At 39.7% G+C, this 144,179-nt stretch overlaps 1 protein-coding gene across 1 annotated transcript; it reads left to right on the forward strand.

Moving 5' to 3' along the window:
- The first annotated feature begins 31,891 nt into the window (after window positions 1-31,891).
- Ptchd1 (patched domain containing 1) lies at window positions 31,892-89,621 on the forward strand. The gene is made up of 3 exons (XM_090326076.1): window positions 31,892-32,242; window positions 70,003-70,663; window positions 83,848-89,621. Exons 1-3 carry the CDS (start codon window positions 31,892-31,894, stop codon window positions 85,500-85,502), a joined length of 2,667 nt encoding a protein of 888 aa, XP_090182202.1. The 3' UTR covers window positions 85,503-89,621.
- Window positions 89,622-144,179: the final 54,558 nt, after the last annotated feature.

The following is a 144,179-nucleotide window of genomic DNA, read 5'->3' on the forward strand; positions in this document are numbered from 1 at the left end:
TCTTTAAGATCCTCAAAGTTAGCTCACAATTGCTAGCAGCTTCCTTCCAAAGCAAAATAAATTTTAGCTTCTTGTTCTTCTATCTTATTCTACAAGGTCCCTCCATTCTACAGTAATGTCACACTGTGTGGGGCTTTGTTAAGACAAAAGGATAGAATAGAGAGGAATGCTGGCTTCTTGGCCCCAGGACTCAAGAGTAAACATTTAAGCATAACACGGGCAAGTTCCACAGTCCTTTGTCCCTAATAATGAAGCTTTGTGGCTACCCAAAAAGGCAGACATCTCAATCTTAGCAAAAAAAAAATCAATGAAATCTGATTCTAATTATTCATTTCACTATAAGTCTTTTCTGTCATAGTATTCCCACAGAATCCCAGTCACTTTTATCCCAGTCACCAAAAAAAAAAAAAACAAAGGCTGAGATGACAAAGAAAATCATAGCAACTACATGTTATTCATAAATCAGAGAAGAATCAAACTTCTGATGGGTTACAGGGATAATTCCTATTGTACTGCTCTGTTAGCTAGAGTAGGATAAACTGCTATAGTAAATAGGCTCTCAAATACAGAATGGCTCACCCACAATAGAATTTTATTTCTTGCTCACATAATTGTCCAAACTATATTTCTTGGTCAATGAGTGACTCTTCTCCCATGTGGCAATTTGGGGATTCAAACTTTGTTTTTTCCTTTGTGCCTCCATCTTCAAAACCTTATACTTGTCTACAATGAGCTGACAGAGAAAGAATGATGGAACTATATGGATTAGACAGTGACAAATAGTTTCCTCTCATTTCATGGCAAGAACTAATCACATGACCCCTCTCAAAGGCCAGGGGGCTAGGAAATAGAATCAAGCTGTGTGTCCTGGAAGCTAGGACACACTACTGCTATAAGTAGTACACACCTATTTCCAATCTCTAACAACTTTGCACGATACTTAAATAAACAATAAACATGTTTCATTTGATAAAAGACTGGATAGATATTGCAAGTTATTCATCATGATGTCTAATTACATTGCTTATATTTTACATATTATCTTATTTGTATGTGATTTGTATGTTCAATTAACACGTTGATATTTAATTGACAATGACTTCCTAACTATTAATTTCAAAATAAGACAGTCTAAAACATTGCATTACCTAGTTTCCAATTTAATATTGGATTGAAACTAGTTCTCATCATCTTGTTTTTCCCCATCCCTTCCCTATTTCAAATAAACAAACGTATATACAATACATTAGGTAACAAAGTAAAATACATTAACAACCAAGTATAAACCATAAGGGGAAAAAAAGAAAAGAAAAGAAATAACTTCATGTAGTACATTAAAAACAACAACCACAAAGATAAACCTCTTGTTTGCATATTCTGGGGCTTATTTCACTTAGCATCATCCTATATGGCCATATACACATAGCTCTTGAGCTATTGTGGTCCTCTGCTAGCAAAATCCTACACACATACTAATTATTACAAATGAGGCAAACCATAGAGCCTATGTTTCTTTGGGTCTGGCATACTTCACTTAATATGATGTTTTTTCCAAGTCTTTTCATTTCCTTATGAATGGGGCAATGTCATTCTTTCTGATGGCAGCATAGAATTCCATTGTATATAAATACATTTCTTGACCCATTCATCTACTGAGGGGCATCTGGGTTGGTTCCATATCTTAGCTCTGGTAAATAATGCTGCAATGAACATGGTTGTGCTGATAGGCATTGTTTATGGACACTTGGTAAATGCCCTGGAGTGGATAAATGACAAAGGGTGAACCAATATAATAGTGATATTCACAAGACAATATGTTGGAAATGAACTTAACAATTGGGAGTGGCTGGGGGTAGGAAAAGTGGGAAAAAATATGGGAAGGGATAATGATGTACAAGAACTAATGTACCCACTAATTTACCAATGGAACTCTAACCCCACTATTACATCACCCATACAATATAATTTTACAAAAAAAGTTCTCTAAGCTAGGCTTCTAAGGACTCCACAGGTCTAGAATGGGAGTCAGGCCAAGATGAGGTCGGATTGTCATCTTCTTTGCCCAGAATCCTCCAATGGAAAAAAAAAAAAGAAGAGAAAGCATTTTTCTCGCCTTCTCCTTGCTTTGTTGGTTATGGTTACAGTTCTGTTACAAGGCAATGGTTATCACAGTAAAGTCACTCTCCATTTTTTATTGGTGTCACCATTGTTTTAATTCTCACTGTCCTCAGTTTCCTCTGTGATGCAAGAAATCAAGTAATGACTTCCTGAGAGAGGAGAACATATTGAATCTTCGGAGAACCAATGAGAGGTGTCCCCTAAACAGTGCCTTAGAATGGAAGATAGAGCTGAAGTTGTCCTCCTTCTTACTACTCCACACCTTCCCCTGGGGGTGTGCTGAAGAGACTCCATTGGAAGGCTAGCCACCCTCTTATGGTAATAAGTGAGAGTATTTCAGCTCTAGCCACCATCTGTTGTGCCCATTTAGGAACAAAGATTCCTGCATACTTCTTATGCACCTGATACTATGTCCCTCACATTATCATATAGGAGGTCATCTGTAGGCAGGAAGGTTGTAGGAAAGGGGGGATGCACTGAATCCTTCCTAACAAGAGAATAAAGAAGGACGAGTTGAACTTCACCAAGTTCTCAATTTCCCAAGGCTTTTTATCCAATAGCTTTTTATCCAGATCTATATTTTCTTGATCAAAGCGTTGGTACCTGATATTCTAAAATGGTACCTCTCCACAGGCAACCCCTTGAAGCTGTTCCTAGGGGATGACAATTCTCTGAACTCAAAATATACAGGATTGGTGCCTTTTGTCCTCAGATATGAGTTCTAGTCAAAATTCCAGGAAAAAAAAGGTTATTTTGCACTCCACACCATGACTCCGAAATGATTTCTTTGTCAACTTAAGCTTTGACATTTTTAAGCATTGAACTTGATTTCTTGCTGCCTAATCTGTGGGATATGTCCAAAGGAAGGATAACAGACCCTTATCAAAAAATGTAACTATTCTGTACAGATAATTCCTGCCATCTCATCCAGGAAAATCTCTGCCCTTCAGATATCCAAACCTCCAAAAAGTAAACCTTAGAGCCCTTTCACTCTTGATCTTTTTAAATCTAAGATAAACATAGAAGCAGTGATATCTAATCCATGTGGTAATATTTAGAAAACATAGAATCACACTAAATCATCAGGAAGAGAAGGTTTTAATTGCCATACATAATGTGATTAAAATCCTCCTCCCCCAGACCCTTGAGAAGAAGCATCTTTAAAATGTGTGTTAATATTTTGCTTCAAAACACCTGGGAAACCCAAAAAAGAAGTCCAAAATAAATACATAAAATTCTCATTAATATATAGGTATTACATAGTATGCCTATTCTTTACCATATTATATATAGGCATACATGCATATTTATGCATGAATGTATGTCTATTAGTAACAGTTAAGTGATAGGCTCCCTTAGTTTAATTGTTTTGTACCATTCTGTTACAAATATCTGCAATTAATATATACTAATAATGTGGTAAATGAGGACTACATCTATTAAATTGTTACATTGCAAACAGTATAATAAATTTCCATACATATGCCTTGCTTTAACCTCAAAACAAGATAGAAAGGTAGAAATAATGATTAGATGGAAAACTTACAACCTAGAAGTTTTTCATTGTACTGCTGCAAATGTAGAATGGTCAACAGGTGGCAAAGCCAATAGGTGAGTCTATGTTTAACTGACTCCAATATACCATGTGGTACCACTGATATGGAAGAACTTTAGCTACACCACGGATCCAAAGTGGCTCAGTCTCGATGAGCATATTCAGGAGGTCTAGACTCATGAGGTATGGTATACAAGGAAGCTCTCCATTTGAAAGCAGAATAAGAAATAAGCAAAAGGATGACAATGACGCATCTAGAAAGTTAACTTTGTTTCCCCTAAAAAGTACTGTAGAATGAAGGGTGAAGAATGATGTGGGAAATGATGAAAGACTGTACTAAAGCCCAACAATTCAGATAGACTCTCCACTCAGAGGTCTGATTTACAACTACCTGAACCAGTTGTAACCCAGATCATCCCCTACTTCATTTAAAGAACTTTTCAGCAGTGCAGATGCTCCAAAAAGATATGAGCTTCATCATATTAGAAGTATAGTAAAAGATCACTGATCTCCCAATGATCATGGTTGTGAAAAAAGCAGCAATGGATTTGAAATAGTTAATACACTGCCAACTTTAGAAAAGTGTATCAAGGTTGAGAAACAAGAGGCCCATAGGACAAAGAGCAGAACTGTTTAAGCAAAACAGTTGGGCAAGGGGTCGATTCAGTGAAAGGACCTTTTGAGTCCTGGTTTCAACAGCCACATAGGCATCACAGTGTTACAGGACCATACAGAAACATTAGAACAAGAAAAAATGGTCACCTAGTGCCCTCCTTATTTCACAATGAAGTTTATGAAAGAACAAATCTATTGCTTCTCATAATTACAATGTCAAGTCATTAAAAAGTAATACGGACCCCAAGTACTTACAAAGGCAATAAAGATATAAATAAATGCAATGGCATTTACATACACATACCCTTCTATTTTCTGGAAAACAATGTCTATAAAATATATTTTCCTCAATAAAATAGGATGTATGAGTCAATATGCATACACTCAACAGTGATATCAGTAGATAGTCTGTGTGTTAGTACTAGACTGTCGATTCCTTTTCACACTCACACCTGCTACAAAATTGCCAGGAATCTACTGGTGCAATTACCCTCACTTTTTTGTATTTGTCTCAGTGATGCTCCCTATTAAGAAACCCATTGCTAAAACCTGAATCTCCTACTGCACAATTCTGGGCATTTTCTTCCATGTTTCACTACCTGATAGCTTCTTTTGAAGGTGTGAATAACAGGACGTAAAATGGGTACCTAAGAACAGCTGACTTTTACACACTAGTTATGCACAGATTCATTCAACAACTATTCTTTAAGTACCTCAACCAGTCATTGCCACAAAGATATTGAAAATAAAAAGTACTCTAAGTTATATAGCGTTAATCCATGGTCATTATACTATCATGTGTTTATGTTGAATGAAGGTCAGCTGATTGAGGATAGGCTGGATTGAACAACTCTACTGAACAAACTGGAGGTACACTGATCTAGTTTCAGCTTGGCCAGGATGGTTCAGTTCCTTTCCATATATCTCTTTTCTAAAGGTGACACCACCCATTTACCACCCCAGGCATCAGCACAGGAACAAGAAGGCAAGCTCCACCTTCATTCGCTTTTTTTTTTTTTTTTTGCCAATCTTAGGGCTTGAGTTCAGGGCCAGGGTGCTATCCCAGAACTGTTTTTGTTGTTGTTTTTGTTTTTGTTTGCTCAAGGCTAGCTTTACCACTTGAACAACAGCTCCTTGAACAGCTATTAAGTGATTAAGTGGAGATAATAATCTCATGGACTTGCTTCCCTGGGCTCAGACCTCAGCCTCCTGAGGAGCTAGGATTATAATTTTGAGCCATCTGAGCCTGGATCAAATGCTTTGTAAGTTTTTGGTCTACCTGCCTTTGACTTACATTCCATTGAACAAAGCAAATCCCATAGGTTCTGCCTCTTTAATTGGATAAACTACAATGACAGATGGTAAATGATGTGGTTAAAAAGAAAAGTAAGAAAATGGGCCTGTGAAGACAATCTACATTGCCTATCACATTCTAAGTACTAAGTACTAGGAAAATAGTGCTGCTCATGACAGCTGACCGGGAGCTTGCAGTCAAAAAGTGATGATGAAACATCATCCTTACAAATTCCATTGTGGGCCGTTATAATTGTAATCAAAATTTAATAATGACAGCAAATCTGCCATCTCCATCATATTTTTTTCATTTCTACAAGAAATGTGTGTTCTGAGAGATGACCCATTATGAAGTCTCTTTACACTTCTCCATTCTACTGTCAAACATTAACAAGATAATCTCATATGACATAATAGTCCCAAAGTAAATAATGATGTTTACTTAGAAAGCATGTGGTATGGCTGTGCTCTGACTTTCTGGCTGTGTGATAGGATGGGAATCAGTTTTCGGGATAGAAAATCCCTCACCTTAAGAAGGAAAGATCTGCATTCCAAGGCTCAACCCTTACAAGCATCTTGGTAACAACCCTAGCTTGCATCACATCAAAAATATTTACTGAGAGCCATCTAGGTGCCAGGCTGCGATCAGTTTTTTTCCATCTAATGACTCATCTAATCCTCATGATAATCTTGTGAGCAAAACTAGTACACGATTTAGCCCATATTCAACAAATGATTATTAAAGCACTAATTATATGCCAGGCAATGTGCCTACCAGATGAGAAATATATATTTCTGGCCCTCCAGAAGCCCACGTTCTATTAAGAGAGACAGACCTGTAAACAATACAATTAAATACAATGAGGTAAGTGCCTTTCTATGAGATAGTGTTCTTTAAAGCATTATGCAAATATAAGATATTATAATTATGCATAGCTGTAGGTCTCAAAGACCTCATCTTGTTTTCAGAAGTGCCTAATTTATCTACAAGGAAATCTGTGGCACTGAAACAATTTGAAGCAAATGGAGGAATACCCTGATTCCAAAACCATATGCCATCACTGTTTCCACTTTCTGAGAAAATATGATTAAAAGAGAAAAAAACTATGACGCCTGCCTACCCAGCAGATAAAATGACAGTCTTTGAGGATTTAAGAGAAGACATGGGAAATATGTAGGCCCTAACAGGGAATAAGAATAAAGGCATAGTGGGTGCTGGAAGTTTAAACCTATAATGTTAACCACTCAGGAGGTTGAGATATGAGGATAATGGTTAGAAGCCAACCTGTGCAAACAAATCTGTGAGAGTATTATTGCCTATTAACCAACAAAAAGCAGAGGTGATAAGTAGTTCAAGTGGCAAAGCACCAGCCTTGGGCGGAAAAAGTTAAGCCATAGTTGGGCACTGGTAGCTCACACTTGTAATCCTAGCTACTCAGGAGGCTGAGATGTGAAGATTATGGTTCAAAGCCAGCCCAGGCAGGAAAGTCTGTGAGACTCTTATCTCCACTAACCTACTGATAAAAAGCCATAAGTGGCACAGTGACTCATGTGGTAGAGTGTTAGCCCTGAGCAAAAAGAAGCTCAAAAAAGGCAGACCATGGATTGAGAGGAAATTTGGCATGGACCTAAAAAATGAAAGAGCATGGAGTGAACATCTCTGGAATTCATCCTAAATTCCTTGATAGGAAACCTGTGTCTGTGAATTCTAATCACAAATAACAGTTTGCTTGTAAACTCTGACAATTACACCTCATTACTTATCCAAATAACCTAAATCTTTGTCCTTCTCCCTAAAAAATTTCTCTTTCTCAAATTTTCTTCCTTTCCCCAATTCTTCTAAAGGAGTACATGTAGATTGCTGGAAGGCAAAGCATGGCGTCTGCCTCTACATCAGCTTATCTTACTGAACTTGCCTTGAGAAAAATAAAATGTGTAATAAAGCACATACCCTCAGTCATAAAAGGAGTTTTTTTTAATAATAAATTTGAAACCCCTGTAAAGCCTGATCACTGGAGATTAGAAACCTTACATTGAATATATCAGTACTGCTATCTCAGTACTGTTTTCATTAAATGACTATGCCAAAGTTATGAAACCTCCCTAATTCCATGAAAAATAGGTGTCTCTTACAATGCAGCGTATAATTAAGCATATATTGCTGTGCAGTTGGAAAATTCCATTGTCATCTGCATCAACCTACAAGATCAATTTGCATACATGGATCAAAGGAAATCTTAGAGCTTGCTGGTTCATTTAAAAGTGAACCAGGAAGATTTTAAGACCTTATTAAATCCCTCAAATTAAGCAGCAGGAGAATGTTTTGACTTGTAAACAGTATTTTCTAAAGGATTATGGAGGAGTTACCTTCATCTCTTGCTTGAGCTGGACTTTTCTCTGGTGTTCACCTTCATTCTTTTCTCTAACAAGCCTCAATGTGCTAAAACCTTGTGCAAATTAATGATATATTTTAAAGTCAAATCAAAATTGTATTAGTCTATTCAATTTAACATGCAGGGCTTCAGTGGTTCCTCCACAATACAGGAGCAAAGAGAATGCTTCTGACATTAAGCAGCAACTGTTACCAGTGCTTTGGAGAGTTTCAGATGGCCCTCCATGCTTTGATACTACAGCTAAGATTAGGATGCTATTCCAGATGCAGTGATAGAACCAAAAAGAAAATGGGACAAGAGGAAAGAGAGCAAAGAGTGATCTCATCTACTAGTAAACGCTACACAGGAGGTAAGTAAGTAGGGGAAATCAATGGCCCAAGACTCAAATGGGACAACACAGTTCAAAGGAATAAGAAAGGCACGTGGAGAAATCCCAAATAGTCTGGATTTGGTGGTTTACCTAATAGGATGAGGTTACTACACACACACACACACACACACACACACACACACACACACACACACACACACACACATCCTCACCTGGTCAATTGAGGAAAAGTTCATGCAGAGTAGGAATGTAAGGCAGAAGTCAGAGGGAAGTACAAAGACTTGCCCCCTCCAAATACATCTCACAGAAACACTGTAATGGTCCTTTACCTATTGTGGCTCCATTCTAGGCCCATTCTGCCCTGTAATCTGATCCTAGGACAGAGATATTCAGCAAATTACTTTTCTCTGATTCCTTTACAGCAGGCTTTCTGTCCAACCCTACCAGCAGGAGACTGAATGTAGAGGATCTCCTAGAATTGATTAGAAGCTGGTTGGAAGGACCAAGGAACTTCCTATTTCTTGCTAAATTTAGGTGGGCATCCCTCTCTATCAGCAGCCTATTACTCCAGAGATGCTGGTGACAGATGGAGAACCAGCCCTCTGTGCTCCAGATCAAGCCACGTGGATTCCCTGATCACCCTCTCTCTGGTCCAAGTATTTGTAACAGGGTACCTGTGCCACAAAGCTCCAGGCATCAGTCCCAGTAAGACCATCTCATCTACAAGTTCCTAAACCACCACATTGTCACTCTTCTCCCAGCCCAAATGTGGGAACTATTTCCTGCAATGATTATTCATCTCTGACTTCCCCAGCTTACCTTTATGTACTTTACCTTTCCAACACCTTGTTGTCAATTGTGTTAAATCCCTCCCATTTAAAAACCTAGTATAGTTTCTCTTTTCTGAATGAAATGGATATAGTCACTAAGGCAGTGGTTGTCAATGAAAGAAGAGAGTAGATTTTTCCATTACTGGTGAGAGAGTGGAGAAAGGATCAATAAGGGTTTTTTTAGAAGCTGTAGAGGTGGTTCTGAAAATACTGCAGTTCCCCACCATTATTCTTCATCTCCTTCAAATAAAATGCCTCTGGGCCATCTTTACAAGTATATACCATGTGGCTGCACATGCCTACCTGCCCTCTTGTTGACAGAGTCAAGCTCAAAAAGGAACTAAACAAGCAACACTTATGCACATGACTTGGGGCAGGGGTGGGGCTGGGTTTCCAGATAAAACAACCTGATTGCTAATTCCACTATGTTTATTTATTTACCTATTTAGTTGCCAGTTCTAAGGCTTACACTCAGAACTTCTTGCGCTCAATGGGCTGTCACTCTTAAGAATTGATCCACAGTGCCACTCGCAGCTGTTTGGTGGCTAATTGGAGGTAAGAGTCTCATAGACATTACTCCCTGGACTGGCTTTGAACCACAATCCTCAGATCTCAGTTTCCTGAGTAGTTGGGATTATAAGCAGCATCCACTGCCACCAGTAGTCAATTGAACTTTAGCAAACGGGACTGTACTCCAGCATAGATCACAGGGCAGAAATTAATTCAAGTTTAAAAAATTAGTCATCTAGAAAACTAGAAACTCTTTCACATTGGTTTTCACACATGAATGCTATAATTATGTTGTTATATCTGTAGGGTATCTTTATTTCTCTAGTGTGTTGGTTGTTCTGTATTTTGATTAAATATTAACCAAAGAATGTTTCCAGAAATGTAAGAAGATGATTCCCTAAGTAAATAACTTCAGTTTAAAAAATGAATCACTCTTAAAAATTATTAATGCAATGAATCGAGGTAAGCATCTGAAAATGAAGCTTAGGCAGATGTTGAGTGCAGGTCTCAGCTCCCCTTACTGAGTGCCACTAAGCCCCTCATGCCCAGAGCTAATATGACCTCAAGAAAATGAAGCTAGTTTTTAACTTAGTGAATCAGAGGCAGTTGAGGGAGTAGGGAATCAATGCTAATAATGGTTTTCAGTCAAACCAAAAGCAAAAGACAAGCCAGTCAAAGTAAATATTTTTTTTCCTTGTGCTACCAGTTGACATTTGTGTGGCAGGCTAAGGCCTTACTATTATAAGCAATTTTGTACATTAAAAACCCCTGCTTTCTTTACATTTTAGTAGGGGGAAAAACACATGGAATCATATAAAGCAAGTGGAGCATAAGACCAATGTTTCACAATGGTTCTCTTTTGTTTACCATTTCCTCATTCGAGTTGTTGTTTCTTCTGATGTTCTCTTCTTTTCCACCTCACTCAGCTTCCATCATTGCTGCCCAGAGCCCAGCCACTACTCTTCTTAACTTTTGTTCAGTACAAGCCTTTCAGGTAGGACCATCATCATAAATCCCATTTGAGAGATAACTTGAATTTAGTGTAACTGCACTTCAGTTGTATCAGAAAGGCAGATAAACTAAAATTTTGGGGAAATATGACAGATTTTTTTAATGTGTAAGGCTTGAGAATGAATGCAGACACTTCCTTGTGCATGCTAAGCAAGTACTCTTATCACTGAGCTACATCCCTCAATTCAGATTTGTTACTTTGTTTTGTGCTTGTATTATGGCTTAAACTTGGTGCCTTATACTCTTGCTTAACTTTTCTGCTCATTTGCTGGTACTCTGGCAATTAAGCCCCAGTTCCACTTCCAGCTTTTGTTGATTAATTGGAGATAAGACACTCTCTTACTGTCTGCCCATTCTGGCTTTGAACCTCCTCACATCTCTGCCTCCTGAGAGCTAGGATTAGTCACAGCCACTTGCTCCTGGCCCAAATTTATTTAAATCTCTTCATTTTTACCCATACAATGAGTGATTGTTGTCCTTAATGTACTATGTTATCTCTCATCTCTTTTGCTGTTCCTTGGTTATCTCATATTGTCACAGCATTTCACCTTTTTATCTGATATATTGTATATATTCTTGATTGGTTATTTGAAATTGGATAGGGAAGGGGGGAAAACAACATGAACGGCACGGGGGGAGGGAAATGGGGACCATGACATGAGAAAGGGTATCATTGTATGTGAAATAATGTACCTTCTATCTGGTGAATATAATGTAACCCTTCTATTAATTACAATAAAAATATATGGGAAAAAATCTCTTCATTTTTCCTTTTGATTGTAAGATAGTTGTGTGTAAAGCACATAGTATGGTTATTTGGTGATTCCTTTAACACTTTTTAAATCTTTCCTCAAATCCTGCAAACTTCTATAGAGATAGAAAAAGGCTGATGTTGGCTGGTAAGACATATTAGTTTGCACACACACACACACACACACACACACACACATACACACACACCTGGGTCTTTGGTAAAGATGATGTGTTTGGCATCTTGCCACTCACATACCTATGGCTTTCTCATAAAAGACTGTATGGCTTTCTACCCAAATGCACAGACGCATGCATCTACATACACATGGAGGTGGATAGGCCAGGAATTGACACTCCTCTCCCAATGGCTCTCAACCAATGAAGGATGGTATTGGATAGACCCACTCTCTCCCCTCTCATTTGTTAACTGGGAAGAGATGTATTTGTCAATCCTAGGGCTTGAACTCAGGGCCTGAGCTCTGTCCTTGGGCTTTCTCTAGGCTACTGCACTACCACTTGAGCCACAGCACCACTTCTGGCTTTTCTATGTATGTGGTACCAAGGAATGGAATCCAAGTCTTCGTGCATGCTAGGCAAGCATTCTTACCACTAGGCCAAACTTCCAGCCCCTGGGAAGAGATTTTATACCTTGTCTCAGAAGTCTCTGAAGGGATTGAGTCAGTCACCTACCAAAGCAACCCTATTATCAATATGCCTGTATTGGCTTCCCTCACTTGGGTGGCTCACTTCCCATCTCCCTTTCCCAGGCCTCCTGGAATCAAAATAAACAACCAGAGCCCGTATTTCAGCTCTAGATTGGATATGAACCATCCCATTCTACAAACCACCCAATAAATATTCTCATGGATGTCCATTGGTTTATGTTTATCCCTACAAGTTGGAACTGTGAAAGGTCTCATATATTAGAATGGAGAAAAAAATAACCTTGGAGCTTTATCAAAATGCATTGCAAATTCCACCACGGGAATTGTAGGCAGGTCTCAAGATCTGCTTTTATATTACTACTAATAAAAATGCACTTTTGATTCACAGGCTAGTAAAGCATTTTGATAAGGAAATACCTGAACTAAATGTTGGCCTGGGCCAGTGGAAGTGACCTACTCCTACCTCCAATATAGTAGCACTATCAGGACAAATGCTTTCAGTTCCCCAGCCCATGTAACAATGCATAGCCAGGAAAGCATACTGAAGCACAGGAGACTATTAGGAAGAATAGTCCAAGACGACAACCCTTGTGATGTAGGGTTCAACATTATTAGAATTCACTGAGTGACCATACTATTGCCAGGTAACAAGAACACACACAGAGAGCATAAGGTGGCAGAGTGGCCACTTGACTGGATTCAGCACCCAGGACCCAGACTGAAGAAGCACTGAGGGTTCCATGGGGAACAAAACAAAACATGTCCTTGACTTTGAGGAACTCACAATAGAGTGCAAAAGACAGGTGGAAGGCAGAGAATCTGGGATGTCCAAGGAAAAGGAGCATGGCCAACATGGCTAAGGCTAGAGAGAAGAGAGGCAGACACAAGAACTTAGAACAATGACATATACCAAGTGGGTATTAAGCATTAGCTTCTGAGGGACTTTTCAAAAGTCCTTACTTCTTCAGCCCCTCCACCCCAGTCTTTGTACCTGGATTACTTTTTACCAAGATCTTTGCATGGCAATCTGTTTCTTGTTTAGTTCTCAACTCCAACTGCATCTTTATAGTCTTAGCCTAACCATCATATTCAAGAGAAAACCTCATCTTACTTTGTTGATTATAGGATAGGAATTTAGTCATTATTTGATTGCTGGTTAGCATGCCAGCCCAGGTAGAAAAGTCCATGAGATAATTTTTTTTTGGGGGGGGGGGAAGCGCCGGTCATGGGGTTTGAACACTGGGCCTAGGCACTGTGCCTGAGCTCTTCAGTTCAAGGCTACTGCTCTACTCCTTGAGCCTTTGCCCCACTTCCGTCTTTCTAGTGGTTAATTGAAGATCAGAGACTCACGGACTTTTCTACAGGGGTGGGCTTTGACCCGCGATCCTCAGTTCTCAGCCTCCAGAGTAGCTAGGATTACAGGTGTGAGCCACCATGCCCAGATAAGTCCATGAGATTCTTACTGAAAATTAACCACTTCAAAACCAGAAGTTGAGCTATGGCTCAAAGTGGTAGATCATTAGCCTTGAGTACAAAAGCTCAGGGACAGTGCCCAAGCCCTCACTTCAAGCCCCACGACTGACTAAAAACAAAAATATACAACCTAGAACTGACATCTATAGCCAGGAAGTCTTTAGTTGGAAATTCTGTTCATCATATTCCATACTCTGAGGTCCTCTTCAGCCTTGAACTCATTGCTAGTTCTCATTTCTCCCTTTGTAAAATGAGACCAGTAATGAACCTGAGTCTTCAGGCAACTTCCTGGCTGAGGGCTCAATATGAGTTAACAATTGTACTACCAGTGCCACATTCAGAAATATAGAAGATCCAAAGCCAAATCTTTTCTTTGCCTTTGATATTGACTTTTATGTATGCAGTTAGTATATTTAGGAGACAAATAAACATTAAAGCAACTGATACTAAGTGAATGCTCAGAAGATAGCTTCAGGGCAGAGAGGCTAGAGGCAAATTATCATGAGAACCACTCATGAAATTGAAGCCTATGGGATAACTAAGTTCACCACCAATTTTTAAAAAATGAACAATACATTTTCTTAGGCTTTGCAATATCTAAGAATCAAACCGAGAAAATGGAGTGTAGCTTCTATTCCTCATCTTTATGGAAGAATAAATATTTCCTGGGACCAAGACTGAGCCATCGCCATGGTTAACTTCTGGTATTCTTATTGCCCTCTCTAATGCAATCTATCATGCTAATAGTCTACTTTTTTCTCCTCTCTGCTAAAGGGTTATAGAAAGAAAGCAGGGGTTCTGGAACTTGGATGGGAAATTTTTACTTTGTGGTTTTCACTACTCTCTAAATTCAGCTGTTTCCTTTCATTTAACATAGATAATAAACTGCAACAGTAATCGTGGCGCCTGTTATTTTGTCAGCAAAACAATTTACATTTCCATTCATATCGCCTTTTGGTTGTTGCATGTATCTCAAAATCCTAGTAACACTCGCTACTTCAAAATTATAGCAATTATCAAAGCTGATACTGTCTTTCTATTTAAAATGTTAAAAATAAGCACTTGTATTACTACTCTATCATAAACATGGTTCTAAATGAACTATACAACTTAGGTTGGGTTGAGAGGGAAAAACTGGGAGAAAGTGAGGGAAGCTCAAAAAGAAATGTACTTTTTACCTGACATATAACTGTAACCCCTCTGTACATCAGTTTTATAATAAAATATTAATAATATTTTGAAACATAGTTTTATAGATACATGTGTTTTAGTATGTTTTCCTTTTTATCCCATGTATTTTAGTTTATGCATTTAAAAACATTTTCTGAGTAGGAGTTTATAGGTTTCATCAAGCTGGAAAAACTGTCCATGACACTAAGATTAACCTGGGTGACAGTGGCTCACCCCTGTCACACTAGCTACTCAGAAGACTCAGATCTGAGAGTTGCGGTTCAAAGCTAGCCCAGGCAGAAAAATCTATGGGGCTCTTACCTCCAGTTAGCCAGCTGAAAGTAAAACGTGTGGCTCAAATGGTAGAGCCACAGCCATGATTGAAAAAATATAATAGAGACCATGAGACCCCGAACTCAAACCCCAATTGGCAGCACCAAAAAAACTTAAAGAAGATTCAAAATGCCTGCCCTAACTCTTTGGGTCAAATATTAAAGAAGCATCAGAATAATGCATCAGAGACATTTCCATCATCATCAACTGTATAAAGCAGAGATTTTCTTACCTATCTCCAAATGATGCTCTACGCTTTCTTGTGTCACTGGCTGCAGGCTTTGCAAGTCAATGCCAGCCTTTAATAAACCTTCAAAGCCACTTTTACTGCTGTCTGAAATGCAAAAATAAATCAAACACTGGTTATACTTACTCCATGGTGCAAAATACTTCTTTGTATTAAAGCCTGATTTGCCAATTTTACTACAAATTCAAATTCTACAGTCTCATCCACAACCATGGTTGAGAATCACTTCCTTAACCACCCTGTCTCTACAAGAATCTCAAACCGTCTTTTTTTTTATTCATAGACTGGGAGGTAAGGAAAAGAGTATAATTGATGGAGTGAGTTAATTTCTTTTCTCTTTCAACTGTAAGAAGATACACGTGAGGTTCTGAAAGAAATAAAAAACAAAACAAGTTTACCAAGACTAGAATTAAAGGAAGAATCCATGCAGAAATGCAGCAATCCAGTATCAAGCTTGTCCTCAGAGAACAGATTTTTTTTTTCCTAGGGTGACTCCTGGCTGGCTTAACACTGGCTGATCTGGAACTGATCCTTGGACACTCAAGCCTCTGTTGCTTCCCTCCTCTCTGTCTCACTACGATGGGAGTTGGCAATGCCAAATCTTTCCAAAGAGTTCGTGGTTGGCACTGCTGCTAGGCCTGGCAGAAGTCTCTGGCCTTGCCAGTATCAGCTTCCTGAATTCTCCCCAGGTGTGAGCAAAGTAATATGAAGTGGGACCAAATAGCCGAATATAAGGGAAAGCCGGTTTATGAGGGGCAGGGAAGGGATTATGAATCCAGGGATGGAATGTCGGGGAGAAAGATGATGGAGAGAAGCTAGCCCAAAGGAGCACAGAAGAAGAGAGAGCCAGAGAGAGTATTTTGGGGGGGGGGGGGGGGAGTTGCCAGCTGAGTGGCCTTCTCTTTGGTTCCCCCTTGAGGCTACTTCTGGTACTGCATCTAGCCTTGGTACCCAAGCCCAGGCCAAGTAACCCTAGTATTAGGACACAAGCACACACACACACGCGCGCGCACACACACACACACACACACACACACACACACACACACACACACACACACACACACTGGTGATGCCCTAGTCCTGGTCCTCCCAGCATTCATTTACTACATGCTCTCTAACCTCTTTTTATTTCAGGAGCTGCTATGTATTACAAGTTCAGTCACTGAAAATGAAAGGAAATTGGTTTGACTGCTTCTAGAGAAATTATTTTCCTTACAAAAGAAATAGGGATAGCTTCTTCTCTTGTTCATGTCTTAATGTCAATCTAATATCTAGGATGATGATGATGACCATATTTTTACTATGTCACTACAGATATGAACGTAAAGCCAGAAGAATGGGGATGGGGGTAGTCCCATCATTGGTGGCTGCTGAACCAATGGCCAACAGTTACCTCTAGAGTTGGGTCATACAGGGGAAAAATCAATCCTTTTTTGTGAAATCCACTCTCTGCTGGGTTTCATTACCTGCAGACCAAAATATTCATAAGTCTGTATAAAATATCCCCTTCCTGTGTCAATGTGTTAGAAGTGATATACCCTCTATGTGGGCAATGTAACTGTGATCCCTCTATACATTACAATAAAAAATGAAATAAAAGAATATCCTCTTCCTTCCAGTACCACACCATCAACTCAAAGTAAATTGTTATACTGCCCTGTCCCCACACCCATCTTCTGTGGGCCTACCCCTTTTAGCAACTTTGGAGTGCACGCATGAACTGATAACTCAAGAAACACATCTTGGATTCAGATTGAATGGCAGCTAGTCTCTTCTGATTAATGAGATCTAGCTCTCACCATACTGAATTTTATCACCCCAACTCCCTAGAGCAGAATTCCATCGTGCATAGGTGCACAATTGCCTGCCCTGTACAGATTTTTTTACACCAACTTTCACAGTTTATTTCAGACCTCACTTCTTCATGAAATCTTCCATCATCACCTATGTTTACATGTCAATTATGCCCACTCTACTCTGTTAGGGCAGGACACTTACAGCATTGATATGCATTGCTCTTAGTTGTCTTTCACCTCCAAGCAGTTTCTCTGGCTTTCTCAATTTGACTTGTGCACACATAATACCAATTTTAACAAGGCCTTGTCTCCCCTCTGCATCTTACCATACTTATGCCACTGGCTTTCACCATCCTACCTTCTTCCAATGAACCTTCTAAAATACAGTTATCATATCAATAAAATCTCAAACATCCTGGTAAATCAGAACTGCTTGACAAATATTTATTAAATAAATGAAGACTTTTCTTCCTTGAGAATATGACTAGTCTTTTGCCTCTTTACATCACCCAAGTGATATAATATACAGTGGATTTATAATAAATGTTTGCTCGGTGGTTTATTAAGTTTCACTTCAATAAATCCCACTTAATGACTAAGGAACACCATGATTGTATATACACATACATAAATATCTAAGCATAAAATATACTTGTGGAATATTTCATCAATTGGTGTTAAACAAAAGTTTGATCAGATCATTTTCCAAATTGCCTGGCAGATTAAACCAACCCTCGAGTTGTCCCTACACTCCTGACATTGTCTAGTACTTTTTTACCAAAAACTTTCAAGAAAAATCACCATCCATTTAAAAAGACATTTCTGAAGATATTTTCAAATCAAACAGAAGGTGACACGATGTTATCTCAAATACCAGCAAGGAGCCTTCTAAGGCTAGTTGAATGCTTTAACAAATAGCCTGTGACATTACTCAGAAAATGTTTACAGCCCAGTAGGACAGTACCAGTAGTCAAGTTCTCCAGGACAAACCACTCTGACATGGTGGTTCTCACCTAGAAGCGGAAACTACTTAAAAGGATTTCTTTTGTCTCCTAAGTGGAAAAATGGCAGCCATGTACTTGTCTCAGATCCAAATAGAAAGTCATTTAGGGGGAAAGATGGAGCAGAGATGCCCATCATGTAGGATAGAGAAGCAGATGCCACAGGTAAACTGGACAACCGGGGCATATACTTCTAATAAAGCAGTAAGGAAGACCTTGATGAACATTTAAAAACCACTGGGAAATTGGACATAGTGGCACATGTCTGTATTCCCAGCTACACAAATGGCATAGATAGGAGGATCTAAGACTAATGTCAGTATTGGACAGAAGTGTGAGACTCTATCTAAAAAAATAAATAACCAGCTCAGGCTGGTGCCAGTGGCTCATACCCCTAATGCTAGCTGCTCAAGAGACTGAGATCTATGGATTGTGGTTCAAAACCAAGCCGGGAAGGGAGATCTGTGAAACTCTTAACTCCAATACGCTACTCAGAAAAAGGCAAAGTGGTATTGTGGCTCAAGTGGTAGAGCACTAGTCTTGTACACAGAGAAGCTCAAAGACATAACTCAGAACCTGAGTTCAAGCCCTAGGACCAGCAAAAAATTAAATTATTGAAAAAAAAAACCTAGCATGAAGAAGGATCCAGGGGTAATGTGCCTGAATAGCAAATTTAAACCCAAGGGCTACAAAAAGAAAAAAAAAAGGAAATGCTTGGATGTTGGAATACCACTCATAGAAGTCAGTCATTCATAAAGTTAGTAAAAGAGAGAAAAAAAGCCAACAAAAAGAAGATCTGTGGGTCTTCTCTATGAATCTTCAAGCTGGAATCCCTGTACTCAGATCTGATGATGGAAAATGTCATGGCTACACAGTGAGACTTCACCCTATTCCAAAAAGGTAAGTTTTACCAAAACTCAAGCTTTTCAAAGACTCTAATTATAAAGCAACTTTCTGTCTAAGCCATTTGAAATAGAGGGAAGACTCATCAAAAGTATATTGAGTTTGGCCTAGTGGTAAAACTGCTGCCTAGCATGCATGAAGACCAGAGTTTGATTTCTTGGTACCACATACATAGAAAAAGCCAGAAGTGGTGCTGTGGCTCAAGTGGTAGAGCACTAGCCTTGATAAAGTCCAAGGATAGCGCTCAGGCCCTGAGTTCAAACCCCAGGACTGGAAAAAAAAACAAAAATACATTGAGTAAAAAAATAGGATTATATGTTCCTAGCACCCAGTTGACAACCAATTTATGAAAAATTGGACCATTCTTCCAAAGTGAATTTTTTCACAGCTCAGACTATTAGGCCTCTGTGGAGATAAACATGGAATAATCTCTTACCAGATTTTACAGGTTGAACTAGACATCTCCAAAAATTCATCTGTTGAAGTCCTAACCCTCTGGATTTCAAAATGGGACCTTATTTGGAAATGGGGTCATTGCCCATGTAATTAGTTAAGGTCAAACTAGGGTAGCATGAGCCCCAATACAACATGAATTGTAGCTATATAAAAAGAGGGGAAAATTGGATATAGACAGATGCAGACAAGGAAAGAATACCAAAAACCAAAAAATACCAAAGCAGAGATGAAGCAGCTACACTCATCTGCCAAGGAAAGGCAAAGATTTACCAGCACCAGTAGAAGTGAGGCACCAAGCACAGAACAGCCACATATGCCCATATCTCAGCTTCAGCCTTCTAGCTTCCACAACTGGGATCCAATTTATTTCTATTGCTTAAAACTGCCTGGTATGGAAATCCTCTGTTGTTATTATATCGGAGTGACAATAATGACTTCTCATGCTTGAATTCCTGAGCCCATCTATTCTACCATGAACATTATCCCCGTCTCCATTTTCAGTTTCTTCTGAAAGTTGTCTTCTCCCCTTGGCCTCTTCTTATATATTTACCTCTGCTTCACAGGAAGAAAAATCTGTGTTTACTAATTTCTAAGATTGGATTGATGCAAAGCCATCTGTTAAATGAGAACTATCCCTGTATATATGAGAATGAGATTATCAACAAATATGGTTGCAATTAATGAGTTTTTCAATAACTGTTTAAATATTGACTTGGACTGTGTCCATATGATGTCAGAATAATTGATTTGCATATGATTATTTCCAACAATTAGCTGTTTTGTCTACATAATGCCAAATAATGTGGTTGATTATTGTTGTGTTAAAAGATTGACTCTATTAACCACTATTGGCAACATAAAGCAAAGTCGTGGGGCTTGAACTCTGGGACTAGATGTTGTCCCTGAGTTCTCCAGCTCAAGTCTACAGCCCTACCCCTGAAGCCACAGCGACAGTTCCGGTTTTCTGGTGGAGATAAGAGTCTCACAGACTTTAGTGCCCTGGCTGCCTTTGAACTGCAATCCTCAGATCTCAGCCTCCAGAGTAGTTAGGATTACAGGTGTGAGCTACCGTGCCCAGCAAACCTGGATTCTTTTAGGTACCAGGATATCAAGTCAGTGAAATAAAAAAGGTCTGTCTTTCCTTTAATCTCTCAAGATCTATTAATAATGAAATATGACATTAAAGGAAATGCTTTCTTTAAAAAGAATCACTTGGGCTGGGAGTTTGGCCTAGTGGTAGAGTACTTGCCCAGCATGCACAAAGACCCAGGTTCCATTTCTCAGTACCACATACATAGAAAAAACCCAGGAGTGGTGCTGTGGCTCAAGCAGTAGAGCTCTAGCTTTGAGAAAGTCCAAGGACAGTGCTCAGGCCCTGAGCTCAAGCCCAGGACTGGCAAAAAAAAATTAAAAAAATAAAAAGTATCACTTAATAATATTAGTTAATAGTACTTCCTGTGGGATTTTGTCACTACCTTATTTCATCTTTATTGTTCTAGCAGGAAGTTGATTACCATAATTTAAGTGATACTACCTGATTTAAAGAGAGCAAAGTGTTATTACTACAGTTAAGGCAAGCGAAATAACAGGCCTACTGAGCTCATAATAAACAAAGATGCTAAGAAGTATGTGTGTGCAGTGGAGAGGAGTGGATAATGAACACATATGGTTTCATTTTCCTCTTTTCCCGATCCCATAATTTCCTTTGCCACCCACTGGTTAAATGTTAGAGACTAGATGGAGGGATAGAGATTGGAACTGGAAGGGAAAGTTGTGTTTAGTTTGCACTGGAGAAAGGGAAAGACATGAATCAAGTGCATTAATCAGCTATCACTATAATGAAATACCTGAGGCAATGTGACTTCTCAAAGTAAAAGTTCATTTTAGCTCACAGTTTTAAAGGTTTTAACACAAGATCAGGTTTGGCCATTGGTTTGGCCCTCTGGTAGATGTGCTAGATGGTAAGGAAAGATCACATAGGAAAGCAGACTGCTCATCTGATGGCCAGGAAGAAAAAAACTAGTAAGGAAGAGGCTAGGTTCTTATAATCCCCTTCATGAGCATGTCCCCCAATCACAGTAAGGACCACACACGGACCTTTGGGGGACATTTAACTATATAGAATTAGGCAAGCTTCCAAATGGGTGAACACCAGACCTATCACGTTCCTCAGACATGTCTCTCACTATCATCAAAACTATAGGCAAAGATGTCACATTGTGTGTCTTACATTGAGAGTCTGGCCATAAATCCTCACATTTAAATCCCTGAAATGACTGCCCTCAGAAGAAATGTTCAGATCTTTAACTTTGTAAGTGCCTTTCCAACCCAGCTCCTGTCTACATTTCCAAACTGCTTATCCACCCTAAGTTCTCTCTCCCATCCTTATAATTTCAGATGTTATTTCCTCTGCCTGGAATATTCTTTTCATCCACTAGGGGCTGGCTACTGCTTTTCTAATATAGATTCATTGAGCTATAATCCACATAACAGGAGGCTTGATTAACTACTAAGCTTTGAGACTCCACTAGGATATCACTTTCTCTTTTCAGCTAGATTCTTCCCAAAGGCAGATTTCAAAACAAAGGTAATTCCAAACAAGGGACTTGGGGGGTGGGGGGTATGAGGGTTGAGGGATTCTCAGAAAGCAGAATGAGGTTAGTTGAAAAGAAAGAAAAGTCATTAGTGTGTGTAATGAGCATAGTGTATTAGCTATGAGCATCTAGGGCTTTACTCTGCTGGGAATTTCTTGAAATCCTTTGGGAAATACATCTCTAAGTTGTCCCATACAGAGCCGAAGAACACTGAGTATTTATCCTATTTTCCTTTTTCCTCATTAAGAGTCACTCCCAGGGATGTTAGCTCTCTGTCATTTTCAGCATGTCTCATAACTAAAAAATATTTCAGACAGAAAGGGACACAAGGCCACCAGGATATATAGGAGCTACCCAGAGTGAACTTCCAAGGCAGGCTATGAAGCTTAAGGACGGAATATCATATAACAACCATGTGCAACCTATGCAAAGCCTTTCCAAACTCACCCTGATATTTCAGCTGGGGTTAAAGGAACATTCTTCTCAATCTAAGGCTACCAAAGATGTCCTTTCCACACTACACAATTTGATGATTTCACTTGGTTGAATATGGATGTCTTGTGAGCAAAGTCTTTACATCTCTTCGCATGCCACATTGAACCAACTGTCTTGGAACTATTATATCTGATACTATATGTGATTGTCTCAAAGCTCTTTATAGTCATGATCAACATTTATATCTGAAACTCAAGGCAGAGAGATATCATCATCATTGTTATTATTCTTCTTTAAAGGATAGAAATTCCGAATACAGTGATATCAAAATCAGATGAAGGCCCATAAACTGAAATAAAGAGCTTGGATCTAAGTAACAGCACCTCACAGCCACCCAGGTTCCTTGCTATGTGGAGGAGCCTTTCCACCCTGTTCTGAAAGGCCTAGAGGTGAGAAAGGACATTCATTGAATTGCAGATATCATGCTAGTTAGCCCCAGGAGAGCTTTTGCTCACTTCTCACTGTTGCCAAGATTTTACTAGCCTCTGAATATTTCCTTCAATGGTCTTCACTGCTCAACCCCTGAGTATCTCCCTATTTGGTCTGCTTTTGTTGGGTTGGGTACCCTACCACAAACATGTACTTTTCATCTTTAGAAGTTTAGTGCAAGCTCCACTCTGGACTACAGGTCTTTGTTGCCCAACTTAGCCTCTTCTATGAGCAGCTTCCTGATTTAGCTTTGTTGCCATTCTAGTATTTGTGACTATATATACAATATCTTACTATTAATTAATTCACCAACCTAATGACATGCACTGGAAAGCAGTGATCAGCCATGGGGAACAGAATGCCTTGTAGCTTTGTCATTGTTTAAGTCAAAGCAAGAAGTACATAGTTCTGGTAATGGAAAAGATGAGGAGCTTTGTTCTTAGGTTATGCTCTTAGAGAATGATTTGTAAAGGAGTAAATATATGAACATCAAAGAAAGACTGCCCTGAAGCTAAGAGTTGTATCCAGAAATTCCCTGATTTGTGGTGCTCCCCATGGTCAAACTTAAGACACTGAATCTAGTGATTAGAATGGTCCTCTGCTCATTTTACATACTGAAGTGAAGGAAGAGAATTAAAGAAGCTTTCACTTAGCAATACAAGCAGTGAACCACTAAAAGATGGAAGCATTTCAACATGCAGAAGGTCAGAGTTTATTTGGTTGATTTTTCTGTTATGTATTTTTTGGAACAAGTTGACAGTTTTCCATTTTAACATTTTAAGAATTTTTTTTCATGGTAGATTCCAGACGAGGACTGCAGAAGTTTTGCCATCTGTAAAAAGTGTGGGTTGAATTAGATCAGCAAACACTTGGGGTTCCATAACAATATTTTTGTTGGTCCACAAAATGCCTCCAAGGAATATCAACATCAAAAATGTATCCAAACACTAAAAGCACTGATTAGTGGATGATCTCAATATTGCCATTTCACAATATTATAAAATAATTAGCAAATGCAGAAATTGCATTAACTTGTCTAGAATATTCACAGCAGCCTATGTTATCCAAAATATGTATTTGACACATTTATATATACTCAAGGCACTTTAGAAATTGAGTAAAGCAATTTTATGCTGAAAATTTGAATGATTAAACATCAAGCAAGGATTTTGTATCAGGTGGTCCTAGGTTCTAAGTTCTATTTATATTTCAATTACATTGTAACCCAGGACAAGATAGTTAATATCCTTAATCCTCAATTTCCTTTCTTTAAAATGGGTTTGACAGTAATTAATAGCCCACAAAGTGGTTTTGCAAATTACATAGGTTAAGATACTTGACACATAAAATGCATAAAAATGTTCTTTTGCCTTTTTTCTATCTTTTGTTTAAATTTTCTGCACAATTAGTCAAAAAAATGTAAGACACTATAGTTTAGGCATTTCTAACATTACTCTTTAAATGCTTGCCTCCCCCATCAAATTAATCACAACGACATAAATTACTTGGCATAGTTTGAAACATCATATTGGATTAGTGGTCCACCAATTTAAAATCATTTCCTTTTTAATTAGCCTGGCTTAGAAAATGATGATCAACTCCTTGATTATATTAGTTTAAGGAATCTCTGTTCTAAATTTTCTCTAAAGTCAACTTGGATGTGATGGAAGCTAGAAAGTGTAGGGGTAGTTAAGTTTAATCAGATCTGTCCCTGGTGCTGCAAGTGAACAATGTACCTAAACTCTCCTCATTTAAATGCAATGAAGGGAAAACTAGTTTGGCTTAATGAAAGGTCTGAATTGCACTTTGTTTTCTATTAAGACAGTGATACTACTCAGGTATACTCAAAATAAGGACTGATCATCCCCTTTCACCAAACTCAAAAGTTTAGGACCAAAGAGAGAACAGAACCCCAGATATGCAGGCAGGGACCAAAAGTTAATCAAAAGCTGATGTATGATAAAATGCAACTTCTGCCCTACTCACTTGAGTTAAAGCTTCTCTTTTTAATGTATGCACTCTTTACTGCTTTCAGTGTCCCCTTGCCTCCAAGTATTTGCACAATATATCTAAACCAGTGACCCATTCAGCCAAGTTTAGGGAAAAGATACTCATTTATAATTAGCAACAGGCATTTGTATACTAAAATGTGTTTATCCAATTTAAAGAGTTTCTCCTTAAACCAGCACCCACATCCATCTTCTTTACAGTCCAAATTTCTCCTGTTGAGTAACGTGTATTTTCAACATATGAGATCAGGACTATTAGCTGCTTCTTTTTTTTTTACAATTACTTATCCTTGGTTCCAATAAAAGAAATCTTTAGGAACTATTCGCCTGAATGTAGCAATACCCTCATGTTCCTTAGACAATTTATGTAGTTTACTGCATTGAGCCACCAACATGGATTTACTCAACTCTATGTCAGTTGCTGGCACTGAGGGCCTGAAAACAGAATCAAAAGTTCAAAGTAAGGTTCTTATCCATTAGGAAATTACAATTTTGTTAAGAGAATAGGAGAGAGAGAGGGAGAGGGGAAGGAGGGAGAGAGAGAGAGGGAGAGAGAGAGAGAGAGAGAGAGAGAGAGAGAGAGAGAGAGAGAGAGAGAGAGAGAGAGATCAGTTAACAAAGAAACTCTCATAGGAAGTAGGATTCTAACTCTAGGCTCTCTCTTCCTCACAGGACTTTGTGTGTGTGTGTGTGTGTGTGTGTGTGTGTGTGTGTGTGTGTGTGTGTGTGTGCTGGGAATCAAACTCAGGGCCTTCTGCACTCTAGGAAAGTGTTCTACCACTGAGCTACATATCCAGAGTGTTAACCTTGAGCAAAAGAAGCTCCAGAACACATACAAACACACACACACACACACACACACACACACACACACACACACAGCTTCTTGGTTAAGACAAAGATGAGAACCAACAGGTATTTCGTGGAGACAACCCACTCAAGGTAACTTTGCTGAGTGAACTTTCTTACTTTTAATGGATAATCCTTGTAATATTTTGGCCTTCCCTACAAGTTTTTGTTCTCCAAGAAATCTACACTGTTTAAGAATGGCAGATATACCAATATATCGCTTAGCGATATCTTAATATTGTCGAGATTGATGTAATACAAACTAATGACAAACCTGCTGCACTTCATTCCATCCTCAATTTCAGCTCCTCTAAACAACTTTTGCACAGTCCTGCTAAGCAAAATGATTTCACAGTTGGCACAATACTGTTTAGAATAGAGCTATGCATAGAAATATCGGTGGTGCTTCTCACTAAGAAAAATTGTGCTATATCAAGATGAGCGGGGGGAGGCGGGGAAGTGGGGACCATGTCATGAGAAAGGGTATCAATGTTTGCTAAGTAATGCACCTTCTATCTGGTGAATAAAAAGTAACCCCTACATTTATTACAATAAAAAAATCTTTAAAAAAAGAAAAATGGTGCTGTAATTGAAAGGTAATGCTTGATACAGCTTTGATACATTTGGTAGACAAGACTAGTTCAATGCTTCCAACACTAGCAACCTAAGTAGCCTTTTCTTTTGAATCCATTCCATGACCAACCTCTCTGGCATCTCTGAACGACACTAAGCCAAGTGACTGATCCCAAATTTAACAGATGACAGAAATATCTGTAAAGTAGGACTAATTCAGTATTTTGTTAAAGAATTTAATCCCTGTGAAGCAATGTATTTGTCTCTTCCAATTTAACAATAATTGCAAAGGCATCTGTTATAGGAACACTCTGCTTAAAATGTAGTGGTGGATATTTGACCTTGAAAAACAAAAGAGATGCAGTCAGAGATTTATGTGCAGTAGGTTCAGCTTAGAGTTACTGGTAAAAGCAAAATTTATAAATTCCAACAATGCAATTTAAATAAATTAAGGTTCACACATATGATGGAAATTGATATGGTTATTAGAATCCTTCATAGTGATTTCAATTGACATAAAATATTAATGATATTAAGGGAAAATATTGTGACCAGAGGGTTGTTTATTTTTTTGTGGGTCATGAGGCTTGAACTCTGGGCCTGCGATGTCCCCGAGTTCTTCACCTTACCCCTTGAGCCACAGCCCCACTTCCTGTGTTTCTAGTGGTTAATTGGACATGAGATCTCAGCCCGGGCTGACTTTGAACAGTGGTCCTCAGATCTCAGTCTCCTGAGAAGCTAGAATTACAGGCATGAACCACCACGCCCGACTCAGACTTTTTTTTAAAAAATCATCCTCAAATTTAGAGAAAAAAAACCTGTGCATTGTATGTACATCATCAATATTAAAGACAACCAAGACTACACCAGTAGTTGATCAAGCTGGGTTCACAGTTTGATTGTATTTCAGTACAACATTGTTACAAAAGATGTGAGTTTGTATTAAGTGATTTCAGAGTTTAAGTCAGTGGTCCTTGCTCCAGATAATTTTATGATTATGCTCCAACAATTTGATGATTAAATGTCTTTATAAATCTTTATCCAGAGGTAAAAAAGGATAGAACAAAGTTAAAAATGTAATTTACTTTCAGAAGATGACAATACTAACTTACATTAGCCCGGATAAGGATCTGCTTAGTCATTTTTTATGATTTCTACAAGGCTCATGTTTTGTCTAGGTAGATATGATTATGGAGTGGTCCTCACTTTGGCTTAATCTATCACAGTTATAAAATGTCCTTATCTGACATTAGTGTTTTGAGAAATGGTTTGTGTTCAGCAAGAGAACACCAAAGCTTAGCTGTGAGTGCCCTGCCAGCTGCTAGCAACACCAAGACCCAGCTAATCACAACAGGCCAGCTCCTGGGTATCAGGCATAGGCCTTATGTTCAAAAACACACAGTAAGAGAGATGTGAATTACAATGGGTAGCACTTATATTCTAGGTGCTATTTCAAGAGCTTTACATTTTCTAATCAATTGTCTATGAGGATAGTTACTATTACTTCTTATTTTCCAGAAAAGAAAACTGACATGAAGAATGCAGTTATTCACCCCATCTATGATTGCTAGTAAACAGAAGAGCAAGGTTTCAACCCAGTGGCTATAGAACCAATAGCCTTGGTTTATTGCTTACTATATTGCAATTGCTTCGTATGTTGTTATTATTTGGTATATTGCTTAATATCAATAGTTGCCTTTAAGAGGTGGTCGATGTTTGGGCACAGGTGATTTCATTTCCTTTATTTCCTAAACTATCTAATATTAATACGTAATGATCTTAATCAGACAATGTAATCCTTTAGAAACAGACAGATGGAAGTTCTGTTCTCTATGACATTGTCCTAAGTGCAAAACCAAGTCTTAGGTGGTTACAATAATTCTGAAAATGTGAAAGAAGAAAAAATGGAAAGAAATAACTCTTCTTTCTGGGGCCTGACTGGCCTGCCTGCCTCTGTGTGTGTGTGTGTGTGTGTGTGTGTGTGTGTGTGTGTGTGTCCCACATCCTCCTTGTGCCCCTCACCATCCTTGTCTTTCAGTCCTCAATATAAACAACACTAATTATAATGCCAATAATTAAAAGTGGCGGACTTTTCCCACTTCAGATATTCTCTCTTGGAGTCAAACCTGACCAGTTGAAAGCTCTCTCCAAATATAGGACATTAGGAAGGGAGTTGGGAGTAGAGTTAATAGTCGGTCACAAAGGAAATGTCCTTTCTGTGTGGGAGGACAACATACCCACCCTGACTGGCTGAGCAATGCTGGGTGGGTGTCTCAGGTCTGATTCAGCACAGGAGCTGAGAGAGGGCACTCCTGCTCTTCAGCGGGTAAAGGGCTGACATTAAAAGGCCACAAATTATACAGAGCACAATGAATCAAGGTTGGAAGGGAACCACTTGGCAGGACAAAGATTTTAGAATGAAAAGACCTTTCCCCAAATCTTAAAGCTTCCCAAGTAGATCTGTAGCCTGATTTCCCTCCTCTTTACTTTTAGCCACGAGTTTGCAACAGGGTGCAATAAAAAAAAAATCCCTACACCTTTTCTTGTGCAGGGGACGATTTAAGGCCTGTTGAGAAATGTCCAATCACTAGCTGCCACTGGCTCAGTGGAAAAGAGCTGGGCTCACAGTATTTCCCACTGCCCTCCCCCCTCCCCTTCTTCACACATCACCCTTCCATCGGTTCCTCTTCCAGTGTTGAAGAGCCACACAGGACATCCACATTGCCATTTAACACCTGGGCTGCTCAATAGTGGGTGGTTTCCCAAAACACGTGCCCTTGCAGCCACTAGGGCTCCCTGGCCTGCTTGCTGGGGCACAAGTCAATGAGGCTTCTCCCTCCGCGATCATCGTGAATCAGCAATGCGCTGCAGAGCAGCACGGCAAGCAGAAATTAAGATGCTGGGGGAAGGGCACAAATGGAGTGTGGCAGAGGAATTTCTAGCCCCTTTTTATGTGTCCTTTCTGAGGGGGGGGGGTGGCAATAAGAAGCGCGCGCAAGGCGGGGGGGGGGCGCGTGTTGGCGCGTGTTGGCGGGGGGGGGGGGAATCCCTAGACGCTGCTAGATTTAGGCATCCTGGGGAGCTTTTACAAACAGCAATCAGGGCGGGGAATCAAAAGGATGAGCAGAGCAATCTGGGACTAGAGAAATGGGTTGAAGGACCTGGGGAGCACAGGCCAGATAGACCAGTGTGCCCCAGGAATGGGGCCATGCAATGGTTGCAGGTGCTGTAGAGGGGAGATGTCGAGATGGGATGGGGGAAGGGAAAGGGACTGTCTCAAAAGGAGGATTTCCCAGCCCGTCACTTCCTGGTTGTCAAACGTGCAAGTTCTCAAGTTCAGTTAGAGAAGTACAGGGCCACTGGGCGTTGGGGAATCTGGGATGGGAACCTCCTGCAAATCGCGGTCTCCCAGCCATTCATCTCTCCATCCCCCCCCACACACACCCTCCCCCTTCCTTCTCTTTTTCCTTCTCATCCTCCTCGTCTTCCTCCTCCCGTCCCTATTCCAGATGCCTTCAGTTTGGGTTCATATTCCTGTCCACACTCTGTAGTGACAGCCACAACTCCACAGACTGTGTCTCCCGGCCGCTATCACCTCCTACTCCACTTCCTCTTGGCTTGGAGCGCAAAGCTCTGGGCCCCTTCTCCCCCGCCCCCCTTCCTCGAACCCAGGTTCCCACCCCCACCCTCGCCAGACAGGGCACCTTAGTGACCCAGACTCCGAGATCCAGCTTGGTCCACTCGGCAGTGGACGGACCCAGGGCTTGGAGCGCGCAGAGCAACGCGCTAAATGGTACCTGTGCGTGGCCGTTCCCGCCGCCGGCGCAGGTCTATCCCAGGCCGAAGCCGGCGCCCGCCTTCGGGGAGGGGAGGCGGGGGAGGAATCTCCCAAAGGAAGGGGAGTGTGAGGGGAGCCACAGCGGCTGCCTGCTAGCTCATGGCTGGCGTTCACACGCACACGCCCAACTTTGCCACGCCGCGGGCGCCCCCCTGGGCTCCCCCGCCCCCTGCGGCTCGACACGCTCCAAGACCGGCATCTCTCTCGGTCTGAGATAATGTCTGTCCCCCTCCCCTCGATCACGCACATGGCACGCGTGTGTGGGAGAGGGTAGAGAAAGGGGGTGAACGCCAGAATATCCTGACCAGCCTTTCTCAAACACTCTACACCCGCAGGGGCGCCTGAGCCAGCTCCGCGGTACCAGGTCCCCCAGACCTGCCAGTGACGACAGAGAGAGGAGGAGGAGGAAGAGGAGGACGACGATGAGGAGGAGGAGGAGAAGGCAGGGCAGAGAGCCTAGAGCCCTAGCGACAGACGGTTTTCCACTGACTTGTCATTCTCAGCACTTTTATTATTGGGGTCCTGGGAGGGGGGAGTGGAATTAGGGGAGGGGTGTCTGTGTGCAGTACAACTAGCCAGCTCCAATCTACTCTAGAGCGACCCTAGAATTAGGGTGCAGGACAAAGATTAGTCCACTGACACATTTGGCGTGGACGTATTCCAGACGCACACTGGTAGTCCGGGGTCCCACGGAAGCTGCAGTGGCGGGGAGATCTCAAATGGCTCTTATTTAGGAAGAGGCGTGATTTCCACGCTTGAGCGTCTTGGCGCTCCCCCCCCCTCTCTTTCTTTCTCAACATCACACAGGGCGCTCCCCCACCTGAGCCTGGCAAGAGCCTGGGCGCACTCAGTGTTTAGCCAGCTCTTTTCCACGTCTGGAAGAGACTTGGCTGCAAGTGGGGACCCCCGACTCCCCCCTACTCTCATCCCCTGGGAAGAACTCTTTACTTTTTGTTTGGCAAATCCAGGCCATTTCTTTATTTGTCTCTGGGTCTCCCTGGAGGAGGGCAAGAGGGGGGGGAGGGAGGGAGGAGAGGAGCGGGGCGAAGGCCAGGCCGGGGGAGGGAAGCGCGCGAGGGGAGGGGATTGGGTGTAGCCTGGAATTCTCCGTCCTCGTATTCCCGGGCTGGCGCACAGAGTCTCCGGGCTGCTAGAGCCGCTGCTGCTCCCCCTCGCCACCGGGTCGTTGGCCTTGGGGGTCGGGTGAGTGGGGGTCACGACGCACCGCGGGGGGGAGGGTTGATCCCCGGCCGTGCCCGCGCTTTGAAGGGACAAGGTGGAGCCCCCCCCCCGCCCTCTCCCCGCCAGAGCCGGGAGGGTAGCGGGGGGGAGGGGCCGGGCAGAGCGCACCGGGTAGGGCGGGGTGGGGGCGGCGCGGAGGCCGCCAAGCTGGGGGGCTCTCCAAGCAGGCGCGGCTGCGGGCTGGAGGGCGTGTCTCCAGCCCGAGGGGACCCTCTCGAGGCGCGGCGCGGGACTCCCCGATGGTGGTGCCGCGGCTCCAGGAGAGCTCAGGGTCTTGCCTCCGCCGCCGCCGTCGCCGCCGCCACCGCGGGCGCCACCACCGCCGCCGCCGCCGCCGCCGCCGCCGCCGCCCGAGCCCGCGCCGAGCGTGCGCCTCGCCCTCCTCCCGCGCCCGCTCTGCTCTAGGATGCTGCGGCAGGTTCTGCACAGGGGCTTGAGGACGTGTTTCTCCCGGCTTGGCCACTTCATTGCCAGTCACCCGGTGTTCTTCGCCTCGGCACCGGTGCTCATCTCCATCCTGCTAGGCGCCAGCTTCAGCCGCTACCAGGTGGAAGAGAGCGTGGAGCACCTGCTGGCGCCCCAGCACAGCCTGGCCAAGATCGAGCGCAACCTCGTCAACAGCCTCTTCCCGGTCAACCGCTCCAAGCATCGGCTCTACTCGGATCTGCAGACCCCGGGGCGCTACGGCCGGGTCATCGTCACCTCCTTTCAGAAAGCCAACATGCTGGACCAGCACCACACCGATCTGATCTTAAAGGTGAGAAGGGGGCGGGTTCGCACAGCCAGCCGTCTCCGGTGCGGCTGCCCTGGCGGGGCTTGATCCGCGCGGGGTCCCAGCTGAGAGCGCCGCCTCTCCTATCCCAGGCACTGGCTGCAGGGGCTCCCCTGCACTGCGCGCCCCTTAGGCGGCCGCCGGGGAGCCTCCCAGCCTCCACCGGAGGGAGCGTCCGACTCCGGGCCCGGCCCTTCCCCGACCGCCTCTGCCGCCGTCACCCCACAACCCTTGCAACAGTTGGGGCGGCGGCGGCCACGGTGCTGTGGGTCAGTGCGCTTGTTTGGGGGTCGGGGGGAGGGTGAACGGGGGTAACTGGGCCAAGAAGCAGGACGTGAGCAGACATTCCAGAAAGTCTCGCTACTTGAGAACGAAATACTGTGGTCGGCGGGGCGAAGGGAAGAAGCAAAAACCCCAACTCCTTGCCCCAATTTTGTCGCCATTCCTCGCTCGGGTCCCTGGAAATGTGTTGAGAAAGGCTGCTGCGGGAGGGGGATTAAAACCGGGTAACGGGAAAGGGAAAGGGATGGGAATGTGATGGGGAGCAACATGCCTCCCACCTAAGCAAAAGTGCAGTCCGGGCAAGGAGGTGGGGGGGGCTGCCTGCTGCCCTGTCCTCCCGCCGCAAGGTAGCCATATCTGTATTGAGGGGAGGAAATGATTGTAGTTCGCAGTTACTTCATCTCTCACAGTAGCTCGTGTCCTCCGAAATTCCAGGGTGGGGAAGAACTTCTTTAGAAAAAAAAGGGAACCCATGGATCCACTTTTATTTGGGTGCATTGGAGCGTGGTGACTGGGGGGGGGGGGGATGAGGGACAGGGCCAGGAGGGTGAGGGGCAGGACCCTGACTGTGTAGCCCTGAAAAGAGCAGAGGAAAGCGAGCAGCTGGTGAGAGGGTGACACTTGCAGAATCCGGTTGTACCATCCGCGGGAGGTGGGAATTGGATGTGAAAAGTGCGGTTAATGGCGAGAACTTTCAAGAAGTTCCTAAGATAAGCAGAGGAGTGAGGACCAGACAGGGGAAAGTGGAAATCATGGGAGGAAAATTTAAAAAAACAAAAATAGGTGAGAATGTTCTGTCTGAATCCGGAGTTGGACCATGGGGTTTGTTTACTTCAGAATCGCCTCTGGGAAGCTTACACAGAAAGCAGTCCCAGCTGAGATTCTGGTGCTCAGGGATGGAAGGTACTAGTTTTCTGTGGCGCTCTAGTCCAAATCTGGTATGAGAAGTGGGTTAGGTTTCTGGTCTGTTTAATCCAGGGACCGGGGGCGGGGGGGGGGGGGGAAATCTGATTGTGAACCTGTGAAAATCTTTCCTCCTCTTTTCCACTTCAAGTAACCATTTATCCGCACAGACAAGCTCATTTCCTTCTATTATTTCGCTCTCTGTGTTTGTTGACATGTGATCAATCAGCAATTAGTAAAGAGGGGAATCTGAGGACTTATGAAATTAGGACCTTCCCACATTTGAATGGCTCGTGATATTTTTAATGGCACACAAATCACCACACATACTCACTTATTGCAGAACCTTTATATTAATGTTATTTTTGACATGTTTGCTTTTTCTCCTGTTATACTCCCAATGCCAAAGTGGGTTTCTCAGTACTATAGTTGAGCATATTTTGACAGACAAATACTGCTCCAAATGCTTTCACGAGAAAACATGTAGCAGATTCATCACAGGCTTAAAGAAACTACAATTTAGCCAGCCTTGACAATTGGAAATGCCCCATTTTTGATAGATCTAGTAAATGATACGTCTGTTCTTATTCCCCCCCTAAATGTTTCCATTGTCTTTTCCCCACTAATTAACCATCACAACACGGTGATGGGCATTCACCAGCAACATTTACTCTCAAGGTTAATGAGACATCAACAGGCACATCAGATCTGTTGTTCCCCCCCCCCCCCAAGCAGGATTCTTTCTTCTTATTTGATTTTGATCAGACAGGGACAGAAAAAAAAAACATAAAAGGTTGAGACTAGAAAGAGAAAAGCTGCCTTTGCCTATGAGTCTAATGGGCAACTTTAAAAGATAGTGGTGAAATCAGTGGATTGTTTTCAAAGATGGAATGGTTTTTCATGTTCTAGGTGTATAAGTAAAATAAATGCCAAATCAAATCAGGACTCATTTCTAGCCAATGGCTCTCTGGTCAAATGAGGCCATACAGCTTATCAAAACCCATGCTTATGTAGCACGGGGAATAGCCTTCAGTTTTAAATTATATACTTTTTTTTTCTTTCTACAGCCAACCCCTATTTTTGGTATGCATAAAACAGGGGGATAAGAAAATGGACCTTCAGTAGTCATGGCAATGTGAAGTGTGGGAGTGAACACTTTTTTTCTTCTTATGCATTTAGAGACACGATGGCTTGTCCTTTACAAAAAGGTGTTAGAAGTGAAAGTCACGGCTGTTACTAGTGTTATTCTGCTACTTTGCTACTGGCATCAAAGATAGCACCAACAGTTAACATTATTATAGACAACACAGAACAATCTCTGCCTGTTTTACTTCATGTTTAAAATAAAATGAAGCAGGCAGAACAAGCTTTGAGGATTTTTCCTGACTACCAAATGGGAGGGAGGAAGTAACTGGGGGGGGCGCTGTGGAGGGTACTGTAAGCATACATCATATTTAGGGGCTACACCAATCAATAAGATCTTGATCTTTCAGATATTAGTGTGGTTATTTGCTGATGAGAAGTAGACTATGGGGGGTAATGATTTAAAAAAATTTTAAATGGGTTGACTTTTGAAAAAATGTAATTGAGAGTATCACAGGGAAAAATATTTGAAAATCTTACTGATCAAGGTTCAAAGGTGCAATTTCTCAAATTTACCCGAGTGCTGTGATTACCACGCTCTGGCCCCATGGTGTATCACTGAGCCCCATACTGTAAGGGGCAATGCTACCTAGCAATGCTTTCTTCTGCAGGCTGTCAGACAAAAATGTCATTTGTGCTAAAAATGGATGGAATTTGATGATACTGGGAAGGATTCAACCATTAATTTGTGAACCTCTTAAAATAAATGTTGCTCTTCAAAGTCTTCATTTCACTAGAAAATTAAATTTAGCTCATTATGTCTTTTAACAGAAAATCCATGATGTTTATCTCAGCAGATTTCAAAGTAGGGCCTCACAAGTTTTATAGATATAGTTCTTCATGATCACCAAAAATGAAGTTTAAGAAGATACCATGGATAATTCATTGATCTGAGCTACAACCAAGACAATATTTGATTTATCCCAGAGCTATCCATACAGAAGTAAGAATCTAGATTCTGCTGATTACATTAAGCCTCATAGATTATAAATATGCAGTATGTTGAAATGTACTGGAAAACTATAATGCTATTCCATTTTACAGATGAAACAAATACTTCTCAGAAGAGAATTTGTCCATGAGTAAAACACAAGAACAGAGCCAGGATTACGATGCACATAGGGTTTTAGATTCCAAGCCCAGTGCTCTTTACACTTTAACATATTACATTCTGTTACTTGCATAATTTACAAGATACATTCTTGTCATGTTTGACAAAATTCCTATCCCATTGTCCCAACGATCATAATTAGGTAACAAAGGCATTTTTCCTTGACAGATTCTTACTAGTGACACTGAAAATCTACATATAGAAACTCCAAATACCCAAACTTAAACATTAGATATGTGTAACCAGCAGCAAAGATAGAATGATAGAATATTTTAAGGAAAAACTCAAGAATACTGAACATAGCAGTTTCCTGTCCAGCATGCTGTTCACTACTTGGGTCTAGGTGGATTGTAGTCTATAGCATCACCCAATTCCTGGCACATAGTAGATACTCAATAAATCCTTTTTTTGAACAGTATTTCCCTTCTCTAGTTTATTAAAATGTTCATGTGATGAGGAAAGGAAATTTTCTAGAGACAGTTTTGATATGCATTTTTCAAAATGTCATTTTGATTCTTACAATCTTATGGTTTTAAGCTTCTCTTTTTCCCAAACACCATTTTCTCTTCCTTTATAACCAACCTCTGGAGTCACATCACAACATATTTTTGGTTTTAAAATTGGGGAGGAGGGTCCACAGTTTAGCCTAGTGGTAGAGTGTAAGCCTAGCATGCACAAGGACCCAGGCTCGATTCCTTGGTACCACATACAGAGGAAAAAGCCAGAAATGGTTCTGTGGCTCAAGTGGTAGAGCTTTAGCCTTAGTAAAGCCCAAGGACAGTGCCCAGGCCCTGAGTTCAAGTTCCAGGACAGGCCAAAATAAAATAAAATAAAATTGGGGAGAAACATTTCCATTTTGCATTTTCTTCTTCAGAGGCACTGCTTAGGATGTTTAATTCCAAACCACAGCAGGTACGCATCCTCACGAAGGAGATGTTGGGTCATTCACTAGGAATCTCATTTCATTCCAATATTGAAATTCAATTTTATTTAAGCTATTTAGATTTAAAATACACTAAATACAAGTAAATTGCAAACCACATTAATAGAATTTAACTTGAAGTTATTCACCTCTGGCTTCCCAAGAACGACGGCATAGGTGCTATCTTATACTCCTAAAGACCCCTGTAGCTAGATCCCTGTCTTTTCAAATAACCACCTCTCAATACTTTCAATCATTATGGGAATTACCATCATTCCTTCCTATATAATGGAAGGATCTTCAAATTCCAACCAATTTTTGAGCCTGAATGAGTTTTTACATTTTGAAATGATTGGAAACAAAAGCAAAGACTATGCAGTAAGGAAAGACGACATGGGGCTCACAGCACCTAAAGTGTTACTGTCTGCTTTTGTTTTGTTTTGTTTTGTTGTGCAGAGTTCTTAGGTTGTATTCCAAAAGGTTCATTTCTGGAGCCAGTTCAGGATAGCACTACTGTTCAAATAAACATTAAGGCAGTAGTTCTCAACTGGGGTGACTGTGCATCTCCAGGGGGGCATTTGGCAATGCCTGCAGACATTTTTGGTTGTTACAATAATGAGCCACTGGCTTCTAGAGAGTAGAGGCCAGAGATGCTGTTTAACATCCTATAATGCATTCTATAAAAGCCTTCAGAATAAAGAATTTTCTGGTCCCAAATGTCAATGGTGTTATGATAACTTTGTCCCTTATGTATTTTTTTATATTTGTTAGGAAGATTTTTTCACTGCATAAATTATGTAAAATGGAAAAAAATGCCAAGCAGAAGATAACATTAAAAAAAATATCTTGCAGAACTTTGGGGACAACTATTATAACCTCTGTAGTGCTGCTAGCTTGGTTGGGTCTGTTGAGCAGATACCAGAATTCCTAGTGTAATAGTCCTCACTGAGATGTGAGACGTGATCATCTCGCTCTCCCTTATAATAACTCAATTCTTACAGCCTAATCTTACCTGCAAGAGAAACCGAAGAAGCTAAATACAATCTAAGTGCTTCAATGGCAATGCAGCTGAACTAGACCCAGCCTTTGAGACTTGTCAGGTGGCAAAATGCCCATTAGCAGTACACCTGAATCTGTACACCTCAGTTGCCCACTTAGACCAGGCTTCTTCTGACAGTGTATAAACCCCACTGTGAATGGCAACCTGTCAAGGCAGTAGCAATTTGTTTCCTAGTTCAGCCGCTCTGCTTTTCTGAGTAGAATATGACAAAAGAAGAGCTTGCAACTGGGGAACATGGAATCAAAGAATGTTACGTTTTGGACCTTAAAGGTCATCCTCACAGATGCTGATGCTGGAATCTGCTCTTAGCATCTCAGGGTGCTTTGTCTAGTGACAGATGCTATGATGTTTTGGGCAGCCCAGTGTCTTCTGTGAGTTATCCAAGTGGAAGATACGTTTTAAAAGGACTCACTTCAAGTTTGAAAGGGCAGCATTCATGAATTTGCCCTGCCAGTCAATTGCCTTTCATATGTCATCTTTTGTTTCAGTAGCGGAAAATTAAGAAGAGATGCCACTCACTTTTCATTTTCCTCTTATTTCCTTATGAGGGGCATCCAAATACTGTAAATTAAACCTCTGTGACTTCTAAGTCCATTCCATTTGTGTGATGTATCTCAAGAGCCCATCCCACTCATTTCATTTAGATTGGAAGAGCAATCTTTTACTTTCCCCATGCAGAATAACTGAACTTTGATTATTCTATGGATTTGAACTTGAAATTTTAATATAAAGTCGTAAGAGAAAAACCTAAATTTTCATGATTCATGAAGTTGTGACAGATGCCACATTAGAGAGTTAGGGAAGGATATTTATTTTTTAAGTGGGGATACACACACACACACACACACAGAGAGAGAGAGAGAGAGAGAGAGAGAGAGAGAGAGAGAGAGAGAGAGAGAGAGAGAGAGAGAGAGAGTAATTTCTCTGGATTTTCCAGACCTAAAAGCTCTGAATGTTTAATTGGAAATTCCTTATGAAAAATAAGAGGAGAAATAAGGTAACAGAAAATAGGTTGTTTTCTACCTGAGAGATTACAGCATCCTTTGGCACAAGAGCTAGGGAAATGTGAGATGCGGTTGAGCTGATAAACTTTGACTTAGTGGGCTGTGCCATCTGGTCCCTGATTTCGGGGCTCAGTGTGAGCCCCAAGTAATACTGGAGATAGGCTTAAGGCAGACCTTTGAAGTCACCTGCTTGGTAGTACATCACAGCAAGCAGACCTGTCTGCAGCATGCCAGTGTGTCTCTCTACCATGTACCGGGAAGGCCACAAAACTACTGAGGATTCCTGCCAGACTGATTTAATGACCAGCAGGGGAGGTGAGTAATCTCTAACCTTTAAAAGACAAAGGGTGGGGGGGGTGAAAAATCAACAGCAGTTGTTATTTCACTTGGGAAGCCCTGAATAATATGTCACGATATGTCCGTGTCTTCAACTTTAGAATTCCTGTTTGGAACAAAAGGAAGCAATGAGGGAGTACAGAAGTTTTTTTTTTTTAAATCTCCTTGCTGTCTAAGAAATCCTCCTTAGATTATGCTTTCCTGGTATTTTAAAATATCCCCATTGTTAGGTCTTCCACTTTAAGTTGTGGCCTCAGATGAGCCTCAAGGTGAGGATTAGTTTGAGTATAACACAGTTAATCCTGGAAAGAGAGATCAAAAAACACAGATAGGGGAATGAGAGCTAAACTAGGGAGTAACAGGAAGCAGGAGAATTATCAAGCAAGTGTCCATCATAGGCAACCAGGGCTCATTCTCACCGGAGGATCCTGGGAGACATTGTGGAATGTGTCTGAGAAATCTGGATTGTGTGAAGAAGCTGGACATTTGTTCCTGGACTCTAGCCAATATAGCTGTGTGTGGGGGCAATAAATCACATGCCTTTCCTTATGTGAATCTTTCCCTACAACCAGAATGTTTGTTACATGTGTCAGGCAGAGCACTATAGTTGCTTACAGTAAGTGACCTTGACATGTAGAAATGTGAGCTGAGAGGACTGGGGTGAGGGAACCCTAATTGCATCTGTCCTAAGGGTCTTATACCCAGCTAGTGTTTAGGGACTTAAGGTTCAGTTCCTAGGAGCTAGCTATCTCTCTACTCAATAGATGGTTGTGACCTCATCTCAATGAAGTTTACCATCATGAAATAGTGTCACTGTTTAGTTATTCCTGAGTTTGATAGAAACCAGATGGTTCCAAATATGGCTTAGACACCACTCAAGTTCTATGGTTTTAGATGCTGAGCTTCCATATTTGAATAGCACATATCCAGCCATTCTTATTTATGAATACAGAAGCCCTCAGGCCTCCATGGTACATCTTTTCTTCTCCCTAGAATTTCCTCTCTCTTCCCTTTAAGGTCAGCTCACATGTCTCTTCCTTATGAGGCTTTCTCACATTCATGGCTTTTCTCCCTGGAATCTACTTGGCTCATACTTGCATCCTCATTCTTTTTTCTTTTTGGGGTGGGGTTGTCATACTTGGGTTTCAACTTAGCCTCAGGCTTGCTAGGCAAGTACTCTACCACTTGAGCCATGCCCTCAACACATCCACATTCTATTTTTTTGCCAGTTCTGGGCTTGGGCTCAGGGCCTGAACACTGTCCTTGGACTTTCACAAGGCTAGCACTCTACCACTTGAACCTCAACACCACTTCTGTTTTTTTTCTATGTATGTCGTACCAAGGAATCGAACCCGGGTCTTCATGCATGCTAGGCAAGCACTCTACCACTAGGGCAAACTCCTGGCCCCACATCCACATTCTTTAATGCTTGTATTGTTTGCTGTATACTGTCATGTGACAGTTTCTCTCAAGATTGGGAACTGTTTCAGGGCAGAAAGATGTCCAATAATGCTAAATCGTTTCTAGAGCCTAGCATAATGTGTAGTGTGCAGCAAGGGTTTAACGAGTTGTTGCTGGTTGACTGCTTATTGACTTATTTGGGCCAAATACATTTTTTGCATGGTAGCATGACCATGGGATTTCTTTAGATCTATCTTCATTTTTCATTGTTGACAGGTCTTGGTTTCAAAGTTGTTGATAAGCATTCATTTTTTTCTAAATCTATTGGCATTTACTTTAGATGAGGAGAAATTCTTAGAAAATCAAAGACCTGAGTGTCTCTTCTGGTGTAAGTAGAGTTAGGGAAGGCATAAACTCGCTCTTAGTCCCCATGGAGACATCCATTCCCTTGTGAGAAGGTCAAGGACACTACATTTCTCAGTAAGTATGCAGGAAATCAGCTCTCCACACTCCATATGTTTTCATTTGCTTGAAGTAAATTCTCAAAACATAGAACACACCTATGCCCAAATGTAAAAATTAAATACTTTTTAAAATCAGGATAAACCAGGTGCCAGTGGCTCACACCTATAACACCAGCTGCTCAGGAGGCTGAGATCTGAGGATCACGGTTCAAAGCCAGCCCTGGCAAGAAAGGCCCTGTAAGACTGTAATCTACAATTAACCACCAGAAAACCAGAAGTAGAGCTGTGGCTCAAAGTGGTAGAGCACTAGTCTTGAGCAAAAGAGCTCAGGAACAGTGTCCAGGCCCTGAGTTCAAGCCCCATGACTGACCAAAAAAAAGTGAAGATAGTTGATTTTCTCCAATCATAGAGTAAAGATGACCTAATTGTACTTGGACTTTTAAACTTCCACACACATCTCTTGGGTCTCTTGGTTTAAAGCACAGATTCAGATTGAGTGTTAGTTGGCATCCACAAGTCACCATTTCTGTAAGTTCTTAGAGGTTGTATTTGCTATTGGTCAGGAGAACTCACTTGATGAGTAACAAATGTAGCTGTGGTTGGCAGAATATTGTATTTGAAGTCAAGAAAACACCTCAAGTTTCAGCTCTTCTAAGTGTGTGACATCGGACAATCCTTAGCCTCCTTGAGAAGCAGGTTCTTCCTTTGCACTGGGTGAAATGGCATCTCCTCGCCCATTTAAGGTAAGGACAGAATGTGATAAGGTATGAAAAGGTATTGTATAACCACAGCAGCCTTCTAAAGGTTGTGTTATCATTATTTATATTTGCTGTGAAAATAATTGGTATCTTCTCATAGGTGCCAGCTCTTTTGTTGTGAATACTGCATATTAAGCAAATATACATGTAGACTTGTTTTCTTTGATCTAACAAACAACTACAAGTAACCGATCTACATTCTCGATAGTAAGGCTGGCAATTTGTTGGACTTCAATGACTCTATCTGAGTCATTATACATGACTGGAATCATCCTACTTCTGAGCATACAGGACCTCCTCCAGAAGCCAGTTCTTAGACAATCAGAGCTAACTATGGGGCTCGGTGCTTTGCACTCTAGCTCACCAAGGTTGTTTCTCTGGAGTCATAACCTCATCTTCATGCCTAACAGGGTTTGGCTAACAAAGGAAGCCTTCAGGTCCTTTCCTCAGAGAAGTACCTATGGAATGAACAGCTCTGGAAGGCAGGGGCTCTGGCTTCAAGGTTCTCTCCTCCACTCTGGAGCAGCATGCCAAAGCAAGGGATTCTCAAGCAATTTAAGTGAGAGGGTTGAGATTTCTCTTCTCACTTAATTTGCATGACTACAGTGTTTCCCTGGGAACCTTTGCCCACATAAGCACTTCAAAGGGAAGTGTTGTCAGAGCTGCCAGAGATCAGGAAAACCAGCAAAAGTGATCATTGCAAAGCTCTTTGAAACTGAAATGTCCATAAAAATTTTTGCTGACTGGAGATTTTGACCATTCAGATCAGTGCACTCCCCCACCCAATCATTTCTTTTCAAAAATTCTTTCTCTAGGCTTCTAAAAAAAAACAAACGATTAGGCTCAATATCAAATCCACCCTGCTTATCTAGTTCTCTAGGTCTCATCTCTCCAAACAAAATTATGACTAGTGGGGTGTGATGACATAGGCCTACAGTACCATCTACTTGAGGGGTAGAAGTAGGAGGATTCAGAGTTCAAAGCCAGCCACAGCCAAATTAGCTAAACCTATCTCAAAAGTTAAAGAAAAACTGGGCATGACGGTGCAGACATGTGATCCATTTGTACAGCAGGCCAAGAGAAGAGGTTTACAGTCAGAGGAAGTATAGATTCCATTCAAATGAGGCTTGGCACTACTTCTCTCATTTGAATATACTTTGGAATTTCCTTGAAGTGTCTAGGAACATACAAAGACCAATTCAGTAGGTTTGGGCAGCAAGCATGAGATTCTGCACTTTTAATAAACTCCCCGACCTGCTGATGCTGCTGGTCTGTGAACCAAACTTTGTGTAAAGCAGTCAATCAATGCAAAGAACCTGGCTGAACCTTTATATGGACTGAATATTCAGTGCTGTTTGGTTGCCTTCAGAAGCTAAAGAAGTAGCACTCCAACTTAAGTGAATAGCCCCTGGAAGGCTTCTCCAAACACAAACTGGGCTCTACCTCCAGAATTTCTGAGTCAGTAGGCCTGGGATGAAGTCTAACAGAGTTTTCCAAAGTGGTGCTGTTTTTCCTGGTCCACAAGCCACACTTTCAGAGAATTGAGAAGGAACATCCAAGTAATTAAAAAGTCAGTCATGTCCTGTACAACAGCTATGGAATACAAAAGTTATTTGTCAGTTTATTCTGAATGATATTGAAATAGCTACTGTGCAAGGGACATTACATAAGTCTGAATATTTGAAGTTTGTATTAGGCAGATATGTTGGACACAGTGGGCTGCTTCTGCTGCCTGTGCCCAGGTGATAGCATTCTGTCAGGGCTGAATAGAAGAAAATAAACTCAGAGATGCAAGAAGAGAGATTACATATGAGTGCTTATGCATGTGTGTGTGCATGCACACACATGTACACCACTCACACCAGGCATGTGTCGCTTTCATCACATATCTGATTGCCAAAGATTTCTTTCTTTCAAAATTTCCCATACTAGGTTATCTTCCATTTGCCTTTGTAGAAATTTCCCTTCAAAAAATCCAAAGGAACAATAGGAAGAGGATTCAGTAGCCAGATTAGTTTTGCCAAGGAGAAAGTCTTTATCAGTTGCCAGAAGTAAGGTGTCCATAGAGAAAGTCCTACAAACTAAAATGTTTAATTTTTTGCCAGTCCTAGGGCTTGAACCCAGGGCCTAGGCACTGTCCTTGAGCTTTCTCAAGGCTAGCGATCTACCACTTGAGCCACAGCACCACTTCTGGCTTTTTCTGTATGTGTGGTACTGAGGTATCAAACCCAGGGCTTTGTGCATGCTAAGCAAGCACTCTCCCTCTAGACTACATGCCAAGCCCTCTAATGTTCATTTTGGTTGGTTGATTTTTATTTGCCTTTCATGGAGCTTAACTCTGGCTTTGGGCAGTTTCCCTGAGCTCTTCAGCTCAAGGCTAGTGCTCTAACACTTGAGCCACAGTGCTACTTCTGGTTTCTGGTGGTTAACTGGAGATAAGTGTCTCAGGATCTTTCCTGCCCAGGCTGGCTTTAAACCATGATCCTCAGGTCTCAGCTTCCTAAGTAGCTAGGACTATAGGCGTCTGCCACCAGCACCTGGCTAATGTTCATTCTTAACTGCTGTTTGGTGCCAGTGCAGTTAAGAGAGAAATAAAATTCAATGATTACCAATTTTGGCGTAGTGTAATAAGCATTGCTCCTGAATCCTAAGTTTTGTATCTTGAGACTGAGCTATTAAAGTGTCCTTCATTAAGTCACTCAGTATCGCAAAGGGGGTCTCAATCTCATCTCCAGAGGAAAGGAAAACACAAATATTACCATGCCAAAATCTACCTAGTCTTCAAAACAAAGGCATTCTCTACAGTTTAGACTCAGGGTACACACATTCTGAAAATTTATCCTAGGTTCCTCCCTATTTCAGCTCCCTTTAGCCATCCTGTTAGCCTACCTTAGTGGGTATCAATAAGGGTCTGGGATTCAAGTGCAGAAATCCTTGAGAATCACAAGCTTAAGGTACACTACAAAAATTAGATTTCTTTGGAAGATTAGATAGAATTTCCCCTTCTCACACTTGGCCACCACATCAACAAGGCTCTCATATAATAATAGTGCACTAGAGCTCAAAGAACAAGAGACCAATGAATGTGTAAGGAAGCTCAAAGTCAAGAGGAGAGACAAAAAAAATAATAGAAGAATCTGGAGCTTATAATACCTATAGCCACAACTATTAAGTGCATCCCTTATACCTAGATTAATATAAATCCTCACTACAAAGTCTTATTTATCTCAGTGCCCATTATCTGATAAAGGCAAAGTAGGAGGGGAAAATCAGAAGGTATGCTTAAGGAAAAAGAATATAGTCTCATGGCTGGGAGCATAGCCTAGTTGTAGCATGTTGGCTTAGCATGCAAGAAGCACTGGGTTTGAGTTCTCGGTACCACATACACAGAGAAAGCCAGAGGTGGTGCTGTGGCTCACATGGCAGAGCATTAGCCTTGAACAAAAAGTGTTCAAGGACAGTGACTAAGCCCTGATTTCAAGCCCCAGGATTGGCAAAAAAAAGACTATAGTCTCAGAATAAGACTCGAATAGGGATATTAAAATTATCAGATAGCAGATGGCACCAGTGGCATATGCCTGTAATCCTAGCTAGTCAGGAGGTTGAGATCTGAGAATCTCAGTTCAAAGCCAGCCACAGCAAGAAAGTATGTGAGAAACTTATATACAATTAAGCATCAAAAAAAGGCCATAAGTAGAGCTGTGGCTCAAATGGTAGAGCTCTATCATTGAGCACAGGGACAGCACCCACGCCCTGAGTTCAAGCCCCAGCTAGCCAAAAGAGGAGGAAGAAAGAAATAGAGTAAAATATTTAAATTATTGAAAAAAATACTACTTTAAAATTGCAAATCCCAAGAAACATGCTTCAAAGTGAAGAGCATATAGAAACTTTTGGAGACAAAAACACTGAATTCATTGCCAGCAAGAAATGTTAGCCAAAAGTTGTTCAGTTAAGCCCTACAACCAACAATAACAACAACAAAAAAAGTTGTGCAGGTAGAAGGTGAACGGCATAGGTCAGAAACTCATATCTACATAGAGTGTTGAGGAAAGAATAAGGGAATGTTAATTAAAATCTTTTTTTTCGAAAAAATTTGCATGTGGTGCTGTGGCCTAAAGGTAGCTTTGAGCAAAAAGAGCTCAGGCACAGCTCTCAGGCCCCAAGTTCATGCCCCACGACAAACAATAAACAATCAATATTTTTTCCTATTCCTAATGGATCTACAAGATAACTATTATTTTAAAACAAGAATAAAATTGAACATTATAACATGGATAATTCTAGAATGGCAGCCATCTGAGAAGGCATCTGAGGAAGGAAATAGGAATATACTATTCTGAGGGCACTACATGTGGAACAACATAGTCTTTTTTTTGCCAGTCCTGGGCTTGAGCTCAGGGCCTGAGCACTGTCCTTGGACTTTCTCATGGCTAGAACTCTACCACTTGAGCCTCAGCACCACTTCCGACTTTTTTTCTATATATGTGGTACCAAGGAATCGAACCAGGGTCTCCATGCATGCTAGGCAAGCACTTTAACCACTAGGCCAAACTCACGGCCCCAAAACAACATAGTCTTATTTTAAGGTGAGCTTACTAGAAGTTTGCATGTGTATTATGGGTGCTAGGATAACCACTAAATATTTGGTGGGAGGGGATCTGGACTCACGGCCTGCACACTGTCCCTGAGCTTTGTTATCTACCACCTGAGTCACAGCATCACTTTCAGCATTTTCTGTTTGTGTGGTACTGAGGAATCTAACCCAGGGCTTCATGCATGCTAGGCAAGCACTCTACCACTAGGCCACATGCCCAGCCCCTGAGCTTTGTTTTCTTAAGGCTAACACTCTACCACTTGAGCCACATCTCCAATTCTTTGGTGCTTAATTGGAGATAAATGTCTCATGGACTTTCTTATCTGGACTGGCTTCAAACTGCAATCCTCACATCTCAGCCTCTTGAGTACTTAGGATCATAGGCCTGAGCCACAAGTGCCCAGCTCTAAATACATTTTGGAAAGTGTAATTGATATACTAAGTGAGGCAATGAATGCTCAATTAAAAATTGGGGACATCAATAAAAGAGGGAAACAATGAAAATGTAACAGAACAATTAAGGTCAGTATCTATTAATATTAATTGCATTGATCTACTGCAGTCACTCATTTATATTTTTCTGCTACGACAGATGCCGTTTATACCTTTGTTCCCTATAAGGAACATCTATGTAAGATGTTTTCCCAATTGATTATCAATCTATATCAATAAATTGACTTAAATGTGAATATCATGATTGAATTATGAAAAAATAAGACCATGTTATCTACAGGAAACTCACTTTTTTCATATATTTTATTGTAATTAATAGAAGGGTTACATGATACTTGCCAGATAGAAGGTGCATTAATTCACATACTTTGATACCCTTTCACATGTCTTGGTCCCCATTTCCCTCCCCCCCACCCCACCCCTCATCTTGTTTTCCCCCCTTCCCTATCCAATTTCAAATAACCAAATACAAATATATCCGATATATCAGGTAACAAAGTGAGATACTGTAACAATACGAGATAACCAAGGGACAGCAAAAGAGATGAGAGATAACATAGTACCTTAAGGACAACAATCATTCATTATATGGCTTATATTTCTATATCCTAGAGATCCTTTTATTTAGCATCATACTATATGGCCTCATGTATCAAGATTTTGCTCTATTGCAAATCTCTGCTAGGAGAGCCCAAGGTTTCTACTGATTATGACTAATGAGGGAAACCATTGAGCCTAAGTCAGGAAACTCACTTTAAAGGCATGAGTCAAAAGACAAGCCATGTTAATTTTAATCAGATGCCACCTCAAGTAGCTATATTAATTTCAGACAGAAGTAACATCAGAATTAGTGAAATTATCATGAAAACCGAAGGGCATTATTCAATGACAAAGGCACCAATTTCATAGGAAGATGCAAAAACTCTAAACATGTATGTACCTAATAACAGAGATGAAAAGTAGATAAATCCATTGTTATAATTGGAGATCTCAACTCTTCTCTTTCAGTGGTTGCTAGTATGAATAACAGACAACAAAAAAAGAATATGAATAACCTGGATTGCTCTGGGATGTAGCATGTTCAGACTTTCCTAAAGATAGCTTTATAGGAGTATAGATGTTAAGCTGCATAATCAAGACATTGCAGGCAAGGAGACGCCTCTCCTGCACTCAGGAAATGTCTATAATTATATAAACAAAAAGCTTGGAATAGGGTAGATGTAGAGCAAGGAAGGAGAGTAAGATTAGACCACTGTCTTCTAAGATGTGTCCTAGGAGAGCTCCCTTAGATGTTATAATAAAATCAGGATATGTAGCCTGATTTGTGTATACAGTACACATGGTTTCCCCATATTGGGTCCCCATATTAAATGTACATTATCATACCAAATTTTCTTCTGTGTAAAGAAATGTATTTAAATCTGTACAGTTCACATGTCTCAACATTACTTGATATATATACTTTTTAGAGTGGTGTGTGTCTATTAACAAACCTAAGAGCTAATGAAAATTAGAACATAATCTAAAAATTACTAGCCCCTAAATAGAAAGGTGCAGTCCATAAAAGTTGAGTTTCTGCCAGGCATGGTGGCTCATGCCTATAATCCTAGCTACTCAGGAGGCTGAGATATGAGGATCATGGTTCAAAGCCAGCCCTGGCAGGAAAGTCTGTGAGACTTTTATAGAAAACCAGAAGTTATGCTATGGTTCCATGGGGAGGGAAGTAGCCTTGAACTGTAGAGCTCAGAGACAACATTCAGGCCCAGGGGTAGGGTGGAAGCCTTGAGCTGAAGAGCTCAGGGACATTACCTAGGCCCAGAGTTCAAGCCCACGACAGACTAAAATAAAAGTTGATTTTCCTTGGATCTGGGAGTAAACTGTGGAGAAAGGGTAATTTTGGCTTAGAAATTTCCCACCTGGGTGAATAGAATGAGAGTGATGCTGTTAGCCATAACAGGAAACAGGTGGAAGAACAAATTTGGAGGAAAAGATTCAGCTGTTGGATTTACACCAGTTGAAATACTGCCATAGCCTGTATTTGCAAATCTTCAGGAGGCAGATGGAAATTCAGATCTGGAGTTTGGAAAAGAGGGGAGGTGTTGATGTGAACTGGAGATTGGTCATCATAAAGGTTACAAGTCAAACCACAGAAATGGAATTCATTGCCCATAAAAAATTTATTCTGATGTGACAAGATCAGAAATTCCAGAGACAATGTCTTGGACCATATTTATAAATAATCAAAGGTAAGGCATTCTGTTAGATGGAAACTGAGAAAACTAGGTAGGAATGTGAAAGGAGAGAGGTGCTGAGTGATGGAATTCATCATACAAGAGAAAAAGGAATCAGATATTTATGGAACACCTTTGTTTTCCAGGCACAAAGAGGAGATAGCAATAAAAAAAAACACTGCCCAAACCAGGCACAGTGGTTATGCTCGTAATCCTAACTACTCACAAAGCAAAGATTGGGAGGATCAAGTTCAAGGACAGCCCAGGCAAAAAGTTACTGAGACACCCTCCATCTCAACCAATAGCTTGTCACCCCTACTACACAGGAAGCCTAAATTGGAGGATAGCAGTCCAGGCTGGCCCCAATCATAAACACAAGGCCTGATCTCAAAACTAAATAGAGCTAGGGTCATGGCTCAATTTGTAGAGCACCTGTCTGGCAAACATGAGGCCCTGAGTTCAACCTCCAAGTCAAAAGTTCAAAGTCTGGTGGAACCTACCAGAACCTCATGGAAATTGCAAAATGCTTAATCATCTCAGATATTTTTAAGTCCTCCTTTGATTTTGTTTCATCAATTTGATCATTTATCTGCTGAAAAATTAAGAAAATGAAGACTGGAAAGGAACTACTTGATTGTCTTGTTGAGTTTTAGGTAAGTTTGGGGACAAAGCCTACACTGGAATGGTTTGTAAGTGAATAAGATGTACAGAAATTAAGTTAATAAGCAGGAATTACTTTTGTTGTTGTTTTTGTGATAGTGTCTCCCTATGTAGTCCAAGTTAGTCTTGAAGGCAGAATCCTCCTGCCTCAGCCACCCAAATGCTGGTGTTACAGGTATACACCACCACATCTAGAAAGACCTTAATTTTGAGATGTACCTGGAGACAACAAATATAAAGGATTGGAGGTGTGGCAAAAGTAAGAAAGGGTATGGAGTTAATGAGGCCTTAGTAAAATAAGGGAGTTATACATGCGATTTCAAAGCTCCTAGGAAAGAAAACATTAGTACAAAGTGAGAATGTGGAAGAAGGGATAAACTTCAAAGAAAGATAAAAATGCTGGAACCTAATGAAAATAATTGACTTTAGAGAGAATAAAAGTTATGGATTTTATTTTCCTAGGAAGAGGATGAGTGCAAATGTGGGTATTTTGTATGGTAGCAGCAAGGTAAGAATAATTTAGAATAATTTTCATCTAAAGTCTTTAGGTTTTCTCTGCAAAATAGAAAATAAGGTCAACAACTGAAAGTGACTCTTGTCAAGTGCTAAATAAAAATGGGGGGGAGAGCATCTAATATCTGTGATCTCAGAGACCAATGGACAAAGGAATATGAGATTATATTGTGATGTGAAACAATCCCTTTCATGAAATTTGAATATGAAGCAAAGAGTCAGTCTCTCCTTTTCAATCATGTCAAGGTAGGCAAAAACATAAAGAAGAACTTGAAGTGGAAGTAAAGCAAATTGAGAGAATTCACACAGGATACAGAGACTCTTATTTTTTTTATTTTTGGCAATTGAATAGCTCATCAGAAGAGACAGAAATGACCTAGAATTGCTTAAGCACAGTTGAGATGGTGTGACCTTCAAACCCCATCATAAATTCAGTGGTTCTCAACTGTGGCTACATGTTAGACTCACTAGGGGAGCTCAAAATACCTTGCCAGACCTCACAAGCATGAGCTCTCATACCATTGGGTCTAAAACCAAATGTGGCCCACAGACTGACAGCCTCTGCAAACCCCTAGACATTGGTCATGCTCAGATCTACTGTCTGAGAATCTACACCTTCACAAGAACCCCAGATGCTTTGTACACATATTCAAGTTGGAGAAATGCTGGACTAAAGCAAGGGGCCCAAAATGGCCACTGTTTAGAAGCACCTGGGGAAATCAAATATACAATCACATGAGACCCACTCTACTGCTGGAGAGAGAAAATTGAAAACTTCACTAAGCTCATGTGATAAAATATGACAGCATTCTACATACACATACAGGAAAGCCATACAAAAACTTAAGAAATCCAAATAAGGCCTAGAGTTGATAGTCTTGAACCAAGGTCAGTTTCCTGGTGATACAAGATGTGACGGTTAGGGAAAGCTGGATGAGAGACACATGGAAACTTGGACTATATTTGCAACTTCTTCTAAGCTTTCCATGGTTATTTTATTTTGTGCATCTCTTAGTCCTGGGGCTTGAACTTAGGGTCTGGGCACTGTCCCTGCGCTTCTTTTGCTCAAGGCTAGTGCTCTACCAATTGAACCATAGTGCCACCGCCAGCTTTTTCTGTGTATGTTGTACTTAGGAATCCAACCCAGGGCTTCATACATGCAAGGCAAACACTCTACCACTAAAGCCGCATTCCCAGTCCTCTTCCATTGTTGTAAAATAAACTGAGATCCATCCTGTGTAGGAGGAGAAACAATGCTTCATCATAATCTAAGAAGTAAACAGAATCTATCACCCATTGCCAAGGGAGACATTGGAGGAATTTTAAGCAGAGGGAGGACAGGTTTGGATTTGAGTCACAGAAAAATAAACATGGTAGTGGTATGGAGTGTAGATGTAAGACAAAAGAAAATGATGATTTAGGACATCATTTCTGTCATCAAATTATAAGTATTAGAACCAACTCAGGAATGGTGGGAATGGGGCAGGAAAGGATGGGTTTGACAGAGTCAGGAGGCAAAACAATTACAATTTGATGAAGGATATAAGTATTCTCCATCATGTCTGTGTTAGTCTGCTAGAAAGCTTTATAATATACAAATCCTTAAGCCCTTGCCAAGATGCTCTTGAGTTGATGCTGGGCAGGGGTTGGGGAGCAGGTATATGAATTTGTGCAGGTCTAAGGGATAAAATGAGGAGAGTTAGTCAGGCACAGGTGGCTCACCCCTGAAATCCTAGCTACTCAGGAGGCTGCAATCTGAAAATCACGATTCAAAGCCAGCCCTGGTAGGAAAGTCCCTGTAAGACTCTTATCTACAATTAACCACCAGAAAACTGGAAGTGGAACTGTAGTTCAAAGTGGTAGAGCACTAGTCTTGAGCTGAAAAGCTCAGGGACAGCAACCAGGCCCAGAGTTCAAGCTGCTCAACCAACCAAAAAAAAAAAAAAAAAAAAGGAGGAGGGTTGAGCGGGGCTGGCACAGAGCTCAGGCTGAATGAGTGAAAATGGGAAAGACAGATTCAACTCATAGATCCTCAAAGGCGGAGGAGGTAGTGAAGGCACAGCCAGGAAAAATTAGGGAGGCAGTCTTTCTTCTTCCACTGGTTTGATGTTGAAAAAAAATATGTAAAACTTGAAGTTAAATTGTCTAAAGCCATAATTCTTAACAACCTAGCTGTCTAGTCATGGCCTATCTAAACAAACTTTTCTCCTAAAGTCTACAAAGGACTTGTTCCAATCCTCTGCCCTGAATGTTTTTCCTTTGAAGTTGCTTTGGTCTTGCCTTTGTGCAGCTTTGCTTCTGGAATCCAGCCAAATGCTGCAACAGGTGCAGGCATGGCTGTTGCTGCCCCTTCTCCGAGGCCAGCAAAGCCCACTCCACTCTCTCATTGCTAGGAAGTCCTCAGTGCTCACCAGAGTTTATCTGAGAGCATGACCATGCCCTCAAACTGCAAATGACAAGCCGCCTGTGCTCAAAGCCTGTTTTGCACAGGGCAATAGATCTGCCAAAGCCACCAGACTCTAAGCCATCAAAACTATCTTAAGCCAGGCAATCCTAGCTACACAGGAGGCTGAGATCTGAGAATTGCAGTTCAAAACCATCTAGGCTGGAAAAGACCAAGACATTGTTTAACCACAAAAATGTCATAAGTGGACTTGTAGCTCGAGTGGTAGGACACTAGTTTTTGAGCACCAAAGCTCAGGGAGAGAGCCCAGGTCATGAATTCAAACCCCAGGACTAGCACAAAAACAACATTGGAGCCTTCCCCACTGAGAGTTACTTCCTTCCTGTTTGGATCTCCCTGTATAAACCTATATGCAAGGCACTGTGGAAAGGTTTACACTTCCAATTGCCCCCTTGTAAGAAAACCTGCTACCACCATCATGCACTTTATAATATGCAGTAGGCACAGCAAAGTTTAACAATTACTTGAAATGGTGCATGTCAGATAGAAAACATTAAGATAGAGCCTAATGGTAGAGTGCTTGTTTGATTCCTCGATACCACATACACAGAAAAAGGACAGAAGTGGTGCTGTGGCTCACGTGGTAGATCATTAGCCTTGAGAATGCTCGACAATGTCCAGGCCCTGAATTCAAGTCCCAGGACTGGCAAAAAAAAACCCATTAAGATGGCACCCATAGGGTTTTAGATTCCATGCTGTCTTCAGTTGTAGTAAATTTCAAGATAACAGAGCAGCATCTAAACATATCCATTTTTCCATTTTTTTGGTGGTACTACCAATAGAATTCAGGGCCAACCACTTGCCAAGGAGGCTCTCTACTACTTGAGTCACATCTGAAATTCTTTTCTTGTTAGTTTTTCAAATAAGGTCTTTCTTCTGTCAATCTGACATTGGAACATAATCCTCTTACCTCTGTAGGGATTATAGGCATATGCCACCACCCCCAGTTCTTTGTTGAGATAGAATACTTATTAGGGGTTTTTTGTTGTTTGTTTGTTTGCTTCTTAGATTTTTTTCCTATTTAAACTTTTTTCCCCTGAGGCTCTGGGAACTAACTAGTACTTTTATTTAATTACTTCTCAGAATGTAACTATGTTTCAGGACACACAAGAAGCTGCTTAATGGATGTTGCTGATGCCAAAGAGACTATCTGAGATATTTTGACTATTCAAGTATGTTTATCTTAAGTGCTGTATGCCTTCTCTCACATACACTGAGCTGGGGACAGAGGACAGGGATATAGTGAAAAATAAGACTAGTTGGAAATGGAGCTGTGGCTCAAGTGGTAAAGTACCAGCCTGAGTGAAAGAGATAAACAAGAGTGCAAGGCCATGAGTTCAAGCCCAGATATCAGTGTGTGTGTGTGTGTGTGTGTGTGTGTGTGTGTGTGTGTGTGCACATACAAACACCAACTACTTTACTAAAGAGTTCCAAGAAAATCTTGTTTCATTATGGCAAGTGATGTAGTAGATGTGTCTACACACAGGAGTCTAAGGAGAACTTAATCTTCATGTCTATTGCATGCTTCTTGGAGGAGATGATGTCTAAGCTAAGCCTGTCATTCCTCACATCCCCAACCCAGATGAGAAGGCAGAGGACTACAACTTAGAAGCCCATTCATAGTGCAGTCCTTTTGCAAACAGTCCTAGTTTCTTACTAGGACTGACTTGTACCAACTTTTCTTCCACTTCTTAGGGCTCTAAAAGCAATGCCACATGGACCCTTCAGCCTGCCATCAGATAAGTCACTGCAGCATACCATGTTTAGTGAACTTTGTCAGTTATCTCCCACAATAAAAACCATGCTTCTTCTCACAAATATTATACCTCTCTCATCATGAGAGAGATGATTGTTCTATGGCAATAATAGTACTAGACAACAAGAAAGAACATGAGACTTCTAGGCATTCACATAAACTACCATGTACCTCATGAATAGTTACTTCTAAGTCATTATACCAGTTCCATTTTCAAAAATGAGATAAGGAAGATTTCTCAGTATCTAGAATACTGAGCATCTGTGATGGACTTTTCTATTGGGCATCTTGTCTATATTGTCTCATTCATTAATCAACATTATGACCAGTAACCACATTCTGATGATCAGAAAACTAAGGTTCCATAAGGGTAATCTGAACAGTCATCAGGAAGTAGCTAAGTTAGACATGAAAACAAGGGTTTTATTTTCCATGTTAGGTTTCTTTCAGGCACACCTGGCTGTCTGAAGCTCTTCCTTCTTTCTATGTTTCCAGTGAGTCTCTCTGGTCTTAAACGTAGATATTCTACAAAACATCCAGAAAAAGACAAAATAGGCCACTAACTAAAGGGGCAAAAAGCTTGAATAAGATGCTTCCAAAAAGAAGAGAGCCTCAGGGCTAAATGGCATGTGGAAAGGGGGCTTAGTTTCAGTTACCAGAGTAATACAAATTCAGACCAAAAGGAAATGTCAGTATGTACCCACCAGGATGCTAAAAATTTTTTTAAAGACTGACAACATGAAAATTTCCTAAGGATATAGACACCTGGAAATCTCATATATTACTGATGGGATCTTAAAGGTAATAATCGCTTTAGAAAAGTTTGCTAAATGTGTGCTTGCCCTGTGGTTCCCAAACTTTCACCTCAGATTTTTAAACACTGGGTGTGGGAGGAATGGCTGGCTCCTACTGAATTCTGAAATCCAATTGAATTCATCTCTTCCTCACACCATCTTGGTAACTTGGAATTGGCCATGGTGGATATATTTACAAACACAAACTAGAGCTATTCTTCTCAGAAAACTGGTAAGCGTGTATCAGTATATCGGTATGTGTACCTGAGAGACGTGAGTGTAAATGCCTTCCAAAGGATATGTCCAAGAATGGCCATAGAAGATTTGTAAAACTCTATAACTTGGCTTTGGTGAGTAATGAACATGGATACACACAAGTGGCTTTCCTGTATTCTTAACTTGTAATAGATGCTCAAAAGTGCTATCACTGGATCATAGTTTAGTTGTTTTATTTTGTTTTGTTTTTTGAGGAATCTCCAAATTGCCTTCCAAAGTGATCATGCTAGATTACATTCCTACCAACAGCGAATTTTGGTTCATTTTCCCCAAAATCTATGCCAGCAGCTTTTGTTGTTCATATTCTTTTTTTTGCCAGTCCTGGGACTTGAACTTGGGGCCTAGGCACTGTCCTTGGACACTTTCTGCTCAAGACTAGCACTCTGCCACTTACACCATAGCACCACTTCCAGTTTTTTCTGTGTATGTGGTTCTAGGGAATCGAACCCAGGCTTTCGTGCATACTAGGCAAGCACACTACTACTAGGCCATGCTCCTGGCCCTTGTTGTTCATATTCTTGATGATAATCAGTCTTACTAGGGTGAGAGGAGATCTCAATATTGTTTGGATTTGTATTTCCTTTATGGCCACAGATGTTGAGCATTTTATCATTTGCTAGCAAATGGATGAACTGAAAAAAAATATGTTAAGTGAAGTAACTCAGGCTCAGAGAGACAAACAGCACATAATTTTTCTCATGTGGAGAAGTGATAACTAAATCATAAACAATTATGAAAACATATACAAGGTCATATGCATATATACATAAACAAATTAAAGCGTGGTATACCCAGGGGAAGATTCCCATGGTGTAATTCCTCGAAGCAACTAAGAAACAGTTTAACAAAATGAATACCAGGAAACAAACATGTCTAGTTGTGAGAGGGGAGATATCAAGGGGAGGGGGAATATGAATGGAGAAAGGAGGAGTAGGAGAATAGTTATTATATTCAATGAACATATGTGAAACTGGATCCATGTAACTTGAGGGTGTGGATAGGGCTAGGAAAGATGGGGAGAAAGATGGAAAGGGAAACAGGGATCAAGATGCATTGTAGTCATAAACTGATGTATTTTTTTAATCCAAACTTGAAATATCCCAAAAGATCCAACAAGGGGAGAATGAAAAAATAAACTGGAATAGAAGATTACTCAACAGGTAGAAATAGAAACTGCTGATAAGCAAGCATGTATGGATCTTATAAGCCATTGCTTGAATAAAAACAAAAGACTATATCCTACATAATTGCATTAGAGGAATTTCAAGAAGAAGCAAGCCTAATCAATGTTGACAGATTTCAAACACTTTTCCTCTGAGAGTAATGGAGGTATTCAATGGAAAAGGACAGAGGGTCCTCTCATGGCTGTATATTCTCTCTTGATCTGGGCAATGCTTACTTTGATATCTATAGCTTTAAAAAGCTCTCCTTAAATACTGAAAACCGCTATACTTTATATAGTATGCCTCAATAATGAACGCACACAAACTATTTAGTGACCCTGCTAGCAAAGGCAAAGAGTTAGACTACCATCCCAACAGCAGAACACATCCAACAATGGTGAGGACCAAAAGCAGAAAGGCAGCTTGAAACTTGGCAGACAAATCAGCTCAGTTTTCCTGACATCCGACACACTGCCATGATGGCTACTTTCAGCACCTGTACTGGCAGCAGTGCCGATACATGGAGAATTCGTCTCCACCAGTACATACTCCCCAGGCACATCACTGCCTGGGAAGAAATCCAGTGAACACATCAGCTGTCTCTCCCACACACCTACTGCCATAACAGCAGAAATCCAGAAATGTAAAGATAGGAACTCTCATCCAACTTGGGCAGGATGCCAGCATTCACTGTCAACAGAGAACATTGAAGCCTGAGACCTTACCTACTGAGTTGTTCCAGAAGGATGCAAAGAGGCTTGTAACTATACCAGTAAGATTTTTTGTTATTCAAATAAGCAAAAGCCTACAAAAATGGCAGCTTCCTTTTATCTTCAGCAAGAAGGAAAATGAGACATCATGTCATCTCACAGTTCTTTCCTGGCAGGATGCAGGCCTAAGCCTGAGGAATGCATTCTGGTTATCAGTATACTCTGAACCTACCACACCATTAGCTTTAATCCTTAATGAAAATGCCGGATGAGTCCAGCATGTACATGAATTTCACAGAGCCTTTTGAAGAAATATTTTTACACACCTACTATTGTACATCATAAAAATATGTGTTTATCCTCAAAAGATTAAGTATAAAGATCCTAACTTTACTCCCTGAGGGTTGAATTTTAGTTCCCCATAACCACATTTGAGTATTCAAATTTAAAACATTAGAGAGTTGGTTTGAGAACCATTTAGTATTCCAAAGGGAAGCTAGTTCTAGAGGCATTGGGCATTATTGCACATTGTTTAGTATGGGTTCAGTCATGCCTCTGTCTAGGATTAAAACTCCTCCCCATTCAGAGTGCCTCATTTAGAAGACGCTTCCTCCAGGAAATCTTCCCTTAATCCTCTATACTTCTCTTGTCTTAGAAATCCATACAGAAGCCAAGCACAGTGGCCCCTGCCTGTAATCTTAGCTTTGCAGGAGGCTGAGATCTGAGGATCACAGTTCAAAGCTAGTCACTAAAGAATGTGAGACTCTTTTCTCCAATTAACCACCAGAAAACTGGAAATGGCACTGTGGCTCAAGAGGTAAGGCGGTAGCCTTTAGCTGAAGAGCTTAGGGACAGTGTCCAGGCACAGAGAGAAACAGAAAAGAAAAAGAAATCCATACAGATTTTGTAATTGCCTCATTGCTAGTCTTTCAACCATGAAAGAAGAAATCAAATAAAGGCAACTTATCAGAAGGGGAGCAGTGGAATAAGAGAAAGGTAGTGAGAAACAAAAGGCCACTGCTGAAGCCAGGAGTTTGGCCTAGTGGTACAGTGCTTGCCTAGCATGCACAAAGATCCAGGATTGATTCCTTGGTACCACATACACAGCAAAACTCACAAGTGGTTCTGTGGCTCAAGTGGTAGAGCACTAGCCTTGAGAAAGCCCAAGGACAATGCTCAGGCCCTGAGTTCAAGCCCCAAGACTGGCAAAAAATGCCACTGCTCTGAACAACTGGGCACCTAGAACATAGTCTTACGAAGAAATCTCTAGGAACTAATTTAAAACCTATTGGCCCCAGATTGAGCCCACCCATGGGAAGGGAGCTTGGTTTTCAAACATAAACTCCCATCTGTCATTGCTGGAGGCTCTGCTCCCATTGAGTATTCATTCCCTAGCAATTCTGGTCTGCCAAGCAGATGGCAAAGTGGGCTCTCCAACAAAGAAGTATGGGTGCTGGCATTTGAAGTCAGGCAGGTGTGCTCTCAGGAGATAAGGGCCAGAGTATATGAAGAAGGGAAGAGGGTGCCAACCACATCTGCTACAGAGTAAGTTGAAACAATTGGCTAAGAATCTCTTGTGCTTGCCGGGTATATTGTATGTTGGAAGTATACATATTTACTGAAAAAAAGAAAGGCAGAACATCAGCTAAATCTGCACATCTCTGAAATTGATAAGCAGCATATTAAGGCTCACACATGAAAAATGCAACCCAAATGTTTAATCAGTACTATGTAGCTGAAAGTTGTCATCCAGTTTGTACTACCTGCTTTTCCTTTCCAGACAAAAGGAAGAGCTTCCATAAGCTTTTGCTTATAAAAGCTACCCTGATGTATAAAAAGATACAGACATAATCCTGCCACCTTCAAGTCAGTGTTACCATGGCAGTTCAGATCTTCATTTTACCAGTAAACTAGGTATTGCATTAGTGTTTCAGTCCATCTACCTGCCTCAACTCTCCATCCTACTCAATACAGCTGCCACAATGAAGGCAGAGGAATTTCCCAGGACAGGATTTTAATCCTTTCAACATCCTCTGTCTAAAGCCTTTCCTTGACTGTCAGTTGCCTACAGGACAAAAATCTGTCTTCCATGTTTAGCAAAAGAGGCCTTGTGTGGTTTGGATCTTTCTTTCCCCTTTAACATTCCTGTCAGAACTTTTCTCAGATTTCTCACGATCCTGAATTACTTCCATTTTCCCCTGGCATCTTTGTTGTGTCTTTTAGTCTTCCCATAGTATGACTTCTACCTTATTTATTCTCCCTACCACTTCCACTCACCTGGCTAGTCTTCTGCCCATGATTAACTCCTTCCTATTCAGAGGCCCTAATTTACAAGTTACTTCCTCCAAGGTATCTCCTCTCAATCTCCTGCTCATCACTCATTCTAGAAAGCTCTACAAATTTTGTCATTTCCTCATTGTTAGTCTTTCTCTGGAATTCCCTGAGTGAAAAGCCATATCTGTCTTCTTCAGTTACCTAGAAATGTCATTAACTAGCTGAATGACAAGTCGTACCTGCCTTACTACAACATTTATGTTTATGAACATATACTCATTTCCTCTTCATCAGCATACACCCGCACACACAAACACACATACACACGCACATATGCACACACACACACACACACACACACACACAGACATCACATGTGCCCTTTGCTACATTGAATGACTCTCTGTACCCCACCATACATTTTAGCCATTCCTGTCATAGCAATGTGACACTTCACTTTGTGATTCACCTTTGCCAACCAATTTGGAAAGTCTTCCTAAAGTCTCCCCAGCAGACTAAGTTTCTTGAGGGTAAAATTATAACTTAATATTCTGAATTTCTCTTGGGTTTACATAATGCCCAGATAGTATGGATACTCAATACATGGTGAATATTTGGAACAATAATTCATTAAATCTATAGATTTAATTGCTACAGTTGACAGTGAAGTACAGAAGACCTTCTCTAATATTCAGGAAAGCAAAAAAGCTCTGCACTTTCCCCTGTCCAATGTCTGAGACCCAATACAGAATTCACATCTATGAGCCTGAAACTTTTTATCAATCAAATAAGCAAGTCACTGTCCTCAGTAAAGACATAATCATCTAGAATGACATCTTTAGGCATTAAAATAATCTTTGCTTTTGGCCAGATGAACCACTTCCAGAAGCATCCTGTCCATGAGACTGCTGAATTGAAATCACTTGTCAGGAACAGCAGAGCTGGTATGCTGAAGGAGGGTAGATGAGATGCTCTGAGGGCTGCGTGCGTGTTTTCCACCACTGCAGTAGTGAGCAAACCTGGGCTACCAGAAAACTGAATATTGCATAACATCAGGGCCTTATCATGGAAGAGCCTGAAATAGTCGGTGGGAAAGTGGGACTGGAAGTGGCTAGAACTGGAAAAAAAATTCCAATTTCCTTTCCTTGAAGCCTCCATGATAACATGATTGTATCATATGCAATATTCTAAGTTCCGTCCACAACAGCGGGACTGTAAACAAAAGGATTATCATCTAAAGGCCACTGTGAGAAATAAACGGATGAAATCACATCCATGCTCTTAAGACATCCAGAGGGAAACATTTCAGTCTGCCTGTGATAGTCCCATCTTATACTTTATGTTTATGTTATAATCACACTACCCAATTATAGCTTTAGTAGTAGGAACAGAATCCTCAAGTAGAGATGACTTTGGATGGTACTTCCGCAGGAGTGTTTATGCTAATCTCTAGATTTCTGTATTTTTTTTACTTTTTTTCTAAAAAAAAATCCAATACACACGAAAATTTCATGCTGCCCTGTAATTAAGCATAGCACACATATATTTCAGTCCTGAATCGCCTACCTACACTGCTTCTCTGCTCTTATTTTTTTTAGATTATAGTCTAACAATATCCATTTGTCTAATGAGACCAGCCATTTGTCTGCAGCACGTAAGTGATAGGACCAAATTCAATGTCATCTCTTTATTTAAGATGTAAATGATATGCATGTAGCACAGTAGTCTTTGGGTACAAATGAAATATCATTCAATGTCACCAGAGAGAAGAGAAATCAGTAAGAAAATACAAACAATGAAGAGGTGATCAGCACGTATCTGTTGGGCTCCTTCTACTCTTAAGTGCCTGGAATGCAGGAATCAGACAAAGTCCTTACCCTCAAAAAACATATATTCTAAAGCTAACTGCTGTTGGCTCATATCTAATCCTACCTACTTGTGAGCCTGAGAGCTGAGGATTGTAGTTTGAGGCTAGCAGAGGCAGGAAACTCTATGTTGTCTCTAATGAATCACTGGAGCTGTAGCTCAAGTGGTAGAACATCAGCCCTGAGCACAGAAGCTCAGGGACAGCACCTGGGCCTTGTATTCAATCCCTAGGACACACACATATACACATGCACCACATGTATTCTAGTGTTCAACTGCCTTTGAGGAATGATGTTATCAAAGTGCTAATGCAACAATAAATCCCCTATCTGCCAGCCCTTTTGCACTAACACATGTGTAAAGTTTTGGTTTTTATGTCTATGTGTCTGTGGAGGAATAAGTTACATAAGAAACACAGAGGATGCTATTTGGATTGCTCATTTTTTATATGTTTTCTTTGTGTCCACCTGCCTGATCACATGCTCACCATTGAGAATGGCCTTTGGCTTCTCTGAGATTGCTGTAGTAAATATCTGGTATTCATTGGATGTCAACAGACACTATAGATCAAAATATTGTTACTTGCCCTAGAAGACTTTGCCATATTTAATCCTTTGATTTTGCTATGTCAGTACCGAGTCATGACATGGTTGACTGTTTAAGCCTAATACCAAAAAGCAAATTTATCAGTATCTATTATGTTCAGCAAAAAAAGATTAAGAAATCTTTATCAAAGGAACTCCCACTAGTAGACAACTGTCTACCCTAAGATTAAATTTTGGGCTGGTTTACTTACTAAATTTGTGGCCTTGAGCAGGTTAATTAGGCTCCTTCAGGTTCATTTTCCTCATATGTAAATTAGTGTGAGATTAAATGAGGTAATAGATGAGTCATTCTTTGTGCAATGCCTGGTACTTAGCAGGCACTTAATAGCTTTCAGATTTCTTCTTTTACACCCACTATCTTTCCTGACCTGGTCTGGAATCTTTCAGTTGATGTAAACAGTCATCTATCTAGGGAGCTAGCCAGAAGATCATGGGATCATTTTCAGGCTAGAAGCTTATACTAGAATTAGACTGTCTTAACTTTTTTAAACACATTCCTAGCTATTCTCTTAAAATATTTATAGTGATACATGCTACTAACTTCTCTTACCCCTTAATCTGTTAGCAAAAAAAAATTGTTACCTTTACATTTCATCGGGTGTACTTTTAAAAAAACAACTGAAGAAGATCCATTGTTCAAATAAGAAATGATAGGGAGGAAGCAATACAAAACAGAAGATAGAAATGGGATTTTCTGTTTGTTCATTTTGGTTTAGCATCAGAAATTTACTGGGTACCAGTGAATACGTGTCAGAGACTGTAATGAATAGTTTGTACCCGATTTCTTATTTACTCTCCAACAATCCTGATGACATAGCTATAATTATTGTCCCAACTTTACAGATGAGGGTTTCAGTTGAGTACAGGCAATCGGTCTCTACTAAGGGTGCCCTCAATAGCAACCCTAATGGAAACCGAATCACAAGAATGATCCTAGCCTTGATTGTCAGCTTTGTCAGACCTCTGAAAATCAGGAAAAGGAAGGCAGCAGCTGAGTTACTCCTATAATTTTTTTTCAGTCATGGGGCTTGGCCTGGGCGCTGTCCCTGAGCTCTTGAGATCAAAGCTAGCTCTCTACCATTTTGAACCACAGTGCCACTTCTGGTTGTCTGGTGGTTAATGAAGAAAAGAGACTCATGGTCTTTTGAACCTCAATCCTCAGATCTCAGCCTCCTAAGTAGCTAGGATTACAGCTATGAGCCATCAGCACCTGGCACTCCTGTGATTTTCTGTTTGGGTTTCTTTTTTTAACTGTTTTTTTTTCTTGTCTTTTCTTTTTTGGTACTGGGGATCGAACACAGGATGTTGCACTTTGCTAGGCAAGCGCTTTGCCACTGAGATACATCCCAGCCTTCCTGAGATTCTTTTAAGGGCAGTAGATCTGGGGTTGAGAATGTAGGAAAAAATATCATTCCAGTAAAATAAATACCCTATCAGTAAAATGCTACTCCAAGAACTCATTATTGTACAAGTCATGGCCCATTGTTTAGGAGAACATGCATGACCCATGTCATTAGGTAGAACTCTTTTCTTGTTAATTCTTTCTTCAACCACAGTTTTCATTGTTCTCAAGCTTAGAGTTTATTAGGAATGTAACAAATTCTTTCAAGAGGAAAACAATGCTAATGACTTCATCTGATGGGGATATTTATTCATTATTTTTTTAGATTTAACATTGTCACAAATTATTTGCACTTTCAAATATACAGGGGTATGGGCTGCATAGTATCATTTTTCATAAGCAAGGAGTACAAGTGTAAACTACAGTTGGCAGGTGGGGACTCAAACCCACAAGATCTGTAACCTTATTTTGCGGATTGGCTATGAGATATGCACGATCTTTTCTAGCCTAAAACTGTTCTTAATCCTCCTTCTACCCCATACCACCAAACCATCCTAGAAATTCAAACAAAATGTCTAACACACTTCCTAGGGAAGTTTTTGACAGGGCTCATAGAGGAGATGAGGAAAAATTGGGGAGGGGGGGGCATGAACACTCAGCTGAGGTAGAGGTAAATGAACCACATAACATGCCACCACTAAGCCATTTTGAATCTATAGAAGAGGTAATTTAAGCCTGGCATTGGTAGTTTACCCCTGTAATCCTAGCTAATCAGGAGACTGAGACATAGAGAATTAAAGCTCTGAGTCAGCCCAGGCAGAAAGCTTAGCTGAATGTCCATCTCTAAGAGTTTCTAGTCTTCTTGGATCTATGCTGGGACTTGAATTCAAGGCTTTGGTCTCTCAGTGTTTTTGGTCAAGGATCATGCTATACTACTTGAGCCACTTAGGGCTTGTTGCTAATTAACTGGAGATGATTCTCATGGACTCAGGCTTCCATGGTCCTCAGATATCAACCTCTTGAGTCTGTAGGATTTCAGATATAAGCCACCAGCACCTGGCCAAACTGACTACTTTCGTCAGAAAGTTCAGCCTTACACTTTCTTACAGTGTCAGGAGTTTTTAGGTGTTTTTTTTAAGTACTAGGGTTTGAATTCAATCTCACACTTGCTAGGCAGGGCTCCTTTTTTTTCCTTAAAAAATCCAAGGCTTATTTCCTTCCGGTCTAAGGCTGCCTTGTTTTTCAAGTCAAGGTTACAAAGACAAACCGAGCTTGCTGGGGGAATTACAAAGTAGGGCTGTCTTGATTGCTTTTCATTATTAACACCCAAAATATGTTTACCCCCTGCAAAGTAAGAAGCAAAACAGAAGTGCTATACTTGCTCAGAGCCAAACAGGATTTACAGTACTGACAGGCAACAGTTTGGTGTGTATGCCACCAGGCACCTATGAGCAGAGGGAGCCTATGAGTAGACAGTCGCTTGTTTGGCTTCAATCACAGCTGAAATCTAGTGTCCTCTGAAAATGTAATATTTCAAAGGCAGAATGATTATTTCTGTTCACTTATTAAGGGATGACTAACTTGCTTTTGGCTGCACTACAAATGAATCACGGTAACAATCCCCAACTTGCAACTTCTGGTGTTCTGATGTAATGCATTTCTATTAAAAGAAGAGGAAAGAGAGTGGGTGAGAGTGAGATCATGCAAAGACAGAACATAACACTGAGGGAGTGAACGTAATTTATGAACTGCAGGGACCAGACCTGTCGGCTTTAAGGTGTTTTCCTGTGTCCTAGGTGAGGATATCTTACCAGTTAGAACCTATCTATTAACAGTTGTTGAATACAGATCTAGATTGAGATCTGGGAAGTTGCTTGAATTCAGTGAAGAATACATTTGATATAGGGATTAAAACAAGATATTCCTTGAAAGCAATTTATGTCATTTTTATTTAGTGTCATTTGGAAGGTAAATGATATTTGGGAGTAAATGATAGAGGTTAGAAGGGCAAACCAGCAATCTATATACATTTTTAATGTATGCAGATTCCTTGGGAGTAATAGCAGAAGGTGGACTGGGACTGTGAGACAGGGAAAGGAAGACAGCTGATAAAATTGGTGTCATTATGCTGATGGAGGGTGATGGGTACCATCTTGCAGGAACCTAAGGAACCCACATCCTCTCCTAATCTTCTTTCACAGTTGAAATTACTGAGTGACTGCTTGAAGCTGCTCCAGGAGCATGGCAAAACAGCCTTCCTGTTTTCTCCCTTCCTTTTGAACTAAGAAACAAATTAAAAAGAGCTGAAATGTGTTATATAACATCCTGCAACCCCACAGGTATATTTCCTATGTTAATCACTACTCAGGAGCAGATCCTTCCTTCCTTCCAGATCCCTTCTGTACTTTCTTCTACAAGGTGTCCCTGCTGTCTTCTGAGGCAGATCTGTGTGTGCCAAGGAGAGGCAGAGAGGAAATTAGACTTTGGCCTGTGGTGACCAGCAGCCTGGATTGGCTTTGTCCCAGGCTTGGACAGAAAGGGATTAGAAGAGCCAATGTCTCCCTAGAATAGGAAACCAGCAAACGGAATCCTTTTTTCCCATTTTATTTTTTATTGAGTTTGTTTTCTTTTGAGGTTTCATCTACTATCAGATTTGTCATTGCCCAAAAAAGAACTTCCGTGTGAAGGTACAGCATACCAGAAACGGCTGTAATAAATTTCAAACGAATCTTTATGAAGTTCACATCCTTTCACACATGATTTTTTTTCTTTTTAGCATGTATTAATTGTATAGAGGGGTTTGATTGTGATATTTCTACACATACATATACTGTATATTGTTCAAATTCAGTCCCCTCTATTACTCTTTAGATGATACTCATCTTAAAAAAAAAACCCAAGCACAGTGCCCAGATCCTGAGTTCAAGCCCCAGGACCAGCACGCACACATACACACACAAAAATGCATAGTGAACTAGAAGGTTTATTCTTAATGATTAGCTAAACCAACACCATTTTATTAACTGAAACCTAAAGTCTCCCGCCTGAAGGAGTGAGCCTGATTTATAATCCTGCATCTTCCCTTTACTTATGGTAGACTTAGGTGAGTTATTGAAATTCTTTAAGCCTCAAATTTTTCATATGTAAAGTGGAGATAATTTAACCATTACTGTTAGGTATTTATATTGAATTCATTCTTAACTATATGGAATTTCTTTAGCAGATTTGTTGCTATTAGTATTAATGCTCTTAATTTGGTTAATGCTGGACAAAAATGCTAACTATATATATGGTCTGTTCAGAGCCTTAACATTCGGTTCTGGTCTCTAACAACAAAGCATTAATCAAAATATCATGATGTGGATTAGCAATGGATTGATCTTTACAAGGACTAAGCACTAGGTGCTGGTGTGTTTACTATTAAAATCTACCCATAGTTTGTACCATTGTAACCCATGAGATTTTTCCATGCATAAGTTCAAGCACACTAAATCCAATGAAATTATCCTGTTGTTGGCAACATATTATATTTGATGAATACCTGTTGAACATATATTGAGTGAATAATCTAGAATATTCACATTGTTATAAAAATGAGGATTATATGTTGATTATCATGACATATTAAGACTTTATTAAAAGTCAGAAAATTTGCCTAACTTAATAATAACTCATGTGACCCCTGTGACTATACCCAGTATCATGGTTTGGAATATCTACTGCTTCTTTTGCCTTGAATGGGGGTCCTTTATAAAATTAGATCAGGGCATTCTAATGCCATGTCTAGATAGGTATTGTAGTACCATGTCTATTCAGATGCCCAAGAATGGATTGGTATGTACGTAATATACAGAAATGAGAACCAATGATCTGAACTGAGTTATTTTAAAAGTCACAGAAAGATATCTTAGCTCTCAGTTCCCACGCCTTATTCAACCTCTCACCTCTTATCCCACAGTAGAAACCCACAGACTTCCTCTGCCACCACCCCCCCAGTGCTTTGTCAATCCTTATCACCCTGCCATGCAGAGGCAAGACTGACACATGTTCTACCCACCACTCCATCAGAACTGCAAAGCAGCTACATCTCACAGCAGCCTTGGTACTTAGAACAGTTAAGGAATAATCCCTCTCAAACTTCAGTAAGCATCTCATTTCCCAAGACTCCCTCCTATTGTCTGACTGCACAGAGGTTAACATGGTGTCGACTTTCTTAACATGTGTTCCAAAGAATCATAGCATGTCACTAAATAGTTTACATCTCCCCACCCAAAAGGGTATGGTTGCCTTACAGAATGGATGGTTCCCTCTCCTTGCTATAATTGGGTTCTGCCCTATGGCTTAACACCATCTTATTTGGCAATCTTTTCCTCTTGACATATTTAGTAATCAGTCTAAGGGAGATTTATTACACCTCTTATGGGAACAAACAATGCACTAAATATTTCACATATGCATGTTTTCAATACCACTCCTTTTCTAGTCTATTCTGAATCTTTCCCTAGACTCTTTCTTTTGACTCCTAGCAACACTCTCTCATTTTTATTTCCTCTTAATTCTCCCATCTTCCAAAACAACCTTTTATTTTTTGAAATTTTCTGTGTTAGGGATTATTGTAATCCAAATTTGTTGAAATGGTTGAAGGACGAATGGAAAAAAAAACTTCCACAACTTTACCATTGAAAGACAATTTGGTGACTTTATCCCAAAACACCAAAACAAAAATTTAGTATATGGTTATAGTTCCTCTGGGAGAGAGATAGAGATAAAGAGGGGGAGAGGAAGGAGAGGAGAGATTAAACTATTTCAATTGTAAACAATACAGTAAAATGCTTTCTGACCTTGAGGGTTGGCACTTATGAAGAGATGTGGAAAAGGGAACACTAGGAGTTAGGATTATCAGATACTAGTGTAACTAAACAACTTTGACAGTGTGTGACCCTCAGATATTCCAACAGAAAATAAAAGTATAATCCCACTTACCCAGACATGTGCACAGCAAAATATCTTAACAAATAATCCATCTAGAGTAGGTTTGAAAGAAAATGTATCAACATTGTGGAGCTACTGGTGGAGAAAAATGTATCAACATTGTGGAGCTACTCCTGGGAGAGTCCACTCAGCACCAGGCAATTGTTTACTTAGCACTCAATAACCTGCCTATAACTGGCCTCATTTTACAGACCAGCCACATTTTCCACAGATAAAGGCAAAGCCACCATGAGGATAACTAGTGGCCATTACAGGCCTATGTAATATAATGTGATGGCATTTAAAAAGATAGCGATTAGCGCCACCACACCTATTCACATGGCCTCTACAGCCTCTGTTCTTTCATCTGTAAAATGAATTGTGGAGAGGATTTAAGGTGTGACAGCTGTTCACTGTCTTCCACTCCCGGTTTCCTCATCAGAGACGATAAATTGTGCATATCCCCACATACCTTGAACTCAAGTACTTTTTAAGGGCATTGTAATCAAAAGCACAAACCCAAGAATTCGTTGCTGGCAAGAACCTTCATGCAGCTTCCAGCATTGCCAACCTAGAGGTGTATGGTGAAAGGCTCAGACCCAGTCTAGAGCCAGACTGACTGTATAGCTCAGCTCTGCCTTTTACTCTGCATGTATACTTGGGCAAATGACTTAGCTTCTCTGTGTCTCAATTTCCTTATGTGTGAGGTTAAGCTAATGCTCATACCTGCTTTATATTTTCTTGAACATATTAGATGAGGTAATCTGTCTAAAGGGCCTAAAACTGTACCTGACATGTAGTAGTTGTTAAATTAGTTCTTGCATTATAACATGTACTTTCGTGGCAGGCATACAGCTTCTGGGTACATCAAATACTATATGGGAAAGTATGTAAAATAAATTTCACTGTACTCCTTTAAGATGATTCCTGGATATTCCTGCCATGCCCTTACAGTTATAGTCCATAGATGCAGAACACGAATAAGTAAAGACAATGCTGGTGCTTTTAGTGGTAGCACTTCTCAAATATTTGCCTTATTAGAAATTTCTGGGGTTTGTGAAAAAGCCGATTCTTATGTGCTACCCCTCAGATTCTGGGTTGCCAAATTTAGACATTTTCATTTCTGACAAGCACTACTGAGTGGTTGGGCTAATGTTGCCTGTCCAGCAACAAATTATGAAAATCACTGGTCAGATGTGTGTTTTGCTGTCCCTATTATTTGTTTCTAATCCAAGGTTATATTTTATCATTTAAACAGTGGCTTAGAGATGGAATGAATGACTCTTCTTGGCAAGAGAGAAAAAGAGAAAAGTGTGTATGTGTGTGTGTATGTGTGTGTGTGTGCACACTCGCACACATGTGCATGTGCATGTGTACACCAGCCTTAGGTCTTGAACTCAGGGCTTGGGCACTATACCTGAGCTTTATACTTAAGGATAGCACTCTATCACTTTGAGCCACAGGGTGTTTTGGTTGTTAATTGGAGATAAGAGTCTCACAGACTTTCCTACCGGGGCTGGCTTTGAACTGTGATTCTCTGATCTCAGACTCCTGAGTAACTAGGATTCTAGGCGTGAACCACTGATGCCTAATAAGAATATTATTTGAGCATGGAAATAATGTAATTTGTTAATGTTTAATCCTTGTAATAAATACTACTATATCTGTCTTATATTTTTATCCCCACAGTTGCATACTGCTGTGACCAAGATCCAGGTGCCAAGGCCTGGCTTTAATTACACGTTTGCGCACATATGTATCCTGAATAATGATAAGACTTGCATCGTGGATGACATAGTACACGTCCTGGAAGAACTAAAGAATGCCCGGGCCACCAATCGGACCAATTTTGCAATCACATACCCAATCACTCACTTAAAGGATGGGAGAGCTGTATACAATGGGCACCAGCTTGGGGGTGTCACTGTACACAGCAAAGATCGGGTGAAATCTGCAGAGGCCATTCAACTCACCTACTACCTGCAGTCAATCAACAGTCTCAATGACATGGTGGCTGAGAGGTGGGAGTCCAGTTTCTGCGATACTGTCAAACTGTTCCAGAAATCCAACAGCAAAGTCAAAATATACCCTTATACATCCTCATCACTAAGGGAAGATTTCCAGAAGACCAGCCGTGTGTCAGAACGTTACCTGGTCACCAGCCTGATCCTCGTGGTCACCATGGCTATCCTTTGCTGCTCCATGCAGGACTGCGTCCGCAGCAAGCCCTGGCTGGGCCTGCTTGGCTTGGTAACCATAAGTCTGGCCACTCTCACTGCAGCTGGAATCATCAATCTTACTGGTGGGAAATACAATTCCACCTTCCTGGGAGTCCCTTTCGTCATGCTAGGTAATTATTGCCTTTCAGTTTTCTGTTTTTAGCCTCTTGATGGTGATAACTGAGATCCTAAAGTTCAGGGATAGTCATTTAATATATTTTTTGTCGGTTGTGGGGCTTAGACTCTGGGCCTGGGTGCTGTCCTTGAGTTCTTTAGCTCAAGGCTACCACCCTACCCCTTGAGCCACAGCTCCACTACTGGTTTTCTAGTGGTTAATTGGAGATAAGAGTCTCCTGGTCTTCAATGCCTGGGCTGGATTTGAACCACGACCCTCAGATCTCGGCCTCCTGAGTAGCTAGCTAGGATTACAGGCGTGAGCCACTGTGCCTGGCATCATTTAAAATTCTATCTCATTGACAGCGTCTTCATTTTACCCAGAAATCCTGAGGCGAGTTCTCATTTAAAGTACTTAATCTAATAAACATGCCAGAAACCCAAAGACCCGTACTCCCATCTCTACTACTCTATTAAGCAATTACATGTATTTAGCAGATAATGATTTTCTAGCTGTTCAGGTGTCTTAGGTTGAGTTTCTCCAGAAGCAGGACCTGAAATAAGGATGCAGAGGGTAGGGAGGCACTAAAAGTCTTTAGAAGAACTGGCAAAACACACCACAGAAAAAGCCCTTTAGGAGGGATGAGGAAACCAGGATATCTACCCAGAAACCCTGTGGGTGAGTAATTGGGGATTATTTCTTGGAATAATTGACTCCTCACCACTTCCCAGAGAAGACTGAGCACACCCCTGCAAGCCAGATAAAGCTCTTGGGTGACTTAGTGGTAGGAGGCCTTCAGTGAGCTCTGGAGTGGTGAATGAGAGGATGGTGAGTTACATACTATTAGTTCCTGCTTCCTCTCATCTTCCCAGCTTATAGATATGTGTGAGCCTCTTGAGAAAGGCCATGATCAATGCATGAGATCCTTGAAAGTGGCATGTGAGATGTGATTCAAAGAAGATATTTTGTTTCATGTTCTTGGTGTCAACTAAGGAGAATGGTTTTAAAGTTGTGGTAACAGTTTCCAGTGTTTCAGAGTGGGAAGTTACAGAAATTCCTTAATAGCGATAATAGTCAAAATAAAGCAACTGTGGTCACAGAATAGGTTACACCTCAATCCATTCAGTATCTAAGATAACATATCCAACCTGCCTGATGATAAAATCCTGGGAGCCAAGGATTCAAGCAGCTAATTTGCTCTTATTCTCTGGTAAAGTTTCATCTATTTCTCTTTTTTGTCAGTATTGGGCTTGGCTCACGCCTGAGAATTGCCCTTGGGTTTTCTTAATGCTAGAGCACTACCACTTAAGCCACAGCAGCTCTTCTGGCTTTTTTTCTATATATGTGGTATGGAGGAATTGAACCCCGGTCTTCGTGCATGCTAGGCAAGCACTCTACCACTAGGCCAAACTCCTGACCCCTCTCATCAATTTCTTTAGCAAAATGAAAATGACATTTGGAATCAGATATTAATATGAGAAATGAAGTGACCTTTTTCTGTCATTGTTCTTGTTTTTGACTGAGAAATAACCATGATTGAATTAATCAGCATACCTATGTCTTATTTTAGAGTAGAAGAAAAGAAAAAGGAAGAAGTAGAGAAAAGAAAAAAAGGAGTCCTCATGAAATATAAGATGTATTCTGGTTAAATGATTAAACTGGGCTGAGGGATTCAAGGCCACAGAATTACATTCTGCCCTTAATGCTCTGTGACCTATGGGAATTGAAACCTAGTCAATAAACATAAACTAGTAGCTTTTGTGAAAAGTGGAGTACTGTGGAGAGACTAAGAAGTCTGCGAATTTGCTAGAACAGTCACTGTTTAAAACAAGCAATCTGCTTTCATTCTTCCTGAGTTCAATATGTTAGGAAGACAACATAATTTACTTGTTTAATATAATCCTGAAACTGCCAGGTACCAGTACCTCATGTCTGTGATCCTACCTACTCAGGAGGCTGAGATCTGAGAATCACCATTCAAAGCCAGCCCCAGCAGGAAAGTCCGTGAGATGCATGTCTCCAGTAAAATACCAGAAAAACTGGAAGTAGAGTTGTGGTTGAAGTAGTTAGCCTTGAGTAAAAGAAACCCAGAGACATAACCCAAGCTCTGCGTTCAAGCCCCAGGACCAGCAAAAAGAAAATCCTAAAACCATGTGGGTCAATCACGGGATACAGGACAGTTCCTTAAAGCATAAGTAGCTTCTGCAGAAACATGAGTCAAGTTTTACATTAAGAGATTTTGCTCATTATTAGACTCATGCTTGAGTATCTGGGGAAATTTTTTAAAGCTTTTCCATTCAAAAATGGTGGGGGGGGGGTTGTTGCTTTTGTAGAAGAAAACAAGAATATGAAAAGGGGCCAGAAGTGAGACCTAGTGCTTGCCTAGTATGCACAAAGCTCTGGTTTTGATTCCTCAGTACCAAATATTCAGAAAAAGCCCTAAGTGGTGCTGTGGCTCAAGTGGTAGGGTGCTAGCTTTGAGCCAAAGAAGCTGAGGGACAGTGCCCTGGCCCTGAGTTCAAGCCCCAGGAGTGACCAAAGGAAAAAAAATATACAATGGGTAGGGAACAGAGTCAAATAGTAAGATTCTTACAAGGGAGGGATAAAGGATATTGGAGCTAGAAATGGTACCATCCATACTGGTTTAATAACAATTCAGGTTGTTAGCAGTGAGCACAAAGCATGGTACACTAAACTGTCCAAAAATTAATTGTTCTAAATGAAATAAGATAACAACATTGAAAATTCTTAATTATATAGCAATAGACAAAACCTTAACTTCACCAAGTAAAATAAAACTAAAATATTCAAAATTTCCTTATGGAATAAAAATACAATACTTATACAGTGTGCATGTGTGTGTGTGTGTGTGTGTGTGTGTGTGTGTGTGTGTGTGTGTTAGGCATAGGATCCTAGGGCTGTCACTGAGTTTTTTCACTCAAATCTAGTGCTCTACCACTTCAGTCACAGCTCCACTTCTGTTTTTTTGCTACTTAATTGGAGATAAGATTCTCATGGACTTCGCTGCCCAGGCTGGCTTCAAACCATGAGTCTTACATCTCGGAGTTTTGAGTAGCTAGGATGATGATAGGCATGAGTCATCAGTACCTGACTAATACTTCATATTTCTTAAAACTTATCTTTGTACTTTGTAAAGAAGTTTTAAATGTTGTAAGTCAAATTCAACCCCCCCCAAGTATTCCTGACTGTATCCATACAGGGAATGATAAAGGATACAGGAAGATGAAATGATGATATTAGCAGAGGAGTGTCTTTAAACCACAAATCCAGAAATAGTAGGTAATTCCATAGCTCTACAGAGACCTAGTATCACTGAGCCTGACATCAGAGTTCAATGCGGAAAAATCAGGCATTTGCTGTGAAAGAGAAAAGGCACTGTAGGTACCCAATATTCCTTTGTTTGCAATTTGTGAGGACTACTACATGCATTGATTTGATGGCAGTTTTCCCTGCTGACAATCAGTATGCAACCTTTCTGTACATTTTCAGCCCAAAGTGTTCTCAAATTACTTAGTCACAACATGAAAGGGAGCTCCGCATATTAGGAGCTAAGGTCCATTTGCAATAAATACTTTTCACAATGTAATGGATGGTTAATATGCTCATAAAGCCAACCATGCCTGGATTTAGGACGATTGCCCTTCTGGATTTCTCAAATAAATGCTTCATTCTCAGAGTATGATTGTAAAATGAAATATAAGCAAGATCAGGCTCATAAATGTTGTATGCCAGGCCAATGTTTAGCTCTGCTTATTTTTTTATAACAAACTATTTGAAATGACTGAGAAGAAATGCATTGCCAGGACATTTACACTATACATCAGTTAAATTAAATTTGCCTGTAAGTAACAAAATGGTATTGATTTACCTAAGCAGATTTAGGGGGAAACCTTCTTGACTTAGTATGTTCTATAAATATAAAAATACCAAAGGAAATCAACTGTGGTTAGCCTCATTTAGAGGAAAAATACCTTAGACTGTAGAACTCTAGAGTGTAGAAGTTCCCTTATCTTATCAATAAGTCTATAATGTGATAAACATTATAGATTTGAAAGTCAACTATCTGTATATTCTTCGTGTAGTACTGGTCACATAAGACCCAGTCTAGTCAAATGCCAGAATGACAATACACTTAGAGTGGAAAATTTTCAGGCCATGTATGTCAAGCTGTATTAGCCTAACAAAACTCCAGAAGAGGAAAGAATTCAGATAAACCCTGTGAGTTCACCATAATGGGAATTTGACTGTATGTTTCTAACCAAGATGATATGTGACATCTCAGGCAATAAGAATATATCCTACACAGATGAATCATTTTGGCAATGATGTAAGCAGAGATCCATCATGATTTAGAATGTTTTTAATCAGTGTCGTGTATATTAGACAATCTTCTTTCTGCCAAAACCTCTGTCTAAATGAGTCAGATCGGTTTGTTTGGAGCTGAAATTCTAAAAGGTCTGCAGTATTACAAGTGATCATTGACATTTTCAGTTACTATAATTTGGAGATGAGGGCTGTTTTCTCCCTTTAAGCCTTGTCATCTAGAAAGCTGTACCCCTTCTTTCCAAACTACATTGGTATCAGCTAGTGAGGTACCAGAATTGTCGTGTGTAAGTAAGCATTGCTCTTATCTGTTAGAGAGTTTTCTGTCTGGGATGAGGATTTACAACACTGTTCTCCAGTTGGGTATGATTTAAGATATTGGCATAGATTTTGTATGTGAAGCTCTTCTTAATATTCCAGAGATTTGTTGATCATACATAAATCTAGAAAGGAATGGAACATTGGAGAATATACAAGGAACAGAAGTTTTTTTTTCCCTTGTGCATATAGGGAGTTTCTTGTTTCCTGTACATTCTGTGCATAAAAAGACGAAACTTAAAGTCATAGTGAGCGTTAGTTTAGGTATTCCTTTCTATTTGACTGTCTAACTGATAAGGGACACTTTGCCTTGTTTCAAGACACACGAGCCATGTAAATTAGATGAGATGGAAAATAGTTGACAAGTGCTATTTCCAATATTTCTAAAGACTGAGGAGGTAAAATGTAAAATCCAAGAAAGCCTCTTCCTTCTGAAGGAAGGGTTATACCCAGTTGAGCCAGACTCAGGAAGTGAATTACGTGCCAGGAAGGAAATAATAGCAGAAAAGTTTGACTTCTTTCTGCTATATAAACTAAGACTCTGTATTTTAAGCAGAAACCAGATTTAGTTCACTAAGAATTTATTTTTCTATGATGCCACTTGAAACATGATATAGTAAGATAACACCCATCTATAGATACACTGTATTGTACAAAAAGTTGTATCTCTTAACTGCTTTCCCTCTAACAAATCTAAAAGGTATCTATTCTGATTATATTCCTAAAGTCATGAGAAAATCAGGGGAAAGATATCTAGATAATAATAAACTTCAAATCATATATTGCCGACCACTTTTGACCCAGAAAATCGTACTGATATGCAATCATTTTAAAACAACAAACATTTCATATGGGCCACCCCAATATGCTATCGCAGAAATCCATTCTTTTCAGCAGTCTGCATGAAAAAAAATAGAAATATATTAGAGGACTCTGGAAAAAAAACTTGACGTATATGCAACAATAATAAGTTCAGTAGCTTCTTTTTTTTTTTTTTTGCCAGTCCTGGGCTTGAGCTCAGGGCCTGAGCACTGTCCTTGGACTTTCTCAAGGCTAGAACTCTACCACTTGAGCCTCAGCACCACTTCCGACTTTTTTCTATGTATGTGGTACCGAGGAATCGAACCCGGGTCTTCATGCATGCTAGGCAAGCACTTTAACCACTAGGCCAAACTCCCGGCCAAGTTCAGTAGCTTCTACAAAAAATAGTCTGTACTGGTTTTGTTGGTCACATTTCTGCATATATCTTGTTTAAAACAAGTGAGTCATTCCATATAATATTTACAAAGTTTGCTTCCCATTTGGGGTGGAATAATAGCCTATAGTCATATGGAAGAAATTTACAGAGAGATCATTTAATTTTTTTTGTTTTGTTCTCATCATCGTATCATGCTCCACCAATCATATCATAATGCAGGAGGACAGAAATAAATAGCCTTGAGAAACAGAACAGACAAAACAGGGTGGTTGCTTTTTTATTGTTCTAGTCTCCCTTATAAACTAAGAGAAGACCAAGACTGAGGGTATAGGCCTGAGACAGTAAAACTCCATCTAGGAGAGGAATGCAGGGGGTTTTGTGTTTAACTCAAGTCCCTGAGTGGTCTTGCCCAGGGAGTAGAGAAATGGCTAAACCATGAAGGTCAAGCAGCCAGAGGTAGCCCTGGGACACTGAGCTAGTAAAACATTTAGTGTCTACTTTAAAGGGACAGCAATCTGACTGGGTGAGTGCATGAGGAGCTCACAACCCAAGCAGATCCAGAGTTATTGTCACAGAAATCCTGCTTTTCATTTAGTCTTGACTATACTCGTCAATAACCAAAATGTAGACACATGGGACCCAAGAGAGGAATTCTACCCCCTTCTCTGTGTTAATACAGTAGCATATAGATTTCTCTGCCTCATCAGTAAATTCTATATCAGTCTACTATACACATGTCATGTGTATGTATCTATTACAATCTGCACACATATAACATATATGAGCTATATTAGAGATATATGATATATACCTCATATTATATATTTAAATGAATACAATGTATTCATAACATCATGATGAAATATGAATTGTTTGACTACTTAAATATAAATACTATGTTTTCTTTGTAGTAATATATGCTATACATCCAAACATTTTATATGTAAAGATGTAAAACATATTTCTCAAAAATATGCCATAGTCATGTTTATTATGTCTTCTATATGAAAAGATGGAACACAACAGCCATAACATAGATTACATGCCATGTTTATATATAGCTGTCTTAGATATAGTACATATATACTCCATATCTAAATACTTTATCTTTTTATTAAATTTATTTATTAGCTTTATGAATATGATGCATCTTGGCCATCACTCCTTCCATTATCTGTCTCCATCCACATCTGGCTCAAGTCCCATCTCCCCTCAAGTTACCTAGTTCCATTTTCACATATATACATTTCAATATTAGGCCTATATTCACCCACCATTTATTTCTCTACCCTCTCTTCCCTTCTCCCCTTAACTCCTACCACTCTCAGACAAAACATGGTTCAGCTTTCTGGTATTTGTTTTGTTAAAATGTCAGTTCATTGTTGAAAAGAGGTACAGCATGAGAATCTATCCCTGCATATGCCATACATTAGTCAGTGTGTGTGTGTGTGTGTGTATGTATGAACATAACCCCGTTCAATACTTCAATACTTTATCTTTAAACAAAGATCTCTTAGCAAATCCATTTCTTTTCTTGTGTGTGTGCGCCAATCCTAGGGCTTGAACTCAGTGCCAGGGCACTATTCCTAATAGTGATTAAGGCTAGCACCCTACCACTTAAGCTATAGCTCTTGCTTTTTGACATTTAATTAGAGAGAAGAGGCTGGCTTTAAATGGCCATTCTTAGATCTCAGCCTCCTGAGTAGCTACAGTTACAGGCATGAGCCACCAATGCACAACAACATATCCATTTTTTTATCTTACCTTTGTAGCTACTCTGTAGTAAAGTAAAATTATTTCTCAGATTCAAACTCAATGCCACGATTAAAACAACCACAATATGTCAAGTCCCTAGTAGAAAGACTAAGATGTTGTACTCCCCCTGATGTGAGCATCTGTCTTTACTTAAGCAGAGAGCACCTTACTCTCACTCTTAACTGTGAGACAGAACAGGCTAGGATAAGCCAAACAATTCAGCTTATAAAGTAAACATTTATAACTGGCAAAGTGTAAATGTAACCTAATTAATGAACTCCTCTCTGAAAATAGATCTTAGTCAATCCAGAGACATACACAGTTTAAATTTCTTCTCAGAAAAACAAAAATTATGAATTTATGTGGATGTCATTGAAAAAAAAAGCATTTTATAAACATGAACTACTTAGTGGATCTTGTCTACCAATAAAATATGTCTAAAGCAGAATTTGGTCATGTATTGTAGTCTATGAATTCCCAAGAAGAATGTGTTCCTTTTGTTTCCATATGTGAAATGTAGTGTTGTCCACGTATATTCAAATGGCTTCATTGCCATTAAATGTATTCACATTACTATTTAAAGGTAATTGCCAAGCACAAGTGGCTCATGCCTGTAATCCTAGCTTCTCAAGAGGCTGAGTTGTCATGATCAGAGTTCAAAGCCAGCCTGCTCAGGAAAGTCTTTGAGACTTTGATCTTCAATTAACCACCCAAAATCTGGAAGGGGAGCTAAGGTCAAGTAGTACAGTGCTATCCTTGAGCCAGACAAAGCTCAGGGACAGCACTCAAGCCCTGAGTTCAAGCCCAAGGACCGACACAGACACATGCACAGACACAAACCACAAATGTTATCTACCAGCAAGTCATTTCATTTTGCCTGATCTTCTCAGAAATTCCTCGGTTTAAGGGACTCAAGCTAAGGGATTAAAATGTGAGACAAATCCAGCATCCAAGTATGTGTGGACTGAGTAAGGCAGAAAAATTCTGGGCTTGCAGAAGTATCACACTTAGAAATCTCAATGTAAAAATTAGATCAGTTGATTTACAATTATTCACTGACAAAATAAATACACAGAACCAAATCACCCAGATTCCCTCTGATAGTAAAACCTTTAAAGAAATGGAAAACACAATTCACTTTACAAACAACTTTCCAGAAGCATATCTACTGAGTAAAGTCAGGTTAACTCTCAACTATTTGTTAGTGGATTCCTCATTCCTAGATTATGAACAACTCTGAAGACTTGGGTTACACCCAGAAAACAGACAGGGTGAAAGCAAGTCAGGATCAGGGTGTGTGCTCAAGAGTCACAACAATGAAGGATTAGCTAGGTTTTATTTTGTTTCTTCTTTTTTTTTGCCAGTCCTAGGCTTGGGCTCAGGGCTTGATCACTGTCCTTGGACTTTGTCAAGGCTAGCACTCTACCACTCGAGCCTCAGCACCACTTCTGGCTTTTTGCTATATATGTGATACTGAGGAATTGAACCTGGGTCTTCACGCATGCTAGGCAAGCACTCTACCACTAGGCCAAACTCCCGGCCCCCATTTTGTTTCTTCTAACATTAGTGTTAGTCCTTTCTGTAATACTTTGCAACAGTCATGTACTTATAGGGCTCTTGTTATGAGCTACCCCTTTAATAAGGAGCCATGACACCAAAGAGCTCCTGATGGTCACCAGAGTCACAATCTGGTTGGGACTTTATATTTAGGGAGCATTCTTGTGCCGGCCCCTGTGAATTGAGCTTTGCTACCAGGGAGACCTTGTAAACAGAATTGTTGATAGGGTTTCAACTTCCCAGTGAACTTATAAAACCAGCAATGTTTTTCCTTGTGAAGAACCTTTTTTTAAAAAAAGTAGGTTCAAGGCCAGGAGTTTGGCCTAGTGGTAGAGTGTTTGCCTAGCATGCATGAAGACCCAGGTTCAATTCCTCGGTCCCACATACATAGAAAAAAGCCGGAAGTGGTGCTGAGGCTCAAGTGGTAGAGCTCTAGCCTTGAGAAAGTCCAAGGACAGTGCTCAGGCCCTGAGCTCAAGCCCAGGACTGGCAAAAAAAAATAGGTTCAATGCACATACAGTAGGTAGCCTGACATTCTTTCCTGCTGGATTCCAGTTCCAGAATGAAGAAGACTGTGAATGGAGGTGGTGCAAAACATGGGTGACACCCACAGAGAAAGAAAAACGGGAAGGAAAAGAACTTAGCACAAGCTTTTTTAATTCTATATTTCTTTGATTTGCCCAGTTTCTGTCACAGCCATAAAAGATAAAGCCAGGACTGGATCGTGAGAAAATTTCTACGAAGTTACTCTTCATGAAATTTTCCTACGTGCCATTTCCTCTTTACTACTTTCCCAGTCCATCCTCCATCCTGACTTAGCCAGAACTAAGGGAAGCTGTTTAAGCAGCCCACTGTCCCACGGGAGTCTGCAATTGAAATGATACCTTTGAAACCAAAAAACCAAAGGAAATTCAGCTGTAATTGTTGGCAGAGTGGGTGAGTGTGTTTTCAGAGCTTGCTTACGGTGTTTCTTAGGTCCTAGAGCTTTTAGAATGTTTCTCCTTAAGTCCAGGCAAAGAAACAAGGACCCCACAGTTTGTCTTTGCTTTAGGGGAATAGATCACCCTCTTCAGCATATAAATAACCAGCTGTGAACTGGGTCCGGTGCCAACCAGGCACTCGAGGCTGTTAATCCCTGAGAGGAACCCACAGCTCTGTTGGCACTCATCCTTCCTTTGACTGACTGAGCTACAGAAAGGAGGCGCAGTTATGGCATCAGTAATTGTCCCAGAAACCCAAAAGGCTTTTCTAAGTCATTACACGATTGCAATTGCAATTTGGGGTTTACCGAGGTGTCCTTTGAAAAACAAGAATTTGGCCTATCAGCAACAACGGTAGCAAAGCCAATGACCACTACCAACAAATGATCGGTGATCACATAGAATAGTCTTTCTCAGGGCCTCCTGTGGCCTTTAAGAGGGTCTTGGTATATAGGCACAAGCACAACTAGATAAAGGGAATGAAGGAAAAGTCCTTCTTTCCAAAGGCACCTAAGGATAATTTTAAAAAAAATTTAGAGCTGCCCCTAGAACCAAAAACATATGCAAAAGCAATCCAGACTCAACTTTTCAAAATCAAATTATAGAAAGACAGGCATTTAAAATGCAGCAACAGAGCTCAAAAGGCAAGCTAACAGCCTACTTGGATCTTTACTTGAGTTTGATTATTTTCATTCTGGACCCTCAAACCTCACACTTATCACCTTCCAAGCTCTGGCAATTCAAATTCTTCTTCTCAACTCCTAAAACTATTCTCAACAGTAAAGTAAGAAATGGATTCTTATTGTACTTTTCAACAAGAGTCAACATCATATAGTGTCTTAAAACATCACACTAATTTTAAAACTGACTGCAAAACAGAGTTAATTCAGGTTCTAATATATGATTAATTCTTATGCTGCCATATGTGTCCTTATGTCTAACAACTCAGTACAAAAACCTTGTTTTAAAATGTTTTTGTTTCTAGCAAGTAAACATCACAGAAAAGATTTGCCATTTTCAACAAGCTCTTGAAGTGAGCTTTTTCTTCCAGTGCTTACCTGGTCCACCTGCTCCCAGATATAATAGTCAATATTGTTTTACCAGGGTGCTGATGCTTCAGAAATATTCATCTTTTGATGCATTGTCAAGGGATGGTTTACTTTTAATCAAAGGTCAGTTGGTCCATCCTAAGAACACAGTGGAAATACATTTAATGATTTCCTTCCTGAGACTATAGACAGTGAACTACCAAAAACATAATGAACAGGATCCCAGTAACAAATACACTTTTTGCTGCATGTTCAAGGAGCTTAGATTTCTTCAGTGTAATAGAGACCATGGTACTAGTAATCAATTTGACAGTCATGACCTGGCCTCTGAAAGAGGCTGCAAAATGATGCCTGAGAAATTAAGATAAATGTCAAATTCCTCGGAGGAAACAAGCCTAGCTCATTACTACTGAATGGGCGTTTAAGTTTGAGGCCAGAACTCCGCATTAAGAACATAAATACCAGCCTAGGCATGGGGACTGGAGGGCAGGAGAGGGAGATGTGCCCTCCATTGTTGTACATGTAAGATAACAGTGACTCACTTCCCAGAGAAGACTGAGCAATTTTAAATTCCTTTTATAAACAAGACTACTGTACCATAGGGTAAGGGTTTATTATGCTCAACAATGAGATTGAATATACCAAGACGTAGAAGCAGAAAATTAGATCTGCTGGTCCCAGTGCCAAAATATGGGTTATGGGAAACCGCAATGGGTCACATTGGTGGGCTTTTTCAGTGACATAGTGGCCTGCAAATCCAGGGAGAGGGTTATAGCAAAGAAATGTCTGTCTCTAATGGAAGAGATAGCAGAAGCTAGGCTGGATCTCCAGGCAGCAGAATGAAGTTACAATGAGTATTACCTGTCCCTCTGCACTCTTCTGATGTTGCTGGAGTATTACCTAGGAAGCAAAGGCACTAAACAGTTAAGGAAAGAGATTTCTGACCTGGCTTTCTCTCACAGAGTCTACTGCCAAACAGTGCGGAGAATAGTGCAGTCACTGCCTGCTTGGTGCATCATCTAAAAACAACCAAAATTGGCCAAAAGATAAAATGCAAGTCATAACCCTTTAACTTGAATTCTCATTTTTAACAACAGCGGAGTTCAGATGAATCTTATTCCTTCTGGATTTTTTCCCTTCCTTCCTCTTCAGTCAAATTTGTTCTTTCGTATTTTCCTTACCTTTGTTTCTCAGATTTATTGCTTCCTTCCCTGATGTTTGGGAAAGAAAAAAAATAGGAGGCTATGATTTAGTTTCCTGTCATAACTCAAACTAAATGCAGTGCCTCTTCCTCACTAAAGCCTTCCCCTTGGTCAATATAAGAAAATGGAATCTTTGAACTCTCTGCCCACAGCCTTCCTCTGCCTTCACCCAGAAGGTTGGGGATAGCAAGCAAAATGATGACAGACCAGGTATCTTTTCCCAGTTGTTCAACCAGCCACCCCAACAACCCTACACAACTGAGGTACATGATTCCCAAGGGACCTGAGCATAACTCCTGCCCAGCTTTCTATGGGGCCAAGTTCATCTAGCTTTACTTTTTTCTTTTTTTTTCTTGCCAGTTCTGGGGCTTGAAGTCAGGGCCTGGCCACTGTCCCTGGACATGTTTTGCTCAAGACTAGTGCTCTGCCACTTGAACCACAATGCCACTTACGGGTTTTTCTGTGTATATGCTACTGAGGAATCGAACCCAGGGCTTCATGTGTGCTAGGCGAGCACTCTACCACTAGGCTATGCTCCTGGCCCTCATCTAGCTTTTTTTAAGCCAGAGGGAACATGAAGATGTTTGGTCCGTTATTGCATCAACAAACACTTAGGATTCACCAAAACACAGACCTATCTTCCCATCTTGCTATCTTCCTATAGCAGCCTAGCAATGCTTGTGCTGATTGGATTCCCATAGCCCATTATTCTTCCTTCAAGTTGGTTCCCCTCCTGAAGAGATTGAGTACTTTCAACTTAATGTGCTGGTCTTTTTCTACTCTCCTTCCTCCCTCAGGTCATGGATTATATGGGACTTTTGAAATGTTATCCTCCTGGAGGAAAACAAGAGAAGACCAACATGTTAAAGAGCGAACTGCAGCCGTCTATGCAGACTCCATGATCTCCTTTTCTCTCACCACTGCCATGTATCTGGTCACCTTCGGCATCGGGGCCAGCCCTTTCACAAACATTGAGGCAGCCAGGATTTTCTGCTGCAATTCCTGTATTGCAATCCTCTTCAACTACCTCTATGTACTCTCGTTTTATGGTTCCAGCCTGGTGTTCACTGGTTACATAGAAAACAATTACCAGCATAGTATCTTCTGTAGGAAAGTTCCAAAGCCTGAGGTATTGCAGGAGAAACCAGCATGGTACAGGTTTTTCCTGACAGCCAGATTCAGTGAGGATACGGCTGAAGGTGAGGAAGCCAACACTTACGAGAGTCACCTATTGGTATGTTTCCTCAAACGCTATTACTGTGACTGGATAACCAACACCTACGTCAAGCCTTTTGTAGTTCTCTTTTATCTCATTTATATTTCCTTTGCCTTAATGGGCTATCTGCAGGTCAGTGAAGGGTCAGACCTTAGTAACATCGTAGCAACCGCCACACAAACCATCGAATACACTACTGCCCAGCAAAAGTACTTTAGCAACTACAGTCCCGTGATTGGGTTTTACATTTATGAGTCTATAGAGTACTGGAACACTAGTGTCCAAGAAGATGTTCTAGAATATACCAAGGGGTTTGTGCGGATATCCTGGTTTGAAAGCTATTTAAATTACCTTCGGAAACTCAATGTATCCACTGGCTTGACGAAAAAAAATTTCACAGACATGTTGAGGAATTCCTTCCTGAAAGCCCCTCAATTTACCCATTTTCAAGAAGATATCATCTTCTCTAAAAAGTATAATGATGAGGTTGATGTAGTGGCCTCCAGAATGTTTCTGGTGGCCAAAACCATGGAAACGAACAGAGAAGAACTTTATGATCTCTTGGAGACCCTGAGGAGGCTTTCAGTCACCTCCAAGGTGAAGTTCATTGTCTTTAATCCGTCTTTTGTGTTCATGGATCGATATGCCTCCTCTCTGGGAGCTCCCCTGCACAATTCCTGCATCAGTGCTTTGTTCCTGCTCTTCTTCTCAGCATTCCTGGTGGCGGACTCTTTGATTAATGTCTGGATCACAATAACAGTTGTGTCCGTGGAGTTCGGAGTGATAGGTTTCATGACATTATGGAAAGTACAACTGGACTGCATTTCTGTGCTCTGCTTGATTTATGGAATTAACTATACAATCGATAATTGTGCTCCACTGTTATCCACATTTGTTTTAGGCAAGGAATTCACAAGAACTAAGTGGGTAAAAAATGCCCTGGAAGTGCATGGGGTAGCTATTTTACAGAGTTACCTCTGCTATATTGTTGGTCTGATTCCTCTCGCAGCTGTGCCTTCAAATCTGACCTGTACACTGTTCAGGTGCTTGTTTTTAATAGCATTTGTCACCTTCTTTCACTGCTTTGCCATTTTACCTGTGATACTGACTTTCTTGCCACCATCTAAGAAAAAAAGGAAAGAGAAGAAAAATCCTGAAAACCGTGAAGAAGAGGAATGTGTAGAAATGGGGGATATAGGTAGTACCCGAGTGGTTGACCAAATTACAACAGTGTGATCATGTCTGCTTGACATAGTTTCACCTTAGGTCTTGTCAAGAACAATAAGATTCTGTTAATGAAACAGTTCAGCTCAAAGTCCTTCCCTTTTTTAAAGGATAAGAAATAGGCTTTGCAAAAAAAAAAAGGAAAGGACAACGGGGTGGGGATATGGGCATGGCATCTTTTTCATCTTTAAAACAAAAGGGTTGTTCATCCACACACACATACACACACATACACACACAGATCCTATGAGACTTACTGTCTCTTAAGCTAAGATCAAATAGAAGGAAGCTTATTAACAAGCAGAATCCTATTTTATCTATACTGCAGATGTTGCTGGCATTGGGATAAAAGCAACTGATTGAAAGGTCAGCTGCCAAAGCAAAAATAGCTTTAAGCATTGTTCAAACAACAAGGCTTTCAAAACTTCTGCAGAGCAGAAGCTCTAGCTTGAATATGTGGCTTGAGGTCTTAGCTATCTTAACACTCTTGGAGATACTTGCAAATGTTGTGATGAACAAAGCAAGCCAGAACTTTAGAAGCAGACACGGTACACTGGCCATCGACCATGAATTGAAACTGAGTCACTCCTAAATTTGCCTGGGTGAAATATTTTTGTTGTCTAGAATGAATCTATCATATTCCCCCACTGATGAACTTTTAACAGTTGTATAGTTTTATTAATATACCTGGAAATCAACAACTCCAGCATTACAGACTTGGGATGATTCTATTTTGGAATGTCTTGTCACTTGTAACTGAAGGAGTCTGCATTATTAGTTACAGTTCTTGGCAGGAATCTCTAGAAATGTGAAAACATTAAGCCAAACCAAAACACCTGGCATGATGGGGAAAAAAGCGGGTGTCTATGTGAACCAAAAGACAGTATCTCTTATTAATAACAAAATCATAGTCAGCATACAGCTGTCTGACCCTACATGCCATTTTGCATGGATGCCCAAAATATTGCTCACCCATATTTGAGGAAGGGAAAATGAGAATGATTATTTGCCATAGCTATCACCTTACAGTATGTCTTTCTTTGCTATGAGATGTGACTTCTCACAGACTTAGACAGGTTTAGTAAGTCTAAATGCTGACAGTGAGAAACTCTGTAGAAATACCAGGAGATAAAGGACAAAGGAAGATAGAAACTGATGGGAGGGAAAAGTAAGCACCAATACAAACCTATTGATGACAGCAGTCAAACTTTGCTTCCACCTGGCTGTACTTCACCCTCCAGATCCCTGTCACACTTCTACTTCATCCCCAAGCCTCTCTGTATATTAATAAGCCCAGACATGTTTGCTGTTGACTCACAGAACCTACAGTGGAAATGGTACTTTACAGCTAAAGAGAAATGGTTTGATCTGGACAGGATATGTATGCTGCCCCCAGAACCCTGTAGTTCTTTAAAACTGTAAAAATGAAGCCCAAGCTGGAAAACTACTAGAGATGTAGCTTCTTCAGACATCTGTAGTGATAAGGATTTCACAAAAGCACCTTACTTTTCAGGACCTTGGCAGATAGACTTACTGTGTAACTTCCCCCATGTTCTGCAAAGGAGAAATCTGAGATTTAGAAGAATAATGAAATTCACCCAGTCCACACCATTTCTAACATTTTAGCATGCCTAAGACAGGACAGGTTCGTAACACTGCTAAACCCCAGCCCCTGAAATACATTGCTAACACAAGAACATATGACTTTAGTGTCCACCAAACAGATATCTTCGTTACGTCTCAGACGAAGTAGAAAGAAACATGTTTGTGATTTAGGTTAATCACTTTTTTTCATAAATAGCAAAAAAAACCCAATGATTCTGTAACGACAGCAAATGCACCTGGATTTCTATTTCATGTGTTGTGGCCACACAGTTCTAAATACATGTTCTTTACACACTTATCCAGTCTCCATACCAGACACACTAAGTGATCATTGCAATGTGTTATTTGATCAAGAACATAATGAGCTTTAATCTAAGGACAAGTACAGTCCTGGCAAAAGGGCAAATTTGCATAATAGATCTTCAATCAATGATCTCTTCTAGGGGCCTGCAACTAGACTACCATTTATAAACACACAACAGCTGAATGCCAGTGGCTCGTGCCTGTAGTTCAAGCTACTCAAGAGGTTGAACTATGAGGATCATGGTTGAGAGCCAGTCTGGGCAGGAAAGTCCATGAGACTCTTATCTCCAGTTAACTACCAATAAGGTGGAAAGGAAGCTATGGCCCAAATAACCAAGTGGTAGCCTTGAACACAAAAGCTCAGAGACAGCACCCCTAAGCCCTGAATTCAAGCCTTGAGACCAGCAAACAAAAGAAACTACTGAAGAGGAGACTGGTTTTATTCTTAAATCATATGTTGTTGAATCATTTTCTGAGCAATGTGTTCTAAATCAGTCATTGAATTAATTTCAGCCACATGGAGCAAGCACCTCAGCATAAAGTGACTCCATAATACAATTCTGACTCAACGTGTACACACACACACACACACACACACACACACACCAAATAAAATGGATTTTGTGGAGAATTTAATCACTCAATTTGGTTAACCAGAATGACTTAACTGTGGAATTTTGTTTTATGACAGATTGTAGTTTTCCAACTTGAATGAAACTGTGTATCCTGGGATATTGTATTTTTTAATGAAGGGCATTTTCAAACTTGTCAACTTTCTCTTTTCAGCACTTGAAATCAAGACTTATGAAATTCTGACTGTGAAATGAATTTTTCTACTGGGGGACTATATGCATGCTAAGATTTATTATTTATTGTTAGATAACTGTTACTTATTTGTTAATATTAATTACTAATTATTGCTCTGGCAGCGCTGGTTTAGCCTCACCATGGAGAAAACTTTAGAAGTATCTCAAAATCACACCTCCATAAAATTTAAGTCTTTACTTCATGCAGTTTTACTTTTTCAATTGCCACAAAGAGGGAAGTATGATCCCGAAAACACTTGAATTTTTTTCTTTAATTAATTCCAACCAAGACATTAATATCCACTTTACCAAAGAAACTTATTTGGTTGGTTTTGAGTTGGTGTTTTGTGTTTGTTTACCAAAGAAAAAAATCCATTCATCAAGAATATTTATCCTGGTTAACTAAAAAACTGTGATTGTTAGTCTTTCTTAGCCTTCATAAGAAAAATAAGGAAATCCAATGAAAGGTTATCATTAGCCTGAATTCTTTTTAGTGGAATTCAGCAGAAGATGTAAACTCATAAGAAACTTGGGGTTTGCAAGGAGGAAAATGATACTTGTTAAGACACTATTCTTTAGTCCTACCATAAAGGTCCAACAAGTAGCATGAAGATGCTTCAGGCTAAAAGAAACACAGTTTGTTCCAGAAAAACAGAAGGTAAACCTTCATGGAAATTCCTCTCTAACCCAAGAATGGTGGCACATGTCTATAAATCTCAACACTTGAAAAGGTAGGAAGAACACAAGTTTGAGGCCAGCCTAGGCTATATACTAAGTTCAAGTTCGAGGCAAGCCTGGGCTATATAACAAAATATCTCAAAAATAAAAGAGAGAGAGAAGAGAAGAAGGAAGAGAAAGAGAGAGAGAGAAAAAGAGAGACATTTTTAAAAGAAAAAAACTCTGTCTTAGATCAAAATTTTTGTTTTGTTCTGGGGTTTCTTTTTCTTGATGTTTATTTTTTAGTTCATGCTTCTTGGTTGTGTTTGTTTTGCTTCTTCTTTTCTACCCCAGTCCATCTTTCAGTTAGCTGTAAGATAATCAGATGCTATCCTCCATGGCTACAGTTAGTTATGTAATATACTACTCTAATCAAGGCCCTTGAGAACCTTTTTATTTGAGATCACCACCACCAAATTGTAAGTAGCATTATGAAATCGTGGCACTACTTTTCCTCCAACCCCAGCAACAGAGCTTTTGCTGTGTCCCTCCCAAGAATAGGTGGGATGGAGAGCTGCCTTGGGGGTGTTGTGAGACAAAGCCTCTTGGGCACAAATGGTATCCTCCTCGTAATGGCTTTATTCCCTTGGATCCTATTAAAGTATCCCTGCAGCTTGTAGCAGTATTTGGCCTCTGTGAATCTCTGTTGTTGTTAATGTTGTTGTTATTGTTGTTGTTGTTTCATCTGTACAATGGGGATAATAACAGTAAATATATTTAAATTCAGAAACTATTGAGTGCCTCATCCTGCCCGTATTCTATTCTAGAGACTGAAGACACAAGAGTGAACAAATCAGGTATAAGACTATCTGTGACTCTTAGATTCAGTATTTGAGGTGAAGATGTTTGGAAAGCACCTCTGGAGGGGTAGTGAACAGAAGGGACAAAGGAACTTAAGATGTTATTTTTTCATCATTTATCAATCTCACATGGTAAAGCTATGGTTCAAGATAGACAGCTACAAAGTAGATTTGGGCCCAAGAGCACAGATATATAAAAATGCAATGGGTCGCCATAGACAGTAGCTAAATCCTGCTCATTTTAAGACACTCAAAACTGGACTGAATCACCATTTAGTGGGACAAGTACAAAGGAAGTGCAAGGGCTAGATGTCAGGGTTGGATCTATGAACTCCAAAACCCGGGATGTTGGCATTTGGTAGGAGTGGGGTGGGGCTGGCACAGATTATAATCTATGCAAGGCTGGTATGAAGATATTTGGATGTTCCCTTTAGACAATATGCTTTTAAGTTTGCACTAAATAAAAATGCCAGGCATTGGAAGACCAGGTTCCAAATAGTTTAAGGCATAATAAAGTTCTAGTACAAAGGGAAACATGAAATTGATAGTATACTGGATGGAAAGAACTGAAAATGGCTACAACGAGCACATGGCAGAATTCCTCCGTATGGTAATTACAACTGTTTCTATTTCCTGTTCACTTAGGAGAAAGCAAATAAGGAAAGTGAACCAGCTAGAATCTGTCCAGCTGAACAGAACCTATCAGGATGGCCTCTCAGGCCTGCCTCTCAGCTGCCCTCTCCCTTCTGCTCAAGTGATCTGTTAGAAATCTTCTTTGATTTCCATGATTCTGCCGATCAAAGAATAGAAAGTGACATGACCGGAGATCTATGGCCTTTGTGCAGATTTTGTAGTTAAAATCAGCACCACAATGGTTGAGAGAAGCTGGCCTGATGAGGAAAGACAGCTTCTCAAAGCACAAAGAAAGTAATTTATAACAAAAGACGCAACCCACTGAGAGTCCTGAGTGGAAGGAATAATGTTACTGTGGTACATGCCAGCTTCTTCTCTCTCCAAAATATTGACATCACATGAATTTGGTGGTCAAAGTGACCCTACTTACACCTCATTTTCCACCTGAGAAAACAAATCTGGAAAAGTGAATTCATATCCATGGAGCTAGTTAGAAGCAGATACAGAACTTGCCTTAGTTCTTTCTCCAGTCTATCACTTTACTGCCATATTTCACATATTTGAATTATGGGATCTTCATATGGGGATCATAAATGACTGTGGGAAGGGAGAAACCCTGAGTTCCCCAATATTAAATAAAATAAGATGTGTCCAATTAAGGGTTCATAATTGTCATCAAAATCTGAAAGAGAGGGCCAGGAGTTTGGCCTAGTGGTAGAGTGCTTGCCTAGCATGCGCAAAGACCCGGGTTTGACTCCTCAGTACTACATACATAGAAAAAGGCAGCAGTGGTGGTGTGGCTCAAATGGTAAGAGTCCTAGCCTTGAGAAAGCCCAAGGACAATGGTCAGGCCCTGAGTTCAGGCCCAAGGACTAGCAAAAAATCCAAAAGAGGCCTCAGTGATCTACTCTCCATACTTAAGGAAGACCTTATTAGGAATACAATTGCTGGTGTCCTTATTTTGACGAATGGGAAATCAAGAACCTCTCAAAAATGTTTCCAAATATTGAATTTGTCTTAATTCCTTTGTAATATTTTCATTACCAATTCATGTTCCACTCTTAACTAAATATGCCTTCCAGAGCAGGATCAAGAAAGGATTTCTCTGAACTCTCAAGAAGAATACCACACTCTCAGTGTTGCAGCACATATCCTCAAGATGACAGTCACCAAGCCAGGCGTGGGGGCTCACATCTGTAATCGTAGCTACTCAGGAGGCTGATATCTAAGGATCTTGGTTCAAAGCCAACTGAGCACTTTGCTCCAATTTACCACCAGAAAACCATTTGTGGTGCTGTGGTTCAAGGGGTAGGGTGGTAGCCTTGAGCTGAAGAGCTCAAGGACAGTGCCCAGGCCCAGTTTAAGCTCCATGACTGACAAAAAAAAAGATGACAGTCCCCATCACCTTCAAATACACTGAATGGGCAGCCAAAGACTGACATATTCCCTGTCCAAAAAAAAAAGGAAAGGGAAGCCTATTTCCAAGATACATAGTTACATACATCTTAGAAGCAATGTTCTACCTACTTGGAATAGTTGCTTGTGAGTGAGCCCTATTCCAGATTGTCTATACCAGGCATATTTGCACATATTTGTGGCAGCTGATTCTCAAAAAAACAGAGAAGAAATAGACTCATTCATCTTGATAATATTTTAAGTAGGGAAAACAAATCAGAGCAATGTAGGCACATTCAAATACATGTATCTTAGATGGAAGTATGCAAGTCGAATCTTACGTCTGTTGACTAGTAGTAAGAAACTGGATCTAGTAGAGGTTGGTTCCTCTGTGGATGCTGCATTTTCTAGTGTAACTTTAGGCCCAGTGGCTTCTCCCTGGGTTGACCTAAGGCAAACCTGAAAGAGGAATCACCCACAACCTGTCAGTGTTGTTTATCTTACCCTCAGCCCAGCCATAAGAAAAGGCTTCTACTAAGAGAGTATTTGTTGCACTTTTGAGCATCTGAAGTAACACTTGAGGGATTTATTCTTTAGGCTCTACAATTTCTTCTCTGCCTAACTCCCATTTCCATTGCCTATTTAGATTCATTTGGGGGAAAGCCATAAAGTTCCCTTGAGCAAAACAATGGTCTTGATTTTCCAGAATAATCTCTGGTCATATTTGATTCAGGCTCTCCAATATTTATCTTTAGCTAATATCCTAACAAAATTGCCTTTGCCCTATGTCCTCCAAGACAAATGCCACAATGCCACCCAGGATTATAGATGGCAAGACAAAACTGGTAATGATTCACTGGCTCTGCCTCACACATAAATACACAAGCATGAACAAACTACGCATATAAGCACATATACACAGAGGCACAAACCTGTATGCATATACATAACACATCCATATCAATGCATACATGTATGCCTGTACACACATAAATGCACATTTAGCACACATGTGTACACATGTAAACCCAATACCTTTTACAATATGCTCGACAGACCTATGTTTTTGTGAGGTTTGATAGGACTATATGTAATTGTAGATTTTTTTTCTATGCATGAATATATCTGAAAACAGCTAAAGAGTACAATTAAATGACAAGAAATCTGGATTTAGAATTTACAAAGTGCTAATAGGTTCATAATGGAAAATCAGCCTTTCGTGGAATTTTCCAACTTGTACATAATAGTAACAGAGACCCAAAGCCATGGCAATGTTTTCCACGACTTAGAATGATGGAACCTTGTCTGGAACTTTTTTACTGGTGATCTAGGAAGAGGATAAAGAGTAGAAAGGAAGGAGGACAGACATACTGGATGATTTCTCCACTTTCCAATTAGCATTAGTGTAGTGAACAAAAAAAAAAGCAGTGAATTTCATTCACCTCAAGTTAGGGGGAATGTTATTCTGGAAGGCCTAATGATATAAACATGAATTTAGGTGAAAAATGACACAAACAACAGCAGAAATAGCCAAACTCAGAAATTTATCACACACACACACAGAATCTAGGAAGTGGACATGAAGAGGAGACCTTTACAGTGCTTCCCTCCGTATTGTTGTTGTTATTGTCATCAGACAAGGTCTATGTAACCTTGGCTGGTTAACCTAGAAATCACAATCCTGCCTCAGTCTCTTAAGTGCTAGGATCACAAGCATGCACCACCATATCTGGATTATGAAGAATACTGTAACAGTATCAGGAAGCTAAAACTAATCAAATAGTAGGAAATTAAAAATATATGAGCTAAGAATGATGAAGTTTTTTTCAGACTTTACTATAGGATGAAAATAGAAAGCCTGAATATGTATCTTCTCAATAAACTAAAAGGACTCTGCATTTCCTTTAAATTATTTATTTGCATATAACTCCCCTTATTACCTCGGTCACAATACAGTCACATTCTCCTCCTCTAGTTTGTGATCCCATAATATTTTTTCCATATATTTTTATTGTAATTAATAGAAGGGTTACATGATATTTGCCAGATAGATGGTGCATTAATTCCCATACATTGATACCCTTTCACATGTCTTGGTCCCCATTTCCCTCCCCACCACCCCCTGTGATCCCATAATTTAACTACCCATCATTATTTATTATGGAGTTAAATGACAGTTTAAAATCCTATGATCAGAATTATTGAATGCTAGGCCCAAACAAGGAAATTTTCAGATTGACTGCATATATTTCTTTATAAAATTTCTCTCATTCATCTTAATATGAATATATTTCACCCTGTAAATAATGTACCTATATAGTCAATGTATTAATCATAATCTCTGTCCATAATAATTAACAAGATACTCCTATCAGTAAAATGTCCCTTTAGCATATAATTTTAGTGGGTAAAATATAAAAACAACAATAGTGGAAGAGTCTACACTAATTAAATCTGGAAAAAATTTACCTTAGACATAAAATAATAATTATTAACTTCAACAACTATTGTTTAAATAATTCATTTAATATCTATATCCATCAATTTAATAATGTTTAAAGTAATTTGAAAAATAAATCACAATTTTTAAGTTATAGCCATGACAATAGACCACAAAGCACATCTTATCAATCAGAATAACCACTAATGCAGTATTGCTTTTTTTAAAAAAGACCCTATAATTATGCTGTAGTTCCAAGTATTTTGCCGCGATTTTTTCACACTAGGCAATTAGGTAATTCTGTTAGCAATAAACTATTTTTATACTAGGAAAAATATCCAAAAACTAGAGTACATAATTACTTCAGCTTTTTCAGTTTTGAGACAGATAAGTATAAAAATCCTACTGGAAAATAATAATGCAGTTGCACTGTAAGCTGGACAAAGTCTGAGTCACAATGCAGGCAGCATCTGGTCCAGTATTATTTAATGGGAAACTTACCTAGAACAACTTCCACAAAAAGCAGAAACACCTATGGGCAAATACCATTAATAAACTGTAATTTTGACATAAAGTCAAGAAACACACAAACCATTTTAGGCCTATCTACTTTATGCTGCCCTCAGAGCCTTGCCTTCCTTTATAATGAAGTTAAGAGCTGGTTACATTTTAGACAGACTTCTACAATACTTTTTTTTCCTATTAAAAAAATCAGTGTAATAAAAATGGCCAGCTCTTTCAGGAAAAAAATTGTCTCATATTTGTAATTCATGAGTTTCTCTGATACCAAAAGTATGTATTTAAATCATCCCACACCTACAAAGAAACTCAGTTGAGAAAGCTATGCCACTGATGTTTGGCAATCTCATAGTTCCTCTCCATCTGACTAGGCTTCAGCAGAGGGCAATATATTATGGCACTACATATTGTTTATGGACTGTAGATTCCTGTAAGCCATTTAGCACACTAAACCTGGAGAGTTCTTGGTTGACAGTTCTTTTTTTGCCACTCCTGGGGCTTGTACTCAAGGCCTGAGCACTATCTTTGGGCTTTATCAAAACTAGTGCTCTACCACTTGAGCCACAGCACCACTTCCAGATTTTTCTGTGTATATGGTACCAAGGAATTGAACTCAGGGCTTCATGCATACTAGTCAAGCACTCTGCCACTAAACCACGCTTCCCTGTTGGCTGACTATTTATTCTTTCATATGAAATCGCATCTTCCAATGAAATATCCTGCTTTCAATCATGGTATCAAATTCCAACTGGAATGATTTTCAACTTTTGCTTTCATCTTTCCTTCAGATCTATTTACTTTTTTCAATCGACGTATTAAACTTGCATATGTGTGTGGAATACAATGTGATGCTTGGCTATGTGTTTGCTTTGTGGGATGAATAATTCAAATTAATTTGCATACTCCATCACCTCATCTATTTATCCTAATTTTTTTTTGCTTTGGTTTGTTCATACTTACTGAAAATCTTCTCACAGATGCATACCAAAGTAGGCCAGGGGAATATCTCCAGGTGAATTTTTTTGCCCTTTCTTTCTTTGTCCAGATATTTCAATATCTCTCATAGACACTAAGACATAGTTTTAGTGTTTTGTTTTTGTTTGCTTTAAGATTCTTAGCTTAATGGATACAATTCACTACATTTCTGGAGGGGGGGAAACATTTCCTGACCTTAGTTTAATACATAATTGAAAATAGGGTAATAAAATTATAGCAGGAAGCATTCTATATAATAAAATAAAGTTAATAAAGGCCTACAAAAAAGTTTGAGTCAGGAATGGTGATGCATATCTGTTATCCTGGCTACTCAGGTGATAGAGACAGAACCACCAGAATCCAGGTTTCGGCCAGCCCTACCAAAATTTACTTTGAGACCTTACCTGAAAGAAAAAAAAAACACTAAAACATAGAAGAGAGCAATAATGTTCTAGAAGAAATGTACTCACTGCATATGAAAGTGTAACCCCACTCTACATCACCCTAACAATAAAATTAAAATTTTTGTGGATCATGAGGCTTGAACTCTGGGCTTGCCAGAGCTCTTCAGCTCAAGGCTACTGCCCTACCCCTGAGCCTGGGAGTTGTCTCTGAGCCCTTCAACTCGAGGTTACCACCCTACCCCTAGAGCCACTGCACCACTTCCAGTTTTCTAGTGATTAACTGGAGATAAGATTCTTAGGCTCTTTAGTGCCTGGGTTGGCTTTGAGCAACGATCCTCAGATGTTAGCCTCCTGAGTAGCTAGGATTACAGGCATGAGCCACCACACCCACCGGCTTCAAAAAATTAAATAAAAAAAACACTATAAACAAAAATAAAACTGAAAGACAAGTTAAGACTAAAGGAACAAAAGGTGCATGGTATCCTTAATTTGTGGCTATTAGATCCAAACAGTACAAGAGCAAGGACTCAAAATTTGCATACCCAATGCTATGGATATGGTACTGGAAATATAAACATAACTACATAGTCAAAAAACCTATGACTCTATAGACATAATGATTTATTACATAGATTAATATGTATCTATGACATACAAACCCTCAGCCTAATTTTAATTATGTTCTAAAATCTAAGTGCCAATGATTGCATATAGAGATTCCCTTCTTGAATACTTGTTTGTTAAATCTGTCATTTGAAATATGATGTAAAAATCAATGTTAATAAATTCTTTAATTAAAAAAAGGACTGAAGGCACTCTTAAGTGTCAGAATAATGGCCTAATAAGCAAAAATCCCTGAGTTCAATCCCTAGTACTACAAAAAGAAAGGAAAGAAAAAAGGAAAAGGGAAAGGGAAAGGGAAGGAAAGGAGGAAGGGAGGGAGAGAAGGATTATTGAATGTATTAGTTTATAGATGAAAACCCTAGAAAAAAAGTAACAAGGCAATATATATGCATGGGCTGTCAAAGTAGTTGTGGAAGGCAGTTGTGGGTGGGTTCTATTTTTTAGTTCATTTCACAGGGCAAATGAATGGATGAGTGATTATCACTGTTCCAAAGAAAGCTTGAGTCCAAAATTATATGTTACAGGTACAAATTACATTATTGATCTCATAATGTAGAGAACTGGAAGATTTTAAATTTTGTCTCAATAATACCGAGCTAGAACTCAGCAGCTGGGAATTGCAAAAGAGAAGTCACACTCATACTCCTGTCTGTTAAAGTCCTTATTTAGCCTATTTCCATGGAAACTGAAGTCAGATCTCCCTCTCTCCCTCTCTCCCTCTCTCTCTCTCTCTCTCTCTCTCTCTCTCTCTCTCTCTCTCTCTCTCTCTCTCTCTCTCTCTCTTTCTCTCTTTCCCCCCTCCCTCTCCTTCTCCCTTTTCGCCATCTCTGTCTGTCTCTCTTTTATACACACACACATACACACACACACACACACACACACACACACACACACACGAAAACTATCTACGGTTCTACAGAATTATTTCAGCATGGACATTCACTTATCAAAGACAACTCCTCAACAAATGGAAGAGAGGGCAAAGGGCAATTCAGGCTGACTTCCTTTTTCAAGCCTAATGTAGATGAAAAATCCAGGTTAGAAAAATAAACCTATTACACTAGGATTTTACCTATCAATTCCTCAGGGCATTCCAGTTCATATGTGCATGTTCAACTAATTAAGCTTACCATGGAAATATTTTACAGTGAAAAGACATTCACACACACAAAAAAACTAAATTTAATTTCTTGGATTTTTGCCTACATTGCTTTACTCTGAAACATTGACATTTCCCTAAATAACGTAGAAAAATAAGTACTAAAGGAAAAGACAAAGTAAATGAATTCATTTTAAATTTTCAACATATACACGGTTATGCACCATCCTAAAGGCAAATTAATATGGGCACATTTCAGATTTATAGAGATGTCTAATATTTGATCTAAGTTTAGTGCATATTTCCCTTGAAAATAGGCCAATATTCAGGGTGTTGCCTAAAAAAAAGCTCCAATATAAACAACAACAAAGTTGGAGAAGAACAAATACTATTCCTTCCCATATGTTCCAATCTGGCCATGAGACAACCTAGATGCCCTCTATACGTATGTCCTTTCTGTCCATGAGAAAATAAAAAATTCAGGATTTCTTTTTAAAGATTTTTACAAGTTGATCATTTTAGTTCTGAATCAAATGTAAAAATATAAAATCCCTCTGCAAAGTTTGACTGCTACAATTCAGGAAGTATTTAACTTTTGCTAAAATCCCAAACCAGGATGGACTGCTTCTTTTTTGTATAATTTTTATTGTAATTAATAGAAGGGTTACATTATATTCACCAGACAGAAGGTACATTATTTCACAAATATTGATACCCTTTCTCATGTCTTGGTCCCCAGTTCTCTCCCCCCACCCCCGCCCCTCATCCTGTTTAGCCCCCTTCCCTATCCTATTTCAAGTAACCAAATAAACAAATATACAATATATCAGATAAAAAGGTAAAATGCTGTACCAATATGAGATAACCAAGGGATGGCAAAAGAGATGAGAGATAACATGTACCTTATGGACAACAATCACTCATTGTATGGCTTTTGTTTCTATATCCTGGAGGTTCTTTCATTTAACATCATCCTATATGGCATCATGTATCTAGGTTTTGCTCTATTGTCAATCTCTGCTAGGAGAGCCCAAGGTTTCTACTGATTATGACAAATGAGGGAAACCATTGAGCCTATGTTCCTTTGAGCCTGGCTTACTTCACTTAATATGATTTTTTTTCTAAGTCTTTCCATTTCCTTACAAATGGGATGATGTCATTCTTTCTGACAGCAGCATAGAATTCCATTGTGTATAAATTCCACATCTTGTTGACATCTGGGTTGATTCCATATCTTTGCTATGGGAAATAGTGCTGCAATGAACATTGTGCTAGTGGATTTAGTATGTTCTTGTTTCTGGACAATTGGGTAAAATGCCAAATAGTGGAACTGCTGGGTCATAGGGGAGTTCTATGTTGAGTGTTTTGAGCAACTGCTATACTGCTTTCCATAGTGTTTGAATGAGTTTGCACTCCCACCAACAGTGTAGTAGTGATCCCTCCTGGCCACATCCACGCCAGCATCTGTTGTTATTAGATTTCTTGATCCTGGCCATTCTAACTAGAGTGAGGTGGAATCTTAGAGTGGTTTTGATTTGCATTTCTTTTATGGCCAGTGATGCAAGAGGGACTGTTTTATGCTTCTGCTGGCAAAGACCAACAAGACAACAATGCCTGATTGTAAACAGAAAACATATTTTTGCCAGTTGTGGGGTTAAACTCAGGGCCTGAGCACTCTTTTGGGGTTTTCTCAAGGCTAGTGCTCTACCATTTGAGCCACAGCCCCACTTCCAGCTTTTTTCTATGTATGTGGTACCAAGAAATCAAACCCGGATCTTCATGTATTCTAGGCAAGCACTCTACCACTAGGTCAAACTCCCAGCCCCAGCAGAAAACATTTCAAAAATACATCAGCAAAAATAGAAAGAAGGAAAATATGCTAAAAACAACAAAAAAGAAAAAATATAAACAAGAAAACCCTCACTGCAGGGTATTCTCATTATGGATTTATTCTTGGATGTGTAGTCTTATAAAGGAATGAGTATACTTACTAGTAGTCTATATTGAAAACTAGAGTATGTGGTACTGTGGTACTGTGGCTAAAATTGTAGAATGTAAGCCTTGAGCAGAAGAGCTCAAAGGCAGCACTCAGGCCCAGAGTTCAAGTCCCACAACTGACAAAGAAAATATATGCAAAACTAGAGAGGTCAGACAGTCTTATTTTAATGGAAAAATCATTTAGGAATGTTTAAAAAATTAATTATATCTTCAAAACCCTCATAAGTGGAAAGGTAATGATTTTACTGAGAAAAGTGGAGATGTCATTCCTTACCATTCAAACAATAATCAAGAGAAAAGAGTGACAGGCTGGCAGACTAAAACTTCTACTAAGGCACAGCTAGCATATCAGGCCCTGCACACTTGCAATCAAATGCCTTCTTCCCTCCTCCCAAGAGATTACATTTCATTATCTACAGAAAAATATCCATTTCTTCAGTGAACATCATTGACCACAAAAATATAAAACACAAAAAGTTCCCTTGGGCCATGGTACTTACATAATCAAAACCAAAACCTTTCATATAAGGGTAGTGCTAAAAGAATTGTAGTAAATATTCAACATTATAGCTTAAGCAGATTTAAGAATCTTGTCTCCTATGGACTATGAACCATAAAAGGATCCTAAGGTATTGTATTTGTTTTCATCTTTATGGATTAAGCAATCATAGGAAGGAAGGAAGGAAGGAAGGAAGGAAGGAAGGAAGGAAGGAAGGAAGGAAGGAAGGAAGGAAGGAAGGAAGGAAGGAAGGAAGGAGAGAGAAAGAAAGAAAGAAAGAAAGAAAGAAAGAAAGAAAGAAGAAAGAAAGAAAGAATCGAGTTATATCAAATAATTTTTGTATACACACACACACACACACTTTGCCCAATGCTCAGCTTGAAATAACTGCAGTTATAGTCCTCTGTATCTCAGCATTCTTTATATGAGTCTGCGAAGAAAATCTGAAATTTCTGCAACATTGTGAAATACAAATTCACAATATACCTTATTTCACTTTGAATCATTTTAGGGTCTGGTAATTTCATATCTATTATCAATAGAACAGAAAAGCTTTCCAAGTGAAAATACTTTGCTGTATTACGTTGGATGTCTTTTCCTTGTCTTTCTAGAAATGTTCCTTCCCATTCTTTATTTTTTTTTTACTATCTTAGATGGCAAAAACATTAATCCTTTTCAGCTAATATGGCTCAAACCTTCCCACACACAAACTTTTACAGCTGTAAGCATTCCTGGGTAACACATTCAATTCATCTTCCAAGTGAATCTTATTCTAAAGATATAGAATTGTGTACCATAAGCCAAAGGACATAATTATACAAGCTAAAATATTCTGACATACTTTGAAATGTCACACAATCAAATGCAATGTTTAGTAAACAGACACTTCCATCATTTTGCACTCACATAGATTTAAAAATAAACCACACAACTAAAAACCAATGCATGTGTGAACTTGCACTTGCTACCCTTCTTCATTTCTTTGATTATGGAAAAGGGAAAACACAACAAACACTACTGTAAAATGTTTGGCCATCATACAACATTAAAAATAGAGCAGATGCTAAGCTGAATATTTACAAGTACTGTGTGATCTGCCAGCCAAGAATATTGTTATTCAGGTATTATAACTCAAGCATTTTTTTAATTTGGTTCATAAATCCCTTACAAACTGTTACTGACATAATAATAAGAGCAGTGAATGTCTCAGGCTCAGTCTTTCCCAGAATCATACTCAGAGGGAAGATGTGTGTGCAAGTGGTTTATTTAGGAGGTGATTCCAGAAGTACCTGCAGGATGGTGATACAAGGAAAAGAAGAGAGGCAATAAGGTATGTGTTCAGAAAGAGGTCAATCTCCCCACTGGCCATTTCTTGAAAATAGTTGTGGCACACACTTCAGGGTTGTTATGCCCGAGGGTAAGGTAGGGAGGATATCTAATGTGAACTGATTTGAGATACTAGATGAGAACTTCTTATGAACTCACCTACAACCTCAGCCTTCCCATCCAACCACTAAAGCAAAGTCTTAAAGGAGAGAATCGCAGATGATAGAGTAGATGCTTACTCTAAATACATTCTGAAATTAAGCCTGTCAAAAGTCCTGGATAGACCATAGGTGGTATCTTCTATAATTAGGGATTGTTTCATGCATTTTCTGAGACATGGTAGATTTGGGGGCTGCAAGAGTCTAAGTAAGGACTGAAGGCAAGTAAGCTAAAATCTGGTTAGGATCACCAACAATAGCACTATGGCAAGCAAGGAAAAGACTAAAACAAAAATAGCTAATGATACTGAAAGCTATAGGCATGGAGAATAGAGATATGGGTCTGTCCCAGCAGGTACTGGGGATCCCAGGTCATTCTGAGGTATGAATAGGATTAAGAAACCAGATAGCTGAAGAAAAACTAGGCTCTAATGTCAGGAACTAGAAGATTTCTGATTCTAGGTTGATTTTTGTATATACAAGAAAGTTCACGTCCAGCAATATAGTAATAAAATTACCAAATTACTATCCAGAGAATAGGAAGCATAACTTGTTCTAAGTTCTCATAGTTTATTAAATGTGTCGCAAATTTCCTGAAAATTAAACAATTGGCTTTCAAAAACATGAACTGGCTCCAACACACCAATACCTGTATATCTTCATCCAATATCCCATTACCTTCTACAGTTTAAAGGGCTAATGATTCATCATTAAAGTATATCCAGTTTCCGATGTTGGAGGTTATGCTTGTAACTACCTCAGTTACTTTGGGGTATGTAGCACACTAATTGGGGTTTTGATCCCCATTTTGTGAAGGCTGACCTCTTTCTATCTTCTAGGGTTTTTTTGTTTTGTTTTGCTTTTACAAATTAGGTACTTAGCAGTTTGGAGCAATTATTTCTAGCTACCCCAGAATGTGTCAATGCTCAAATATACCTCTTTCTAAAAAAAGAAATTGTATTATAAAATGATTTTTTTCTGTTGAAAGCTTACTGATTGCTATTATCATCCCAGGATTTTCTTAATTTCAAATAAATTTTCAATAAAGTTAATCTTAGGTTTAAATTGTTATATCCATCGTTATTTTGAATAATAATTGCCTAATCAATTCGTTAATATACCAGGGAAACTGCAATTTCAAAGAATTTAAATGATATGGCAACATAGTTCACATGAAAGAGAAGTTCAATGTGCAATGTTATTTCCTTAACTAGCATGAAAAAAAGTTTGTTGACTACCAAGATAATAAATTTCTCTGGTAATGAAAAAATGGAAAACAATTTTCTGAAATCAAAGACATTTCACTATCTCATGGAAAAGATATTTTTAAACTGTTGTCAACACTTGGAATTGAGTTAAGATTTAGCTCATTGAATTATAGCCATGTTGTCTTTCATTTCTGCCATCATTTGTGGTACATTTGTATGTAACTGTTGAGTGTAACATAAGAAATCAAAATAAATAAGTGAAAACAAAGTATTAAGAATTTTATTGAAGTCTGTGTTAACGCTTTCTTTGTTGCATTTTACAAGTGGTTTTTCTTATAAACAAGCACGCTTATTAAAATTTTAAATCACATAGAGGTTTTTTGATGGATGGATTCTATATTAAAAGTCCTAAATTATTGCTTACATCTCACCTGATAGTTCATAAAATAGATCATATTCACTGTAGCATTAACTTGGAGACTTACTGCAGAGTCTACTTTGGGAACCGATAGTAAATAGATTATTGTGCTTCAAATCAACTGCTTGTCTTTCATTGTAGTGGGCATGAGTTATGACAAGACCCATGGTGGGGCCAAAAGAATATGGAAGGGTAAAAAATGACACCCTGCTCCAAATGAAATGCATTCTAGTCATTTTATTGGCAGCAAGCATATACTATCAGCTACCTACGGCAGTGAATAATGATACTTGTCCTTGACCAGTTTAAAAGAAAGTGGAAGTTCTCTGACACGAACTCCTTCTGGAAGAAAAAGTATACAAATATAAGGGACACGGAGAGATATGGAGTTCAATGCCGCTTCAAAAAAACACTGAAGAGAGCAAGAAAGTGTCAAAACATTGTGGAGGCAACTGCCACAAAAATAAGGCTTAATTTGTGCTGCCTGCTTGTCCTCTGCCCTAAGGAACTATCTGTTTCCAGTGTCTTCCAAAAGGTCATCACCCATAATCCCAAACACCTACTCTTCACTAAAAAGCCCAGTGACTCAGGACAGGATGGACTGTGGAAATATGTCCTCTTCGTGATACTACACAACTAACCAAGAAGTCAAATGGCAGAGGTGTACTTGCTTCCTCAGTAGTATAGCACTGGTTTCATTCATTGTACATGACAGCCACTGAGTACCTGGTCAGTATTATGCAGCCATGGAAGAAACGCAGCTTACTGATAACTCTGGGACAGATTTTAAAAAGATAAGCACATTTAACATCCAAAAGATTCCTTAATGTCTACAATGTCATGCACCCACCTCTTAATCCCACCACCTCTAAGAGTCTCCACTGCCAATTTGGAAGTATGGTAGAAATTCATCTGTTCAGCCACCCACTCAAATCCCTTTCCAGCCTCTATATTATTGAGATGAATTTGAGTTCAAATAACAAAAAGTAAACTCAAAATAACTTAAACAACAAAAGGCTTATATAATTTTAAGTTTGGTATTTGGCTATGCAAGTTGCAGGGTGGAGTTGATTCATCACTTCCTATTGAAATAGGAGGTTCAGATTCTTTCCTCAGCATGACAAATTTATATTCAGGATGTTGATTCTTTCTAATCTCAAGGTAGTTTCAGAAAGTCCCAGGATTCTATATTGTTCAAATGGAGAAGAGAGTCAATCTAGCTCTGAAGATTCTGGAAGGTTTTGGGTTTTTTTTCTCCCTCAAGAATTCCTAGTGTTATGTCACAAATCTATCCTTGAACCAATTCCCTATGACCAAGAAATAAGTATAATCAGAGAATCCTAAACCTAAGAGATCAGAGATGGGTTGTTTCCCCCAAATCATCTAGGAACCTTTCTCATTGCTGTCCTGGCACCATAAGCATGAAGGGAGCCTAGAATGACTACATTGTGTTTTGAAAAAGAATAAATAGGTGAGAGCATGGTACATAAAGCCATAGGTTCAGATAAATTTCTCTCCTTTTCAACAAAATGAGTCCCTTTGAAAGCTGGATCAATGTAACCAATAGTGAGCCACAGGTTAGACACTGTCACAAATCTGAAGCCGTGGCCACAAATCTATGGTCAACATACCCAGTAAAACAGAGAATTCTACTTATTGAGATATGTGGAACATGAACACAAGAAGAGAGCTGTCTGGTAGAGTGACAGAAAAAGGACTCCACAACTGTCATAACGCTGACTGTTCTATATCAAAGCCAAGGACAGAACAGAGAAGAGTACTCTTGAGATACAATTCCCCAAATGCACTCCTTGTCTGGAAAGTATTGCTTCTGTGTGTGGCTACCTTTTGCTCTCCACCTTTTCACCACCCCTACCTCTTCCTGCTCCTTAGGTTTCTCCCATCAGCAGTGAGGAGGCCAAGAGCCCAGATGAATACAGAAGGCATTATTCTGCTGCTCCTTCCATTCTCATCAGGCATGACACCAGTTGAGCCATACTAATCCTTGCACCTATTTTTCAAGCAACAACTGAATACTTACAGGTGCTCCACTTAATCAGGTGTTAAGTTAACTGAGGAATGTGTAAGACAAAAATCTAAGAGTATCTTCCAGACAAGAAGAGTGAAGCCAGCCCCACTTACATGGTCTGCCCCTTACTGTTAGCACTCTAGTACTCACAAAGTATAGCAATTTTTGCTTCTTGGATATGTCCTACTAAAAAGACTTAAGTGATAGTAGTGAGTATCCAAAATCCCAACTGATTCCTGTGATTCTATCTCTAGAAGAGCAAAAAGCCAAATGCCCTGTTCTTGGATAGTAAGTATATATCCAAGAGTATAACACTGCATGGAAACCAATATGTTATGAGGCCATAAAGCCTTCCTCCCTTTGCTAGATTTGTGGCCTCTGCTTTTGCATGGTTTCTGCACCATATCCTCCTTTACCTTTCAAGTTTGATAAATGGAGTAGCTTGTGGTCAGAACAATTATTTGCCATCAGCAAAATTTAATAACACTCAATTAATTTATTGGGAATGACAGGCTGAAGTCAGCCCGAAACATTCTCCATTCACCTCTGCAACAGAAGTGTGCTTGGCAATGAGCATTTGTTTTCTTTTGCTGCATTATTACAGGCAACCCTGACATTACATATTCCACTAAGGAAGTCCAGGTTACATGTATTTAGTTAGCATTTGTTTTCTTTTGCTGCATTATTACAGGCAACCCTGACATTACATATTCCACTAAGGAAGTCCAGGTTACATGTATCTAGTTAGTACTTCTGAGACTTAATTTGTCATTACTTCTATGTGAGGAAACATTTTAATATTAAGTACTATAACTAGCCAAGAGCAATGGCTCATATCTATAATCCTGGCTACTTGGGGAACTGAGATTAGAGAATCATGGTTTAAGGCCAACCTGGTCAAAGACCCTCCACCACTTTTCAACTAATAGCTGGGGTTAATAACATGAGTCTTTCCTTCCAGCTATCCCAAGCCAGATAGAGAAAGAATAATCTGCAAGAAACCATTTCAAAAAAAAATTGGGCATGGTGTCACACACGCAACTGTGTATAGTTGTTGTTAAAAGCTAAAAACTAGGAGACTCACACTCTAAGAACATGCCTGAGGGGAAAAAAAAGAAGACCATATCTCAAAATTACCAGTGCAAAACAATGGCCTATGGGCAAGGCTCAGCAATATATAGCCTGTCCACCAAACATGAAGACCTGAGTTCAAACCATAATATGGCAAAATACAAAATGAACCACAGTTCTACAGATTTCATTAGAGTGTGGGGTTAAAGAAAAGACAATAATGCGAGTTTTTTTCTATGTGTACAGCATTTGACAAGATAGTAAGATTCATTTGGCCAGTGTCAAAGTCAGTGATTCTTAGAATTACAGAGTTTGAGTACCCTTTGGATTTGCAGTTTCCAATGGTTCCATATTAGTTCCAGAATGGCAGTAGTTGGTTTTTTTCTAGCAGTTTTAATATAATTTCTCACTACACTAAAATTTATTTTGTTTGAAGGGATTTTTTTTAGAATTCTATAACATCTTTCAAGATCAATGACAGATACCAAGATTATATAATAAAATGTGAAGTGAAAAATCAGTGATTCAAGACTTTAAAGTTTAAATAATACAAACTGAAACGAATCCAATGTTCTTTAACTTTCTATGCCTAAAAACAGACTAGAATATGTCTAGGGTTTTCTTAGCAGAGGATCATAATGCCTCAATTGCAATGTGGATATGACTATATAAAATGATGCTTAAGGGCCAGGAGTTTGGCCTAGTGGTAGAGTGCTTGCCTAGCATGCATGAAGACCCGGGTTCGATTCCTCGGTACCCCACATGCATAGTAAAAAGCTGGAAGTGGTGCTGAGGCTCAAGTGGTAGAGCTCTAGTCTTGAGAAAGTCCAAGGACAGTGCTCAGGCCCTGAGCTCAAGCCCAGGGCTGGCAAAAAAAAAATGATGCTTAATGGAATGAACTCAAAGAAATGGAAACAAGAGAGCTTTTTTTGTACTGTTTCCAGTTATTTCATTTTGCTTTCTCCCCCTCCCCTTGGTTTATTCCCTGTTGTCACTGTTTTTTTTTAAATTTCTATCCCCTATATCTTGTATATGAGTTTATCTGATTTGGGGATGGGAAGGGAAAAGAAATCACAGAAATGGTGGGACAAAGGGTAAGCCAATGCAACCCTGGCACTCACTAGACACTATGTTGGAAATACATTTTACAACTTGGAGGGAGAGGGGAGTCAGGGAGAAAGTGGGAGAAAATGAGTGAGTGTTTAAAAAGAAATGTGCACATTACCTTTTTATGTAACTGCAAGCCCACTGTACTACATAGTAATTTTTAAAGCATTTAAGCCAGTTGCCAGTGACTCATGCCTATAATCTTAGCTACTCAGGAGGCTGAGTTCTGAGGATCAAGATTAGATGCCAACCTGGGTAGGAAAGTCCATGAGAACTTTGTCTCAACTAACCACCAAAAAGCCGGAAGTGGGGCTGTGACTTAATTGGTAGAGCACTAATCTTGAGCAAAAATGCTGAGATACAGTCCTTAGGAGCTGAGTTAAAGCCCCAGAACTAGCATAAAAATTCAAAGAATGTTGCTTTCATAAGATTAGCAGCAAGTTTCAAATTCAGAATTTTTTTTGCCAGTCCTTGGCTTAAGCTCAGGGCCTGAGCACTCTCCTGGGACTTTCTCAAGGGTAGAGCTCTACTACTTGAGCCACAGCACCACTTCTGGCTTTTTCTATGTATGTGGTACTGAGGAATTGAACCCAGGTCTTCGTGTATGCTAGGCAAACATTCTACCACTAGGCCAAACCCCTGGCCCTTCCACATTTCTTTTGTTGTCAGTTGTGGAACTTGAATTTAAGGCTTGTGCACTCACTGTCCTGACCTTTTTTTTGCCAGTCCTGGGCTTGAGCTCAGGGCCTGAGCACTGTCCTTGGACTTTCTCAAGGCTAGAGCTCTACCACTTGAGCCACAGTACCACTTTTGGCTTTTTTTTCTATGTATATGGTACCGAGGAATCGAACCTAGGTCTTCGTGCAAGGCCAAGCACTCTACCACAAGGCCAAACTCCTGGCCCCTCAAATTCAAGCATTAATATGACTTTTCCTACAGAAAACAAATTACTAACCACTGTTAGTAGCCAATTAAAATACAAAAACAACATTTTGTCCTTGGCAAAAGGACAGCAAGATGCCCTAACACTACTTCCTAAGTGACTCTCCTTTATTTCTAGGTAAGTATTCAACATTAGTGGATTTAGTTTTAGATACTATTTTTTCTAGATTTATGCTGACTTCTTTTGTGTAACAGAAAGCCAGATGGAAATTTAATAGATTTATCCATTACACACTGCATTCCACAGAGGTAGATGGTCTTATTATATAAGCCATTTTCACCAGGTAATGCTCAGTAGATAGAACACTTACACAGTCTACTCAATTGCTTTTCAAATAGCTCTGAAAATATACCAGACACAAAACACAGAGTAATGAAAAAGAAATTACATTGATGTTGGAAGCATCTACAATGTTGAACTAGCTTAAAATCAGACATTCTATCTATAAGGGAAAAAATCCTAAAATTTGCCTTTACTTAACTGTCCAGAGAAGGCCTTTTATTCTCCAACATGAGACACTGTAAAGCAAGATTTAACCAAAGCAAATGTCAAATAATATTAGAATTTATAACTGTCCATGATATATAAGCAATGGTTGGGTGAAGTATTATATTCAGAAAATAATTCCTTGAAATAGATAATGAGAAAAATAATCACAGTACTAAATTTTAGACACCAAGAAATATATGTATGAGTTAGAATAAATTTATGTAATCATTTTCATCCAATGCTTCAATGTTTATATTTTTACAAGGAATTCATGAAATCCATCCTTCAATAATAAATCATTAGTAATCATCAATGTGCTGGTTCTACTAGTTCCTAATTCATGTCCAATTTCTTTAGCTCTACTAACAATTAGAAATAGTTTCATCTCCATCATCACAATTATTTTGGATTCTATAGAATAAGTATGAATCATCTAAAATATATCAACAGCTAAAAAAAATTGAATCACTCCAAAATTAATCTCCAAAGAAACAACCACTCCATTTAAAAATGGGCCAAACAGACTCAAAGGAACATAGGCTCAATGGTTTCCCTCATCTGTCATAATCAGTAGAAACCTTGGTCTCTCCTAGCAGAGATTCACAATAGATCAAAATCTAAATACATAAGGCCAGATAGTATGATGCTAAATGAAAGGACCTCCAGGATATAGAAAGAAAATCCATATAATGTGTGATTGCTGTCCTTAATGTACTATGTTATCTCTCCTCTCTTTTACTGTCCCTTGGTTATCTCATATTGTTACAATATTTCACCTTGTTGTCTGATATATTTTATATACGCTTAATTGGTTATTTGAAATAGGAGAGTGAAGGGGATAAATCAAGTTGTGCAGGGGGGAGGGGGGAGGGATATGGGGACCATGACATGACAAAGGAGATCAACATGTGTGAAGTAATGTACCTTCTATCTAGTGAATATAATGTAACCCTTCTATTAATTACAATAAAAATATATGAAAAAAATGGGCCAAAGAGTGCCGGGATTTTGGCCTAGTGGTAGAGTGCTTGCCTAGCATGCACGAAGACCCGGGTTCGATTCCTCAGCACCACATACATAGAAAAAAAATCTGGAAGTGATGCTGAAGCTCAAGTGGTAGAGCTCTAGCCTTGAGAAAGTCCAAGGACAGTGATCAGGCCCTGAGCTTAAGCCCAGGACTGGCAAAAAAAAATGGGCCAAAGACTTAAAGAGAGTCTTCTCTGAAGAAGAAATAAGAATGCCCTATAAACACATGAAGAAATGCTCGACATCTCTGGCCAAGAAATGCAAATCAAAACCACTCTAAGATTCCACCTCACTCCAGTTGGAATGGCCAGGATCAAGAAATCTAATAACAACAGATGCTGGAGGGGATGTAACCAGGAGGGATCACTACTACACTGTTGGTGGGAGTGGAAACTTGTTCAAACACTATGGAAAGCAGTATGGCAGTTTCTCAAAAGACTAAACAGAGCTCTCCTATGACCCAGCAGTTCCACTACTTGGCATAGGCCCAATGGTCCAGAAACAAGGATATACTAAATCCACTCGCACAACGATGTTCATTGCAGCACTATTTCCCATAGCAAAGATATGGAACCAACCCAGATGGCCCTCAGTTGATAAATGGATCAACAAGATGTGGTATTTATACACAATGGAATTCTATGCTGCTGTCAGAAAGAATGACATCATCCTATTTGTAAGGAAATGGAAAGACAGAAAAAATCATAGTAAGTGAAGGAAGCCAGACTCAAAGGAACATAGGCTCAATGGTTTCCCTCATTTCTCATAATCAGTAGAAACCTTGGGCTCTCCTAGAAGAGATTTACAATAGAGCAAAACCTAGATACATGATGCCATATAGGATGATGCTAAATGAAAGAACCTCCAGGATATAGAAACAAAAGCCATACAATGAGTGATTGTTGTCCTTAATGTACTATGTTATATCTCATCTCTTTTGCTGTCTCTTGGTTATCTCATATTGTTACCGTATTTTTATCTTGTTATCTGATATATTGTATATTTGGTTATTGGAAATAGGATAGGGAAGGTGGGAAAACAAGAAGAGGGGTGGGGTGGGGGAGGGAACTGGGGACCAAGACATGAGAAAGGGTATCAATATTTGTGAAATAATGTACCTTCTGTCTTGTGAATGTAATGTAACTTTTCTATTAATTGCAATAAAAATATATGAAAAAATAAATATGAAGATTCAGAAAAGCTCAACATTTTCAAATGCCTTATACATATAGACATTCTTTTTAGGCATATATAAATGCTGTTGTGGTATTCATTAAAATAAATTACAATAGCTGGGCGCCAGTGGCTCACACCTGTAATCCTAGCTATTCAGGAGACTGAGATCTGAGGGTCCAAGTTGGATACCAGCCAGAGCAGGAAAGTTTATAAAACTCTCATCTCCCATTAATCACAGAATAAGCTGGAAGTGGTGCTGTGGTGCAAGTGGTAGAGTGCCAGCCTTGAGCAAAAGGAGCTAAGGAACTGTGCCCAGGCCCTGAGTTCAGGCACTAGGACTGGCGGGAAAAAAGGAAACTGCTGAATCTGAGCAGATTGAATATGCTCTTAACTTAAAATAGCTTAATTTTGAAATCATCATTTAAAAGTTCACTAGTTTCCATTATTAATAATGTATAATACTCTAGAAAACCTCAAAGAAAATAGGAATTCAAATTTTCTTATTACCAAAATGATAAGTATATGAGGTGATGAATATGCTAATTGGTTTAATCATCATGCTAATCGACTTAACTATGCCACACTGTTCATATCTATTTATGCCTCACCTTGTACACTTGTCAATACTCAGTTCAATAATGGGCTAACCTAGACAGTCAAATTGCCTTCACTCCTATCATGTCTAGCACATTGGAAGATTTTCCTTGCAAGCTGGGATCAGATTAAACTATCAGAGTACCTCCATTTACTTTTTCCAATATGGTGGCCAGACCACGTTCCAAGAGGTAGAAATTTAAAAAAAAAAAAAAAAGGAAGGGCTCCTGAGCCCTACGACTGTCACTAAAACAGTATCACTTTCACATATTCTATTGGTCAATCAATCACAGAAACACTCCAGAAGGAAAAGAGAAAATCTTAGATTCCAATTCTGAATAGTGGAAGACTGAATTTAATAGACTGCATACCCTTACTTCTCAATAGAAGCTTTTGTATCTTAACAGGTCTTGAAAGGTTGTTAAATGATCTTCTCTTCCGTTTCTATCCTTATTTCACCCACCATTTCTCCATGCTTAGGTTAGCCATGTAGAAATAAAGATATCAATCAAAATTATAGTATGGCCAGGAATGAGGTCTAGTGGTAGAGTGCTTGCCTAGCATGCATGAAGCTATGGGTTTGATTCCTCAGCACTATATACACAGAAAAAGCCTGAAATGGCACTGTAGATCAAGTAGCAGAACATTAACCTTAAGCAAAAAGTGTCCAAGGCACTCAGTGCCCAGGCCCTGAGTTCAAGCCCCAGGACTGGCAAAAAAATTATAGATCTTCCTCTAGATATGAATGCTTTGTGTAATGATCTTCGCTTCTTTTTTGTATGTGGTAACAAGGACTCAAACCCAGGGCTTTGTGCATGCTAGGCGAGCACTCTACCACTAAGCCACACTCGCAGCCCCATGATCTATTCTTTTACAATGAATGAACTCTTATTTTCTTAGAAAAAAATAAATTTGAGAGGGAGGAGTGAGGAAGGAAGAGAGAGAGAGGGGGGGGAGAGAGGAAAAGCAAGCAAGCAAGCAAGCAAGCAGGCAGGCAGGCAGGCAGGCAGGCAGGCAGGCAGGCAGGCAGGCAGGCAGGCAGGCAGGAAGGAAGGAAGGAAGGAAGGAAGGAAGGAAGGAAAGAAAGAAAGAAAGAAAGAAAGAAAGAAAGAAAGAAAGAAAGAAAGAAAGAAAGAAAGAAAGAAAGAAAGAAAGAAAGGAAGGAAGAATCAGAGAAGACACAGGATCTCTACCTTCTCCTGCTGGTCACTTATTTTTAGAGAAGCATGAAAAACAGTTTCAACAAGTCCTACTCAGCCCTACAAAATGTATATAGTTGCCATATTTCCATTTCTATAGAAGTAGCTTCATTGTAAGTTCTATTTGCTCAAAAGCTCATTGAGAAAAACAAGCATTTTCTACAACAGTAGTCAGCACAAAATTACACGTGGACAGCCACTCAGTGAACATTTGTTTTATGGATATGCCAGTTGGAGGGAGTATGCTCTGATTTTTGTTTTGTTTTGTTTTGCTTTCAGCCTGACTGAATAGCATAGTGTTTATTCTAGGGAAGATCTACTGTGATCAACTCCCTCAGAATTTATCTAGAAATATCGTATCCTCTCCATTGTAGAAGGATGGTGAATTCTTCATTGACATTTTTCTTTCAGCACATTAATATATTATCTCATTGTCTTCTTCCTTACATGATTCAGATGAGATATTGACCTTTAATTCTACTCAGGATCCCTTATTCATGACAAATTCCTTCTATTGTTGTTTTCAAGATTTTCTCTCTTTTTTTGTTTTTTGGTGCCTGTTCTAGGGCTAGAACTCAGGTCCTGAGCCCTGTCCCTGAGCTTTGTTTGCTCAAGGCTAGTGCTCTACCATTTGAGACAAGACTCAATTTCCAGCTTTTTTGATGGTTAATTGGAGATAAGAGACTCATGGGATTTCATGGCCAGGCTGACTTTGAACCTCGATCCTCAGATCTCAGTCTCCAGTAGCTAGAATTACAGACATGAGCCACTGGCACCTGGCTATTCTTGTTTTAAACAGTTTTAAGATACTAAATTGCAGGATGAATCTTGGAATTATGCTGCTTGGAGTTCTTTGTGTAGATTTTGTTCATGTGCAGATTCTGCTTTCAGCAAACTTGTTAAGTTTTGGGCCATTATTACTTCTTCTGACCTTTTCTCTTTCTACTCCTATATAAATATATTGATACACTTTTCTTTCTCAATATATTGATTCATTTTACATCTCACAGATTTTTAGGCTCTGTTCATTTTTTCTTCACTAATTTTTCTTCCTTTTTGTCAGTCTAGATTCTAACCATTGGCCTGTCATCATTTTTGCCAGTTCCTTTTTGGCCTGCTCAAATCTACTCTTGAATATCTCAGGCAATTTTCAGTTATATTACTTTTCACAATCATAATTTATATCTCATTCTTTTGTACAGTTCTTTGTTGACACACTGTATTTTGTGAGATACTGTTTTTCTGGTTTCCATTAATTCTTCATCTATGGATTTATTTATCATTTAGAGCACATTTAAGGCAGCTGACGTAAAATTTCTATCTAGGAAAGCCAGGGTGTGGACTCAAGAAGAGTTTGTGTTAACTTCTTTTTTCTTGAGAATAAGCCTTATTTTCTTGTTTTTCTGTATTGATAATATATTTTTATTGAAGACAAAATATTTTGAAAGGTATAATATTCCAACTTAACTTACTGTTCAATTTTTTTTTCGAGAGAAAGTCTCTTCAAATGCCAAAGCAGAAAGGAGGGGGAAAAGACAAGAAATTCTCTAAGACATTTTGGATTGATTCCAGGTTGGTGCATTCCTTTAACACTTAGCCAAACTTAGCCAGATATGATCACCTTAGGCAAAATGTGAAAGTTAGCCAGAGTTGTAAGTTCAGGGTATTTTCATGGAGTCACTAAGTATGTATCTAGCTGTGAGCAGATTCGTGGCTTTCCCTATTCCTAAATACATGTGGAAATGTTTATAAACAATTTACCCCTCCCTATATTTCCTTTAGGAAATTTTTTTCCTTGGAGCTTTTTTATGTCTGTTTCGTTGTCCTAACTGTTATCCTTTATTCCAGGCAGCAGAATTTGTTGCTTTTTACTTAAAACAATATTGGAAAATGACATGTGTTAAGCCACACAACCTTGGGAATTGTCTAACAAAAGAAAATTTGTTGTTCCAGTTCACAGCTCAAAACTCACAATCACAATTCTTTAGGAATAACTTTATATAGCTCTCTCTGTATCAGGAGTACGCAGTCATAGGCAATATAGGGGTGGAGGGGAGTAAGTGGAAAACAAAAATGTCAGGTTATAATTTTACCATGTAACAGCTTTTTCTTCCTACACATTTCCCCTGGTTGGTTTAATTTCTGATTTGTGACTTACATGAAAGTAGCTTCTGGCCATTTATGCCAGTAAGTGTATTGGATTTTTTAGAACAAAGCCCTGGAATTCCCCACTCTGCCATATTTGGTGACATCTTTGAGTTCCTTTTAAAAATAGTGGTTACAATTTTAGAATCAGATCCTAGTGTTGGAAGGGACTTAGAAGTTAACCTAATTCTGTCTTCAAATAGCATGCAAATGTTCTTTAAAACATCCCAACTAATACCAATTTCCATACTTACTAAATGAATTGTGTATTTCCCATCTTCATAACAAACTGGTAAATACTGTTATCACTTTTTCTGCACTTAAGAAAATCAATCACATATCTATCTACAAATAGCTAATCTTCAGATTTACTTAACTTCAAAGACCGGGGTCATTCTATCCTGCCACATTATCTTTCCTTATTTATGTGCCAATGAGCCCACTTCTGCAAGAGCTAGTTCATTCAATCATTACAACTCTACTGGATCCGTTTTTCTTATGAAAAATGTGGCATGCCTATAATTTTGCTGATGTCAAATAGACATTAGTCCAATGACTAATGATGTCAATTGACTTTTAAGATTTCCTATTTTGTGAAAATAATTCAAAGACATAAGGTCCAAAAGACTCCATAAGGCTATTTTGGGGAAAAAAAGAAATACATTCTCCTAAGATATTGAAGCACTTTAAATCCGGTATGGTTTTTGTTTGATAAATATTCCAGTTGGAGTCAAGAAAAATATATGTATTATTTTATCTGTTGATTAGAGAACAAACAATCATTAAACAGTTCTTATGTGCCTTGATGGGTAAATTTAAACTATAAAAAGATGAATAAAATACATTTCCTGATATTAGGGAATTCATTTTTCAGAAGGATAAAATATAAACAACAGTAAAATGTAGAAAATAATGTAGTGATAAAGGCAAAGTATTATAGGAAGTTGCTGGGTGGATTACATTAACAGCATTCAAATGTTAGGTACTCTTCTCTAAGTATATGTTATATTTCTTTCTTCATCCCATTGATTAATAATCTGATTTTGGAGAAGCCAATGGAATATTAGCTAAAGTGATGTTCAACATTTCTGAGTAAAGAGTCACTGGTTTCAGTATATTCTCTTTACTCTGTGTGAAATGACCAGTAATAGCCCTGATAAAAGCTATTTTGTTAGCATGGTTCCCAGAGTAAAAATGATTCAGAGAAGAGACACAGTAGACTTGAAATGCACACTCAGTGTGTGTTAGTCACACTCATCATCACTGTAACAAATACATGACAAATAATTTAAAGGAGAAAAAATATTTTGGCTCACAATTTCAGAGGTGTTAGTCCATGGTCAACCGGCTATATTGCTTTTTGACCTATCACAAGGCAGAAACTGCATGGAGGAAAGGCAAAGCTGAGGAAAGCTGCTCACCTCATAGCAGTCAGGAACTGAGAAACCAAGTGAGATAAACAAGAAGGAACTAAAACAAGATGTATCTTTTCAGAGCTTGCCTTCAGTGGCCTACTTCAGTGATGCCATTCATTGTATTTGAATCCATAAAGGGATTCATCTGTTGGATAGGTCAGAGACCTCAGGATCCAGATATCTCTCAATGATGAAATTCATCAGCTAGATACATACATGAGTCTTTTAGAGGCATACTTCATACACAATCCATGAAACAGTCTCAAAATAAATTTAGATAATTGATATTTTGAGGTCTTTTTACTTAAGTTGACATATCTGGATTAAAACAGTTGTTAAGAAGGAATTGATTGGGGGGATGAAATACAAGTTGAAATTACAGAGAATGTGACACATTGAGTTGGATATTGAAGGTTAAGAGTAGGTTTAGGAAACTGGTTTTAGAACAGAAGTTTAAACATGTGACTTGGTAGTATAGAATTATATTCAAACTGGGAACTGGGAACTCAGGCCTATAATCCTAGCTATGCAGGAGGTTGAGATCTGAGGACTGTATTGCAAAGTCAGCCTGGGCAAGAAATTCTGTGAGATTCTTATCTCCAATTACACACCAGAAAACAGAAAGTACAGTTGTAGCTCAAAGTAATAGAGCACTGGCCTTCAGCAAAAAGGCTCTAAGACAGTGGCCAAGCTTGAGTTCAGGCCTCACAACAGATCAGAGCATAAAAAATAAGAATTAGGCCAGAAGTGTGGCTTAGTGGTAGAGTGCCTGCGTAGCATGCACAAAGCCCTTAGTACCACATACACAGAAAAAGCCAGAAGTGGTGCTGTGGCTCAAGTGGTAGAACACTAGTCTTGAGATAGCTCAAGGACAGTGCCCAGGCCTTCAATTCAAGCCATAGGACCGGCAAAAAAAGAATTATATATAGCTGGCCTTCCATATGCATGGCTCTGCATCCCTATATTCAACCTACAGGAAATTAAAAAGACCTTGGAAAATTTTGCATCTGTACTGAACACATATAGATGTGCTTTTCTTGTCATTATTTCCTATTCTACTGTAACAGTTATTTATATAGGATCTACATTATATCAAGTTTGATAAGTAATCTAGTAGTAACTTTTTGGGGGGTGAGTCATGGGGCTTGAACTGGGTCTGGGAGCTGTCCCTGAGCAATTCAGCTCAAGGCTACCACTCTACCCTTGAGCCAAGCCCCACTTACTCTTTTCTAGAGGTTAACTGGAGGTAAGAGACTCAGGTCCTTTGGTGCCCAGGCTGGCTATGAACCTTGAACCTCAGGTCTCAGACTCCTGAGTAGCTAGGATTACAGGTGTGAGCCACCATGTCTGGCTTTCTAGTAGTAATTTTTAAAGTATAAAAAAGGGTATGCATGGGTAATATACAAGTACTACATCATTTTTACATGAGGAATTTGAGCATCTGCAGATGTCAGTGGCTGTGGGGAATCCAGCAACCCATTTCTCATGGATGTCAAGCGACAACTCTATACTATGTAGGTAAGTTACCTACCACACTAGATTGAAAAAAGCACACTAGGGCCACATACTGAAGACCCACTTGCTATGCAAAGGAATGTACATTTTATCCTGTTACTGTGCAGAAGCTACAAAAATTTGACTTGGTGATATTGTGCTTGCGTAGCATGCATGAAGAACCAGGTCTGATTCCTCGGTACTACATACATAGAAAAAGCCGGATGTGGCGCTGTGGCTCAGGTAGTATAGCTCATGCCTTGAGAAAGCCCAAGAATAGTGCTCAGGCCCTGAGTTCAAGCTCAGGACTGGCAAAAAAATAAGGATTTAAGGACTGGGAGTTTGGCCTAGTGGTAGAGTGCTTAACTAGCATGCACGAAGACCCGGGTTCAATTCCTCAGTACCATATACATAGAAAAAAGCCGGAAGTGGTGCTGAGGCTCAAGAGGTAGAGATCTAGCCTTGAGAAAGTCCAAGGACAGTGCTCAGGCCCTGAGCTCAAGCCCAGGACTGGCAAAACAAAATAAGGATTTAGTACTCCAAGTATAAAGCTTACCTGGAAAGCTTGGCTGTAATTCTCTGCACAAGGACTGTCATGAAAATGGTTCCAGGACTTCACGTGAGGCAAGAAGGAGAGCAATGGAGAAAGCCAAGACAGATAATACCTGAATGATTTGGTCTGCAGCCAAAGATGGATAAAAAGCTATGGAAGGTAGAAAGGGAACATATAGAGGTCTTTTTTGTTTCTGAAGATGTAGAGCCTCCTAAGTTAAAAAGAGACTAAATAAGTAGTGGAGGTTGAAATGGAGCCCAAAACATACATGTAGGACATTGGATCAGCCCAAGAGAACAATTTCTTAGTGAGGAAGAGTATTATGTGGTCAGTATTGCTAGAGAAAGAAAATACTCAAGACACATGGTGTGCTTTTAAAACACTCCAGATTTGGCTCTGAATGCAGAATCAGTGGAGAAAATAAAAACAGGGAGGGAAGAAAGATTAACTGGTAGGCACACTCAAAATGTTTGTGCTATATGTCAGGCTTTAACCTAGGTAACAGTTCTTGCTTTTTTTATTCTATTTTATTTCTTGATCAAATTCTTCTATAAAATTGTTCTCAAATCTGTCTGCTTCTCACCAAATTTCACTCACTGAAATTGAAATAACTTGTTGGATTTTAATGACATATTAGTCAATATACAAATAATTATATATAAAATGCTTTGAGGGCTGGGAGTTTGGCCTAGTGGTACACTGCTTGCCTAGCATGCACGAAGACCTGTGTTTGATTCCTCAGTACCACATACATAGAAAAAGCCAGAAGTGGTGCTGTGGCGCAAGTGGTAGAGTGCTTGAGTTGAGGAATGCCCAAGGACAGTTATCAGGCCCTGAGATCAAGCCCTACAACAAGCAAAAAAAAAAAAAAAGCTTAGAGAGTTAAAAAAAATCTATCAGATGAAGGATCTAAAGTCTCAGTGAGCTCAGTGAGACAAAGATACTACATATCATCACTGTATAAGTTGTTAAGGTAAAAGCAGGACAAGAATTCAGTACAGCTGTCAAGGCCAACCTAGACTACTAACAAAGTTCATCACAGTCCAGCGATCATTTTTCCCAGAAAAATATTTCCTCTTTGAAAGCAATGCTTACCATGCATCAACTTTAGAATATGTCTATTCATAGACTTTCAAATATGTCACTGGATACATTTTGGCCTATGCAAACCAATTGAGTGAAATCTTCAACACTACCAATTGACATTGAAAAGACAAATTGTGGTGGGGTGGGGGGTGGCTCACTCTTGTAATCTTAGCTACTCAGGAGGCTGAGGTGTAAGGATCTCAGTTCAAAGCCAGCCTGGCAGGAGAGTCCATGAGATTCTTATCTCCAATTAGCCACCAGAAAATCGGAAGTGGTGCTATGACTCAAGGGGTAAGGCCTTGAGCTGATGAAGAGTCCAGGCCTAGAATCCAAGTCCCATCAACAACAAAAGCAAGGATGGATGGAAAGAAGGAAGGAAGGAAGAAAGGAAGGAAGGAAGGAAGGAAGGAAGGAAGGAAGGAAGGAAGGAAGGAAAAAAGGGAAGGAAATAGAGGATGATGAAATGAAGGAAGGAAAGATGGGAATTCTTTGTCCATATTTTATTGATGTTTAACATTTTGGTTGTAGGGCTTGAACTCTGGGCGTGATCACTGTCCCCAAGCTCTTCAGCTCAAGGCTAGTGCTCTACCACTTGAGCCACAGCACCACTTCCAGTTTTCTGTTAGTTAATTGGTGATAAGATTCTCACAGACTTTCATACCCAGGCTGGCTTTGAATCATGATCTTCACATCTCAGCCTCCTGAGCAGCTAGGATTACAGGCATGAGCCACCTCACCCGGCTTATTGATCTATTTTTTTAAATATTTTATTGTAATTAGTAGAAGGGTTACATTATATTCAGCAGATAGAAGGGGCATTACTTCACAAACAAACATTGCTACCCTTTCTGATGTTTTTGTCCCCATTTCCCTCCCCCCATACCCTCTCCTTTGATCTATTTTAAGTCACATTTTAATTTAGAGCTTCAAGTAACAAAGGAAGGCATAAGATTTTTATACTCATTAAAAGAGAAATAAGTTGAAGAAGACGACTGGGAAATATTGCTCTATGCCACTTAAATTTTTATTTCTGATAATAAGCCAAAAGAAATATCCCTTGTGTCCCTTCAGCTTGATTCAAGTATGGGCCCTGACATGCCTTCTAATGGACTCAAAAAGCCTTTATCCCAATGAGAACATGCGACCCAGCATGTTCAACCATCGGGACTTCTGCCAGAACCAATCAAGTACTCAAATCACCCCAAAGGGAATCTCTCATTTTTTTTAACTCGGCATGTAAGCATGCAGGCTGATTCTGGTGTCTCTTTCATTTTAGAATCTTCTTGTAACAGTAATAGCAGAAGCTTTGCAGACACTTTAATTATTCACCCTCAGTCTTCTACAGCTGCTTGAACACTTTTCCATGTTCTGCTCATAAAAACAAATACAGAATGATTGTCTGACTTGGGGCCTGCTTTTCCTTCTGTCTCTGCTACCCAAATAGGAGACAGTTTTCTGCCTTCCTATGTACTTATACATAACTCCTTTGAGGAAATACAGTTTTAACTCTTCTTGAAGAAAGTTTATTTGAAATGTACATACTGACTTTTCAAACAGGACCTTCCTACATAGGCATTGTAATATGAAAAGAGACAGGCTTACATAGTATAAAGAACTGTACAATTTGCCCAAACCAAAAACCACAGAGGTCATTTATTTCTTAAGGCTAAATCAATCCATTCACATGAAGTGCTTTGAACTACTTTGCCTGTAAGTTGGCTTTAGTGGAGACTTTTTCATTTTTCTTTTCATTATTAATGTTGGAGGGCTTCAAAGACAAATGTGCGCCACATTAGAAAAGTGAAGTGACTCGCATTTCTGAAGCCTGAGCAATTATAAAGACATCCAAAGATGATGTAGGGTGTTGATTGAGACCCATTGGTTAAGAGAACACAGTGTACAAGGAGCCTTGAGAACCAATTTGTTGTGAAGCTAAAACAGGCACTAGAACTGAAAAAGAAAAAATGGGAATAACAACAACAAAGAATGGTGAGTTACTTCCATTGTCATAGGACATGTGACCTCTTGCTTAATGACTTCTCTGTAGTTCCAAAATATGTGCTTCTTCACAATCTAGTCTGTCATGAGGCCTCTCAGCCATACTCAGTCATGGAATGGTGGGCAGTTGGTTACCTGAAGACTGATTTATCTAAGATGGTTCAGCTGGCATGGTATGCCATCCTAGACAGTTCTAGGTAGGAGTGGCAAAAGTCCCAAAAAAACAAATAGTGCAGGGGTTCCTGAGGCCAGGGATGAGAATTCAATCTTGCTTCCATTACATTTCATTGACCAAAAAATGTCACAAGATTAGAAATATAAAAGAAGAAATTCTACAAAAGAGATCTATAACAATAGAAGGAACCACAAAAGAATAAATAAAACCTGAAAGCTCCAATACAAGTATTAAATGAAAAGGGAAAGAACATTAAAAAACATGCTAAGGGATACAGGAGTTTGGCCTAGTGGTAGAGTGCTTGCCTAGCATGCACGAAGACCTTGAGAAAGTCCAAGGACAGTGCTCAGGCCCTGAGTTCAGTCTCCAGGACTGGCAAAAAAAAAATGCTAAGAAATGAAACATACCAAATACAGGAGGAAGTATACAATAATGTTTTAGGTCTTTTTTGTTGTTGGTCATGGGGCTTGAATCTGGGCCTGGGCACTGTCCCTGAGCTCTTAAGCTCAAGGCTACCACCCTACCCCTTAAGCCACAGCACCACTTCTGGTTTTCTAGTGGTTACTTGGAGATAAGAGTCTCACAGACATTTTAGTGCCTGGGCTGGCTTTGAACCACAATTCTCAGATCTCAACCTCCTGTAATCCTAGGATTACAGATGTGAGCTACCTCACCCAGCCTGTTTTAGGTATTTAACAAATTATTATCTGCTGGGCACCAATGGCTTGCACCTATGAGCCTAGATACTTAAGAGGCTGATATGTGAGTATTACAGTTCAAAGCTAGCTCAGGAAGTTCATGAGACTTTTATGGGCACTTAAGCACCAAAAAAAGCCAGAAGTGTCTCAAGTTGTAGAGCACTAGCCTTGAGCACAAAAGCTGAAGGACACCAAGTATATAGTCTGAGTTAAGCCCCAGTACCTGCACACAAAAATGAATTATTATCTGTTAAAGTTGGGTGATAAGTTATTGGTTGTCAAATATAATTGTCTCTGAATATCTAGTTTTCTTTTTGTAAATAGCCCTGGGTTCAATCCCTAGAACAGAATAAAATCATGTAGTATTGCAAACCAGGATTTTATTGATAATATCTAATAAATTTATTTAGATCATACCAATTTTACATGCACTCATTTTGAGTTAATTTTTTACAGGGAGTTGCATTAGAAAGTTGTAACAATGCAATTTACTGAAAAGAATATTTTTATTGAGTTACCTTGCTGTATTTGTATAAAGTCAGTTAAACATGAATAAAAATATTGTCTCTGCTATGTCCTTAATTTTTAATGACAGAATAACTACAGAAAAAGCAACGGCAAAAAAAAATGAACAAAGGTTAAGAGGAAAAATCTGATTATGGAGTTAAGTATTGCACGCTATTAAGAAATATGAACTAGGACCGGGTTCTGGTAGTCTCACACCTGTAATCCTAGCTACTCAGGAGGCTGAGATCTGAACCCAGCCCTGGGCACTGAAGACCATGAAACTCTTATCTCCAATTAACCACCAGAAAACTGGAAGTGTCGCTGTGGCTCAAGTGGTAGGGCACAAGCCTAGAGCTAAAAGACCTCAGGAACAGAGTTCAGACTCAGACTTCAAGCAACATAACCAAAAACAAAACAAACAAAGGAACTTAAACTAGGATTAGTGATGCACAACTGTAATCCTAGCACTCAAGAGGCAACAGCAGAATGTCGAGTCATGCATAACAAGAGTCTTATCTCAAAAAAACACGTTTTACTATTCTGTTAGGCTTAATAATTATATGATGATCATGGACAAAAACATAACCTCAGCAATAGCAGATTTATAAATAAAACTAATTGACACCTAGGATTTTTTTTGAACTAGTATAATTTTAAATGGTAGAGAAAGAGAGACAATATAATTAGACTGGAAAGATGATTATAATATTTAAAGCTGAATATAAACTGCATGAGTATTTATTATATTATGTGAGATACTTTTTGATAAATTGCTTAATATTCTTCATACGTTTATATATCATTTTATATTAAAATGTTATAACTTGAAAAATTTGGAGGTAAGTACATATCTATCATGTATTTCTCTTTTTTTCCCCTGTGTTTGAAATACTACTTTGTATGTGTACTAGTCCTGGCACTTGAATCCAGAACCTGAGCACTGTCCCTGAAATTTTGTACTCAAGGCTAGTACTGTACCACTTGAGCCACAGCTATACTTCGGGCTTTTGGGGTAGTTTGGGGGTAGTTTATTGGAGATAAGTGTTTCACAGACTTTCCTGCCAAGGCTGGTTTTGAACTACTGTCCTCAGATCTCAGCCTTCTCAGTAATTAAGTTTACAGGTATGAGACACTAGTTCCCAGCTAAAATACTATTTAATTTTAAGAGGAAAAGTGGATTAGAAAGAAGTTTACATCTTTCTCGTGTGAATCTTACCAGTTTCTCACAAATTTATCTGCATTATGGCTTTTTAACATCTCAACAGAACTAGAGTTCAAAAAAAAAATAAAAGCAAATAAGGACCTTTATTTTAGAAATATGTTTTAGGGGGGAACAGAAGATGGCGCCCAGACAATAGGGACGCTGCCTAGCTCTCTCTCACAAAAAGAGAGAACCAGGGAGTCCCACGAGCCAATTACCTTAAGAAATCCACAACAACAAACTCAAAAAGCAACAGAGAAGGGCTCAAACCGGAAAAGAAATCCAGATAAAGCTCACATCCAACTTTCTCAAAGAATTCGGAACCCGAGGACCCCTCCCCCACCCCTCGCCTCCGGCTTAGCCACAAATAGCTGCAGCGGAGGGCACCAGGCTGGGCAGCCCCGGCCCGCAGAAACCAGCATTGGACTGGGCCAGCGAACCACAGAAGCAGCGGAACCCAGACGCGGAACCAGAACAGCAAGCAGTGGAGCCCAGACAATGAAGACAGGTGGCGGAGGAGACCCGAGGGGAGTGAAAGACTCCCCACCACCGTGGAGCACCCGCAGACGGACGCAGAGGCGTGAGTAATACAGCACGTCCCCAAACACATCGGGAAAGCGGAGCGGGTGCCAAGCAATAGAACTTAACTCAGACCCCAACACCCCGCCTGAGAAAGACTGGCGGGAGCAGGGGGGCAAGGAATTTAGAATCCTGTCCCTCCCCTCAACAGCCCCCTCCCTCAGGCCATTGACTGGAGATTGACAGGCGGGCTACCCATAAGACCCAGCACCCCACCAAGGGAGGCGGGGCTGTCCCAACTCCCACCCGCCCAACGGGCGCAACCCCCAGCCCTCTGACTGGAGACTGACAGGCAAGCAGTCCCTAAGACTCAGCACCCCACCAGTGGAGGCAGAGCTGTCCCAGCTCCCACCCGCCCACCAGGCTCCTCTCCCAGGCCACTGGATCTGGAGAGTGGAGGGCGCTGGGACCCTGCTTTACAACAGCGGGTGGGGTGTGTGGGAAAATAGGAGCCAGCATCTGCCCCCCCTTAATTCTTGTGCGGGGCATCCTCCAGCTGGAATCCTGAGCAAGACACCACCGAGGGGCCCCCCACAGTCACAGACTCTGACAAAGCAGTGGAAACACAGCAGGGATCTGAAGGGCCGACCAGCAGCCAAGCTCCCCTTCTGAGAATCAGAAAGGCGTGGCTCCACCCTTGGAGCCCACATCCTCAGCTGGGCCCCGCCCCTGGGAACAGAGGGGTCTCCTGCTAGTCCTGCTGAGAGCCCCTGGAAACTCTCAAACCCCAGACCCTTGGTTAGGGGCCGCCCCTGGAAGCAGCACAGGAAAACGTCTGCCAACCGCGCTCAGACGGAAGCTCGCAGATCCATCCCATGGTCCACTGTGAGGCCACTGGTTGGGCTAAGAGCTAGTCGTGCAGCAACACGTAAGTTTTATTCTAATACTTTCCAAACTTTGTACTCAAATACGATACCTACTTACCAACTTAGGTCAGTTATCCTTACGCTATACCTTTTCTTCATTACTACAATATTCTTACACTCCTACGTTAATCCTCTTGTACCTCCCCTGACCTCTCTCATTCTGTTTTTCTATCTCTGGTCCTCTGTTCGTTTATAAACCCTTATAATGTATGGACCTACACTTGATGGCTGTTGAGCAATACTGTATGTCTAGGTGGTCAATTATACTCTAGGCTCACAGGGACTAAAGACAATAGGGATTGGATTGAGAGGCTTATTGTTTTGGGTATAAATCGCTTATCAGTGGTTGTATTAGACTGGTCTGTAACTGCACAAAAAGAAAGAGTGATAACACCAATCAAAAATTGTGAACATCTAGTGTCTGCCAGTTACAGAGGTCTAGCTTAGTTATATCTGAAAAGCATAATCATGTTTAGTATTAACCTTGCTTCCATTTTCAAATGGGCAGAACAAGAAACTCAAGAAAAATGTCAAATCAAGAAACAACATCCCCCACCCAATATAAATAGACAATGGTACAGTCACTGGCAAACCTAGAGGAGAGTCTTCCAAGTGCTAAACAAATGCAATTGATAAACATCATTAATGAAAAATGTGAAAATATAAAGAAAGAGATAAGGGAGGAAGCCATAGCTGAACAAGAGGAAACCATAAATAAGGTGATAAGTGAAAAAGAAGAAGCCATAAAGGAGGCCATAATAAAGGTTTTTCAAAGAAAAATGGATGAATTCATAGAATCCACAACTAAAAAGGTGACCGAACTCCAGCAAATGTCCAAAGAAAATAAAGCTACTGAGCTAACCACTCAAATGGAAATCAAGGAGCTAAAGAAATCCATACATGATCTAAAAGAAGAGATGCAAGGCATCAAAAATGAGCAATTAGAAGCAAGGGAGATGAAAATAAAGTAGATAGCTTTGATAGCAGGTTAGACAATGCAGAAGAGAGAATTTCTGGGGCTGAAGATAATTTAGTTATTATAGAGAAAGAACAGAAAATGAGTCAATCCAAATCTAGGAAATGTGAGAGAATGCTTCAGAAGGTCCAAGATACAATTAGGAAGCCTAATTTAAGGCTAATTGGTATTGAGGAGGGTCTGGAGAAAGAGGTCAATGGTATTGGAAATATACTTCAGGGAATCATCTCAGAGAATTTCCCAAATATCCAGAAGGGCAGGCCCATCCAGATACAAGAAGCTTTTAGAACCCCAAACAGACCTGACCAGAAAAGAACATCCCACCACCACATCGTAATCCGAACTGGATCATTAGAAACCAAAGAAAGGATCCTAAAGACAGCCAGGAAAAGGGATCAGTAACCTATAAAGGAAAACCAATAAGAATAAGCCCAGATTTCTCAGCAGAGACCATGCAAGCAAGAAGTGACTGGAAGCATATATGTCATGCCCTTAAGTCAAATAACTACCAACCAAGAATACTGTACCCAGCTAAGCTCTCATTCATAACTGAGGGAACAATAAAAACATTCCATTCCAGGGAAAAGCTGCAACAATATGTCGCAACAAAACCAACACTACAGAGAATTCTCAAAGATGTTTTATACATAGAAAACCAAAATAAATGTAATATAGGGAAAGAAATGGCACCTAAACAGCATACCATCTAAGGACCACAAGAACTGTCAAGACACAGGCCCTAATAAAAGCTTTTAAAAATGGTAGGAACTAATAAATATCTCTCAATCATAACTCTCAATATCAATGGACTTAACTCTCCAATTAAACGGCATAGGCTGTCTAGTTGGATCAAAAGCAAGAGCCATCGTTCTGCTGTCTTCAAGAGACACATCTTACCCAAAAAACCAATCATCTTTTGAAAGTGAGAGGTTGGAATAAACTCTATCAAGCTAACGGCCCCCATAAACAGGCTGGAGTTGCCATCCTCATATCAGATAAAATAGACTTCAAATTAAAATTAGTAAGAAAAGACAAAAGAAGGTTACTACATACTACTAAAGTGATCTTTCCTCCAGGAAGACATAACGATTCTAAATATTTACACACCCAATCCCGGAGCTCCGAATTTCATCAAGCAAAATTTACTTTCACTGAAACCATACATAGATCGAAACACAGTGATTGTTGGTGACTTTAACACACCACTCTCACCTATGGATAGATCAACAAGGCAAAAACTCAACAGAGAAACCTTAGAATTGAACAACTATATAGACCAACTAGATCTAACAGACATCTGCAGATTATTCCACCCAGCAACAACACAATACACGTTTTTCTCAGTAGCACATGGAACATTTTCCAAAATGGACCACATCTTAGGCCATAAAACAAACCTGAACAGATTCAGAAACACTGAAATTATTCCCTGCACACTCTCAGACCACAAGGGCATCAAATTGGAACTGAACATACATCTCCACCAACAAAAACCCTGTAACTCATGGAGATTGAACAACACATTGTTGAATCACCAATGGGTCATTGAAGAGATCAGAACAGAAATTCAACAGTTTATGAAATTTAACAATAAGGAGCACACAAAATAGCAACTCCTTTGGACACAGCAAAGGGAGTACTCAGAGGAAAATTTATAGCGCTGAGTGCGTACAACAAGTTGGAAAAATCGCAAACCAACAAGTTAATGTCTCACCTTAAGCTCCTGGAAAAAGAGCAACAAACCAACCCTAATCCCAGTAGAAGAAAGCAAATAATTAAAATCAAAGCAGAATTAAATGATTTGGAATCCAAAAAAACTATAGAAAGAATCAACAAAAACAAGGAGTTGGTTCTTTGAAAGAATTAACAAAATTGACAAACCCTTAGCAAATCTTACCAAAAAAAGAAGAGAGCATATTGAAATGAACAAAATCGCAGACGAAAATGGTAATGTCACGACAGAAATTATCAAGATCTAGAATGTCATGAGGGAATACATCTCAAACCTTTACGCCAACAAATTTGAGAGTCTAGAAGAAATGGATGAATTCCTAGCCAATATTAACATACCCACCCTGAACCAAGAAGAACTAACCCAACTCAACAGGCCTATTTCAAGCTCTGAAATAGAAATGGCAATAAGAGATCTTCCACCTAAGAAAAGCCCAGAGCCAGATAGGATTCACAGCTGAATTCTATAAGGTCTTCAAAACAGAGATCACACGAATACTCCTCAAGCTCTTCAACGAAATTGAAAATGAAGGTTCTTTACCAAACTCATTCTATGAAGCCAGTATAACCCTCATCCCCAAACCAGACAGAGATTCATCAAAGAAAGAGAACTATAGACCTATTTCTTTGATGAACATCGATGCAAAACTTCTCAACAAAATACTGGCCAACCGTCTACAACAACTCATCAAAAAAATTATACACTATGATGAAACTGGATTCATCACAGGGAGGCAAAGCTGGTTCAACATATGCAAATCAATTAATATATTTCAACACATCAACAGGAGCAAGGACAAAAATCACATGATTGTCTCAATAGATGCGGAAAAGGCACTTGACAAGACACAACACCCCTTTATGTTAAAAGCTCTGGAGAAACTAGGAAGCCATGGAACATTCCTCAGTATAATAAAGGCTGTGTATGACAAACCCACTGCTAGTATTACACTTAATGGTGAAAATATAAAGCCATTCCCTCTAAAATCAGGAATGAGACAAGGATGCTCATTCTCTCCACTCTTCTTTAACATAGTATTAGAATTCCTAGCCAGGGCAATAAGGCAAGAAGCAAGCATAAAGGGGATCCAAGTAGGGAAAGGGGAATTAAAACTCTCCCTCTTTGCAGATGACATGATTCTGTATTTAAAGAATCCTAAAGACTACTCCCAAGCTCCTTGAGCTGATTCAAAACTTTGGAAGGGTAGCAGGCTATAAAATTAATCCTCAAAAAATCAACTGCCTTCCTTTACGCCAACAGTGAGAGGAACGAGGCAATAATCAGGAAGGCAACTCCTTTCACAATAGCCTCAAAGAAAATAAAGTACCTAGGAATTAGCTTAACTAAGAATGTAAAGGACCTTTTTGATGAACACTTTAAAACCCTAAAAAAGGAAATTAAAGCCGAACTAAGGAAATGGAAAAACCTCCCATGCTCCTGGATTGGAAGAATCAACATTGTGAAAATGACAGTCTTGCCAAGGGCTATCTACAAATTCAACACAATACCCATCAATATCCCAATGTCATTCTTTAAAGAAATAGAAGAGGCAATTCAAAATTTTATATGGAATAATAAAAGACCCCGTATAGCAAAAACACTTCTAAGCAGAAAGAACAGCACTGGAGGAATTTCAATTCCAAACTTTAGACTCTATTACAGGGCTATAATTATCAAAACAGTTTGGTACTGGCACAAGAACAGGCCTGAAGACCAATGGAATAGAACTGAGGACCCAGATATTAAACCACAGACCTATGGCCACCTAATCGTTGACAAGGGAGCCAAAAAAATAGAATGGAAGAAAGACAGCCTCTTCAACAAGTGGTGCTGGCAGAACTGGTTAAGCACCTGCAGAAAACTAAAGTTGGATCCTTCTTTGTCACCCTGCACTAGAATTAACTGCAAATGGATCAAAGACCTGGAGGTAAAAGCTGACACACTGAAAACTTTACAGGAAGGAATAGGCCTCCTTGGCACAGGTCGAAACTTTCTTAATAAGGACCAAGAACCACAACAAATCAGAGAAAGGCTGGCTAAGTGGGACTGCATTAATCTGCAGAGCTTTTGTATGGCAAAGGACATAGCTAGTAAATTAATTAGGAAGCCTACAGAGTGGGAGAAGATCTTCACCAACCATACAACAGACAAAGGCCTCATGTCTAAAATATATCAACAACTCAAAAAATTGAATCACTCCAAAACTAATCTCCAAAGTATCAACCATCCAATTAAAATATGGGCCAAAGACTTAAAGAGAGTCTTCTCTGAAGAGGAAACAAAAATGGCCTATAGAAACATGAAGAAATGCTCAACATCTCTGGTCATAAAAGAAATGCAAATCAAAACAACTCTAAGATTCCACCTCACTGCAGTTAGAATGGCCAGGATCAGGAAAACGAATGACAACAGATGCTGGAGGGAATGTGGCCAGGAGGGATCCCTACTACACTGTTGGTGGGAGTGCAAACTCGTTCAACCACTATGGAAAGCAGTGTGGCAGTGCCTCAAAAGGCTAAACATAGAACTCCCCTATGACCCAGCAATTCCACTACTTGGCATTTACCCAACCATCCAGAAACTAGGGCATACTAAATCCACTAGCACAACGATGTTCATTGCAGCACTATTCACCATAGCAAAGACACGGAACCAACCTAGATGTCCCTCAGTTGATGAGTGGATCAACAAGTTGTGGTATTTGTACACAATGGAATTCTATGCTGCTGTCAGAAAAAATGACATCGACCCATTTGTTAGGAAATGGAAAAACTTAGAAAAAATCATATTAAGTGAAGTAAACCAGACTCAAAGGAACTTAGGCTCAATGGTTTCCCTCATTTGTCATAATCAATAGAAAACTTGGGCTCTACTAGCAGAGATCTGCAATAGAGCAGGCCATAAAGTATGAAGCTAATTGAAAGGACCTCCAGGATATTAATGTACTATGTTATCTCTCATCTCCTTTGCTGTCCCTTGGGTTTCTCATATTGTTACAGTATCTCACTTTTTATCTGATATATTGAATTTATTTGTATTTGGTTATTTGAAATTTGATAGGGAAGGGGGGAAAACCAAGACGGGTGGGGGGGAGGGTAATGGGTACCAAGACATGTGAAAGGGTATCAATGTATGTGAATTAATGCACCTTCTATATGGCAAATATCATGTAACCCTTTTATTAATTACAATAAAAAATAAAATAAAATAATAAAAAAGAAATATGTTTTAGGAAATAAAAGCCCAAGACTTGGAAAATTTATTTCCAACCTGAAATGTGCAAGATGCAAAAGACTCCTAAACTTGTTTTCCCTTTGTAGTTCCAAAGACTTATCGTGCCCTTTTTTTTCCTATGAATGTGGTACCAAGGAATCAAACCCAGGTCTTCATGTATGCTAGGCAATCACTCTACCACTAGGCCAAACTCCCGGCCCCATGTCATGCCCTTTTAATACAATGCTTTCTTTATGTCCTAAAGAATTCCTGCTGCTTAACATATATGTGGCCCACTCCCAGGGTGCTATAAATTATGGTAAATAAAATATGTTCCCCTTGAAGGAAAGAAAAGGTTGTCGATAGGAAGTGATTTACTTCTTGGAGCCAAAGCACACCATTGCACTTCCAGAAGACTGCATTATTTAATATTGTCAAAATGTACAAATGTATGTGAGGAAGGTAGAAAAATAAAATATACCAAATTAATGAAGCAGGATATGTAGCATAATAGAAAAGGCACAGCTTCATCACATATTAGCTATCCAGCCTTGAAACAGTCTCTTTTAATGCCACTGCATTTCAGAAAAGGTATACTTGGTTTATAACGGTAGTCTTCAACATTGAATGTCATGAAAATCCTAGACAGATTTTTTCATATATTTTTATTGTAATTAATAGAAGGTTTACATTATATTCACCAGATAGAAGATGCATTACTTCACAAACATTGATACCCTCTCTCATGTCTTGGTCCCCAGTTCCCTCCCCCCACCCCTGCCCCTCATCTTGTTTTCCCCCTTCCCTATCCTATTTCAAATAACCAAATAAACATATATACAATATATCAGATAACAAGGTAATATACTGCAACAATATGAGATAACCAAGAGACAGCAAAAGAGATGAGAGATAACATAGTACATTAAGGACAAGAATCATTCCTTATAGGGCTTTTGTTTCTATATCCTGGAGGTCTTTTCATTTAGTGTCATACTATATGACCTATGTATCTAGGTTTTTCTCTATTGTAAATCTCTGCTAGGAGGGCCCAAGGTTTCTACTGGTTATGACAAATGAAACCATTGAGCCTATGTTCCTTTGAGTCTGGCTTACTTCACTTAATATGATTTTTTTTCTAAGTCTTCCATTTCCTTACAAATAGGGTGATGTCGTTCTTTCTGACGGCAGCATAGAATTCCAGTGTGTATAAATACCACATCTTGTTGATCCATTCATCAACTGAGGGGCATCTGGGTTGGTTCCATATCTTTGCTATGGTAAATAGTGCTGTGATAAATATCATTGCGCTAGTGGCTTTAGTATGTCCTTGATTCTGTACCATTGGGTAAATGCCAAGTGGTGGAATTACTGGGTCATAGGGGAGCTCTATGTTTAGTCTTTTGAGGAACTGCCAAACTGCTTTCCATAGTGTTTGAACGAGTTTGCACTCCACCAACAGTGTAGTAGTGATCCCTCCTGGCCACATCCCACCAGCATCTGTTGTTATTAGATTTCTTGATCATGGCCATTCTAACTGGAGTGTCCTAGACAGCTTTTTAAAATTTCAGTGCTTGGAATCTACCCCAGTCATTTGGAAATTTCCTCAATGTTTATGAATTGAAAAATTCATATGTAAGTGCTTCAGTTAATTGCTCTCAGATCATTTTTGTCTTATGGGCCTAATCTGACTGACACCAATGGATCCACCAAGTCCAAAGAACTTGTTGAGCATAAATAAGCCTCAATTTCTATTTTCCTTTTGATCACTTTGGTAAATGGTAAAGAACAATGCCACCAGATGCTATATATTTTACTTCAGAACATAATGTTCCTATTATGCATTTTTTATTTTAAAGAACAGCGTATTTTTTCATGGAAAATTGAAAGTTATCTGAGAAGAAAACCAGTGACTCATGCCTGTAATCATAGCTATTTAGTTGGCTGAGATCTCAAGATTCCCGTGGGAAGAAAAGTTTATGAGATTCTTATCTCTAATTAATCACCAAATAGCTACAAGTGGCGCTATGGTTTAAGTGGTAGAGCACTAGCCTTGCGCAAAAAAAAGCTCATGAACAGTGTCCAGACCCTATAATCAAGCCCCAAGTCTAGCATACAGGAAAGGATGCATTGGGCCGGGAGTTTGGCCTAGTGGTAGAGTGCTTTCCTACCATGCATGAAGACCCAGGTTCAATTCCTCGGTACCACATACATAGAAAAATCCAGAAGTGGTTCTGTGGCTCAAGTGGTAGATATCTGGCCTTTAGAAAAGTCCAAGGACAGTGCTCAGGCTCTGAGTTCAAGTCCCACGACTGGCAAAAAAAAGAAAGGATCCATTTCAACATGAAAATAAAGTTCACCAGACATTAATTGAAATATGTAGTAATAAAAAATTTCAACAATCCAAATGTTCCACAATGTGGAAGTATTTCATAAATTTCTCACATACTGATTTATTGCAATCCTCTGAAATTTTCACAGTAATTGCAAAGATAGTTTTAAAAACAGGAATGTACATAGCAGCTGGGATGGTAGTTCACGCTTGTAATCCTAGCTACTCAGGAGGCTGAGATCTGAGGATCTTGGTTCAAAGCTACCCCGGCACTAAATACTGTGAGACTCTTATCTCCAATTAACTACTAGAAAAAAAAATGAAAATGGCTCATGGCTCAAGGGGTAGTACAGTAGCCTTGAGCAGAAGAGCTCAGAGACTGCGCTCAAGCCCAGAGTTGAAGACCCAGGACTAACAACAACAAAAAAATGAAATGTACATAGTAGAGTGATAATTATTTAAAGCAGAACTTAAAAATTGTCTCTATTCTCTGATTGCCATCTGTTACAATATAGATGAATGTAGATAGAAATGGTAAGAGCATGAAACAAAATGACACTTGATGATTGGGAAGTGTGGGATTCTGGTATATTTTTACTCAGAGAAATCACCTAATGGTGCTAAAACTTCATAACTGACGATGTGTCATCTCTGAATCTGTGTTACCATGATATAATTTCCTTTCTTTCAGTTAGTATACCAATTAAAAGCCAAAAATTTGAAGACATATATATAATTTTTTGCCAGTGCCAGGGCTTGAACTCAGGGCCTGAGCACTGTCCTTGGGCTTTCTTAAAACCTACCACTTGAGCCATAGCACCACTTCCGGCTAAGACATTTTGTTTGTTTGTTTGTGGGACTTGAACTCTGGGTGTTGCCCCTGAGCTCTTCAGCTCAAGGCTATTGCCTTACCTCTTGAGCTACAGGGCCACTTCTGGTTTTCTGGTGGTTAATTGTAGATAAGAGTCTCCTGGATTTTTGTGCCCTGGCTGGATTTGAACCACAATCCTCAGATGTCAGCCTCCTGAATAACTAAGATTACAGCGAGGCACCTCGCCCGGCCAAGACTTAAATTCACTTTTACATTCTAATTTCTGGAGGTTAAGAACTGTGTTATGGGTGTTTTAATCCTCTGTGTAATCCAGTGCAGTATCTCATACACAGGTATGTGTTCCATAAATATTGTTAAATCAAAAGAAGAAACTGGGGGTGGGAGTGTAGCCTAGTGGTAGAGTGCTCACCTAACATGCACAAAGCACTGGGTTTGATTCCTTGGTATCACATACACAGAAAAGGCTGGAAGTGGTGCTATGGCTCAAGTGGTATAGCTCTAGCCTTGAGCAAAAAGTGTCCAAAGACAGTGCTCAGACCCTGAGTTCAAGCCCCAGGACTGCCAAAGAAAGAAGGAAGAAGGAGGATGAAGGAAGAAGATAGAGGAAGAAGGAAGAAGAAAGAAGGAGGAGGAAGAGGAGGAGGAGGAGGAGGAGGAGGAGGAGGAGGAGGAGGAGGAGGTAAGGAAAGGGGAAGGGGGAGGAGGAGGAGGAGAAGAAGGAGGTTAGTATGCTGTTTGCTTAGCTTAGTATTATGGTGAGTTATGAGGTGAGGAAAGGGGAAGGAGGAGGAGGAGGAGGAGGAGGAGGAGGCAGAAAAGTTTCTCATATCTCTACACATACAAAATTAAAAAGCAAAAAAGGTGGGGACAAATAATCATATTTTAAAATAATATAAAGACTTGGATTGGATTCTTGTATCAGCAGGCCTTGCCACACAGATGTCAATGCAACTAGTTCACTTAGGAAATGATTGCAGGCCAGGTAAAAGACAGGAAGTATGCGAGGGGAGGAAAAGGCTAATCTTGAGTTTCTTATTGAGTAGGTTACTGCTGTGGACAGCTGAGGCTCACTCCTGCTGCTGGCTTTGGGGCCATACTGTGGATTAAAGAAAGGATAAAGAAGCTGCAGACTTTATCTCACAATTGTCCCATACTTAGTTGAGAGTTACTTCTGGGCATTCTCTTGTCTTGCACATTGGCTGAGCATAAGTCTACAAGAAAAGAACATGCACAGGAAGGAATAGGAAGTGTTCCCTGTAAGAAGACAATGTGTACACAGGACTCAGCGGCACTAAGTAATAAAGCATGACATGGCGAAGGCTCTGATAGTCTGAGGTACAGAGTTTAGATAGTAGATGCCATGTAAACAGCACCTCATTTGTCATAATCAGTAGAAACCTTGGGCTCTCCTAGAAGAGATTTACAATAGAACAAAATCTAGAGACATAAGGCCAAATACTATGACACTAAATGAAAGGACCTCCAGGATAAGGAAACAAAAGCCATATAATGAGTGATTGTTGTCCTTAATGTACTATGTTATCTCTCATCTCTTTTGCCATCCCTTGGTTAACTCATATTGTTACAATATTTCACCTTGTTATCTGATATATTTTATATGTGCTTAATTGGTTATTTGAAATTGGATAGGGAGGGGGGAAATCAAGATAAGCGGCGGGGGTTGGGGGAGTGGGGAAAGGAAATGGGGACCATGTCATGAGAAAGGGTATCAATGTTTGTGAAATAATGCACCTTCTATCTGGTGAATATAATGTAATCCTTCTATTAATTACAATAAAAATGTTTTAGATATGAAATAAGATGGGCCAGTGATAGAAAATTTGAGTTTTAACTGATTCTTTACTTTTTTTTAGGTCTAAGACTGGGACTCGTACTCTATATCTGGTACTTTTGCTCATTGACTAGCACTCTACCAACTGAACCACACTTCCAACTCCAAGTTTTAATTGTTTCTTTAAGATGCAATAAGATATCAGCAAGAATCATAATCCTTCCTCAGAGGCATTCTGGGATATGGGATTTTCCCAGTACCACAACAGGGACTTGATAAGCACTCAGAAAATGCAAGTCTTTATCTCCCTTCAGAATATGGAGAATATTGATATTGTTCTTGAATATGAATATCTTAAAATTCTAAGTGGCAGCATGGGAAAGGCAGGGGAGGAGACAAGTCTTGGGATGTATGTTCACAAGGCGTGCTCAAGGGATGAAAAGGAAAACAGGGCTGGTGAGAGCAGCAGCATTATCAATTCCAGAGAAACAGAATCTGTTGTAGTAAAGCAGATGAGAAGAATAACATTGAAAGCAATGTATTTTACACCTGCTCATGTGACTTGTGCTCTATTTCCATTAAGAATAAAAGGGGGTGAGGTTGGTGGAAGGTGATAAGATGATCCTTAGTTCCTCTGACTACAAAGCTTCTGATTTATCCCCTGCCAGCATCCCAGCCACCACACTGACCTTACCACTGACTTGACTGGCAGTACTATAGCCACCTTTTCCAATCCTTTAACAGCCCTGCACTTCAAGTTTTAGCTCTTCAAGGAGATTTAAAGCACAGTCATTTCATGGGGATCAGATCCTAACTGCTTCCAGAGCAAATCTAGAGTTTGTGCTAGATATGAGGGACAGGGAGGGTAATGGATGCAGGTGTCAGTGAGTCAGCATTTGAAGGGAAGACGGTGAATGAAGAATCTATGCGGGCCTTCTTGACCTGCTTCCTGAGCTGCAGCTGGAAATCAGAGCCTTCTGGTTATAGCTGCTGGGTTTTACATGCCCCAGAGAACAGCTGTCCTGTCTGTGTGTGTAAGTGTGTGTGTGTGTGTGTGTGTGTTTAATCTCTGAGAGACCACACAACATTGCAGAAATTCGAAAGAGTATATTATGTCCTTCCAGATTCTCTCAGTGACTCCTGATCATTTTCTCTTGGGACGCAGTAGGAAGCACCCTTGGATTTAGGATCAAGTTGAGCTCAAACCTTGTTTCTTCTGTGCTGCTCCATTTTGCTATGGTACTCTAGTCAAGTTCCTTATTTCCCGTGTTGACGAAAGTGTCACCATGAATCTCAGTGATAAATAAATACTAATTTGGTTCCCATAATATATCAGATACAACTCTAGTTGCTTATTCTGAATTCACCACAATCCTGCTAAGTACATGCTAACTTCACTACCCTTTATACAATGAAAACCTGAGGCACTTAGAAGACACACTATATACCCAGGGTCATAGCTAGTAAGTAGCAGGCATGAAGTTTGAACATAAGCAACCTGGATTGAGGTCTGACCTTTTAATCACTGTGTTCTACCATGTTCCAGCAAGTGAATGTAAAGTGTCTGATAAAGGTCGGACTCTATTTATTTTGTCTTTTGAAAGGTAACATGATATACTAAATAAAATGGGCTATGGAGTCAGATTAATCTGAGTCTCTTTTAATTGCTGAGTAATCCTGGGTAAATTACATGCTCTCCCTGAACCTCAGTTTCCTAAAACTGAAGTTGAAATTATAATCCCTATGTCAAAGGGCTGCTGGGGTATATGAATCTATCATCACAATATTTTGCATTTGATAGTTGCTTAGATAAATGTTAGGGATTTTTAAAAATCTTCTACTTAGGCATATGTAAGGTCTTAAGATTGCTCTTTTATGAGTATTGGAACATTTTAAGCATTCATCCCCTTTCATAACTCCAGGGGACAAACCAGACAAATAAAAGCCATTTAGGCTTAGCTACTAGGCTTAGCCCTTGAGTACCTTAGGATCTACATGGTTATCTGGGATTTTTCCTCATGGAACAAAATAAGAAATAGGAAAGATATTTAGCAAGGCACCCATTCCTGTAATAATTGACACTAAATAAGACAAACTGAGCAGCCAAGGAAATAGGCATCTTATTAATGGAATCAGCTGGTAATCTGCCAAACTCTTTTCTCTGACAAAATCTACTGCAAAGTTTATTTAACCTCTGAGAAGCTGTGAAATGTTGCACTATGAAAGCACATTTTTTCCTTTTTTTTGGCTCAAATCCCAAATGCTTTAAGACAAATCCACTTCCTCCTTTCATCTCAGACAAATAAAATCATTATTCAAACCCTGAAAAAGTAGGACTCATCTCCTTGCTCCCTACCTCTAATGAGACACTTTCCCAATTTATATTTACTGAAACTAGTGGGCCTATTGTAGCATTGCATCTCAGAAAAGATTTGTACAGCATCGTACCAAAAAGGAAATAATTTCCAGGATCTTTTTTTCAAAACTTCGATTGGAATGTAAATCACAACAACAAATATGCTGATACAAACACCCTATCAGTCAAGTTACTTTCACTGAACTAGGAAGTGTCACAAAACCTTGCTCAAGTTCGTCAGATTCAGCATAAGATTCTGTGACTTATGAGAAATGAACGGGAATATTTTCAGTGTCTCCCTGGAACTCCCAAAGCTACATCTAAGGCAACTATTAAAAAACCACGTAGTTAGTTTCCCTTCAAAATCAAAGGAGTTGGGTTAATAATTGACAATAAGTTTCAAAGCCATCTCAATTGTTTCTAAAAAAAACTAACACAGACTGGGATCACAATCCAGTTTTCCATACTATGAACTGAATGTTGATGAAGAGCAAAACTGCTGACCTAAACATACTTATACATTTACCATCACCCACACTATCATCACCACATTGTCCTTTGCATGAAAAGTCAATGCCTACTGAAGCACTTTAGAAGACTCTGTCCTTGAAATGTTTTGTCTGTTAGAATGTTGAATGTACTCCAGATATCTTCACTCAGTTCCAATTCTGATCATTTTCAAGCATACTAGCCAGGGTTACAAGGGCACAGTTTGTGACCAAGAACTAGAACAAAGTTAACTGCTTTATCAAGGAAGCAAATCTATGACTCTGACCCCATAGGTATCAAGGCAGTTACAATGAATCACATAGAAATCAGCTACATAGCTACTGTAGATCAAGCATCACTAATCAGAAATTACAAAATCCAAAACCTTCTAAGTATCAACATGATGCTTCAAGTAGAACAATTATATATTTTATTCAATGGGTCCCAGGTCAACTGCAAATACCTTAAAATATTGTATAAAATTACCTTCAGGCTCTGCATGATATTGTATATCATATTAATGAATTCCTATTAATGAACTTTGTGTTTATACACAGGTCCTATCCTCAAGATAGTTTATAATGTCTAAAGAATATTGAAAATTTTGAAAAATACCCAAACCCAAAGTACTTCTGATCCCAAGAATTTTGGATAAGGGAAAGTATAGGATTTCTCAAGTACAACTTAAGGATGTTTAAGAAAGATGAAGGATAGACTATTGTTTTTCATTAGTGTTTTGTAGCTCTAATTGAAACAATGTACTTAACTGCAAGCTATTTAAAACCACAGGACAGCCAGGTATAGGTGGCTCACACACAAAATAGGCTGAGCTCTGAGAGTCACATTTTTCAAAGCCAGCCCAGATAGAAAAGTGTTTGAGACTTACCTTCAATTAACCACCAAAAAGCCAGAAATAGAGATGTGGCTCAAGTGGTAGAATGCTAGCCTTGAGCAAAATACTTCAGGGACAGTGCCGAAGCCTTGAGTTCAAACTCCAGGACCAGCATGTGTGCATGGAAACACACACACACACACACACACACACACACACACAATCACAGGATAATCACAGTAATACTTGAATATAGTAAAGGTCTTGTGGATCAAGAAAATGAAAATCACATTTCCCATGGGAAATAAGTACTTGTCCAGCCCAAAGAAAGATGAGATCAAATTTCAATGTAGTTCATTGTGTTAAAGTAGAGGTTGTTAGGGATACTGTAATGATCACCAACTTGGTGCATTTAAACAACCAAACTGAAACTAGAGAACTAGTCTTTCTTGCCTTTTCATAGCTTCTACTCTCTGCTGATAATCCTTGGAGAAGCTTAAATGGTAGCTGCATCACTCAGACCTCTACCTTCACTGGATTTAGAGCCCACCCTAATACAGTATGACTTGGTCTAGTTGTAATCAAGGTCACATTCTGGGGTTTTCAGTAGATGTGGTGGGTTTTTTTGGAAGGATACTATTTCACCTTCTCTAGTGGGTATTCCTGATTTACCAAAGTACCAACGTGCCATAGCTATTATCCTATTAAAATACTTGACTCCATGTGAGGCAGATTGTCTTCCCCCGATAATCCGCTGTAATTGGAAAGTCTATGAGCGATGTCCAATACAAAACAATGTATAAAACACATAATTTTTTCCTTCTTTTATATGCCAAGACATCTTAAGAGCTCCAGACAAAAGCTAAAATTGACATAAGCAGCAGCAAAACCAAAATTCACACATGCCAAAAAGGAAGGTGATTCAAATGTTCAGCCAAATTAATAAAAACTTCAGGACAGTGGTTTTCTGAGTAAAATCCCCTAAGCAACAGCATCACTGTGATCTGGGAGCTCCTTTGAAATGCTAAATCTCAGGCATCAGGATCTTCATTCTCACATTAGTCTCCAGATGATTCATATGGTCTGTTCTGAAAAATCAGATGCCAAAAGTAACAGAGAAGTTTAACCTTCCCATAAATTCCATAATTTCTGGCAGGAATGAGTATTTGTTTTGCTGAGGGTTGATAGGGAATGTTAAACACATCCACACTCACACATACTGCTCCATTGCCTTCCCACAGAGTGGCAGCAGCTTTCCAAATGAACAAGCTGTTTCCATGACACCAAACCCTTAATTTGAAGCAGATATACCAACCACCCAGAAGCATGTTAGCACAAGGCAGAATTTCATATTTATTTTACTTGGGTCCTCCTTGAAAATGAAATCTTTGAGGAAAAAATGCTAATATTCAAAGCAACATTTTAATTGGTAAATAAGTCTATATTTTCCCTGTAAACAGAGTACTCTGAATGAGTCTCTGATAAATCTCTTGTCATGACTAATAAATCTGGGATAATAATATGAATGACTAGTAAATGAATTAGACTACTGTGTGTATATGACTGATCTATCTAGTATACGTTTTTTTTCACCACCACAATCCTAGTCCATTTGATGCTTAATATATAATATATGTCTTCTTTGCTCCAAACATATACTTTTCTCTCCTTTTGCAGCAACTGTACTTAACAATATCCTCACATGAAAGAGACATATTCAGGAATAGGAGTATAAGAAATTCATTTGCATAACAGCAGCCTAGAAAGATAGTGAATGAAGTTCTAATCTCTCCGTAAACATCTTCAAATGTTTATCTCCATAGATTTTCTAAATTAATTTACCCAACCAACAAGTTTAAAAGCAAACAATAGTATGTTTAATGACAACCAGTTAAAAATGCTAAAAATCTGTTTAGCAGGGAACAAATCAAATTCAAAAGTACAAAAAGGAACCCTGCATCAACAGGGTAATTAAATAAGCAAATACTTAATACAGATCACAGCCACAAAGCTACAGGCTCAGATGCAAATCAGCTTCACTGTCAGAAGGTTCAGGAAGGAACTGTTAGGAATTCTTGTCGACATTTTTTAGCCCATGACACCAACCAGGCTCTGGCTCACCTGCTCACAGGCCAAGTAAGATGCAAGAAAAAAAGAGTGACTTGAATACATCATTCCCAAAAGCTTAAGGAAAGTTGAGGTTTGAATTTGAGGGGTTCAACTCATTCCTTGCTCCTCTGCTCCTGAGGTTCAGCCCTTCAATTCCAGAACTTCAAGGTATGAATCATTGTTGTAAATCACCTTGAATTTCTAAATATAAAAGAGTTGTGGTGGGGGGGACGGAAACAAGGTGACATTCTCTCCACAACCTTCAAGAGCTGGATGTGTGACAAGAGTTAGTACCAGGGGAACCCAGCCATTGGAGAGGGGAAAAAAAAGAGGCAGCCCAGAAAAAATCCCTTCCAGATAGATGGAGGGATAACAGGATACAAGATAAAAGTCTAGTAGGAAACAGGGACTGACAAAACAGCTCAGCTTAGAGCTCAACCAGCTGCCTCTCAATCATGTACATTTCTCATGGAGTCAAATGGGCTACATTTGCTACCCAAGTGTTATAGCCACCCCCCATTTACCTGTCCACAAGGATATTATCTTTGCTTGTAATTCTAGCAATGAAAACACTTATGGGCATGGAATCAGGGCTCAATGTATATCTGTGAGTAGGATGAACTCAATCTATATTATTGATGAAGCACAAAGAGTCCCAAGGGGGAAGAATGTTGAAAGGGGTGACACTGTTCAGGATGCATTATGCTCATAACTTGACATGTTGAATTGAAACCCCTTTGTGTAACTCTTTAAATATAAGATTTTTTGGGGGGGTCAGGAGGACTACAGCCCAAGTCAGCAGCCCAAGAAGGCTGAGAGCTTAAGATGATAGCCCCGTTTATTTCAAGTTCCACATTAAATACTTTTCTTAAAACCAGGAAACTGCCAGGGGTTACATTTGTACAAAACAACAATCAAGTCTCAAATAGGTTAAATGAGAAGCGATTGACATCGCTTAATTTCATCATGATAACAGCTTACTTCCTTGTGTACTCAATTGTGCAAGTCCAAGGTCACTGACCCCATACTCAGTCCCCAAATCTCCCCCGTCTTTAGTTGATGAACATGACCCAAAATCAACTTGGGACTGGATTGTATCATGGTTAGTACTACCAGCTAGTTCAGCTTAAAAGTTTTCCTTCAAATGACTCCTGGGGCTGCCTCTGGATATCAGAGATAACACATGGCCTGGGGGGGGGTGTCAACAATTGCTATAAGACCTGGGCAGAGAGCATTCTTTGGTTTGGAGGGGCATACAGTATGCCCTTCCAGTTCTTCACCCAAGAAAGCCCTCATAACTGGAAAGAATGCGTCAAAGCTTAACAATCCCTCATGTGGGCATAAAGAATAATTCCATATTGCATACCAATCCTGACCCTGTTTGTATTATGGCTAACTCAACTGCATACTTATCCTGTCTCACTTTCCAAAAATGACTCTGGTCCCTTCATCTTAAGGGGGTTGATGGGCGAAGATCCATCTTCTGTAACTTCTTCAAGCTGACTCAGGGATGATGTCTCTATACCTACCTCAGGACCCTAAAAACTTAGCCTATTTTACCAAGGGCTTGCCAGAATTACATTTCAGGAGCAAAATTTTACTCCAAATGGGGGATCACATAATTTTTTTTTCTTTTTTAATATTTTTATTGTAATTAATAAAAGGGTTACATGATATTTGCCAGATAGAAGGTGCATTGATTCACATACATTGATACCCTTTCACATGTCTTGGTCCCCATTACCCTC

This window comes from Megascapheus bottae, chromosome X (assembly GCF_031878675.1).
Source record: "Megascapheus bottae isolate mThoBot1 chromosome X, mThoBot2.hap1, whole genome shotgun sequence".
In the NCBI taxonomy this organism is placed as follows: domain Eukaryota; kingdom Metazoa; phylum Chordata; class Mammalia; order Rodentia; family Geomyidae; genus Megascapheus; species Megascapheus bottae.

Coding starts and splice junctions, on each gene's coding strand:
- Ptchd1 (XM_090326076.1), top strand. CDS start 31,892: ATGCTGCGGCAGGTTCTGCACAGGGGCTTGAGGACGTGTTTCTCCCGG. Junction 32,243..70,002: donor ACACCGATCTGATCTTAAAG/GTGAGAAGGGGG, acceptor TTATCCCCACAG/TTGCATACTGCTGTGACCAA. Junction 70,664..83,847: donor AGTCCCTTTCGTCATGCTAG/GTAATTATTGCC, acceptor TTCCTCCCTCAG/GTCATGGATTATATGGGACT.